The sequence below is a fragment of the Podarcis pityusensis genome (assembly GCF_964106645.2).
Source record: "Podarcis pityusensis genome assembly, chromosome: 6".
Taxonomy (NCBI): Eukaryota; Metazoa; Chordata; class Lepidosauria; order Squamata; family Lacertidae; genus Podarcis; species Podarcis pityusensis.
In genome coordinates this window covers 6204910-6348354 of record NC_138030.1, presented here as the reverse complement: position 1 = coordinate 6348354, position 143445 = coordinate 6204910, and the positions used below count along the sequence as shown (strand labels likewise).

General features: G+C 46.2%; 2 protein-coding genes and 1 long non-coding RNA gene across 6 annotated transcripts; 2 read left to right on the top strand and 1 right to left on the bottom strand.

The window, feature by feature from the left end:
- Window positions 1-857: 857 nt before the first annotated feature.
- On the top strand, window positions 858-3828 carry LOC308480296. Its single transcript, XR_013988006.1, has 2 exons — window positions 858-2810; window positions 2909-3828. It is a non-coding gene; the product is annotated as an uncharacterized lncRNA (long non-coding RNA).
- Window positions 3829-28867: 25039 nt separating this feature from the next.
- Window positions 28868-89794, top strand: RGS19 (regulator of G protein signaling 19). 3 transcript variants are annotated; one of them, XM_081011628.1, is made up of 6 exons: window positions 28868-29095; window positions 69965-70111; window positions 71576-71715; window positions 80226-80300; window positions 85399-85633; window positions 86951-89794. In XM_081011628.1, exons 2-6 carry the CDS (start codon window positions 70082-70084, stop codon window positions 87137-87139), a joined length of 669 nt encoding a protein of 222 aa, XP_080867754.1. In that variant the 5' UTR covers window positions 28868-29095; window positions 69965-70081; the 3' UTR covers window positions 87140-89794. The 3 variants fall into 3 exon arrangements, with proteins under 3 accessions (XP_080867754.1, XP_080867753.1, XP_080867755.1); XM_081011627.1 differs by lacking the exon at window positions 28868-29095 and adding an exon at window positions 52853-53197; XM_081011629.1 differs by lacking the exon at window positions 28868-29095 and adding an exon at window positions 57577-57972.
- Window positions 89795-98296: 8502 nt separating this feature from the next.
- Window positions 98297-120739, bottom strand: TCEA2 (transcription elongation factor A2). Of its 2 annotated transcripts, none has more exons than XM_081011549.1 (10): window positions 120567-120739; window positions 116133-116195; window positions 115017-115122; window positions 113079-113169; window positions 104909-105042; window positions 104498-104554; window positions 102687-102841; window positions 100416-100562; window positions 99834-99905; window positions 98297-98634 (listed from the first exon to the last, which is right to left on the bottom strand). In XM_081011549.1, exons 1-10 carry the CDS (start codon window positions 120633-120635, stop codon window positions 98626-98628), a joined length of 903 nt encoding a protein of 300 aa, XP_080867675.1. In that variant the 5' UTR covers window positions 120636-120739; the 3' UTR covers window positions 98297-98625. The 2 variants fall into 2 exon arrangements, with proteins under 2 accessions (XP_080867675.1, XP_080867676.1); XM_081011550.1 differs by lacking the exon at window positions 120567-120739 and adding an exon at window positions 118090-118171.
- Between the last annotated feature and the right edge of the window lie 22706 nt (window positions 120740-143445).

Below are 143445 nucleotides of genomic sequence, written 5' to 3'. Positions count from 1 at the left end.
GGGTGTGAACCCTTAGGGAGAGCTGAAAACATCAAATTTGTGTTGTTAAACTATAACCTAAAGCTAGAACATGAAACCGTAAACTTAATGGTGCTCAGAAGGCAGTAGATATAATAACAGCCCAGCCTGAGAGCCCACGCATTATAGAGATCTTAGTTATTAAAAATAATAATAATAAATGAATAAGAGATGTACTCAAAGATTTAGAAATATTTCAAGGGTTTGTATTTACATTGGCCTCGGCATCCACAGACTGTTCTTAAAATGCACATAGTTTTAAATTGCAAACTTGCTTCAAAATTTTTAAAAACTAAGGAAGCCATGTTGGGCCTTGCCAATCTTAAACAAAACAAAATGGAGAATGAAGTGTGCAAATGTTTATTATTTGAGAAAAGCTCTAAAAGAGAGTTTTCCTCCCATGTGGTAAAATCCTGTATACATGCTACCTGTGTTCTGAAAGGAGGATTACCCCACCTCCTTCCTCTAATTTAAGTGAGGAGGGTGATTTTAAGTCTAGTGGTAAATGATGTTTTGTTGTAACTTTTGAGTTTGTGAGTCTACATCCGTTTTCCAGTCTTTTGTTCCAGTATTTTGAAATGTACTGTGAAAAAAACAACAACTAATGTTTCTGCTGCAAAAGCCTAGTTGAGCCAACTGCTCTCTCAAGCTAAAATGCAGTGTATGTATTTCATTAAGCACATGCCTATGAAAGTGTGGTGTTCTTTCTAAGAAAATTGTTATTAAATGTAGAGGCTTCCATGGCCAGCAAAATTCTATGAGTCCAGTCCAAATATCAGTCTCTATAAGACTTCCTGGCTTCTTTCTTAGAAGATGCCCCCCCCCCCCCTGTTTCATTCTGTCTCTTTCAGGTTTTTCCCCTCTCTCTCTTTCTTCTCCTTCTTACTTCTGTGCCAAGTGCATTTACTCCTGAGTAAGCTTCCTTTAAAGGAAACTGCAAGGGGGGGCATAGATTAGGCTTACTATTCCCCTGCAAGTTCAGGAAAAATTGTTCACTTTTGTATTCCTTTTAAATCAAATCTATGGCTGTTTTAATTATTTGTGAGTGGTTATATCAATTGAATTAACTTTGCTTTATAAGAGATCCTCTCCCTATCTTAGGAAAAATGTTCACTTCAATCTTCCTTTAAAGATAATTTCTCTAAGAACTTGCATTCTTTAGTCTAAGGAAGCAAACTCACTCACACTATCTCAAGATCTGCAAAAAGGGTTCTGTGTAAAGTTGGGTACTTTTATTTTCCTCTTCCTTAGTACATGATAGGAGCATAGATGTTTCCTTTCCCAGTTGTAAATCTGTACTTAAATGTGTATGTCTCTTTGATAGTACAAATCCTGCTGTGAAATCTTGCTGTGAACTCTATATTTTGGAGGGTTGGACTAGATGACCCCAAGGTCTCTTTCAACTCTCCCAATTTGTGGCTGTGTGGAAGGAACATGTGTCTGCAAGCATTGGAGGGTAATTCCTAAATTCTGGTGTGCTGATGGAGTTGAAAATCAGCCTAGCTTTGCTCTTTAGTTTTAAAAGGTGAGAGGTGAAGCTGTGATGTTTTGAAGCACAACGGGTAATATCAAACATTTGAGTGATTACACTGTTTATCATTGGGGGGGGGGAATCAGACTTCAGAGTCAATTCAAAGTTTAAGCGCATACAAATACATATGGGGGCCTTGACCAATCCTGTAAATAAAGGGCAGAAAAAAAATTTTTGTCTGCAAATGGTGAGGCTGAAATGACTGAGAATATTTATAATAATAATAATAATAATAATAATAATAATAATAATAATATCCTATGATTTGTGACTCTCTGGCCATTTTCCCCATATATAAGGGCGTGGCATTGTTCTGCGAATAGCCAGAGGGATATTAGCCCTTTCCTGTACATAAAGGAAGCAGTCCTTTGCTTGGGCTGCAATTGCTAGCTTTGGTGAATACTTGAATTGCTGAGTTTCTCCTTTTGTTTTAAAACCTAACCCTATTTTTAAAATCTACTCCTTACCCTTTCCTTCCCTTATTCAAATTCTAATTTAGCCAAAAGATGCAACATTTTCAATAGTATAAAAGGTTTGCTGAGACATGAACTCTGCACATACACAGAGGCTAGATCAGTCAAAAAAAAGAGAGAGAGAGAGAGAGAGAGAGAGAGAGAGGAAAGGGGGGAACTGTAGGGTGTAGAGAGGAGGTTTCCACAAGACCTGGGCTGCAGGGAGGAACTTATTCAAATTTCCTTATGTAAAAAAACTTAGAACCATTGAGGGAAATCACCCTTAATGTGTCTTTGCTCCAGGGGCTACGTAAGACAAAAGGGTAAAAAAAAAAACTAGCCCATCAGAAGTCAAGAGCTTTCCAGGTTCCAAATCTTAACATGCCAAAATTCTTTTCACAGGTAAATATCAAAGCATTCCCCCCCTCAATGGAATTTAAATCACAGACTTTGTTTGTGTGCATCTTAGGAACAGCATTTTCTGACAGGCTTCTCACATGAAATAATTTTCCCTTTTAACAGGATATGTGAACCCCAATAACAAAGTGTTTGTCCTTTTTTTCCTCCCACAGCAACTTTCTTTCTGATCTGTGAAACAAGTCTGAATCCCTGCTATATTAGTGACCTCCATCTCTTTGTGGCTTTGACACTTTTAAAGTTACAAATAATCTGTTTTCATGTATTTAATCTGTTTTTCCATGATGTCTATGAAGTTAATCGAAGCACAACCAAACATTGTTTGTGAAATGGTACTTGTTTACCTTTGCCTGAGCATCTCTTATTAATTCTGTCATTTTGGCTAGTTCAAGGTACTTGCACAATTTTAAATTGCCATTCATTTTTCTTGGTATTAAGTCATTTCCCAGCATTTTGCTATTAACATTCTAGCCGATGTTGTCACATCAAGAAACACTCTTTTATTTTCATTGTTACTTCAGATTACTTAAAATTGTGTGTCTTAGCATTTATTTATTTTTCGTTCCTCATAAGTCATTGTGTGTGTGTGTGTTTCATTATTTTAACCTTGTATTTTTTTTTCAGTTCTCTTTCTCTCCAAAGTGAAGGAAAGCAAACGAACTTAGCAGATAATAACAGTAATTATATGGAAATGTGATAATAATATTAAAATGAGTAAAATGCTTAACATGCTAAGATTTTATTATTTGCAGCTGATAACTCAAGGAGATTATCTTGGGGAGGGGCCTTTTGCCCCTTCTTTTCCTAACTCTTGTCTTTTAAGTCTCCAAACCCCTGCCCCTTACAGGATGTCACTTCTACAGATGTGTTGCTACAGACCTATGATGAAAAAGCCACCGGCTGCACCAACAACAGACACCAACAGACACCAAAGGATATAAACTGACGGGGGAGTGGGGCTGACAAAGGGGGGTGGAGTTGAATTGCAAGGACATTTTCTCATTTTTGAACCTTAAAGACTGTGCTCCAGGATTGAGAAGATCACAATTATCTCAAGATATGCAACTGATATTTAATTAGTTTGTTTTGTATTATGTGTTATTACGTAGGAATGTTGAAATGTGTCTGACAGTGTGTTATTTCCACAAAGGGGGGGGGGCTATTTGTGTGTGTAATTGTTTTTATGTTTAACGTCTTATTCCTTACACCCCAGTGGAAGATTCTCATACATTTTATGCGTTCTAAAAGGGGGGGGGGCTATTTTGGGGGCTATTTTTTTGTATAATTGTTTTTATGTTTAATGTCTTATTCCTTACAACCCAGTGGAGGATTCTCATACATTTTATGCCTTTTAAGAGACCAGGCTATTATGTAGTCCAATGTTTAGAATTAGATAAATTTATAACCATATTTCGTTGTTCCACCTGGCACTATGCCAATCATCCCTACCCATTTTAAAAATGTGCTAAAACTCGCTTTACTAAGGAGAAGCTTCTAAGATACATGAAGGTGGATATGCTTTGGTTTAGCAGGAATAATCCCTTATAGAGTTAAATTGACTTATTTGGACAAATGCCCTCTAAGAATGGTTTTGTTTTAACAGATTGGTTTGAGAAGTTGGGAACCATGGGGCAAGATAAATTCAAATTGGACTCAGTTTGAATTGGGCAAGTGTATCCAGGCTGCAATTAGCTTTTGGTCCTTAAAGTGCAAGTGAGCAACTTCCCATGACTGCAAGACCAGAGCCTATAATAATAATCCCATAGAGCGGCCAAGGCAAAGACACTTCTCTCATGACGTGCCCAAACCTGTGCCAGCTATGGTGGGTGCCATACAACATGGTTAATATGAAAGCCCTAAGTGGATTCACCAGGGATTGCCACTGCTGTGACACCATGCCGGTGTGAGACCATAGAAGAGCTACCTTGACACCTGAGAACACAAAAATGGCGGGGGACAAAGCGAACTGCATTTTTCAGTCATTAGTGGACCTTCCTGCTAAATGTAAAGCATACGCCACTATTGAGAAAATATCTCTTCCAAGGTACTAGAATGCCACAAGTAACTGAGCAACAAAATATTAATTTTGCATGATATCCTATGTCTAACTATGTGCACTGTTACACCATTATATTTCTATGCAAATATCCTTAAGAAGCATGACATCCAAGTCCCTTTCACGTTCACATGGACACACGGAGAATAGCAGGTTAATATTTACCACCTTAAATTGTGCGGAGAAAAGGATTGCAAAGTAGCCACCTTTGCAATCTTATCTCCGAAGGGGGGAACTGTAGCAGGAACCCCCCCACCCCAATCATTCTGCTTGTACAAACTTCATACACACACACACTCACACACTACATACGCCACATTTCTGTTATAAATTCATAGAAAATCAACCATACATTGGATTTGCACTGTTCCATTTTTATTTTACTCCATATGACAAGAACTAAGAAAAGGGGAGGGGGGTTTGACCCTGGTCAGCCAAAATCCCTTCACTGTCTCAGCACATCTGCAGGAGCCCTGCCCAGATGATCCCAGACAGAAGACAATCAAAATCACAAAGAACTTGCATATGGGAGTGGATTCAGCATGGACTGAAACAAAGGACAATGATCAGATCTTCCCTCAGGGGGCAGGAAACTGCAAACTCCCTTTTGTCTCCTGGAAGTGACTCGAGGGGTAGGGGGGAAGGGAGGAACCAGCCAGGTGACAAGACACTCAGGTTACCACCAACTCCTCCCTCAACCCCTCCTTTCTGTAATGTATGCATGATGTTACCACCACAACTCCACCCTCAACCCCTCCTGTCTGTAATGTATGCATGATGTTTCTGGGGGTGGGCTTGATCTAGAGGAGGGGAATTTCAAAAGTTTTTATAAGACCTGGCACACCATTTTTCTGGGTCCTTCCTCTCACCTGCGAGTGAGGGGAGCACCCTGTCGCGACAGTCTTTCTTCAATAAAGACCAGGCCTACAGGCTGCTGATTTGCTTCAATTTGCTCTGGTTGGTGTTTTATTTTTGTCCAAGGGAGCCCTCAGATTTTTCCTGCAACATGGTCCTCCAGTATAATTGGAAAAATTAAAACTTCAGGGGGATTGCTGCAGTATACAAGCCACACGTGTGATATCAGTTCCTTTAATGTTGTGGTTTTCAAAGGGCGTTGCAAGAACCCCTGAGGTCCCTTAGAACAGGCTTCCTCAACCTCAGCCCTCCAGATGTTTTGGCCTACAACTCCCATGATCCCTAGCTAGCAGGACCAGTGGCCAGGAATGATGGGAATTGTAGTCTCAAAACATCTGGAGGGCCGAGGTTGAGGAAGCCTGCCTTAGAAGATTACCCAGAGTTCCCCAACAAGCAGGAAAGAGAAGCAAACTTTACCCAAAGACAGCTTTCCCCAACACCTTTGGTTTATTTCATGTAAGGAATATGTGTGCCGCTCTTTGTTCAATAACCCCAGGACGACAGATTTTCAATTCGAATCAATTTGAGTTTTAATTATTATTATTTTATATTTTAAAAAAAATTCTTTTCGTACAAGCAATCAAAAGGACAGAATGTGGTAAATAAACATGTACGCGCTTAACAGCTGCTAAATATAACAAGAACCATAGTTGGCATTAAAAGAGAAAGAAAGCAGAAGACAAGCTTAGTTTTTCTTACATTTGAACGGGGTATACATTTAATTAATTAATTAATTAATTATGAGCTTGATGGAACTAAAAAGGAAAAGGATTTAGGGGGGAGATCTAAATGATAACAAAGTAGGTACCAGGTTAACTTTTATTATATGGGAATGTTGATGTGGAAGAAGTTTTTTTAGGCTGGCCTAATTACTGCAATGTCAGGGGATGTTTTGCATTCAGGATTTAGTGATTTAACCCTGCGTCCTCCCTCCTTTTCCTTTGCCAAGAAAAAAAAACCTGCCGCAGGCTTTTGTTAGGAGTCCTGACAGGGAATTGTATATAACCCATGCTGAGAAACTTGTGGTGCCAAAACTTCACCTGCGCAGATCCTGAATGAGCTATTAAGGCAATATATTGGGGCGGCTGGGCAGATAAGAGCAATCTCAGTACCTCCTATAGAGATCTGTAGGACAAAGCAGACTGGATCGATGTATTTATTTGAAGGATTTTCACCCCGCTTTTCAGCCAAAAAGGGCTCCCAGGGGGCCTTACAAAGATCGGTAATAAGACAGTTCCTCCTTTCAGGTTTTCAATTTAACAGACATAGCACAAAAGGAATGGGGATGGGGGTGGAGGAGGGGGGAAGCAAACTCGTGCACTGGGTCTTATTTATTTATTTGAAAACATTTATAGAACACTAAACCCTTACCATAGTGATGCACAAGTTTAGCAGAATGTAATAAAGCACATAAAAAGCACATCATAAAATACTGTCAACAAATAATGCCAGTGAATAGGCTCATCTCTCTGGAAAAAGAAGCAGATTATTATTTTTTTAATACATGATGAAAGACCACAGATGTTGGTTCCTGTCTAGTTTCCATGGGGAGCATATTCCACAGGGCAGGTGCTGTGGGCCTGAAACCAAACAGCTACAGAATGAGGCTCTGGCGCATGAGGCAACAGATCCTGAGCCTCCAGAGGAGACCGCAGTCTACCTCTAATCCTGGGAGTAGCTCTAGCCATCATCCTGTTCGACAGAGTCTCACTTTCAACTCTACGATTCTATCATTCTCTCTTCTTCTTTGGTGATCCCTCGTAGCCGAGTAAGATTGTCTTCCATAAACACGGTTTTAACAATGAGTCCGTAAGTGACTGTGGAGGCCAATTCTGGATCCACATGTTCTTCCACAGTGGGGACATAGGTTTCCAGGTGGGAATTGATCACGGTGAGGATTTGCCAAGCGTGCCTTCCTCTTAGCACATTTCTCCCTTGTGTCCTGAGTTCAAGTGTCTTCAAAACCCATGACACCTTTGGTAAAGGCTGTTCTCCAATTGGAGCGCTCGCAGGCCAGTGTTACCCAATTGTTGGTGTTTATACAGTGGTACCTCTGGTTACGGATTTAATTCGTTTCGGGGTGCAGTGCGCACCCCAAAAAAATCTGTAACTAGAGGCGCTGCTTCTGTGCACCCGTGCAACGTGATAGAGCGCTTCTGTGCATGTGCAAGCAGCAAAACCTGGAAGTATACACTTCCAGTATACACAGCCGTAACCCGAAGATTCTGTAACCTGGAGGTTATGCAACACGAAGTACCACTGTACAGTGGTACCTCAGGTTACAGACGCTTCAGGTTACAGACTCCGCTAACATATAAGAACTTTGCTTCAGGTTGAGAACAGATATCACGCAGCGGCAGCAGGAGGCCCCATTAGCTAAAGTGGTACCTCAGGTTAAGAACAGTTTCAGGTTAAGAATGGATCTCCAGAACGAATTAAGTTCTTAACCCGAGGTAGCACTGTACTACTTTTTTTTTTTTAATTTGCCTTGAAACAGTCTTTAAACCTCTTTTGTTAACCACCAACATTACTCTTTCCATTTTTAAGTTCGGAATAGAGTAGTTGCTTTGGAAGACGACAATCAGGCATCTGCACAACATGACCAGTCCAACGAAGCTGATGTTGAAGAATCATTGCTTCGACACTGGTGATCTTGGCGTCTTCCAGTACACTGGCATTAGTTTGCCCGGCTTCCGAATGATGTGTAAAAATTTTTGGAGACACCGTTGATGGAATCTTTCGAGGAGTTGGAGATGGCGTTGATAAGTGGTCCATGTTTCACAAGCATACAGTCAGGTTGGTAGTACAATAGCTTTGGAAACAAGTATTTTGGTTTTCCTGCGAATGTCCCCTGTGCGTGAATTTGTTTTATGTGTGTCCTGTGATTCTATCCCTAGGAAACATGACTAGGGAGCTTTGGGTGTTTATCAGACTGGGGAGATCCAGGAGCAAGCATGCATCAAGGTCACAGAGGCAGAGGGGAAAGGTTTGACATATTCGTGTCATCTTTCAGACGTCGGTTTTGATCTCAATCTTTGGCTGCAGGAGTGAGCGTATGGCTAGCAGGAAATAAACGGCATTGTGGGAGGGTGAGATGGCCCCTTCTTGCTTGAGAGAGAGAGAGAGAAGGGTCTGTCCTCTGATGTGGGCCCAGGAAATTGAGTTCCCGATTGCTGGAGTTGGGTGGCACCTACTGGATGCACAGAAGAACGCAGCTCAGAAGGAAACGACAAGGAACGGGGAGAAATTAATAAATAATAATAATACGGTCAGCTCGCATTCCCTGCTTTAACTGCTGTGCTGCTTTACAGGGGTTATTTTATTGCGTGCTTTAACTATGGGTGCTTATATTTTGGGTGCTAATTATGGGTGCCTATAAGGGGATGCGGGTGGCGCTGTGGGTTAAACCACAGAGCCTAGGACTTGCCGATCAGAAGGTCGGCGGTTCGAATCCCTGTGATGGGGTGAGCTCCCGTTGCTCGGTCCCACCTATTGCCAACCTAGCAGTTCGAAAGCACGTCAAGTGCAAGTAGATAAATAGGCACCACTCCGGCGGGAAGGTAAATGGCATTTCCATGCGCTGCTCTGGCTTGCCGGAAGCGGCTTAGTCATGCTGGCCACATGACCCAGAAGCTGTACACTGGCTCCCTTGGCCAATAAAGCGAGATGAGCGCCGCAACCCCATAGTTGGTCATGACTGGACCTAATGGTCAGGGGTCCCTTTACCTTTACCTTATATTTTAATGGTTATGATGGCTTAGATTTCAATGACTACGGAGTTTGACAGCTATGCCCTACCTCCTCTGTCGGAGACAGTATGGTTCTGAGTACCGGTTGTTGCAAACCACAGAGGAAGAGCATGCTCTTGAACTCAGGGCTTGCTTGCCCCAGGACTGAAGGTTCCCACACCAGTCGCATGGCTTGCTGGCCGGCTCTCAGAGACACAACCCTACACACAAACACAAACACACCATCTCTTCCAGAGCAACAGAAGCTAAGAAGGCAGAGAGCCAGATGGGAATTTCAGAACAGCTACAGTAGTCCAAATGCTTTGCTTGCAGAAGTGCTTGGGGAGGGAGTAGATGATGGAAACTGCCTTCTACTAAGTCAGATTGGCTGGTCCATATAGCTCAGTGCTGCCTACACTGACTGGCAGAGGCTCTTCAGGGTTTCAGGCATGCAATCTCTCCCAGTGAAATATACATGGAGTCGAGAGTGGATTTCATGCTCCTTATTCAGCTCATAGTGGTGAGGAGGAATGGAAGTTCCCCCAGGATGTCTGCTTTATATACATTATTTACACAATGGGCCCCATGTGATTGGCTAATTCTGGGATTCTCCTGTAGGCCAATCAGGTTGCGGATTCACTTCCACCTGGAGCTGGATTGGGTGGCTCCTGCGGATCAGTCATAATGCTGCATTGTTCTAGGACCAATCAGACTGCTGCATTTTGGATCCTATTGTTCTAGGACCAATCAGACTGCTGCATTTTGGATCCTATTGTTCTAGAACCAATCAGACTGCTGCATTTTGGATCCTATTGTTCTAGGACCAATCAGACTGCTGCATTTTGGATCCTATTCAACTCAGTACATAACACCCAGCCTTGCCCAGAAACACTGAGGATTAAAGCTGGGAGCTTCTAAGCGCAAAACACCATCGATCTATGGCCCTCCCTAGCGAAGTGGAAACTCAGACACAGCTCAGGGCCTGACTGAGAGCCAGAGCATAAGCGAAGCTGCTGGATCTGTCTTTTAAAGTCATCCGAGTCTGTGGCCATCCCTGCCTCCAGTGGCAGTGAGTTCCATAGTTTCAACTATACGCTGCCTTTCTTTTCTCTGTCCTGAATCTTCCAATGCTCAGCTTTCTTGCATTGTCCCTCCTCAATTCGAGTGGGATGAGAAAGGGAGAAAAAACTTATCTGCATCCCTGCCCCCTCCAAGGATTCTGGGAGCTGTTGTTGTTGTTGTTTAGTCGTTTAGTCGTGTCCGACTCTCCGTGACCCCATGGACCAGAGCACACCAGGCACTCCTGTCTTCCACTGCCTCCTGCAGTTTGGTCAAACTCATGCTGGTAGCTTCGAGAACACTGTCCAACCATCTCGTCCTCTGTCGTCCCCTTCTCCTTGTGCCCTCCATCTTTCCCAACATCAGGGTCTTTTCCAGGGAGTCTTCTCTTCTCATGAGGTGGCCAAAGTATTGGAGCCTCAGTTTCAGGATCTGTCCTTCCAGTGAGCACTCAGGGCTGATTTCCTTCAGAATGGAGAGGTTTGATCTTCTTGCAGTCCATGGGACTCTCAAGAGTCTCCTCCAGCACCAGAATTCAAAAGCATCAATTCTTCGGCGATCAGCCTTCTTTATGGTCCAGCTCTCACTTCCATACATCACTACTGGGAAAACCATGGCTTTAACTATACGGACCTTTGTTGGCAAGGTGATGTCTCTGCTTTTTAAGATGCTGTCTAGGTTTGTTTAAGATGCTCCAAGGATTCTGGGAGCTGTAGTTTGTTAAAAAGCTTCTGAGAGCTTTTAGGAGGCTCCTGTTCCCCTCGCACAGCTACATTTCTCAGAGAGAGGGAGGCACCTGTCTTTCGAAGGAAAGATGCAGCCTTCCCAGCTATAGGAGAATTGGCTGATAAAACTATTGGGTGAGATGGCCAAGTTAACGTGTTTAATTAGAGAAAAATCATTCCTGACACTTATTAAGGATTGGAAATTTCTTGTGGAGTTTTTGCGCGAAATAGAAAATGGACTTGTCATAGCTGAAGATTGAAAAAAATACTGGTTTATAGAAGATGGAATGATTGGATCTTAATATCATATGTAGCTGCAGGACAGAGCCGGAAGTCCTGCTATCCTAATTTATCTCTCTCTAATCTTTTCTCTCTCTTTCTCTCCTCTCTGTTTCTCTCTCTTTAGGTTTCCCTTTTTGAAATTCTTTTCTTCTTTCTGCCTTTGTTCTTTTTCCTAGACTAAGTATATTACAACAACAACAACAACAACCACAATAAATAATTTTATTTATACCCCACCCTCCCCTGCCAGAGGGGAGGTGTTATTGGTGTTAGCTCAGGGCAGCTAACACCAATAAAATCACAGTAAAAACATAAGGGGGGGCCAATTTAAAATACAGGTTAAAATGCAATTTAAATGCAGCCTCATTTTAAAGTAGCTGATAAATCAAGACCGTAAGGGGAGGGAAACATAAGGGTCAGACTGAGTCCAAACCAAAGGCCAGGTGGAACAGCTGTCTTGCAGGCCCTGCGGAAAGATGTCAAGTCCCACAGGGCCCTGGTCTCTTGTGACAGAGTGTTCCACCAAGTCGGGGCCAGTACTGAGAAGGCCCTGTCCCTAGTTGAGACCAATCTAACCACCTTGCGACCTGGGATCTCCAAAATGTTGTCATTTGTGGACCTTCGGGTCCTCCGCGGGGCATACCAGGAGAGGCGGTCCCATAGGGATACATTGCAAAGATACCGTACTTTGCAATGGGCATGTATGTATAGTGCCTTGGAGGAAGGCATGGCTGGCAAGTTGGAACCCTAAAAAAGAGCACCCCTGCAGGCGAGGAGGACACACTGCAACGTCTTTCGCAAGCCCCAAAAGTCATGCCGCTCTGATAGGCTTACCCTCCTCTATGAATTAATCCGACCTCCTTGTTAGCCTATCTAACCCAGAGGTGATCACTGTATCTTATCCCATCGATCCTGAAAAGGCATCCCTGGTTAAGAACCCCACAGGGCTAATGCAGGACAATTTCAATGGATTCCAGCCCATGACATCTTTGTTTCTCTTGCAAGTCCCAAAGATCTCAGAAACTCCCTCTACAGTAACTCTTAAACTTTTGTTATAAGAAAAAACTGCTCCTTTTCCCTTATGAGGTACCCAAGAGCCCGTATAGAGTCCTTATGTAGGTTCTCTATCAGTAGGAGAAAATAACAGAGGCCAAGCAGAGAATATTGAGAAGCAAAGCAGCTAGCAAGCCTGATCTTTATTAATAGACTTTTGAAATTGCCTCCCCTGTAGCTCAAGACCACCCCCCAAAACATCATACATACATCACAGAAAGAGGTGGTCCCTAGCAGAAATTTGAGCGTGTTGCTTCTCTCCTGTCTGCCAGGATACCTGATAATGCCTTATCTGATTGCCTTTTCTGGGTAGCCTGGCCATTCCTTGGAGGTGGTAAATACTTAGTTCCTGAATCTCTTCACATATTGATAGTGTGCTCAGCTTAACAGATACTTGCCAGACTGTATTTGCAAAGGGAAGCGTAAGCCCCTACAGTCCAAAGACAATTGGAAAGCTTTTCCCATTTCATTCCTCCTTGCAGAGAAAGATTTGAGGTCAATTTGGGAAAGTCAAAATGGCTTCAAGATGGTTCTCCTGTACTATTTCAGACACATGGTTTATATACTGTACTTACGTACAGTATGTGTTTGCCTGGTACATTTATGAACATTTATTTTATATCTTAGACCTTATAATTCTCATAACACTTTCTTGCACTGAGAACTGCTATTCTGTTGTGTTTATTCTTTGCAGAAATTCCTTGTGTTGTATTATCTTTTGGCAACTACAGGAGAGCAAAAAGACTAAACATTCAAACTCAGACATTAATTTGCCCTTTGTGGCTGTGACCAGCAATGCTATATGTATGCAATGGGGGAGGGGACAATATACTGTCAGGTTTGTTCATTTATTTATTTATCGTATTTATTAAATTTGCGTACCACCCTTGATCAGTAGATCTTAGGGCAGGTTCACAGCATAAAAATACAAGATAAAAACAAACGATATATGACTGAAGAGGCAAGCAGTATTTCTATGAAGTGGGTTGCCTCTTCAGCACAAGGAGGATACATCACAGAAACCTTCATCACAGATCTTCAGCAGTTTTTTTGTCACTTTCCTGGTCGCCTTGGCAACCAGCTTGAAAGCTGTTTCTCCCCAAGCCTCTGTTTAGCAACCACTCCTACAAAAGCATTTAAATAATGAACTTATGGCAATAAAGTTCACTTTTGAACATTTTCCGCCCCACCCTATGTATAGAAAGGGACGCGGGTGGCGCTCTGGGTTAAACCACAGAGCCTAGGACTTGCCGATCAGAAGGTTGGCGGTTTGAATCCCCGTGACGGGGTGAGCTCCCGTTGTTCGGTCCCTGCTCCTGCCAACCTAGCAGTTCGAAAGCACGTCAAAGTGCAAGTAGATAAATAGGTACCGCTCCAGCGGGAGGGTAAACGGCGTTTCTGTGAGCTGCTCTGGTTCGCCAGAAGCGGCTTAGTCATGCTGGCCACATGACCCAGAAGCTGTACGCCAGCTCCCTCGGCCAAGAAAGCGAGATGAACGCCGCAACCCCAGTGTCGGCCACGACTGGACCTAATGGTCAGGGGTCCCTTTACCTTTACCTATGCATAGAAGTCCCACCAAGTTCAACAGGACTTACGCCCAGGTAAATGAATATAGGATTACAGGCTAAGAGCCTACCCAGAAGCGAATCCTATTGAATTCAATGGGGCTAACCCCCAGGTAAGTGGAGTCAGGGGTGCATCCTAAGAGGTTAAAAAAAGACTCCCTCTTTTCTATAGGAAATTTTTTTAAAATGCAAATAAAAGGGAGACTTTGTGTCCCTATCTTAAACATTTAGGATCACAGGAACTACCTTACACTGAGTCAGACCATTGGTCCATCTAACTTAGTACAGTCTGCACTGACTGGCAGCAACCCTCCAGGGTTTCAGATGGGAAATCTCTCCCAGTCCTACCTGGAGATGCCGGGAATTGAACCCGATACCTTCTGCATGCAAAGGAGATGCTCTGGCATTGAGCTCTGGCAAGGGTATCTGCATTTGCCACTGGAATAATATTCACCAGCAATGCCCACGCAATATTCTGCTTCGTGATGTGCTGGTGTTACCTGGCGGGATGTCTCGCCGTCTTCAAACTACCGTATTTTTCGCTCTATAGGATGCACTTTTCCCCCTCCAAAAATTAAGGGGAAATGTGTGTGCATCCTACGGAGCGAATGCAGGCTCCTTGGCTTCAGCGATAGCAACGCGAAGCCTCCGAAGCGCAGAGGGAGAACTCCCCCCGCGCTCCGGAGACTTCTCGTTGCTTTCGCCGAAGCCGCCTGAAGCCCCCGGAGCACAGGGAACTCCCTCTATGCTCCGGGAGCTTCAGGCAGCTATCCGCAAGCCTTCAGAGCGCAGCAGGAGTTCCCGCCACACTCCGAAGGCTTGCGGATAGCCGCCTGAAGCCTGGAGAGCGAGAGGGGTCAGTGAACACCGATCACTCTTGCTCTCCAGGCTTTGCTTCGCTGGAGAGGCAATACCGCTGGAGGGGCTCCGTTTCTCCTACCGCTTCGCTGAAGGGGCGCTGCGCAGAGAGGGGGAGAAATTTTTTTCCTCCTGTTCTCCCCCTCCTATGGTCCGGTGCGTCATATAGAGCGAAAAATATGGTAGTTTGCCGGAACAGACCAAAGATTCACTCTTGTGGAGCATCATCTCTAACAGGGAGGCAGCCAGATGCCTCTGGGAAGCTGCACGATGAAAGTTAACAACACCCAGTTCTTTGCCTCGGGCATCTGGCAATCAAAGATGCTGCCCCTTAATGTTACCAGTCATTGCAAACAGACAATAATCTGGCAACCTACCTTCACATTAATGTGTCTAATTCATTTTTAGCATGAACTGCCCAGTTTCAGATGAAGGGTGGTATACAAATTTAATAAATAAATAAATAAATAAATAAATAAAGATGTGCCCGTATTTTTCGCTCTATAAGATGCACCAGACCACAAGACGCACCTAGTTTCTGGAGGAGGAAAACAAGAAAAAAAATATTCTGAATCCCAGAAGCAAGAACAGCAAGAGGGATCACTGCGCAGTGAAAGCAGCGATCCCTCTTGCTGTTCTGGCTTCTGGGATAGCTGCGCAGCCTGCATTCGCTCCATAAGACGCACACACATTTCCCCTTACTTTTTAGGAGGGAAAAAGTGAGTCTTATAGAGCAAAAAATACGGTATCTTTTTGCCCAGGCTTGCCTGACCCATAAGAATGGACTCTCTTATTACTGAATTCCTGCATTTTATAAACTCTGGGTTTTTTAATCTTTAAATATAAAAAAACTGAGTTTATTAAGCAATAATAAACCTTTTAATCAATGGATTGACGACATGACAACAGCCGCAACATATGAACGGATTGCTTATAGCCACAGACTTTGTTTGGATAAATATGTTGACATTTGGAATGAGTTTATACAGAATATAGTAGGTTATTTATAATCATATATGTATTAGGACAATAATACTACTTAAATATCTATATAATAATGTTTGGAAGTGTACCTGACTGTAATTAGTGTACTATGTTATTCCTTTTTACTTATTATTTTTTTACTTTTTTATTTGCACTTTCTCTTTTTTCCTATAACTAAAATTCTTATAATAAAATATTAATTGAAAAGAAACACTGCTTTATTGTTTTTCTTTTGTAGTTTTACCACCTAGAGTTTTTAATAAGCAGTTTTGAAAGGATCTTAAAAATAATTACACACAGCTCCTCATACGAAATGAAATGAATGGACCTAAGTTACCCATGTTTATAATTTCAATGGGTCTACTATGAGTAAGGCTAGCATTGGTACAGCCCAATGAGTGGGGGAACGATTAGACGTCGAGTCCAAAACTCCTTCCTCCCCCCCAAAAAAACATGATTAGCTTGTCCTTAGACTGTACAATCTAAAACGACTGCCAGCTGTTATCTATGTGAAAGGGCTTCTTCTGGGTCAAAAGCTGTAGGATTTGTGACTGGAAGGATAGAACAGTTTAACTCATTCCTACAAAGAGAGAGAAAGCTTTCCAGGATCAGCTTAGCCCTGCAGCCCCTTGCCACCCAGAGATGCCAACTTGAACACTGACAAACTGGAACGTGTCCAGAGGAGGGCAACCAAAATGGTCAAAGGCCTGGAAACGATGCCTTATGAGGAACGGCTAAGAGAGCTGGGCATGTTTAGCCTGGAGAAGAGGAGGGTAAGGGGTGATATGATAGCCATGCTCAAATATATAAAAGGATGTCACATAGAGGAGGGAGAAAGGTTGTTTTCTGCTGCTCTAGAGAAGCGGACACGGAGCAATGGATCCAAAGTACAAGAAAGAAGATTCCACCTAAACATTAGGAAGAACTTCCTGACAGTAAGAGCTGTTCGACAGTGGAATTTGCTGCCAAGGAGTGTGGTGGAGTCTCCTTCTTTGGAGGTCTTTAAGCAGAGGCTTGACAACCATATGTCAGGAGTGCTCTGATGGTGTTTCCTGCTTTGCAGGGGGTTGGACTCGATGGCCCTTGTGGTCTCTTCCAACTCTATGATTCTATGATTCTATGATTCTATGAATAAAATATTCAATATTTTGAATAAATATCACATACAGTGCATCGCTGTCAACATTTCCCTTTTTTAAAGGGAAATTCCCTTATTCCGAATAGGATTCCTCACAAGAAAAGGGAAAGGTTTACAGCTATGATACAGTGGTACCTTGGTTCTCAAACGCCTTGGTACTCAAACAACTTGGAACCCAAACACTGCAAACCCGGAAGGAAGTGTCCCGGTTTGCGAACTTTTTTCAGAAGCCGAACGTGCTCCATTTTGAGTGTTACACTTCCGTTTTGAGTGTTACATTTTGAGTGTTTTTGCTATTTATTTTACATTTTTGTTTTGGGGGCTCTTTTTTCTTTTGTTTTCGTGACTGTGTGGAACCCAGTTCAGCTACCAACTGATTGTGTGACTGCAGTACATTGTTTATTGCTTTCATTTTATGGATCGATGGTCTCGTTAGATCGTAAAATTCACGTGAAATTGCTGTTTTAGGGGTTGTTTTGAAAAGTCTGGAACTTATTAAGCCATTTTGATTTACTTTCTGTGGGAAAGCGCACCTTGGTTTTGGAACGCTTTGGTTTTGGAACAGACTTCCGGAACGGATTAAGTTTGAGAACCAAGGTACATTGTATCGCAGGACATGTGCACCATTTGAATGGCAATGCCCATTATCTTTGGGGGGGGGGGGCAAGAGCACTCGAGCATGCAGGTTTAAGGTGTAGAGGAAAAGCAAGTGAGAATAAGCCATATTCTTTCGAAACTGTTGTTGTTGTTTAGTCATTTAGTCGTGTCCGACTCTTCGTGACCCCCTGGACCAGAGCACGCCAGGCACTCCTGTCTTCCACTGCCTCCCACAGTTTGGTCAGACTCATGCTGCTAGCTTCGAGAACATGGTCCAACCATCTCGTCCTCTGTTGTCCCCTTCTCATTGTGCCCTCCATCTTTCCCAACATCAGGATCTTTCCCAGGGAGCCTTCTCTTCTCATGAGGTGGCCAAAGTCTTGGAGCCTCAGCTTCAGGATCTGTCCTTCCAGTGAGCACTCAGGGCTGATTTCCTTCAGAATGGATAGGTTTGATCTTCTTGCAGTCCATGGGACTCTCAAGAGTCTCCTCCAGCATCAGAATTCAAAAGCATCAATTCTTCGGTGATCAGCCTTCTTTATGGTCCAGCTCTCACTTCCATACATCACTACTGGGAAACTTTCCAAACTAGGTATACTTTTATTGCCCCCCACTTCTCAAAGACTCCCTCCCTCTCTCACACACACATGCACATGAGATTCTTGATATAAAATGTAATTCAAGGTGGAGCGCTGTTCTTGCGAATAGCAAAATTCGCTCAGCAGTAGAGCAGCTGGTCTGCATGCAAAATGTCTTGGGTTCAGTACCCAAAAACTCCAGGCAAGGAAGGCTCGCAAGAGGCACCCAGAAATTCCTGGAGAACCACTGAGATAGATGGGCCATGGGTCCAACTCAGGCATCCCCAAACTTGGCCCTCCAAATGTTTGGGGACTACAATTCCCATAATCCTTGACCACTGGTCCTGTTAACTGGGGGTGATGGGAGTTGTAGTCCCAAATCATCTGGAGGGTCGAGTTTGGGGATGCCTGGTCTAACTCATGGGTAGGCAAACTAAGGCCCAGGGGCCGGATCCGGCCCAATTGCCTTCTAAATCCGGCCCCCTGACGGTCCGGGAATCAGCATGTTTTTACATGAGTAGAATGTGTGCTTTTATTTACCGGTAAAAGGCATCTCTAGGTTATTTGTGGGGCATAGGAATTCGTTCATTTTTTATTTATTTTTCAAAATATAGTCCAGCCCCCAACAAGGTCTGAGGGACAGTGGACTGGCCCCCTGCTGAAAATGTTTGCTGACCCTTGGTCTAACTCAATCTCTCTCACCAACAATGAAAACTAGGAAATTAACAGGAAGAGAACCTTCCCACATGACGTGGCACAAAAACCTCACACAAACACTATGGAAAAGAATGAAAGTTCAAGTTCACTACCACCAATCTCTCCCCCCCCCCCACACCCATCTGTCTCTCCCCCTCTCTTCTTCCCCAACCTTTCTTCTTTGGCGATCACGCCCTGTGCCTGGAGAACTTCTCGTCCCAGGTGGTGGAGCGGCACAACAAGCCGGAGGTGGAAGTCAGAAGCAGCAAGGAGTTACTGCTGCAGCCAGTGATCATCAGCCGGAATGAGAAAGAAAAAGTCCTAATTGAAGGGTCAATCAACTCTGTGCGAGTCAGCATTGCAGTGAAGCAGGCCGATGAGATTGAGAAGATCCTGTGTCACAAATTTATGCGCTTCATGATGATGAGAGCAGAGAACTCATAACCTAGTAAGAACACGGACTTAACAGTGAGTCCATAAGTGACTGTGGAGGCCAATTCTGGATCCGCACGTCCTTCCACAGTGGGGACATTGGTTTCCGGGCATGAGTTGATCACAGTGAGGGTTTGCCAAGCGTGCCTTCCTCTTAGCATGTTTCTCCCTTTTGTCCTGAGTTTGAGTGTCTTCAAAGCCCATGACACCTTTAGTAAAGGCTATTCTCCAATTGGAGCACTCGCAGGCAAGTGTTTCCCAACTGTTGGTGTTTATACTACATTTTTAAAGATTTGCCTTGAGAGTCTTTAAACGTCTTTTGTTGACCACCTGCATTACGCTTTCCATTTTTAAGTTCGGAATAGAGTAGTTGCTTTGGAAGACGATAATCAGGCATCCCCCAACGCTATGCTGTCTATAACAATAGAGTCTCACATAGAATATAACTGATGTGTAGAAAGGACTCCTATGAACTGAAAGCAGACTGTATACACTCTTGTAGCCCAAGTAAATCTTTAATAAAAACATTTTTTAAAAAAATAGAAGGCAGCTTCCTACGGTTTTCAGAGAGCACAGCTACATCTCCAAACTGTTTTGCATTCATTTGCATTCTACACTGTTATGATTAAACCCAATGCGTCCCTTAATATTTGTTCTGCACCACTTTCTCCTGGAATCAAAGGCTCGCCTTGTTTTGTATCATGCCATGTTGTCTTCTTAAGATTTTAGATTTTCAAATCCAGTCCAAATGGTAGTGTTCTACCAACTTGCCTCTGACCCACAGACATAATTTTAATTCTGCCTTCGGGAGAATTCGCCCTTGTGATAGGTATTGGGGTAGTTGTACACGATCATGCCTTCAATATTGTTAGAACCTGCAAAGGTTTCAGAATAAATACTACTCCGTTTCCAATTGGGGCATGTCCCGTGGCTGAAATCTTGTAACTTTTAATGCCATAGATGTTCCATGGGGGGGGGGGTGTGCTTTCATATCCTCCTACCAGGGCACACAAAAAACCGGGATTTGCATCTTCCAGGGCTGGGCTCCCGTGCGAATCATGTGACGTGTGGAAGATCATGGCCCCAAAAGACAGGCTTGGGGAGAGCACCGTGCGAGATCACGGCTCCCTAAAAAGTTTGTAGTGCGAGACTGTGGTGCCCAAATTGGCCACCGTGCTCTCGGGCGAAAAAACGGGGTGTCCTGATTTTACCAGGGCACTTGGGGGGGGGGGTTAAATCGTAGCACAACTTTTGCTGCCCCCGCCTAAAAAAAGTCAGGGCAAAAGTCGAGATGGGTCCTTAGAAAACTCTCCTCAAATACAGGAACAAAACCCAAACAATATTGCAGCTGATTCCTGTTTATCGCAGTCGCTCCTTCCAGATCTGACAGTGTGAAAAAAGATTAAAGGTCACTGCCATTGCCTACGACAATTGCTGGATAATAATAATAATAATAAATTCATACAGATAAACTGCATTAACCACATCTGCTGAAAATCTTCCAGAGAGTCCGCCCCCCCCCCCGGGGTTATTACATATGTGCAGTAGACAAAGTGGGGGGGAAACTAGAGATGGGTGATAAATTTGATTCAGTTCCTATTTAAAGATGAATTTATCCAATTCACACTTTCCTGAGTACCAAAACACAGCCATTCAATGAAATTCGCACTTACTTGACCTTTGCGGTACAACTCTCCAACCAAACGATTTGACCAAAGTGCCATTATTGGGGAAAAGCATGTGTAAAAAGGAATATACTAGGGAAAACAGCATGCAAAATAAATAAATAAAATAAATGATTCCATGTAACGAAATTGTTTGAAAATGGTGTGCATGAGTCAAATCTGCGTACAAAAAATGTGCTTATTGGGAGAAAATGACACAAAAATGCTGGAATGTATATGACAGTTGGGTTTAAAACAAAAATGTAAATTGCTGCAGATCTGTAGAAAATTGAATTTGACATTGTGGGGGGGAAATAGAAACTGAGCAGAACAAAATTGACAGTTCCTTCCGTTCCTAAAAGAAACCCCAAACAACTGACAAATATTTCCCCCCATGATAGAGCTCAAACACAGGAAAGGCCACAGACCAGTGATGGAGAATACGCTTTGTGTTCACAAAGTCTTGTGCTATGCCCTGGGCATCGTCGGCCAAATGGTGCTAAAGAAGGACAGAACTTTCTTAATGTACGCCACAACAGCAGCAAGAATACTTATTGCAAAGTATTGGAAGACACAAGATTTACCCACTCTGGAAGAATGGCAGATGAAGGTGGTGGACTACATGGAATTGGCGGAAATGACTGGCAGAATCCGAGACCAGGGAGAAGAGTCGGTGGAAGAAGATTGGAAGAAATTTAAAGACTATTTACAGAAATATTGCAAAATTAATGAATGCTAGAATGATGTCAGAATGAACTTAAGTGGTTTAAGCAGTAATGTTATAAAGGTGTATGTAAAAATGGACTGTTAACAGGTGAGAATCCAAAGTTATAAAATATTAAGTTAAAGGATTAAGATAAAAACAAAGAGGGAAAGAAATTGCTGAATTAACTAATTGAATTGGAATACAAAAAAGGGAGGTGTGAGGAGGTCCGGGAAGCAAGGAAATGAATGTAAGGCAAGGAAAGACTGATATATATATATATATATATATATATAACTGCTTGTTATCTTTTTCTGTATTTTGTATTTTCCTTTTATTTTTATTTTTGTATTTTCTTTTTCTTTCTTTTTATTTATGTAATTCTTTTCTTTGATAAGAATTTCTTAATAAATATCATTTTAAAAAAAATCCGTGACCAGGGAGAAGAGTCGGTGGAAGAAGATTGGAAGAAATTTAAAGACTATTTACAGAAATATTGCAAAATTAATGAATGTTAGAATGATGTTGGATTGAAGTTAAGTGGTTTCTAGCTGTATAGGTACAAAAGAATATGGAAAAATTGGTTTTTAATAGGTACGAAAGAATATGGAAAAAATGGTTTTTAATATGTAAAAATCTAACGTTACAATATATCAAGACTAAGGATTAGGATTAAAAAGGAGGGAAAGGAATTGTTGGATTAACAAACTGAATTGGAATACAAAAGAGGGAGTTATGAGGAGGTCTGGAAAACAAGTAAGCGTAAAAGAAGTGAGGAAAAGATTGAATTGTTTTTAACTGTTTTTTCTTTTTTTCTTTTCTACTTTGTATTTTTCCTTTTTATTGTTAATTTCTTTTTATTAATGTGATTTTTTTTCCCTTTGAAACTTTAATAAATATTATTTTTTTAAAAAAAACAAACACAGAAAGTCTTGTGCTTACTCCCCGGTAGAGATGGAAAAAATTCCATGACTGAAACCACTGACAGTCTCTGCCAATCAGTGTAGACCAGGCATGGCCAAACTCAGCCCTCCAGATGTTTTGGGACTGCAATTCCCATCATCCCTGACCACTGGTCCTGTTACCTAGGGATGATGGGAGTTGTAGTCCCAAAACATCTGGAGGGCCGAGTTTGGCCATGCCTGGTGTAGACCATGGTTAGCTACCAGACTACAACTCCCATCAGGCCTGACCATTGCCCATGCCGGCTGGGAGGTGATGGGAGCCCAATATGAGAAGGGAACAGGTAAGCCACAACACGTTAAGGCAGGGGTGGGGAATGAGTGCCATTCCAGATGTTGTTCCCATCTGGAATTTGAACCACAATACCTCAAGGACCGCCTCTCCCCATATGAACCACCCCACACCCTGAGATCATCTTCTGAGGCCCTTCTTCACGTGCCTCCTCCGCAAGAGGTCCGGAGGGTGGCAACATGAGAACAGGGCCTTTTCTGAGGTGGCTCCCCTCTTTGGAGTGCTCTCCCCAGGGAGGCTCGCCTGGCACAATTGTTACATATCTTTAGATGTCAGGCAAAAAATTCCTTTTCCTCCCCTCCCCCAGCCTCTGGCTAATTAAACGACCTATAGAGGGTTTATTGTTTGTTACTGCGTCACATATTTTTGTGTTCATAAACTGCCCTGTGCTCCTCAGATAAAGAGTGGCATAGAAAATAAATAAATAACAAAATCATCCCGGATTCAGGTAGGTAGCTGTGTTGGTCTGACGCAGTCGAAATAAATAAATTAAAAATTGTCCAGTAGCACCTTAGAGACCAGCTAAGTTTGTTCTGGGTCTTCAGTGTATCTGAAGAAGTGTGAATGCACATGAAAGCTTATACCCAGAACAAACTTAGTTGGTCTCTAAGGTGCTACTGGACAATTTTTTTTTAATTTATTAATTTATTTCTAAATAATCCCTGATCATTGGTCACTCTGGCCAGGCTGATGGAAGCTGGAAATTTAACCATGTCTGGATGGCTGTGTGTTCCCCACTCCCATCGCTAAGCACAAACAGACAGCATTTTGGAGAACATCACTCAAAAATCCCTGCCACATTCCTTTCCTTCCCTCTGCTGTGCCACAAGTTGCAAACCACAGGTGTTAGATTGCAGTGTCCTTCACAACTGGGCTGATGGTTTGTTCTCCCCCCCGCCCCGACAACCAAGGTTTGCTTGGGGTGGGGTGAGCAAACTACGAGTCCAAGACTGGAAGACACGACAAGTTAAGGTTTGGGCCCTGACTACCTGAAATATCCAGGTGTTAAAATCTCCAGGTGAGCACCTTCTCTGGGTCTCATCAGCATCAGATGCCCGGCTGGTGGGGACACAAGGGAGAGCCAAAACAGGTTGCCCCTATTTTGCGGGTTTCCTTCCTAAGTGAGGATGCGATGGGCTCCCTCTTTATATCCTTTCTCCCAGTTTACTGAGACAAGCTTTCTTTTTTTAAAAAAATAATATTTATTAAAATTTCAGAAGAAAAAGATTACATTAATAAGAAAAATAACAATAAAGAAAGAAAAATACAAAGTACAAAAAAGAAAAAACAGTTAAAAACAATTCCATCTTTTCATCGCTTCTCTTACGTTTACTTGTTTCCCGGACCTCCTCATACCTCCCTCTTTTGTATTCCAATTCACTTTGTTAGTCCAGCAATTCCTTTCCCTCCTTTTTAATCCTGATCTTTACTCTTGATATATTATAACATTAGATTTTTACGTATTAAAAACCAATTTTTCCATATTCTTTTATACCAGTACAGCTAGAAACCACTTAACTTCAATCCAACATCATTCTAACATTCATTAATTTTACAATATTTCTGTAAATAGTCTTTAAATTTCTTCCAATCTTCTTCCACCGACTCTTCTCCCTGGTCTCGGATTCTGCCAGTCATGTGGGTAAGTCTTGTGTCTTCCAATGCTTTGCAATAAGTATTCTTGCTGCTGTTGTAGCATACATAAAGAAAGTTCTGTCCTTCTTTAACACTGATTGGCCGACTATGCCCAGGAGAAAGGCCTCTGGTTTCTTCAAGAAGGTATATTTAAATACCTTTTTTAATTCATTTACTGAGACAAGCTTTCGGGATTTAAGGTGCAGGTGATGCATAGGGCTCCTTTGTGGTACCTAAAACCAAGAAAACTAGCGCTAATACGCCCAGGAACCTCACCAAAATGCTGGAGGGGGTGCACCTCCACAGGCACATACCTCCACATGTGGTGGGAGTGCCCCAAAATCCAACTAGTCTGGACAACAGCCATATGAGAAATATGTAAAATAACTCAGCAAGTACTAGACATCACCCCAGAATTGACCTTACTAAACATCTTCCAAGACAACAATGCCCATTTATACCACAAAGCACTCATAACCCACCTACTTTCAGGAGCCAGAAACACCATAACCAGACACTGGAGAGACCTGTCAGGAGTAAGCATGGACCAATGGTACCAAATAGTATGGGAAACAGCCTGACTAGAAAAATTAACCAATAAACTGAAACTGACACGGGGACAAATAGAAGACGCCGTCTCCCCTTTATCACATACACAGCCCAACAAGACAATGACAATAATCCACCAACAGCATACAAATCAATATGGCTAACCTGATCCAAAACACACACACACACCCCTCACACACAAAAACCAAGATCACCACAGCCAATCACAAATGAACAGCCACACCCTAGGCCAACCCCAACCTCTCTCACGACCAAAGGAACACAACTGAATAGCAGAGAACCTGACACAAAACCCCACATATATTAAGTAAAATAGAAACATCACCACTCGACCCCACCCCCACTCACCTTTCCCCCCTCCACCTCTTCCCCCCTTTTCTTCCTAATATCTCAACAAATGAAACTGATCTGTAAAAAATGTTACTTTGGGGAGGAAAAAAAGAGAGAGACATTGCACATACTTTTGTAAACCAAGAAAATCTTTAATAATAATAAAAAAGCATAGGGCTCCTTTCAGGGCAAACTGGATTTTCACGTTGGCACTGGAAAAAGCATGCGAGAGATTTTCACATTTTCAACCCCGAAGGCAAGGAAACGGGAAGGTTTTGGGGAAAACGAAAGCATTTGCCGAGATCGTGCAATTTCTACAGCAGTTTTTTCTCTCAATGGATTCCTGCTTTTACTTGAAAGGAGCGTTAAAGAAATTCATGGAGGAGAAAGTCAAGGGCTACTAGTTATGATGGGCTATATGTTGTCTCCAGGATCAGAGCTCTGTAGTATTCCTCTGGATATCAGTCGCTTGGGAACAAAGCTATTGCACTCAAATTCTGCTTGTGGGATGGGAAGCGGGTGGCGCTGTGGGTTTAACCACAGAGCCTAGGACTTGCCGATCAGAAGGTTGATGGTTCGAATCCCCATGACAGGGTGAGCTCCCGTTGCTCGGTCCCTGCTCATGCCAACCTAGCAGTTCAAAAGCACGTCAAAGTGCAAGTAGATAAATAGGTACCGCTCCGGCGGGGAAGGTAAACGGCATTTCCATGCGCTGCTCTGGTTCGCCAGAAGCGGCTTAGTCATGCTGGCCACATGACCTGGAAGCTGTACGCCGGCTCCTTCGGCCAATAAAACGAGATGAGCACCGCAACCCCAGAGTCATCCGTGACTGGACCTAATGGTCGGGGGTCCCTTTACCTTTACCTGCTTGTGGGATTCCCTTTGAGAAAGCTGACTGGCCACAGTGAGACTAGATAGGCCTTTGTTCCAATCCAGCAGAAAGGACACTTCCAATGTTATTATGTGAATAAATTTCCCCTCTTATTCATAACAAACTCCCACTAATGCTATCCAAGTGGAGGGCAGGCATATGAACGAACTCTAGTGCTTTAAAGTTCCTAGCAATCTTTTTGCAAGCAGCCCTCGTTTTCCAGACCTTTTACTCAGGGGTCGGCAAAGTTTTGTGGCTCGGGCCGGTTCACGGTCCCGCAGACGCAGCAGTGGGCCTGAGTGCGTACGCATGCATGTGCAAACGCTATTTCCGGCGCGGGGGAGGCATTCGCAGCTTCCCATTGATTGCAGGAGCTTCCTGCAGCCAATGGAAAGCCGGGCAGCATTGGGGAAGGCGGTCCCCACTCTGGTCTGCGCCAGTTTAGTGCGGCGCATGAGAGCCAACCGAGTGGGCAGTGGGGGTCCATGGGCCGGTTAAACGACCCCCATGGGCCGCTTTAGGCCCAAGGGCCCTAGGTTGCTGACCCCTGCTTTTACTGCAGGATCATGTGACTTCTCTAGAGCAAGCGGCTCCAGTGATGTAAACGGTTTTAAGTCTTCAAACCCTGTTACAGTCCAGGTCTGTTTTAACAAGAGCTGACGTTTTGGAAACTGCAGCTGGCTCAGAAACGGGCAGCTTTTTTGTACCTATATTTGAGATCCTATTTTGATTTATGTGGAAAATCTTCAAATTGGCTGTGTATTTTTTTTTTAATGTGTTATTCGTTGTTTATGACTACTTTTGTTATGTTGCAGCTATGTATTTTTTTTCATGTCCTAAGCCAGGGGCTGGCAACGTGGGGCCCACAGGCAGGATGCGGCCCATGAAGACTGTTTCACCAGCCCACGAGCCGCCCCCAAACTGAGCGGCTTGCTCGGCAAGTCCCCCGTACGCAGTGCAGTGACATGCCAAACGGTGCCAAAAACCGCGTTTGCACACGTGCAGATACCGGAAATCGCTTACTATTATTATGACACAAAAGCAATGATTATGAATTCAGAGCAGCAGCAATTATAATCCTTGGGAGGTGTGGGTGTGTGTGTTAGCAATCACCTGTGCTATAAGGGGGCCTTGGGAAATGGTGCCACAATTTTTTTTAAAAAATGTCTTTATTTATTACCTTTATATCGCACCTTTCCATTTTTATTGCCGCAATAACCCTGAGAGATGGGTCTCAGGCTAAAGGTCATCCACTGAGCGTCACAACTGGGGGTGCATTCTAGGACTACAGTCCTAGTCCGGCGCTGTAACCACTAAACCACACTGCCATAGACACTGCAGGGTCTATGGAGCCGGACCTCTGGTGCAGCTGACAATGAAGCTGGTTAATAAATAAGTCTTAGCACATATAGCCAATTGCAAATGTTCAAAGCCCAAAACATACCTGGTCACCTTAATCCTGACACACCAGCCCTGTAAGGCAGGCCAGTATAATTAACCCCTTCCTGCAAGTGGTTGAGGCTGTGTGTGTTTGTGTTGAACAGTGCCCTGCCTTAAGGCTCCTTAGCAGCTTGCGGCTGCAATGAGATTTGAACTATGGTTGTAATGGACCTGGGAGATCAGTTCACATCCTCGCTTTGCCATTGTAGTGGTGGCCCAAAGCGCCACAATAAATGTGCTAATGTGAACCCCTGAAAATCCTTGAGTGTGCTTTTAATAGAGAAGTTATGGTAGCCTGTTATTTTATGATTTTGCATGTTGCCGCCCCCTCATTGGGGCAGAAATAGCCCTTCGGCCAGTCACTTGTTTCTCAGCCTTGCCTACCTCACAGGGCTGTTGTGAGATTAATGTGTTAAAAATCCTGCAAGTCACATTTGCTCCTTGGAGGAAAGGGTGAGCTATCAATGCAATAACGGCGCTCTCCAGCATTTCCTCGAAGAAGCAGTAGCAGATACGCAGTGACTCCCGCATCCGCTCACCTGGGCGGCAGGTGAGAGGCCTGGGAAGCCACCTCTTCGAGTTCCCCCTTCGGACCTGACCCACCGGGAGCGTCAGGATGGCTACCACCCGCTTTCGCGCTAGCTATCCAAACGGCGAAGGAAGGGCGCTTTGCACGTGCCCAGAGGCACTCCTGGCACTCCACACCTGCCCATTCCTTTCCGCTGCGCTCTGCCCTGAATCCGAATCCTAGCCCAGATTAAACTCCAGCAAAAATAACGCTAACAATAATCAAAGCGGTTCAAAGAAAAGCGCGTGGCGAAGCCTTCGATCCGGCGAAGAAGCGCGCAAAACGGAGCGCAGCCTGAACTTTCTCACGCGCGGAGCCCCTAAAAACACCCCCACCCACCCCCCAAAATACTACTCCGCTCTGCAACTTGCGCCGTCGGCGGATGCAATGCAGATGGCGAGCAGGTTCGATTTTCTTTCTCCCATTTGCAAGCCTCTTTCTCTCCCTGCTGCTTGAGCGGTTCCTTTGCACGGTGCAGCAGCAGGCGCTGGGGTTTTGCAACGCATGCATGCACCCGGGAAAAGGTGTGCATGCGCGCATGCATGCGTGTACAATGAACGGGGGGTGGGCTGGCAATCCCTACTGCCCGGTCCCGGGAAGAAGGAGGTGGAGAGAGAGAGAGCGAGAGAGAGCGAGAGAGAGAGGAGCGGGAAGGGGGCTGGTTGGTTCGCTCTTGACGCGAGGAAGTGCAAAACAGCAGTTGCTTTAGGAAGTCAATCGCTGGGGCTGGGGGACGCGTGCGCAGTGGAGACCCTGCCAGCCAGTATTTTTTTTTCTTCTTCAAAGCTTGCTTTCCAATTCTCTCTTAGCCTCCTTCCCTCCCCCCCTCCCTTTCCTCAAAGGGTGTCGATTCTGGAGCTTTAAAATAAGAGGCGAGGAAGAAGCGGCCCGGGGGGGTTGGAAGGCAAAAGGCAGGAAGGCACGGATGTGTTCCAGCCGGCGGGGGGAGGCTGCAGGGGCCTCGGATGCACAGAACGTGAGTAACCTCCACTCTCCTTTTTTTTTTTTTGCAAAAAATATATATTCTCTTATCTACGGAAAGACAGACCAGCATCCACTCTCCCTGGTCCTCGGCGCGGGTGCAAAAGGGAAGCGATCGGGCCGGGGGTGGGGGGCAGAGGAGGGGGGTGTTTCCTTGGAGGAGGGGAGGGAAAGAGCGAGATCGGAGCAGACCTTGCAAAAGAGAGAGAGAGGAAAAGCCCCTCCGCCCCTCCCCGGTCCTCTTCCTGTCTTTGCATCGCGTTGCAAAAAAAAGAGAGACGAAAAACGGCTTTCCTGAAACTGCCGCGCGGGGAAGCGAGAGAGCCTCTTTCTCCCTCCCGTCTTCATAAATGCATCAAGTGTGCCACGGGGGGGGGGGGCAGAGAGATCCAGTTGCAATGGACTGGGAGGAGATGGGCAGCCAGGGTGGGGGTGGAGGGAAAGAAATAAGCCAACACACACACAGACACCCCAGCTGCTTCGTGCCTGCAAATTTCTGGACTTGGGAGGGAGGCAGGCAAAGCTTGCGGATTTGGAGTGGGGGGGGGGGTGGCCGCGTCCCGTTTTGCCAATTGAGCGAGGGTCTCTCTCCTCACACCCCGTCCGCTGGGGTGGGGGGGGCACATTACATTTAAAAAAAAAAAAACACCCGCCCTATGGCCCTTTGCTTTTAAAATGAAAGCCATGTGCGGTGGTTTGCATACGATTTGAGAGAGAGAGAGCGAGCGAGGGAGCCTTCTCTATGCGTGGCTTTTGCTCGGAAGGGGATCCGGAATGGGAGTTTGCATCGCTTGCAACGCATTCGGTTGCCAGCTCCGGGGTGGGGTGGGGGCTTCCCTTTTGGAAGGAGCAGCCAGGGCAGGAGGCTGGCGCGCGCCCTCCGGCTTCCTCCTCCGTGACCCGGGGATTTGCCGGGCGTGTCGCGTGGCGAGTGATGCCCGTCAGCCCTTGCACGAGTTGCTCGGAGCAAATATAAATTAATGCATGCATATATGTGTGTGTGTGTGCGCGCATATATATATATATATATATATATATATGCATTTATATATATTATGTGTGTATATATATATATATATATATATGCATTAAAAAAAATCAGGGTTGCGTTGGAAAGCTCCTTCAAGAGGGCGCTCCCAGCAGCCCGGCTGGGCTGCAGTCCCTTCCTAGCTTGCATGCATGCCTGTCTGCATTGCAAGAGTGTTCCCCCACCCCGCCCGCTCTGCTGCATCCTCGCCCCCCCCCGGACGGTGGAGGGAAGGGAGGCGCAGGGGCTTTCCCATTCCAGAGTCTGCGGTGGGGGTTTCCCCTCCTCCTCCTCTTTCTCCCTGCAAATATCCTCTCTTTCCCTCTCTCCAATTCCTCTCCCCCCCTTTTCAGCCCCACCCTATAGAGCTGGTATCCTCTGCCGGAGCAAGGGAACCCCTTTCTTTTGCACCGGGAGAGACAGCCCGCAGCAGAGATCTCCCCCTTTTCTACAGCAAGGAAATAGAACATGGGGGAGGGTATTCGGGTGTGGGATTTCCCTGTGTTTTAATTCCGGGGCTTCCCAGCGGAGAGGAGACCCGGCCTCGCCTAAGGAAAAGCAGCGTTTTGCCTGGCACCCCCACCGCATTACCTCCGAAAGCCCAGTTTAGTGGTGGCTCTTCTCCGGCATCCATGCTCTCTCTGCATGCAGAAATCCCCGCTGAATCCGTGGCGGAGGCATCCCGAGAAATGGGGGCAGGAGATATTCCTTGGTGATGGACAGCTGCCAGTCAGAATAGACGGGCCACTGGACAGAAGGAGCCAGAGAGATCTGCTTCAGTTACAAGGGACGTGTTTTGTTTGTTTTTTAACGGCTGCCTGCTGAAAGTACCGTGGCGATATACGTAATTTTGGCCGTGCTGGGATTCGATCTCATGACAGCCCTGTGATGGAGGTCATCCCTAGCTCCCGCGTTGCAGATTTTGGAAAGGGAAAAAAAAAAGGAGAAGCAAAGGGTGCGAAAGAACTCAAGGCTAGGGAGGGATCTGAAGCCTGGCTTGGATATTTCTATTCATTTTATTGCTTTTTTATCTGACATAGACCTCCCTTTCCTCATTCAATCCTGTGAGGTAGTTAAGGATGAGAAGCAGTGGCTGACCCAAGGTTACCCATAGAGCTTTGTGACTGCGTCAGGATTTGAACCCGGGTCCTGGTTCAGTTATGCTGTCCTCCTGGCAGAACCCTGAGTTTCCTGCAGAATGTTCAATCTTTGTCAATACCGCCTCCTCTCTGAGAGGCAGTGTGGGGTAGTGGTTAGAGTGTCGGACTAGGTCCTGGGAGGCCAGGGTTCGAATCCCCACTTGGTCACGAAACTCACTGGGTGACCTTGGGAGCCGGTCACTCCTCGTTAGAAACTCAGATATATAAGCTTAAGCGCCAAATGGCTCCTTAAACCAGGGTTCTAGTCGCCCAAACAGAACGCCTTGTTGCCATTTTGGGGCTGGGCTGCTCAAAAAGTTGTAGGTTTCAATGTGAGTTTTGGGTTCCTGGAATTCGTTCTGATTGTGCAGATAAAATATAACGGGTGGAATTCTACAGGGTGTGTTGTTAGTGTGTGAAAACAGTCACGGTTCGAAGACGCCCGGGCACGTACCTCCAGATGGTGGAGATGTCAGGCACCATTCTTAGCACCCGGGCATCTTCACTTAGTCACAGGTGGCCGATAAGGTAAAGGGGACCCCTGACCATTAGGTCCAGTCGTGGCCGACTCTGGGGTTGCGGCGCTCATCTCGCTTTACTGGCCGAGGGAGCCGGCGTACAGCTTCCGGGTCATGTGGCCAGCATGACTAAGCCACTTCTGGCGAACCAGAGCAGCACACGGAAATGCCATTTACCTTCCCGCCAGAGCGGTACCTATTTATCTACTTGCACTTTGATGTGCTTTCAAACTGCTAGGTTGGCAGGAGCAGGGACCGAGCAACGGGAGCTCACCCCGTTGCAGGGATTCGAACCGCCGACCTTCTGATTGGCAAGTCCTAGGCTCTGTGGTTTAACGCACAGCGCCACCCGCGTCCCGAGTGCAAAATGCGCCTGACAAATTTTGAAATGCTGAAGTCGCTGCCTCTCAGCCTGACCTACCTCGCAGGCCTGTTGTAGGGATTAAATGAGTAGGGATAGAAGCATGTTTGCCACCATGAACTCCTTGGCAGGAAAACGTGAGATGCAAATGCAATTAACAACAAATATCTCCGGTTAAAGACGAGGAAGCATCTTTTTCTGCCAGTCAGAGAGGTCAGGCAGACCAGTGGTCTCTGCCTAAGGCGTCCTTCTGTTTTTCTGTAACTTTTTTTTGTTGAATTCAGGAGGAATTGGTGGAAATGGGTGCAGCGTGAACCTCCAAGCGCCTGTGTGAATTGCGATTTGTCTCGTCCAGCGCACTTTGGGGATATCTTAAGCCCAGTGGCTGTACCTTTAGATCTGGATTGGGGGACCATTAAGATTGCAAAAACAACGGCGGTGGCTCCCTCCGTTTGTTTTGCTTTCCTGGCACGGGCGACACGCAGCTGTGGTTTTGCAAAACGAAGAAACGTCAAAATGGGAAAGATGCGAGAGTCAATTAAAAGATCATTTATAAAACCACAAATTTAGAAAAAGGACTCCCACACTCGCTGCTTGGAGCCTAAGCTGCTCTCAGCTAGTGCCAATGAAGTAGAAGGCGGCAGCACAATTTGCCAGCCAGGTGGGGGCGGGCAGGTGGTGTCTGCCCCCCAGCAGGGGACCTGAGCGACATGCAGATGTCTCTGTGCATGCCCAGCACCCAAATGTGGAAGGGAACCCCAGAGGGCATGGCAAGACCCCTTGAGAAACAAATACCCATCTAGCCCACCCTCTCAGATTGGCTCCTGCGGGTCTCTCATTCTCCAGACTATCTTCCTCAACGTGGCAGCACCCAAATATTTTGTACTACAGCTCCCAGTAGCATTAGCCATTTGCACTCCAAAACACCTGGGAGGGGTGTGTGCTATTTTGCATTCGCATGAATTCAGTCTTTTTTGCGTGGCAGAACTTTGGAACTCCCTGCCTGTTGATACCAAGGTGGGCGCCTTCACTGTACTTTTCTCGGCTGCTGCTACAAACATTTTTGTGTGCGCAAGCCTCTCGGGGAATTTAGAAAGTTGTTGCGAGTTTTAATCTGTTTTTAGTTTACTGTTATTTCAACGTGTCAAAAGTCTTAAATGTATTGTTGCCGGTTCTTCTTATTAGTGATTTTATTTGTTTTAACTTCTTTCGCAAACTGCTTTGAGGTTTTGTTTTGTTTTTTGCAATCAAGTAGTCAATCAGTGTTACGAAATAAATAAAAATAAATCGATTATGGGGAGATGCTTGATGCTGACCTGTTTAGCTAAGTATGGTCCACACTCCACTGGCTGGCAAGGCTTTACAGGATTGCAGCAGGAGTCTTTCCCCAGCTAACAAAATGAATTTCAACGGGGACAAATGTCAGGTTCTGCACTTAGGCAGGAAGAACCAGCTGCACAAATATAAGATGGGGGACACCTGGCTTGCTGGTAGTACATGTGAAAAGGATCTAGGGGTCTTGGTGGACCACAAGCTGAACATGAGTCAACAGTATGATGCTTTATTTTGGTAAAGGTAAAGGACCCCTGACAGTTAAGGCCAGTCGCAAACAACTCTGGAGTTGCGGTGCTCCTCTCAATTTACAGGCCGAGGGGCCCGGCGTTTGTCCGCAGACAGCTTCTGGGTCATGTGGCCAGCATGACAGCCGCTTCTGGCGAAACCAGAGCAGCGCACAGAAATGCCATTTACCTTCCCGCCAGAGCGGTACCTAATTATCTACTTGCACTTTGACGTGCTTTCGAACTGCTAGGTTGGCAGGAGCAGGGACCGAGCAATGGGAGCTCACCCCGTCACAGGGATTCGAACCGCCAACCTTCTGATCGGCAAGCCCAAGAGGCTCAGTGGTTTAGACCACAGCGCCACCCGCGTCCTGCATTGTTTTGAGCGATGAGCTAATTTTGTTTTTGAGAGAGAGAGGATTCCCTTCTTTTCTTTTGATAGAAAAGTTGTTTCGGTGCAGGATTGTTTAAAAGGCAGGTCCCTGCCCTAGAGAGCCTACAATTGAAGACCCCGCTTTGGGGAGCCTAAAGGGAAGGGGGGCAAAGGAGAGAAAGGTGAATGGGAAAGATAGGTATCCTGTTCATTTACACGTACCAAGGGTTCGTTTCTGTAATGCAGAGGTGGAACATTTTTCATTCTGCCCTGTACTCGTCACACGCAGCACTGTTTCCATTCTGCTGCGGTTCGCCTTCTTCCATAAACAACACTTTTTGTCTCATTTTGTTTGCTGTGGCAAAAGTGCGTAATTCGGATAAGTTACGTTATTCCACCCCATTCATTTGCAAAAGCAGGTGGGAGGCGAACGTGACTGTTTGCTGACTGAAAGCAACTGGCACAACAGCAAATCCTGATCGTATTGGCCAGGTGGATTTCTGCTCTGGACATGGGACGGGTATGCCGGCTATGGCAGATTGCACCCCGTTTCCATTTCTGTTTGAATTCTCCAACATGACGTCCCTAGTGAGGACTAAGGGGCTGTGCCAAAAGCTTTATAGGAAGAGTGGCTCTTGGGATGTAAGGATGGAGAGAGAAACTGAGGACGAGGCCTAGGACCCACGTACCTATGGGACCACCTCTCCTGGTATGCCCCGCGGAGGGCCTTAAGGTCCACAAATGACAACACCTTGGAGGTCCCAGGTCGCAAGGTGGTTAGATTGGTCTCAACTAGGGCCAGGGCCTTTTCAGTACTGGCCCCGACTTGGTGGAACGCTCTGTCACAAGAGACTAGGGCCCTGCAGGACTTGACATCTTTCCGCAGGGCCTGCAAGACAGAGCTGTTCCGCCTGGCCTTTGGTTTGGACTCAGTCTGACCCTTGTGTTTCCCTCCCCTTATGGTTTTGATCTATGGGCTACTTTTAAAATGAGGTTGCATTTTAAATTGCATTTTAACCTGTATTTTAATTTTTTTTCCCCTATTAAGTTTTTATTGTAATTTTACCGGTGTTAGCCGCCCTGAGCCCGGCTCTGGCCGGGGAGGACGGGGTATAAATAAAATTTTTAGAATTAGAATTAAGGATAAGGGGACATGAAGCCAGTGTAGGGGTTCAGTAAGATGTAGGGGTGCAGCCTTTATGTGAGCTACACAAAGGAATGCAGCACAGTGGTTAATGCAACTGGTATTCAGAAACATTGCTGCTTTCATCAATATCATAATCATCATTAATTTAATTTGTTTACCCCCTCCGTCCAAAGATCACTGGGCAGTTCACAACATAAAAGTACAAAAGGAAAAGTACAAAAGGATGAACTGAAAAAGGTATTTAAATATACCTTCTTGAAGAAACCAGAGGCCTTTCTTCTGGGCATTGTCGGCCAATTAGTGCCAAAGAAGGACAGAACTTTTTTTATGTATGCTACAACAGCAGCAAGAATACTCATTGCAAAGTATTGGAAGACACAAGATCTACCCACTTTGGAAGAATGGCAGATGAAGATGATGGACAATATGGAATTGGCAGAAATGACTGGCAGAACCCGAGACCAGGGAGAAGAGTTGGTGGAAGAAGATTGGAAGAAATTTAAAGACTATTTACAGAAATATTGTAAAATTAATGAATGATAGAATGATGTTGGATAGTAATTAAGCGGTTTCCAGCTGTAATGTTCTAAGAGAATATGAAAAAAAGGTTATAAATGGGTTAAAATCTAATGGTAAGGATTTGCTGAACCAATAAATTGAAGTGGAATACAAAAAAGGGAGGTACGAGGAGGTCCGGGAAACAAGCTAAAAGAAAATAAGTAATAGAAAATATGTGTGTTTTTAACTGTTTTTATTTTGTTTTGTTTTGTTTTTCATTTTCACTGTAATATTTCAAAAAATCTTAATAAATATCTTATAAAAAATAAAAAAGGAAAAGTACAAAAGGAAAACCCAGGATAGCTCAGTCTGTAGAGCAAGAGACTCTTAAACTCAAGGACATGGGTTCGATCCCCGCCCTGGGCAAAAGATTCCCTTCCAAATCTGCAAATGTGTCTATAAAGCACAAAACACATTGGCGGTTGAATCTTCATACTACACTTAAGTAAAGCATTGCCTTAATAATAATAATAATAATTTATTATTTATACCCCGCCTATCTGGCTGGGTTTCCTCAGCCACTCTGGGCAGCTTCCAACACAATATTAAAATAAAGTAATGCATCAAAAAGAATTTCATTCATTCAAAGAACGTAAACGTAACCATTCTGCCCCTGCCAGTGCTCACCCAAATTTTCCTATTCCCCCCCCCCCCTTAGTTGGGAAAATTGAGGGAGAAAGGCCTGGGGGATGGGGTGGAATCTGCTTTCCCCCTCCCTCCAGTTTCCTGGGCTCACAGACTTCTAGGTGGAAGAGGTGAATTGGCTCCTGCTAGATAAGGACGACTAGCTGAAACCTTGCAGAAATACTGGAAAGCATTTTTCGGTGCATACGGCGATGGGAAGAAGCACATTCCCCAAAACGTGCCACAGTGGCTCCTGTCAGGGTCGCTGCAGCCTGTAGATGTTGTACGATTGGGGGTGAAGGTGGGTCTCCTCTAGGGAACCGTCAACCTGTCTGGGAAGGAAACAGTTTTCCTTAAGCAGCTCTGCAGAGCCTTCCAAGAGACCTTGGCAGACGTCAGGTTGTTTAAAGAGGCCGCTGGCAGATTCTGATGTTTGGCTACTCTTCATTTCCCCTCCAGACTCAGTACCGTATCCGCACACACCAAAACAGACCAGATCTCCTTGTTTTCAGACACCTAGGGTTCCTTGAACTCTGCTGGCCAGAAGGCATAGGTCTGGAGTTCCCCTTGTGCTTGAAAAATTTACTTTACAGTGGTACCTTGGTTCTCATACTTAATCCGTTCCAAAACCAAAGCGTTCCAAAACCAAGCCATGCTTTGAAAAAGTAATGCAGAACGGATTAATCGGTTCCACACTTTAAAAAACAACCCCTAAAACGGCAATTTAACATGGATTATACTATCTAATGAGACCATTGATCCATAAAATGAAAGCAATAATCAATGCACTGTACTATAAAATAAATAAAACAGTATTGTGGAGGATAAAATTTTTAAAAATTCTTACCTGCACTGATGATAGTCATTGTTTGGATGGGGGGGGGGCTTTTATCCATTTCTGCAGTCAATCAATCAATCAATCAATCAGCCAGTAGCTGAACTGGGATCCACACAGTAACAAAAACAAATTAACTGAAAAAGCCTCAAAACAAAAAACGCAAAATAAATAGCAAAAACGAAAGCACCAAATATAAGCTCCAAATATCAGCTTAGAACACTGCAATCGGAACAGGAAGGCTTGAATTACAATGGGGGGAACGATGCAAATTAGCAGTGCAACAGGAAACACAGGGGGACTCAAAAGAGAGCACGTTCAGTGTCCCAAAAAAAGTTTGAAAACCGGAATACCTACTTCCCGTTTTGCAGCGTTCGGGTTCCAAGTTGTTCGTGAACTAAGCTGTTCAAAAACCGAGGTACCACTGTATTTGTCTGTTTGGCATCTGTCTGTCTTGGGAGAGACAGTGGAAGAGCGTGCCGTCAGGGGTGAAGTCCAGCCGTTGGGGAGTTGCAGCGCCTGCTGTGGCTGTAGAGACTGATAGGGGAGAGACATGTTTCGTTGCAGCTGGAGCAGAGGAAGGTGTCTTGCTGGGCTGCTGCAGATGCACCACGGTGTTTCTTTTATATTTATTGCTTTTATATTCCACTTTTTCCCCCTCCAAGGAGCACACGCGGTTCTCCCTCTCCTCATTTAATTTCCACAAAGATCCTGTGAGGTAGGTTAGGCTGAGAGGCAGCAACTAAACCGAAGTCACATGTTGAGCTTCGTGGCCAAGTGGGAATTTGAACCCAGGTCCCAGTTTGACACTCTAACCACTTTGCCACACTGTCTCACTGCCGTGATGTTTGTAACAAGCTCCATCCTGTTCCATATACACCTGTCTGATCACCTGAAGAAGCCTTCCTGGTTGTTCCACAGTTAATTCACTTTCATATAATTTCTTTGTGACGTGAGGCTTTTAGCATAGTAACTTGAGGTCCAGCGCCGAGGGCCTTCTGGCAGTTCCCTCATTGCGAGAAGTAAGGTTACAGGGAACCAGGCCGAGGTCCTTCTCGGTAGTGGTGCCCTTCAGATGTCAAGGAAATAAACAACTATCTGACTTTTAGAAGACATCTGAAGGCAACCCTGTCTAGGGGAGTTTTTAATGTTTGATGTTTTATCATGTTTTTAATATTCTGTTGGGAGCCGCCCAGAGTGGCTGGGGAAACCCAACCAGATGGGTGGGGTATAAATATATTATTATTATTATTATTATTATTATGTAGTGTTCCTATTAAAATCAGACAGGCACCTACAATTCTGGTTGTTTGTCGTCTGCTGAAAAATTATTTGTTTTGTCAAGCGTTTTTGGAGAATTAATTTGATAGTTTGTCATTTGTTCTGTATTTTATGATCTTATAATTTTTCTCAGATATATATATATATATATATATATATATATATATATATACACACACACAAACACACACACACACACATACAGTGGTACCTCAGGTTAAGTACTTAATTCGTTCTGGAGGTCCATTCTTAACCTGAAACTGTTCTTAACCTGAAGCACCACTTTAGCTAATGGGGCCTCCTGCTGCCGCCGCGCCGCCAGAGCACGATTTCTGTTCTCATCCTGAAGCAAAGTTCTTAACCTGAAGCACTATTTCTGGGTTAGCAGAGTCTGTAACCTGAAGCGTATGTAACCTGAAGCGCCTGTAGCCCGAGGTACCACTGCGCATACACACACACACACACACACACACACACACATCTATCTTAGAGTGCTTGCAAAGGATATAAGGAAATATTTGTCTCTCTTGGATGGTTTTGTCTGCCTGTGAAAGTGATCCGCCAAATATTAGGAGAGAGCCTCCTCTTGTCTGGTCAACTTTTCGGCCTCTGGGCAGTCTCAAAAAATATAATAATAATAATAAAAAAGAGGTTGTAACCAGAGACTTGAAAGGGATTTGCTGTCCCACTCTCAACTCTTTCTGCTGCTTTTCCTTACTTGTGTTCCCAAGGCATTTTCAGGCGCATAACTAGGAGAAGTCCGAAGGCATGCGTTCACAAAATGGGAACAGGCAAGACTGCAATCTTGAAATCTTGTCTCTTCCTTGATAGCCAAAGTGGAAATTCCATGCACAGGGGTTGTGTCTCGCTGAATGGCACAAAATTTGGGGGCAAGGCTGGTTGTGTGGTTTCTCAGTCTCCCTTTTTTTCCTCTGGGGCGTTTCGCTGGCAGCTGTTGGAAGCAAAGAGCCCTGGTCAAAACAGAAGCGGTCAGCGAGGCAATTTTCACGATTGTGCATGTGGAAAACGTGGGGAGCCAAAGTGCGGCACTGTGTACACAAAGCACCACAGTTGTGAGAGCGAAAGAGGAAATGTGTGCTGTGCTATTGAATCAGTACCTTAGGAAGGTGTGGAGTGATGGAGAAAGCTGAGAAATTAGGACGTGTTGAATGTTCCAATTTCCAAGAACGAGGTGTGCTAAAAAGTTGTGACATGACCTTGGAATTCAAAATATACTTTGGTTAAGTTAACATAATTTAGTTTTGCTTGGTAAGTAACGCATTCACTCAAATGTAACGTGCACCTTTTTTGGGCCAAATTACGTCACAAAAATCCGGGTGCGCCATTAGATTTGATTGTGCATTTACATTCACCAGCAAAAAAAAAAATTGGTTTTGAAAATTGAGGTGCGCCTTAGATTTGCTGGTGCATCAGATTCGCGTAAATACGGTAAAATGTGTGCAAAGTGGCATAGAAATCATTAGAAATGTTTGCCAAGTACTTGCAGTTAAATTATATATTGCTTTTGTTTTTATTTTCTTCGGTTATTAAGCATTGCCTGACATTTTCGGAAGGTAAAATTAAATTCTTTGTTTTTCCGAAAGCAGTTTCTGTGCTTACAGAATCCTAGAATTGGAAAGAGACCATGAGAGTCATCTAGTCCAACCCATTGCAATGCAGGAATCTTTTGCCCAGCATGGGACTCGAACCCACAACCAACCCTGAGGTTAAGAGTCTCATGCTCTACCAACTGATGATTATATTAAAATTATTAGATGCCAAACTTTGGGAGCTGGCATCAAATTCTCCCAGCCTCTCCAAGTCCATTGCTGGTGTAGAATTGGGAACAACTTTAAAGAAAATAATAATCTCCAAGCATGTCGATGGAGCATTATTTTTAGCGCTTTGCATAATTTATATTGCATGCTGAATTTAGACTTCTTTCTGGCACATTAGGGCACCTTGGCAGAAAACGCATGAGCAACCTTCTCCTTGCAACAGATAAATGCCCTTTGGCTCTCACATCCTTTCCTGTCTCTCAGCAAAGCCTTTCCACTGCACTGCTCAGGAATGCTTTTCAAAAGGGGGGTTAGGAAACACATTCCATTTTGTCTAAGGGAAATGCTGATTAAATAGCTATTGACTCTTCTTAAGCTGTCTTTGATGGAGCTTTAAGTAGTGATTAATAGGTGCTTATCTGCCCCTGCGTTGTCCGAACCTCTATAAATATGCTTTTTGTGCAACAGTACTCTGCCGATGTAAATCTTAAGGCCAGGAAGGATTATAGAGATATAACACTCGAGGGAGCCCTTGTATTCTTTCGTGGAAAAAACTGATTTTTGGGTGTTGTGGGAAGGGGACGTATTTATGTGCGTACCATCCACGCAGTGTAGGAGGTTAGGAACCTCTGTAAGTACAAGAAGAAACCGAAACTGAAAAAAGCAGTTGTGAATAATACAAACAGAAATAAGACCAAAACCCGGCACAGAGGTTAAAACAAGCTGAAAACCATTTTTAGCAGAAGAAGGAAGACGTTTTCTCCCTGTCTTATAATAGTCAAGGGCGTCCAATGAAGCTGAATGCTGGGAGATTCAGGACAGATAAAAGAAAGGGCTTTGGCCATGCCTTGTTAGACTGTGGAACTCCCTGCCACAGTGATGGCGTTAAAGGCAGATTGGACAAATTCATGGAGGGGAAGGCTACTTTCAGGTCCACTGTTGGAGGCGGTATGCCTTTGAATACCAACGGCTGAGAATCACCACTAGGAATAGTTCTGTGACACTCATTTAAATCATGATTTAAATCACTAGTCAGTAAGACTTGTTTTAAATCTTTTTTTTTTTTTATACAGAAAGAATCATTCTTTCTGGTATAATCTTTATATTCACTACCAGAGGAAGTTTTCATTTTTGGAATAATAAATTTTCAGAGTAGTCTCTACAGTTATATCAAAAATTGTCGATTTAGTTACACTATTAGAAATACATAGACCGATAATTATGAAATTATTGTGAAGTTTGATAAGCTAACTGTTTATATTTGGACAACTTTTCTGCTGTACTTCATTGGAAGGAGAAAAACAATCATTTCCTTAATCACAATTTAAACAATTTATTTAACTAAAGCGATAACATTGTAGCATATGTATCCATGTTTGTTAACTGATGTGGTTAAACATTTTTTTTAAAAAAACACCAAAACTTAAGACTGTTTTAGCACACATGAAAAACTTAAAACAAACCCTTATTTCCTGATGGATAGCATTTGGACTATAATGTAACCTAAACAGAAATTATCATTATTCTTCCAACACAGGTATACACACAGACATTTCCCACCCTTGGATTTATGATAAATGTCTCCAGACACCCTCTAATTTTTTGTGTATGTGTGTTCCCCACCCCAGCAGTGTTTTTGCAAGTCTGGGTGCTCTCGCTTTGCTTAAATAGAAAACTATCTTTAGAAAGTTTTTTCCTCCAAAAGCATTTTATTTTAAAAATCCGATTTAAATCAAAAAATATCCGATTTATTTATTTATTTAAAAATCATTGATTTTTATCCACCCTGCTCAGATCCCCCCTGTATCTGTTTGGTGTCTTCTGGGATGCAGAGAAGGGAAACTCTGATCCTAAACACCCACTGCCTTGCAGGATATCTTCAGGAGAAGAAAAACCCTAAGGAGTAAAGCCTGCACACATCCAGAATGGAGTCCCTAAGACAGTTGGATGGTGTCTTGTCCACCTCCTTCCAGCGACTCCTGCAGCCAAGCTGGTGCCAAACGTCTTGCTCTGCTTTCCTTTGGACCCCGTCAGTGAGGCTGAGGGGGGGGGGTCCTGGGGTCTGGGCAGCCCAGGACCTCCCTGCACCCTGCCCAGGCTTGCACCCAGGGTGGTCACTTGGGTGCTATTAATGCAGCAGTGGAATTCACCCCTGGAAGCGCACTCCGTTGTCTCTCAAGACAGGCAGATGCCGTGAGAACAGGGGTCAGCAACCATTTTCAGCCGTGGGCCGGTCCACTGTCCCTCAGAACTTCTGGGGGGCCGGACTATATAGTGGTACCTCTGGTTGCGAACGGGATCCGTTCCGGAGGCCCGTTCGCAACATGAGAAGAGCGCAACCCGCAGCGGCTCGTCTGCGCACGCGCGGGTTGCGATTCGCCGCTTCTACGCACGCGCATGAGGTCATTTTGCACTTCTGCACATGTGTGAGCGGCGAAACCCAGAAGTAACCCTTTCCGGTACTTCCAGGTCGTCGCGGGACGTAACTTAAAAGAACGTAACATAAAGCGGACATAACGTGAGGTATGACTGTACAGTGGTAGCTCTGGTTGCGAACGGGATCCGTTCCAGAGGCCCGTTCGCAACATGAAAAGCCCACAACCTGAAGCGCCGTAACATGAGGTATGACTGTATTTTGAAAAAAATAATGAGCAAATTCCTATGCGCCACAGATAACCCAGAGGTGCATTTTAAATAAAAGGACACATTCTACTCATGTCAAAACACACTGATTCCCGGACCGTCTGTGGGCCAGATTTAGAAGGAGATTGGGCTGGATCCGGCCCCCGGGCCTTAGGTTGCCTACTCCTGTGTGAGAACAACGCAGGCGACTTGATGGCTCAATCCAGCAGTACTTTTCTGATGTTCTGAATTTGGACCTGGACATCCTCCCTGGAGACCCTTCTCCCAAGTTTCCCTGTCAGTGATGTGAGGAGCCGTTGATTGCTAGAGAGAAGATCTCTTCAGCAATGGTGGCCTGTTTGTGGAATGCCCACTCCAAGCTGGCGTTTTAGGTGCCAGGCGAGGGTGTGGTTTTTTTAAAAAAGAGAATTATCCCAGACGTTTTAATGGGTACAGTGGTACCTCGGGTTAAGAACTTGATTCGTTCTGGAGGTCCGTTCTTAACCTGAAACTGTTCTTTAGCTAATGGGGCCTCCTGCTGCTGCCACGCCGCCGGAGCACGATTCCTGTTCTCGTCCTGAAGCAAAGTTCTTAGCCTGAGGTACTATTTCTGGGTTAGCGGAGTCTGTAACTTGAAGCGTATGTAACCTGAAGCGTCTGTAACCCGAGGTACCACTGTATAGTTATCTGGTGCTTTTTTAGATTCTTTCACCAGATTAACAGTACAGTGGTACCTCGGGATCTGTTCCGGAGCCCCGTTCGCATCCTGAACGCAACGTAAGCCATGACGGCGCGTGTCCGCGGGTTGCGTTTTGCCGCTTCCGCGCATGTGCGTGATGTCATTTTAAGCGTCAGCGCGAGCGGTGAAACCTGGAAGTAACGCACCCTGTTACTTCCGGGTTGCCGCGGAGCGCAACTCGAACGCGCTCAACTCAAAGCACATTCAACCCGAGGTGTGACTGTACAGTCATATCTCTTGTTACGTCCGCTTCATGTTACGTTTTTTCAGGTTGCATCCCGCGGTGACCCGGAAGGAGTTACTTCTGGGTTTCACCACTCGTGCATGCACAGACGCTCAAAATAACGTCATGCGCAGAAGCGGCGAATCGCAACCAGCACGTGTGCAGGTGCGCCACTGCGGGTTGGGTTCCTTTCATGTTGTGAACGGGCCTCTGGAATGGATCCCATTGGCAACCAGAGGTACCACTGTATACAAAGCAGCCAGCCAGATATTCATAGGAAGCCTTCAAGCAGGACCTGGGGGCAACAGCCCAATTTCCCCGTCTGTGACCTCCAGCAATGGCATTTATAATAGGCATGGTGCCTCCAACAGCACATAGCTATTGGTAGCCACGGGGAAGGATACAAATGCCACAGATAAATGGAGAAGCAGCCCTGGCAAAGCGCATGTAAAGACTCTGTGAGGAATGGCGTGGCGTTTTCCAATTCCAAAGAGAATTCGGCCGTCTTGCGGGGCACTTCCTGAGACGCAGAGCAAGACTCGTCCGAGACAGATGGACCTGCACTTCAGAGTGGCTGAAGTGGGAGGGAAAGCAATGCGAATTCAATCCCAAGGCTTAACCTTATCTCCCCAGAAATTTAGAAACCCCTTTCCATAATCCTGCAAGCAGAAAGAGAAGGCCGTCTTTATGTACGTTATTCCATTTCTATCCGCTGTTCCTCCAAGATGGCTTACGTGTTTCTCCTCGCCGTCTTATTTCCACAGCAACCCTGCCAGGTAGGCTCGGCTGAGAGTTGATTGTTATAAGAAAAAGCTGCTGCTTTATCACTTATGGGGTATCCAAGAGCCCATATATCAGAGTCCTTATGTAGGTTCTCTATGGGCAGGAGAAAATAACAAGAGGCCAACCAGAGAATATTGAGAAGCAAAGCAGCTAGCAAGCCTGATCTTTATTAAACTGTTGCAACAGGGTGCTCACACACAAACACACACAGACACCCCGCAGGGAGGGAGGAGAGGAACCCAGAACGTTGGTGTGCAAGCTCTTATATAGACTTTTGAAATTGCCTCCCCTGTAGCGCAAGACCACTCTCCAAAACATCATACATACATCACAGAAAGAGGTGGTCCCCAGCAGAAATTTGAGTGTGTTTCTTCCTTCCTGTCTGCCAGGATACCTGATAATGCCTTATCTGATTGCCTTTTCTGGGTAGCCTGGCCATTCCTTGGAGATGGTCAATACTTAGTTCCTGAATCTCTTGCGCATATTGATAGTGTGCTCAGCTTAACAGATACTTGCCAGACTCTATTTACAGGGAGGTGTAAGCCCCTGCAGTCCAAAGACAATTGGAAAGCTTTTCCCATTTCCTTCCTCCTTGCAGAGAAAGATTTGAGGTCAATTTGGGAGAGTCAAAATGGCTTCAGGATGGTTCTCCTGTATTATTTCAGACACGTGGTTTATATACTTATGTATGTGTTTGCCTTGTACATTATGAACATTTATTAATAGATAGATAGATAGATAGATAGATAGATAGATAGATAGACAGACAGAGAGACAGATAGATAGATAGATAGATAGATAGATAGATAGATAGATAGATATGAATGAGAGAGCTTCATGGACAAGTTTGGATTTGACCCCCCGGGTTCCCAGAGCCTATCCCAACTTTCTAGCTACTACATCACTCTGTTACGGTGGCTTCAGTTTCTCACGTGTCTGCTGGACGGGACATTGTGGTTTGGAAGGAGATAGGAGCCATATAAGTAGTCTTTAAAAAGATATGTATTTCTGCTTAAATGCAGTGCATTTTCTCTGTAAATTTTACATGGCCCACCTTTCTTGTCAATCACAGGTTTGCCCAGGCTTGTAAACAGCTGCTGGCCCAGTGGCAATGTCCTCTAAGCATTCATTGATGGAAAAAAACCCCATAAAAAGTTACAAAAGCGTCTTTCTCTCCCTGATGCTTTGAAAGTCACAAATGACTATTTGTGGGCAGGCAGCCAGTAAGACTTTTTTTTTTTTTTTTGTAGGCTCATCCATACCTTGCAGACTTACAGTATTTGCAAAGCTGAGTTTGCTAAACAGGAAGGGAAGAACTACCGCTTACAAGGAAACACACAGATGGCGTCTTTGTAAATGCAAACGAATCTCACTGCTAAAAAAAATATGAGCCACTCCCATTACGATTCAGTAGAAAAATAATCAGCTTCTGTTAGTGAAAAGGTGTCATCTTGATTGGTGACAAAACCGGTGGTATCACCTAGACCCAGTGTGGTTTAGTGGTTGGAGCAGGCAGCCCCAACCTTCGGCCCTCCAGATGGCTTGGACTACAGTTCCCATCATCCCTGACCTGGTCCTGTTAGCTAGGGATCATGGGAGTTGTAGGCCAAAACATCTGGAGGGCCGTAGGTTGGGGATGCCTGGGTTACAGTGTCAGGCTAGGATCTGGGAGACCAGGGTTCAAATCCCAACTCAGTTATGACACTCATTGGGTGACCTTAGTCCAGTCCCTGCCTCTCAGCCTAATCTACAACACAGGGTGGTTGTGTGGATTCCTTGAGGAGGAAGAGAAGAACCATGAATACCATCTTGTACGCCTTGGAGAAATGCAATAAACAATGCAGATTTTAATAATAATAATAATAATAAATTATTTATATCTCACCCATCTGGCTGGGCTTCCCCAGCCACTCTGGGCAGCTTCCAACAAAATATTAAAATACAGTAATGCATAAGACATTAAAAACTTCCCTAAACAGGGCTGCCTTCAGATGTCTTCTTAAAGTGTGGTAGTTGTTTTTCTCTTTGACATCTGATGGGAGGGCGTTCCACAGGGTGAGTGCCACTACCGGGAAGGCCCTCTGTCTGGTTCCCTGTAACTTGGCTTCTCGCGGTGAGGGAACCGCCAGAAGGCCCTCGGCGCTGGACCTCAGTGTCCGGGCTGGATGATGGGGGTGGAGAGGCTCCTTCAGGTATACTGGACTGAGGCCATTTAGGGCTTTAAAGGTCAGCACCAAGACTTTGAATTGTGCTCGGAAACGTACTGGGAGCCAGTGTAGGTCTTTCAGGACCGGTGTTACGTGGTCTCAGCGACCGCTCCCGGTCACCAGTCTAGCTGCCGCATTCTGGATTAGTTGTAGTTTCCAGGTCACCTTCAAAGGTAGCCCCACATAGAGCGCATTGCAGTAGTCCAAGCAGGAGATAACCAGAGCATGCACCACTCTGGCAAGACAGTCTGCGGGCAGATAGGGTCTCAGCCTGCGTACCTAATGGAGCTGGTAGACAGCTACCCTGGACACAGTGGGGTTTAACCTAACTAAGCCCTAATCAGAGAAGTCCCATTGAAATTATTGGAACTGTTATTTTTACTAGTTGCTTTCATTACAGAAATGATGCCAAGCGACTTGCAAGTCCTGTCCATTAATTTCAGTTGGTCTACTCTGAGTATCCCTTGAGGAATGGCCAGTGAATCACTTGTAGCCCCTATATATTTTCCTGCGTTACCTCTCTCTTTCCTTCTCTCTGAGGAACATTCGGGGGGGGCAGAAAGGGTCAGGGTTGGGGTGAATGGGGGGAATCCCCATTTACATGTGTCCTGTAACGGAATCCTGGTCTGAGTGGCTCCCACAGGGAAGCCGCAGAAAGATTGTGTTTAAGTCAAGGGTGCTGTGGACTCGAAAAGGTTGAAAACCACTGGCAGAGGCGCCGCACCCCATCCCAGATGCAGGGAATGTGGAGTTATGATCTGGCTCAGGGATGTGGGAAGGATTTTGCCTTATGCCATCTCTGTAACCTGCACCGCTTGACCTGCATTCTGTACCCGCTGAACCCAGCACACTCTGGAAAGGCAACCCTGCTTTGAACTGCCTCCCCCCCCCCCCCCCATAATTGCATCCTTAAAGACAGTTCCAAACTGGGGAAAGAGCACGGCTTAAAAAGCTTGTTGAAAAAGGAATTTCCTCCGCGTGTGCTAAGAAGGCAACCGAGGCGGCCCTTGTCTTAATATTCCAGGGGAGGGTAATGTGCGCATTATGAATTATGGTGCTGGAGGAGACTCTTGAGAGTCCCATGGACTGCAAGAAGATCAAACGCATCCATTCTTAAGGAAATTAGCCCTGAGTGCTCACTGGAAGGACAGATCCTGAAGCTGAGGCTCCAATACTTTGGCCACCTCATAAGAAGAGAAGACTCCCTGGAAAAGACCCTGATGTTGGGAAAGATGGGGGGCACAAGGAGAAGGGGACGACAGAGGACGAGATGGTGGGACAGTGTTCTCGAAGCTACAAACATGAGTTTGACCAAACTGCAGGAGGCAGTGGAAGACAGGAGTGCCTGGCGTGCTCTGGTCCATGGGGTCACGAAGAGTCGGACACGACTAAACAACAACAATCTGCGCATTACCTGCGCAAATGTCACTGCTGCTTCCTGTAGTAAACATTCGTCGTAACAGATTTCTGCATGCATTTCGTCTTTGCTTGGCTGGCCTACCCTCTGCTTCGAAAGGAAACTGGACCACGATTCTACTGCCGTGTTTCTTTTCCTGAACCTTTCTAACCTAGAGCAGTGGTTCCCAAATCGTTTTTTGCTCCTTTGGTTCCTTAAACTCCTTCCCAGCGCCCCATACCCTATAAATAGGTAAAGGCTAAAGGAACCCCTGACCATTAGGTCCAGTCATGACCGACTCTGGGGTTGTGGTGCTCATCTCGCTTTATTGGCCGAGGGAGCTGGCGTCCAGCTTCCGGGTCATGTGGCCAGCATGATTAAGCTGCTTCTGGCGAACCAGAGCAGCGCACGGAAACGCCGTTTACCTTCCCGCCGGAGCGGTACCGATTTATGTACTTGCACTTTGACATGCTTTTGAACTGCTAGGTTGGCAGGAGCAGGGACCGAGCAACGGGAGCTCACCTTGTCATGGGGATTTGAACCGCCGACCTTCTGATTGACAAGTTCTAGGCTCTGGTTTAACCCACAGCGCCACCCGCGTCCCTTACCCTATAAATAGCTTTATTCAAAATAGTGGTTTGCACTGCCCACTCAGGAAGATAACGGCACAGTGAAATTCAAAGCAGGAACAATTAATTGCACATTTATTTCAAATCCAATTAAAGCTATTTAGTTTAATGAGTTTGGCAAAACGGATGCTCTTGATGCTGTGATACCAGCTTTTCGAAGGGGCAAAGTGATCTGGAGCTTCTCAGAATTTGTTCAGAAGTAAGCTGAATGCTCTTGGGCACTCTTAGCAGACAACAATAAGATCCACCTTGGCCACAGGGGTGCTTTCAAAGAGATCCTCAAAATTATTTTCTCCACAATTTCTGACACCCGCCTTTCCCCCCTGTGGGGCTGGGCTTCTCTCATGTGGCGGTGACTCTCAGATCAGGATGTGAATAAGTGAGCTCTGCTTCAAGGTCTCAACTGTGCGAAGGTCAGTGAGGAACTGGGCAGTCAGTCAATCGGTCAGTTGGCCACTGGCTCTTCTGCCTCTGTAGAGCAGCTTGATGCATCGACATAACTGGATCGCCTTTCTGTGAACACCTGGGAGAAGAGATGAGCTTAATAGTTTCTTGTTGGAGACACATTCCATAGGGCAGGTGCTACCATACCAAAGGCCCAGAGCAGGCATAGACAAACTCCGGCCCTCCAGATGTTTGGGACGACAATTCCCATCATCCACTGGTCCTGTCAGCTAGGGATGATGGAAATTGTAGTCCCAAACATCTGGAGGGCCAGAGTTTGCCTATGCCTGCTCCAGTGCAAACAACTCTACTAAGAGCATCTCTCCGGAGGGAATGAAGTGACCAGGCAGGGGTATACATGGTTAGGGGTCCCTGGAGATAACCTAGGACACAGGTAAAGATAAAGGACCCCTGACCATTAAGTCCAGTCGTGAACGACTCTGGGGTTGCAGCGCTCATCTCGCTTTATTGGCTGAGGGAGCCGACGTACAGCTTCCGGGTCATGTGGCCAGCATGACTAAGCCGCTTCTGGCGAAACCAGAGCAGCGCACGGAAACGCCGTTTACCTTCCCGCTGGAGCGGTACCTATTTATCTACTTGCACTTTGATGTGCTTTCAGGCTGCTAGATTGGCAGGAGCAGGGACCGAACAACGGGAGCTCACCCCGTTGTGGGGATTCAAACTGCCGACCTTCCAATCGGCAAGCCCAAGGCTCAGTGTTTTACACCACAGCACCACCCGCGTCCCTAAGGACGCAGCTACACAGCTGCAAAAAAAAAACCATTTTAAATGTGTTGTAAAGTGCAATATACAAATGTGACACTAGATGGCAACAGTGAGCTATGCAAAATACAATGTATTTTTCAAAACTTTTTTTTTTAAATGCATTTTTAAAGCGTTTTTAATATGCGTGTAGTTTCCATCCTAGTCCCATATTGTCCAGAGTTGTTGTAGCTCCTGCCCAGAGAAATATCATGCATGGAGCTGTCTGCAGAACCCAAGTTGGGATATATACCCCTGCTGATGGCAGTATGCAGTGCATAGAAATGGTATGGATTTAAACTGGATTTCAAAGGGGCTTTGGAGACAGCAAAGAAGCCACATAGAAGTTGTGATTTGGAAAGCAGAGAGAAGCCGGTTCTGAAGCAACTTGCATTTTGAAACCCGACCAAAAAAGGGTGTTTTTTATTTATCATGGCAGTTATTTGACTCCATTCATTAGTCAAGAGTATATTGGAGGGACATAGCTTATTTGGCAATGAGAGCTGTAGTGGAAATGTATAATTAGTTAGTGGGTTTCACCTGATTTTCATATTTAATCACAGCCAAGACTCTTTATAAAGCAATTCTCTCAACCTCTTTGCTCCTTCTCCAGCTCAAGGGATTACACCCATTCATAATGGCCCCAAACTGTAAGAGCTCGTATCTTTAGCTAGTGGAAAACATATTCTGCACAGCATCAGCCCATATTTTCTGTGTTTTGTTGGAATGTTGTGGGGGCTGTGTAGCCTTGATCCTATGCAGAAGTGAGTGGGGCCAGTGGGGCTTACTTGAAAGAACCTGTTCACAGAATTGCCCTGAAACTGTGTGGGATTGAGGTTAAAATCAGCAACACATTTATAGAAAACTATTTGGTGTTACTTGCTTTTGTTTAAGTACCCTTGCTGTGTCATTTGGCTACGTTGAAATTATTCTTAATTTCATTTATGCATCCCTTCCTTTGAAGCATCTCAATTGATACAATACAATACTATACAATCCAAACCACATACATTGCATATATTTAAAAAAAATAGTTTGAGCAATTAACATATATGAAAAGAGTTCATAAAGCAGTTTCAGATACATTCAGATAACAGCTGGGGCATACATAGTGCTTAGTTCATAGCTTTGGAGTTTGTGATTCCCAGTCTGAAAAATGAAATCTTGTGCAAGATGGTGAGTGGTATGATGCAGGCTTGCATTTAGCTACTAGCCTGGTACCCACAGGTAGGCATGCCATGCAGGTGAATGAAAGCCTTCTGGGGGAAAGGGAACTAGACACCTGGAAGCAGACTACTCAAACCTTCATTGGAAGAGAGTTCCAGAGTTTGGGAGATGCCCAGGAGAAGGCCCCTTTCCCCACAGAGGCTAAGCCAAGCTTTTTGTTGGATGGAGTCTGTAGGTCAGGCATGTCCAAAGTCCGTTTCGGGGGCCTAATCCGGTCTGCTGGTTGGTTTAATCCGGCCCCTGTGGTGGCAGTTTATTTCCTGGGGTAAAATCCCAAAAAAACCTCAGCAACTTCAATCCTAAAAAGAAACTCAACAATTTTGGGGTAAAATCCTAAAAAAAAGCTCAACTTCAATCCTAAGAAAAGGTCAGAGGTCAACAACTGTGGTTGGCCCTTTGGTTGGCCCCCACGGCCCTTCACTTCCATCAAATCTGGCCCTCTTTGAAGAAAGTTTGGACACCGCCGCTGTAGGTGAACCTCCCCAAGAGCTGGAAGGGAGGGCAGGTTCATAATGGGACTACAGATAATTAGGACCCAAGTTGTTTTAGGATTTAGAGATCAGACACAGTGCAGGGATGTCCAACCTGTAGATCGCGATCTACTTGTAGATCACCGGGGTGCTTCAGGTAGATCGCGGGACGATAGGAAGTGATCACTGAGAAACAGCTTTGCCCCCCCCCCCCCAAAAAAGCTAAACAACCCTTGGCAAATCTCGCCTCGTTTAGTTGCCACCTTTGGTAGATCATTGTCAGTTTTTTCATATTGGGAGTAGATCACAGTCTCTTGGGAGTTGGACGGGTCTGGACATAGGCAAGGGATGTTTTGCATGCAGAAGGTGTCTGGATCATTCCCAGGTAGGACTGGAAATGTCCCCTCCTTGAAAAACTGGAGAGATGCTACTAGCCTGGGTCAGCAATGCTGAGCCATCTGGGCCAGTGGTCTGACTCTATAAGCAGCTCCCTGTTTTCCTGTGTTCACATCACTTGGCAAGCCATTTGTCTCATTCTGCACCAGCTACAAGTTCCAGACATTTCGCCCCAAAGGCAGGCTCCGCATAGAATGCCTCTCTGTCGGCTGATCTGGAAGTTGCATGGTCTGAATGAGAACAGCCTGGTCTCTGTCTTCCTGTGGCACTCAAAGCAGGCATGGCAGCCAACGCTGATAAAATGCCATAAGCTGCCACCTGGGATTCCAAGAGCTCAGCCACATTGCTTAGGCCAGCAGATCCAGATCTTTTGCAACGTAATTTTTTAACCAGCTTTGGCGATTAGGTTAAAGCACCTCCATAATTGCAAAAAAAAAAAAGCTTATTTTTTGCAGTATTTTAAAACCAGATGGTGATTAGATGGATGCACCTCCATATTTGCAAAAAAATAAATAAAATGCTTATTTTTTGCCATATTTTTGCTGAAGAGTTTTGCGGCGCAGCAAGAGAACGTAACACGGAACGCTCTCTCTCTCTCTCTCTTGTTCCATACCCCGCCGTTCTGTGCCCCCTCCACACCCTTTCTCGTTTTCTCAACCACTTCCTCTCTTCATTCTCTGCGCGGCCACCAGCTTTTCCTGTCTCTAGGAAGCCTTCACAAGAGATGGCCGGGGCTTTCCCAAAAAAGGGGCTTTAGCGTTGCATTTAGATTATGCCATTTCCTTTGCCACTCCCTTTCCTGTGAAGTAACAAGACATTCACTTCCCCTCTCCTCCTTTTTTTTCCTTTTTGTTCTATCACCCCTCGAGTCTGTCTATCTGCCTTTCCCCCCCCCTTCCTTTTTTGCAAAATGTGTTGTGCCGTTCCCTGCAAGTAGACATCAGTCTGCTTGGAGAGACCTCAGGATGGCTAGATGGAATCCTGCCAGCCACGGAACAGGTAAGGGAACCTGTACTAACCTGGAACCTTTTCCCCATGCTCTCACGGTTGTCTTCTTCTGGCTTTGGGCAAGATAGCCTTTCGCAATGGGGTGGTGTCTCTGCAACTGCCCAGCCCCAGCAGCTTTGGCAAACAGAATCCACTTGTCCACAGTGTCTGGGCTTTTTTGGTTTTTAACCACCTGCCCACAACTTCATGTGTCAGTTGTCGGAGGGGGGAAAGAACCAGCCCCCCCCCCCCATTTGCAAAAGCTTCCTTGCAGGGAGGCAGTTCTTACAAACTGTGGGCAGATAAATGTCTACCTGTCTGCCTCATTTAAGGGCCTTCCTGTCAAAACCATATTCGAAATACTTCAGTGCTATGCTGTAGTTCATTCCCGAATGATTTCCCTTAATGCACATTTGTATTCCGGTGTCTTCATAACTAGGGGAATTTCTGCTTACTCAGAAGCTTGGCGTTTCGGGAATATTTGTGCTCAGAGCTGGAAAAAATATTTCATATCCTATTTTACGCTGGTGTGACCCGTCCTAGTCTCAATGCTTTCTGCTTGTTCTCTTCCATTTTCCTCTTCATATTCCCCCCACCTCTTTTTCCTCCCATGCCTTTGTTCTGCTCACTTTACCAGACTTCTTTTTAGCTGCTTCTGCCACCTCCGTTTCTCTCCTCCCTGCCGGCTGCCAACCTCCTCTTTCGGGGATCATAAATGCATAGATGTTTAAGTGGATTATCATATTGATGCTTTGGTTCAAGCTTATGCGCCGCATCTCGGTCGGCGCATAGAAATAAGCCCTCTTTGAAGCGCCGCGCTCGTGCCACCGTCGCTCCTCGGAAAACAAAATTGTGTGGGTGCCTCTTCTGCGTGGGAAGCTGTTTGCACGAAGCGGTTCCTGTGCGTGGTGTTACTGCAAACCTTGCTCTTTTTGCAGGGGGGCTGTGGCCAAAGATGGCGCTCGAGGCATTTGGGTGTCATTTCACCACAATGCGTTCCTTGGGTGCAATGGCAACCACCCAGTTTGCCATCTCCTTCCTCCGTGTCGGCACTGAGGTCACCCTGAGAGGTTTCGCACCTCTGCCAGCAGCCGTTGTGGGTGAACTGGGAGAAACCCAGTTATGCCACGTTCTCCTCCCCAGGAACTTTTGTCCGAACCCCACATTGCCCTCTTTCCAGTAACTGGCAACTCTCCCCCCTGCCCATTTCTGCTTTCTAAGCCCATAAACTTCTCCCGGAACATATTAATCCGCTGCTGCTTTTATCTGTTTTATTTAAATATTCATATGACGTTTCACATTTTAGGATTTCTGCTCCAGATTATTTTCATTTCTCTGTTCACGTTAACTCTCTTTCAAGATGGGGTAGTGGCAGAACACATCATACTGTCAGCTTACAATTGTATTTTATTTTATTTTCTGACCAGGATTCGGCTACATAACTTCAGCGTCCGAGTAGTCTGTTTGTTTTATTATTATTACTCTGTATTTTGTGTTTCTGTATTATGATTTTATGTTGTAACTGCCCTGAGACTCGCAGGTATAGGGCGGTATACAAATTAAAAAATAATAATAGTTTGTGAGTTTCCTGAAGCTATTTTATTCTAATTGTCCCTCTAGCTTAATAGTATATTAAAGGCAGTAAGCGAATTTCCTTTCCGCTTGGATTAGTCATCGTTTTGTGTTGTGATGTAGGGGCTTCCTTTTCGTTGCCTGCTTTTATTTTATTTTTATTTTAAGAAGACCTGAGGTGGTTACAGGATCTGACAGGAGTCGCCTAGCAGAATGATTCCTACTCACATATCAAAATTTTCCCTAAAATCCCACCATGTGCCGCCGCCCCCCGCTCCCAAATCTACTCCAAGTGGGAAGTTTTAAATGGTTGATGTCTTATTGTGTGTTTTAATATTTTTTGGGGAGCCACCCAGAGCGGCTGGGGCAACCCTGTCAGATGGGGGTGGCATATTAAATAATAAAATTATTATTGCTCCCCAAAAACTTGTTTGGGGGGGATCCCCACAGCAGATGGGTGTGTGAGGAGAGCGAGGGGAGTTTCCACAGCACGGCCAGAAGTCATTCGCAACTTTGTGCCATATACTATAAGCCAGTGATGGCCAAACTTGGCCCTCCAGCTGTTTTGGGACTACAACTCCCATCATTCCTAGCTAGCAGGACCAGTGGTCAGGGATAATGGGAGTTGTAGTCCCAAAACAGCTGGAGGGCCAAGTTTGGGGATCACTGCTTTAAACACTCCCCCCCTCCAAAATCCTGGGAAATATAGTTTGTTCAGGGAAACCCCCTATTCCCCTTCACAGGACTACAGTTCCCAGAGTCGTTTTTTAGTCCACTTCAGAAGGGAATGCAGAAAATGGCGGCCTTCCTGGCGCCACTCAGCACCCTGAACAGACGACATTTCCCAGGATTCTCTGGGGGAAGCCATGACAGTTTAATTTGGCATCATCGTGCTTTGAATATATGGTGTGAATGTGGCCTTTGGGCTGGATTCAAACCCCGTGGTTATCTGTGTGACAATTAAGCCTCTGGTTTCCAGGCGGTGAAAATATCCCAAGTACATAGTGGGCAAAGATGCCCAGGAAATTAGATGAGAACTAGGCCTGGTCCTAACGTTAGGCCGGAAGAGGCAGCCTACCTCAGCTGGCAGTTTCTTGTGGGGCCAGGAAAGAATGGCAAAAATTGACAATTAGTTAACCAACATGTATTTTTACCACAGGTTTGTGGTAGGAGAGGTGAATGCCGTTTGGATATGTCGTCGCCAAATTCCTTGGGTCGTCTCTGGATGTGAGGCAACTTTCCTGGGAATCTTTTTGCCCATTGTGGGGCTCAAACCCACGACCCTGTGATTAAGAATCTCATGCTCTACCGACTGAGCAATGTGGGCGTTTTTGTATATATATATTTTTTTCTTTGCAAATTCATATACTGCTTAATAGTAAAATGCCGAAGCAGCGAACAATGTCAAATTCTCTTTTAAAAAATAATAATAATTAAAAGACACAATAACCTATCACTAGGTCACACGCCAGGGAAAGCTTGTGGAAATAAATTGTAAACTTTTTTTTGCATGGCTTTTGGCCGTTCCAGTGGAATGTACTATAGTCTCTGTTCCCATTGGAATTCCAGTTTTTTAAACTTAATTTCTGTGGCGTAGGGCTGGCTCCTGGTGACCCCTTTGAACGTCACACTGCCGAAACCAGGCGGCAATGACTCTTGAACTGTGCTGTTAAATCTGTTGCATATGAGTCCAGGTTCCCCAGAACAAAAAGGAGGAGCCGCCCCCTTTTCAAAGCAAAGAGACGGGTCCTTATTTTGTTGTCTTGGGAAATTTCCGCATTTTCAGATTGTTCCTCTTCGAAATTAACACACTCTCTCTCCTTCCTCTTTTTAAAAGGGCGTTTTGAGATAAACTGCCCCAGTATTTTAGCTACCCAAAATGAACTTCCTCCTTTGCTCTACTGCTGGGCAGATCCTCTGCAGATTTTCGTGTGCCCTCCCTAGGCCAGGTCTGCAGAGCTTGCAATCTGCAAAGCCACATTCAGCCCATTGAAAGTGGATGGTGGCCTTCAGAAGCCTCCTCGGGAACAGAATTCGGGACCAACTATTTTTTGTAATCGTAATCATAGAATTGTAGAATTGGAAGGGACCTCAAGGATCACTTTGTCCAAACCCCTGCAATGCAGGAATCTCAGCAAGGGCCCTTCTCCTCCCAACTATTGCTGTCTCACACTTTCTCCACTCTAAAATCTGGAGATTCTCTGTGCTCCGAAAACCCAAAAAGAATAGCCAAGGCGTGTGACCTTTTTAAGAATGCGGCCAATGGGTTTGAACTAAAGGGACCCGTCTGATAACGGAAATAACTTGCTAGCTGGGTATTTCCCCCCATTTGTTTGCTTAAGTTGATCCCGAAGAGACAAGCCCTTACTGCTGAGCTTCAAAAGCAGCTTGTCTTTTCGGCATTAGAAGTTGCTTAAAACCACAGTGCCTTGAATTGCAGCCCCAAATACTGGTTGAGCAATGCTGTAAGTTTCAGAGATGGTGTGATTAATCACATCAAAGGGTCTCTCTCGTACTTTTGTTTGTTTGTGGCCACTAATAAATCACTTCTGGGATTATCACTTGGTCAGCAGGACTGGGCGAAACCTTCCCCCGAGATATTCGTAGGCTGCTGCCAGTCAGAATAAACCATCCTTCCTCAACCTCTAGTGTTTTGCACTACAGATCCAAACTAACCAAGTGTTTTAGACTACAAACACCAGGTGTGCTGGCTGGGAGCTGTAATCCAAAATATCTGGAGGGCACAAGGTTGGGGAAGGCTGGAATAAACCGTATTGGGGAGGCAAGATGGGCTAATTGACCTGGGATAAAGCACCAGCTTCGTCTATTTCCATGTTCATGCGGAGCCTCCTTCCTTTGGGATTTCCACTGAAAGCATCTGTCAGTGCATGTTTATTAGGCGTAAGATATCCCAGCAGCTGGGAAGGAAGATTAGCCACCAAAAGAGATCAGCGGGGAGAAGCCCTCGCCAACAGACAGCTCCCTCCTCCAGCAAAGAGCTGCTGTGCTTGCTGAGTGCAAGTCCGGCGCAGCTTCCTCCTCCTGTGAGCACTGGGGAAGTCAAGGGGCAAGGCAGCCCTGAAGCCTTTCCAGCCTTCCTTCTATGCTGGTAGGGGCAGCATGTGGCCAGGACTCCTCTGTGTTCAACACAAGCGGATCCAAATTCCTTGCACGCTCAAGCACTGTGTCTTGCAGCCTGGCTCTCGGAGTTTAGCGTGAGTTACAATATTCTTGGTGTATGTGCATGAATGTAGATATTGGGGTTGTATCGAACAAAGCCCTCCCATTTGCTCCAGGACTTAACATTTGTGCAAGTCAACGTCCCCTCTCCTTCCCATGTTGCCCCCAGATTCGGGGGGGGGGCAGAGCAGGAGGGGAAGTTTTGCTGCACAAGCAGAAGTCCTTTTTGCAAGCAGGATGACTTTGTTCAATCCATTATTTGTTTCTTATTTGTACAGTGGTACTTCGGGTTAAGAACTTAATTCGTTTGGGATGTCCGTTCTTAACCTGAAACTGTTCTTAACCTGAAGCACCACTTTAGCTAATGGGACCTCCTGCTGCCGCCACGCCGCCGCCGCGCGATTTCTGTTCTCCTGAAGCAAAGTTCTTAACCTGAGGTTTTTCTGGGTTAGTGGCGTCTGTAACCTGAAGCGACTGTAACCCGAGGTACCACTGTATTGAATATTTAGAGTTGAGATTTAATAAATTCCCATGTGTATTTTTAAAAAAACCTCAATTGAAAGCACTGCAGTGAACCTGGCTAGCTTCTTTCACCTCTGTTTGCATTCTGGGAAAGGAGATTGTGCAAATGCTCCTGCGAGCCTCATCTCTGACCAAGGAAGCCCAAAGTTGCATAGAGAGGCTGCTGAATGACAGGAAGGAGTTGCCCAAATGGTGAAACCAGATGCTCATCAACAAATACAGAGTTCCCAATCCTGTGTTTGCTTCTAAAGGTGAAGGAAGTGGAATCGTTTTGTGTTGTGTGTGCTTAACCCTTCCCTGGCAGCAACTTTCCCCATTTCCCTGGGAAACATGGTCTTGGAGCTCAGCTAGATTGAGGACCAGTTTCAGAAGACCAGTAATGACCGAGGGAACAGTTAATTCCCTGGCCTTCCTGCACACACATATTGGTTCTTCCCTGCAAGTGACCAGCCCCTTTTTTCCCTCTCTTCTAAGGCAAACACAGGATTACTAACCCTGCTCCCATGTTTTATGATGAATCACTAGTTCTGGCCTCAAGTTAGGGATGGGTGTTTTTTATGCACACTTCAGTATATGCATTTTTTTGTACATATTGCTTGTGTGGAGAACTGCATTGCCATATTCAGAAAAGTGCACATTTCAAAGGGATGCCTGTGTTTTGGTTCACACATTGGTCAGTGCAGAATAGGTAGATTCTCCTTTCAATGCAAACTGAGTCAGATTCTGCCCCCCATCTCTACTTCAAATGCACTTCAAAAATTTTGGTTGGAGTAGGCAGGGCCAGTCTTGTTTTGCAGCAGGACACATGCTGCTTTTCCAACCAAAGCAGCAGCAGCAAGCATCACTTCTCCTACCGAGGAGGCTCCCTCCTTCCTAGTTTCTACCTTTCCATATCGCTCTGTACACTCCATCTTCCCCAATGCCTTCTGCTTCCAGAATGGGTTGGGTAAAGACTTGTGGGGAAGATGGGTGGATGAAGGCTCATGATGGATAGCTCACTCAGTAGAGCACGAGACTCTTAATCTCAGGGCTGTGGGTTCAAGCCCCACGTTGGGCAAAATATCCCTGCATTGCAGGGAGGTGGACTATAGATGACCCTCGTGGTCCCTTCCAACTCTACAATTCTATGAATTACGGAAGGTTGCATATGTCTGCACTCCTTAACTCTGTAAAGCTTTCTAGGGCCTCCTAGAAAGACGTCCGTCTTTCCAGACATTTATTTTGGGGAAGAGGCTGTCACTCAAGCCATGGTGCACATGCTTTGCATCCAGAAGGCCCTCTGTTCTTAGAATAGAATCATAGAGTTGGAAGAGACCACAAGGGCCATCGAGTCCAACCCCCTGCCAAGCAGGAAACACCATCAGAGCACTCCTGACATATGGTTGTCAAGCCTCTGCATAAAGACCTCCAAAGAAGGAGACTCCACCACACTCCTTGGCAGCAAATTCCACTGTCGAACAGCTCTTCCTAATGTTTAGGTGTTTAGGTGGAATCTTCTTTCTTGTAGTTTGGAATCTTCTTTCTTGTAGTTTGGATCCATTGCTCCGTGTCCGCTTCTCTGGAGCAGCAGAAAACAACCTTTCTCCCTCCTCTATGTGACATCCTTTTATATATTTGAACATGGCTATCATGGCTATCTCTGTTCTGTTTCTCCCCTCCCCACCCTGCAATCTTCACTGAACAGAGTCAGAAGTGGCAGATCAGAGAAGAGCACTGAGTGAGCCCCTAGATCATTTGCAGAGGAAGAGATCAGCAAGTATATTTTATTTCTGCTTCAACTGCTAGCCCAGGCAGCAAGGCAGTGATGGAGAGGCAGGCAGGCAGGCAGTATTAGGTCTCCCTCCCTGTCATGGTCCCAGGACGTCCATCTCCTCTCCAAGCCTGCAATAAATTCTCCCCGCCTGTGCCACTGGTTGCCCATTGATTGGAAAAAGCCAGGACTGGAGAATGAATGACTCTTGAGGGCCATTCTTGCATTTTACGCTTCAGTTCAGGGGTCAGCAAACTTTTTCAGCAGGGGGGCGGTCCACTGTCCCTCAGACTTTGTGGAGGGCCAAACTATATATATTTGGGGGGAGGATGAACGAATTCCTATGCCCCACAAATAACCCAGAGATGCATTTTAAATAAAAGGACACATTCTACTCATGTAAAAACATGCTGATTCCCAGACCATTCATGGGCCGGATTTAGAAGGCGATTGGGCTGGATCTGGCTCCCAGGCCTTAGTTTGCCTACCCATGCTTTAGTTCAACCGGGTTGCACCACTACACTAAAGCATTTTTGCTGCCTTTTTTTTTGTTCAGTGTGTACTTTTTATTTCCGTTCTCTCTTCACCCCCTTTATTTTTCTGTGTTCTCCTCTCTTTCTGCAGCCCATCTTAGTTTCACCCCCCCACACACTTTTGGGGGGTTGGTGTTTAAATGCTTGGCAGAAAATGGAACTTAAATCCCTGCTGGAGGGGCACACTTTGCAATCACATAGAGAGTGTTGAGTTTTAGGACAGTGGTGTTCAAACTTTTTTCAATGAGGGCCGGATTTGATGAAGTGAAGGGCCGTGTCGGCCGACCAAAGTTGTTGAGCTTTTTTCAGGATTTTTACCCCAGGAAATAGACTGCCACAGGGGCCAGATTAAGCCCCCGAAACAGACTTTGGACATGCCTGGTTTAGGAGAATGAGAAAGCCATGTTTATTACAGGAAATGCATTTTGGTTGGGAAAGTTCCCTAAGGTGGAGTCGCGTTGAGCTATGCATCTCTTCAGGAGAGACACACAAAGATGTCTCCTCTCCCAAGGTGAGGATGAAAAAGGAGGAGGTAGGAAATGAGGTTAGCAACCCAGGAGTATATCGGTCAGTCTTGCACCTGCGGGAAGGTCAACACAGGTTAGGCCAGGAAGTACAAGGAGGTTCCTCTCTCCCATGCAGACGCATCAGCCTCCAATGCAGTTTCAGCACTTCCTCCATGCAACAGGTTTCTGCGATGCCATTGCGCAGTCCTCCCCATCTCCCCTTTTTTTCTCCCTCCAGACTCCTCTCCCTGTCTTTCTTTCTCAACTCCGTTTCCTCCACCTTGTGTCTTATCCTTGCCTCTTCCTGCCCCGGACAGCCAACGGCACAAAGGGCTTTCAAACTCTCACACAGGAGAGAATCTCAGGTAGCCTCTTGTCGGTTGCAACAGGCTGGGAAAGCTGTTGGCAAGTCGGAAGGTGCAGAGACATCGTTCAGGGCTTTCTCTTCCCCTCTTTGATTTCTCGCAGGGCAACACAAGCGCAGGAAATAAGGTTTCACGTAGAAGCCGCAAGCTGTGTCGGCAGAGCCCGTACGCAGCATGACACTAGCTACAAGCTAGGAATGGCTGTTCCAGAGCGTTGTTCCATTTTCCAGGGCTGGAAAAATCCCAGAAAACCCTGTTGCGTCCTGGCAAGGGTTTCCTTGCAGTTGTAACTGGAATGGGCATCGTCGGAATAGAAATGGCAAGATATTCTCCGTAAAGGCTCCTATCGCTGTCTTGGGTGCATTGAGGTTCTTTATTCCACAGCTGTTCCAGGGAGATGATCCCAGACTTTTACAGCTCTGCTAGTTTTTATTTTATTTTTTTCAAATCCTAATTGGATTTCTAATTGCCATCATCTGTTTCTTCGGGTGTGGTCTGGCTAATCCCCCCCCCCCCATTTTCTCCCAGCTCACATCCTTGTGCTTGCTGAATTGGCCTGGTTTCCGGCTTCTCGCTGTGTGGTGTTAATACATTCTGTGCGGCAAGCACCTGGGATTCATGGGAGCATGTGTCTGGTTTTGATATTAACGTAGCCGCAGAGGGAATCCACAGAGTTTGTCGTCAGCTTGGCAGATGTTAACAGAATTGCATAACAGGATTCCAAGCTAAGCCTTTTTATCCTAACATTCGGTGGCACGGGTGTTTTTCCCCCTTCATTTATTCTGCGCATTGAAGTTTTCTCATCCAGCTGAGAGGCGTCCCCTGAAACAGCCCTGTTCTCAGAAGCCGATGCCATGAATAGATAAGGTTTACCATAAGATGCTTGAGTTAGGTGATCTCGACATCCTGTTTGTTTAGGGTCCAAGCGGAAGCGTGTCTTGTTTTTGCCAACAGCCGTTTTGCATTCGTCATTGTAGTTTTATCGAGCACCTTTCAGTGCTTTGGCAATGTTATTATCTCATGCGACAGCCCTGCGAGGCGGGGCCAGTATCATTGACCCATAGTGCAAATTTGGTGAAAGAGACGTTTGTCTGATGCCCTGAGCTGCAGGGCCGGGGTGCCTAGAGGAGATGTTTGGTGAGGATACAACAATTTTTTGATGGGGTGGTGGTGGAATTCATAGGTATAAACTGAACACCTTAGCCACCAATCATGGGAGCAGTGGAAAAGTTCTTGATACCGCTTTGGGTAACAGTTTATGGAATAAGGAGGGCATTAACACAAAAGCATGTGCTGTCTTTTTTTAAAAGAAAACTTCAGTCATTTATATCACTTTTAAGCAATGCTTTATATACAATGGAAAAAGACATGCATATTCCAAATACAATGTTGAAAACAGCATTTTTCATAACAATCCAAACACTAAGTTAATACCATGTACATGAATTCAAGAAGGACCACCCTTTTGTCTGTTGAAGTTTATTTATCAATTTGCTATAGAAATAAGAAATGAGTTTTGTTTCCCCCCTCCCATTCTATACAGTGATTGAATTTTCTTGCATTTTTCATATTTATAGTAATTCTAGAACTTGCATGATTTACACTATAATTGCTTTTCCTCATTTCAAGTTTCACATCGATGAATTAAAGAAAAGAATATGCTTCTTCTGTATTAAAATTAGCATGGCCTAAGAAGTGATCATCCCTATTTTATTTATTTCTTTGTAAATCTAAAACCAGTTTTATCAGCATGTGCTGTCTTTGATGCAGTTTCAGCCCTTGATGCCGCCCTGGGCAGGAAGTTATAACTTTAATAAATCAATAACTTTCAAAAGACAAGGGGAACATCCTGCAGGTGGTGCAAAATGACAAGAGTGGCTCGATTTTAATAAATGTCAACAGGGGGATTTGGAATTTCTTGGCAAAGATTTGGTGGGGAGGGAGATGGAATCATAGAATTGTAGAGTTGGAAGGGACCCTGGGGGTGACCCAATCCAACCCTCTGCAGTGCAGGAACTGCAGCTCAGGAACCCCTGGCAGATGGCCACCAAACCTATGCTTGAAAACCTCCAAGGAAGGAGAGTCCACCACCTTCCCAGGTGCTGGCAAGGCCTGGACAGAACTTTCAAATATGGAGGTGGCGATTGACTTCTGTGCTCTCCCCTCCATGCTGAGGTTGCTGGCAGGATGTTGAGGAAGGAGCAGAACACCAGGCAGGTCCCGTGTTTGACGCCCCCAGTCTGTGCTGCATTGTGTAAGTAAGAGAGTCTAGACTCAGCTTTGGAGTTTCTGTGTCGCGGTGGCTCTGGCTGCTTTACAGATGGTTTGCATGAAAGGGAGAGGCAGTGGCAAGAAGGCTAGCATTGAAACTGGAGGAAAGCAGTTTGTTTCTCTCTCCCGGTCCCATGTGCAAATGCAGTAGAGCTGGGAAATGCTCCACAGTCAGCTGTTCATACCAGGGCCATGGCTCAGTGGCAGGACAGGTCCCTGTCTCTTAAAATCTCAAATAGAGTGCCTAGTCACATACCTCCACATGGGCCCTGACTACCTGAAAGATCCAGGTGTTAAAATCTCCAGGTGAGCACCTTCTCTGGGTCTCATCAACATCAGATGCCCGGCTGGTGGGGACACGAGGGAGAGCCAAAACAGGTTGCCCCTATTTTGCAGGTTTCCTTCCTAAGTGCGGATGCGATGGGCTCCCTCTTTTTATCCTTCCTCCCAGTTTACTGAGACAAGCCTTCGGAATTTAAGGTGCAGATGATGCATAGGGCTCCTTTGTGGTGCCTAACACCAAGAAAACTAGCGCTAATACGCCCAGGAACCTCACCAAAATGCTGGAGAAGGTGCACCTCCACAGGCACATGCCTCCACATGTGGTGGGAATGTCCCAAAATCCAACTATTCTGGACAACAGTCATACGAGAAATATGTAAAATAACCAAGCAAGTATTAGAAATCAGCCCAGAAATGGCCCTACTAAACATCTTCCAAGACAACAATGCCCACATACACCACAAAGAACTCATAACCCACCTACTCTCAGCAGCCAGAAACACCATAACCAGACACTGGTGAGACCTGTCAGGAGTAAGCATGGACCAATGGTACCAAATAGTATGGGAAACAGCCTTACTAGAAAAAGTAACCAATAAACTGAAACTGACACGGGGACAAATATAAGAAGACGCCTTCACCCTGGTATGGCTCCCCTTTATCACATACACAGCCCAGCAAAACAATTGACAAAAATCCACCAACAGCATACAAATCAATCTGGCTAACCTGATCCAAAACACCCACCCACCCCACTCACACATGAAATCAAAGGCCACCACAGCCAACCACAAATTAACAGCCACACCCTTGGCCAACCCCAACCTCTCTCACCACCTAAGGAACACAAGCGAACAGCAGAGAACCTGCACAAGCAACACTGACACAAAACCCCACATATATTAAGTAAAATAGAAACATCACCCCCCAACCCAACTCATCTTTCCCCCCCTCCACCTCTTTCCCCCTATTCTTCCTAATGTCTCAACAAATGAAACCAATTTGTAAAAAATTAAATTAAAAAAAATATGTTATGTGGGGGGAAAATATGAGAGAGAGACATTGCACAATCCTTTGTAAATCAAGAAAATCTTTAATAAAAATACATTGGGGGAAAATAGAGTGCCTAGTGTATCCAGCTCGTAAGGTATTGGCTAGCAGGTGCCCCAAGTGAAATGCCTGGGGTATATTTTGGTCAGGGTATCAAAGAATCGTAGAGTTAGAAGGGACCCCAAGGGTCATCTAGTCCAACCCCTTGCAATGCATGAACCACAGCTGAGGAATCCCTGGCAGAGGTCCATCCAACCTCTGCTTAAAAACTCCCAGTGAAGGCGAGTCCACCGCCTTCAGAGGTAGGTAAGACTGAGCTAGAGGGACCAAGACTATGAAAGGTCTGAAAACCAAGCCTTATGAGGAACGGTTGAGGGAGCTGTGTACATTTAGACTGAGAGGAGATAGGATTGCCATCTTCAGATATCTCAAGGCCTGTCCCATGGAGGCTGGAGCAAGCTGGTTTTCTCCTGCTCCAGATGCTAGGACTCAAACCAACGGCTTCAAGTTACAAGAAAGGAGATTCTGATTAAACGACAGGAAGAGATTTCTGACAGTGGAAGAATCTTCCTCAGGACGTGGTGGACCTTGGAGGTTTTTTAAACAGAGGTTGGTGGCCATGTGCCATGGATGCTTTAGCTGAGCTTCATGTATTGCAGGGGGTTGGACTAGATGACCCTCAGGATCCCTTCCAACTCTTCGATTCTATGATTTTATGACCATTTAGGACTAGGGCGAGGAATCTGTCACCTTCCAGAGGTTGCTGGATTCCATCTCCTGTCCCATTCTGGCCATTCTGGCTGCAGCTGATTGGAGATGGAGTCTAGCCACATCTTGAGTGCTAAACAGTCCCCATTCCCAGCGCTACATCCAGGTTGGAGAACCCCTGGCCCTCCAGGTTCTGCTGGACTCTAGCTCCCACCATCCCCAGCCAGCATGGCCAATGGTTAGAGATTATGGGAGTTGTAGCCCAGGTACATCTGGAGGACCCCAGATTCCCCACACCTGATTCAGGGCTTTTCTGTACGTTGCTTGACTTGCCAGGGCCTACACACTTCACAGGAAGCTTCATTGCAGGGGCTTGGACTAGATGATCTTTGGAGGTCCTTTCCAACTCCACAATTACAGTGGTACCTCGGGTTAAGTACTTAATTTGTTCCGGAGGTCTGTTCTTAACCTGAAACTGTTCTTAACCTGAAACACCACTTTAGTTAATGGAGCCTCCTGCTGCCACTGTGCCGCCGGAGCACGATATCTGTTCTTATCCTGAAGCAAAGTTCTTAACCTGAAGCACTATTTCTGGGTTAGCGGAGTCTTTAACCTGAAGCGTATGTAACCCAAGGTACCACTGTATATGATTCCGCTAAATTGGACAACTGGCGCACAAGCCCATGTTTCCAGACAAACCTGTTTCTTTCCCACATTGCATTTTTAGACCCGTGCTCAAAAACTTTAGGCATATTTATAAAATATATCATGCTTGAAATGCTCAGCAACCGTGGAGCCTCCATCTGTCAGTATCGCAAGAAACAGGGAGGGAGCTAAAGGGACCACCATTGACCCCAGCCTCTTTGGTGGCCAACTGATTCGTCTTGTCTTGTGTGGTGTGCAGCTGCAGCAAGCCACTTGGAATTTTTCGTTCTTTTATCTTTTTTTTAATTGGCCGTCGCAGGGGCTGGCTTGCCCCGCTGCTGACATGGTTCCTAGTCCCACGCAGATTCTGCTCCGGCCTGCACAATCCAGCGATTGCGCCACTCTCTGTGGCGCAAGGTCATGCGGCGAAGTTGCAGCAGAGGGCGTCGGATGTGCAAATGGCCCATGGAGCTGCTCGGGTTGCGCGATCGGTGCTTAGGCCCACAGATTTGTGCTCCTGGGAAGGAGGCAGCTGAAATGGCTAGCGAAACATCCTGCCCCAAGTAGTTTTCTGCAGTGAAAAGTGAGAGCTAAATACCCTTGCTTTCTCTCTTTCTCTCTTCCCTTACCCTTTAATGAGAGGATCTGTATGGAAGACCATCATTGCAACTGCCCCATTTATGTGTGCATTGCCCCATTAAGACAGGAGTGGGAAACTCCCAGGTTTCCAGATGCCTAAATTTGTAGGAACCTGATTCTGTTAGGTAGGCTTTGTCACTTCTCCAAATATCTTCTTGATTATTATTCCAGTTCTATGTTGCTCTGAATCAGCAAAGAACGTGACAGCACTGCTGCTCTTGTTGGGTGCTTTACACCTCTGGAACTTCATACACCCATTTCTTCATTTTTTAACAAACATATTTACACCACCCTAACCTACCTTCCATTGTTGGTGTGGTATACCGTAAACTCCATTGGAGTGGCTTCTGTTAAAATGCTTCATATCTGAGGCTTTAAGAAACATCTTTCTGTGATGACTTCCACACCTGTAGGTCATTGATGATGAAGAATGTTTGCAGGAGAAAGAGTCCCCTTCCATTGCTGTAAGGCTGTCACACTTTTCAGGTTGTACCAGTGTTGCGCATGAAGGGCCTGTGAGCATTTACCTATCTCTATTAGTGTATGGAAGTGAGAGCTGGACCATAAAGAAGGCTGATCACCGAAGAATTGATGCTTTTGAATTATGGTGTTGGGGGAGACCCTTGAGAGTCCCATGGCCTGCAAGAAGATCAAACCTCTCCATTCTGAAGGAAATCAGCCCTGAGTGCTCACTGGAAGGACAGATCCTGAAGCTGAGGCTCCACTACTTTGGCCACCTCATGAGAAGAGAAGACTCCCTGGAAAAGACCCTGATGTTGGGAAAGATGGAGGGCACAAGGAGAAGGGGACGACAGAGGACGAGATGGTGGGACAGTGTTCTCGAAGCTACCAGCATGAGTTTGACCAAACTGCGGGAGGCAGTGGAAGACAGCAGTGCCTGGTGTGCTCTGGTCCATGGGGTCATGAAGAGTCGGACACGACTAAACGACTAAACAACAACATTAGTGCAATGTGCTTTATCATGGGTCTGCCATCAGGTTTTGAGGTTCCCCACTTATGGAGCAGAGGACAGGGGTGTGGCTTGATTTCTTTTTGCGCATAGGCCGGCGTGGGAAACTTGTGCACCGAGTTGGCCAACAGCCTTGGCCAACCGCAGTTGCCTTGCCAGGTTCCTTCCCCCTCCCTTCCACTGCCACTTGGCCAAGGCTGGGCAGAGGCAAGTTGCAGGTTCGATCTCTCCAGACAAAGCTAGCAAGGACCCTTGTCTGATACCCTGGAGAGCCTCTGCCACTCGGTTTACATCATGCAGAGCTAGGTGGGCCAATGGTCTGTCTCCGTGTAAGGTAACTTGCTACGTTCCTAAGTTCCTCTGCAGAGCATCAGAGCCACTGAAATGTCCCGCCTCACTTTCTTCCAGGAAAGACATGGAGACATGGAGTGTGCCAAGCCAGTCATGGCGCCCTCCTTCCAACCTACAATGTGGGGAAGGGGACCACCACACTCACATGCCCACACATCTGTAGGACTAAGACTTGGAGGAAAGCTCATGTTCGCCAGAGGGTAGAAGAACACTGTCCATGGTGAACATGGTCAGCCAGGGATCATGGAGGCACCTGTGGCCTTCCAGGTGTGGTTGGATTGGAACTCCTGTCCGCCCCAACCAGCTTGGCTAAAAGTCAGTTTGGCATTGGAGTCCAGCAACATCTGGAGGTGCCACAGGTTCCCTGCCTCTGTGACGAAATGCAGGTGCCTTCTTTGGTGTAAAGGTAAAGGGACCCCTGACCATTAGGTCCAGTCGTGACCGACTTTGGGGTTGCGGCGCTCATATCGCTTTATTGGCCGAGGGAGCTGGCGTACAGCTTACGGATCATGTGGCCAGCATGACTAAGCCGCTTCTGGCGAACCAGAGCAGCGCACAGAAACGCCCTTTACCTTCCCGCCGGAGCGGTACCTATTTATCTACTTGCATTTTGACGTGCTTTTAAACTGCTAGGTTGGCAGGAGCAGGGACCGAGCAACGGGAGCTCACCCCGTCGCGGGAATTTGAACCGCTGGCCTTCTGATCGGCAAGTCCTAGGCTCTGTGGTTTAACCCACAGTGCCACCCACATCCCTATGCCTTCTTTGGTACATCGTACCAATCGTAGGTTTAAATTTAAAAGTGAGCTTCTGTGGAAAAGTCTGTAGACACCTGAAAGATTAAGCCGTGTGTACCCAGGAACAGAGGCTGTTTGTTGGGGGGTGGGTGATGTTGAGTGTGGATATAGTCCGACTGATGCACCCTTAGGGAACCCATATTTGTGATACGACACATAAGCAGAATGTAATAATAATAATACTGTGTTATGTACATTCTTTCCCACCAATTCAGCTAAGGAGACCTATATTCATGAGCAGACATAGTAGGCGTGTGTCATTTACGGATTAGGAAGTAGATTGGGAATTGGAAGCATATCCAAGTGAGGATGTAGTTTAGCAGTGTGACTTTGAATAGCATGTTCATTCCAGTGAGCATCTGAATCCATGTTATTGCACACCAGACAACATACTAGCACCTTTTCTTCTCTTCTCTTCTTTACATGTGATGAGCAGGATCATCAGTCTCTTTGCTTCAGAGGTTCATTTTTTATGTTGGTGTTGTGGTTTTAAAATTTAAAAAACCCCAGGCATTAGAGATAAGTTGAGATACTAAAAAACGATAATGTGCTACTTCCTTTTCTGGTATGCGAGGTTCAACTCAGCGAAGAAACTGCATTGTGATGACGCTGATGGGGTCTTGCCTTTCTCTTCTGACAGGTGCCATCCCATAAACCGCAGGGGCCCTAGGAAGGGCAAGTGTCAACGGGACGTGTGGCCAGCCCTTGGCCAGAAACAACAGCCACGGTGGGCCAGAACGGCAGACCAGAACTGCCCATGCCGGCGGTTTATGAAGTGGGGAAGCAGGTGAGCGGCTGGTTTTGTCTTACAGGAAGGTCAGGCTTGGGGTTAATCTGACCAGCTTGGGAAGGGCTGCCCTTCTAGAGGTTTCGTTCACCCCTTCGTTGCATCGAAAGGGGGTGAAAACTATTCAAGAGTGAGACAACGCTTCCTGAATTGGTCACACGGTCTCGGGTGACATCAGAACACAGTCAAATCTGATTGGCTATGTAGCACCTTGACGTCATAACTTGATTTGAGTGGGAGCGTTCATGCCACTGACTCGGTTTTGGGGGAAATGTTTAGCATGTTGCCACATGACGTCATTATTCAGCTAGTACTCCAGAACAGTATAACCAGGGGGAGCGTTTTCTTCTTCCATTTAAAAAAATCTGACTTTTGTGAAAGAACAGGAATGGATGCTCAGTATTTTTTATGGCATGTGTACAAGTATTGTCCCACTTCCTGTGTAGAGTGGGGGTTGGGGTTGGTGGATGTGGTTTGGAAGGCATGTGTTTCCTACCACTTTCCCTCTGAGCTGCAAGTTTGTGGCTCAATTCAGAGGAGAGATGCTGTAGATCAAGCTTCGGGTCCTGAGTCAGAGTGCTGCCCGTGACAGCAAACATTAGCAGCAGACAACATTTCATCACAATAGCCAGGTTCGTCGTAGCTCAGGCAAACACATAGTTCCTCTTCTAATCTCCTGTGCTCCCACAAGATTAGAATTCCGGAATACTCGGCACTGAATAAAATTTTGAAAAGCCGCAGAAGGGCTGTCGCCACGTGCATGTTAAAAACTCTTGGCTTCTGCTGACTGAAGGAACACAAAGGTACCTAAGGGATGTGATGTGACTACAGCCACAGATTGATTTATTTTCTCCAATTTGGGCACAACCCGTCATTACCGTAGAAAGGAAAACCCTTTGCCCTCTAATAGCAGTAACATGTGCTCAAATGTGCAGGCAGTGAGCTACAAATTCACACTCAAAAACATTGGATCAAACAGCGGTTGTGCCACTATGAATGCTAAGTTTAGAAAGCCCCAGAGGTGGAATATAAGTGCTATCATACGTACCATTCTATTGTGACAAACAGGCCCTAAGAATACATTTCAAGCAATGTTTAAACTTTAAGCCACTTTAAACAGTTGTGGCTTCCTGCAAAGCGCTTTAAACATATGGTGTGAATATGACCTAAGTGTCTGTGGAAGCAGGACAATTTCTGCTTACGCAGTGGCACTTCCCCTCCTTATCCTTTACCCCACAAATCCCCCCTCCCCAAATCAGCTCTGGGGGCTCCCACAACTCTTCCCAGTAGATTAGGGAGTCCGTTCCACCTTTCAACAGCTCTTACTGCCAGAAGGTTCTTCTTGATGTTGAGTCGGAATCTTGTAACTTGAATCTGTTGGTTCGAGCCCTACCCTCCGGAGCAGGAGAAAACAGGCTTGCTCCATGTGACGTCTCACGCTCCTCCTTCTGCTTCCTTCCCTAGTACCCAGAGCCAGAGTACGCGGGGAGACCCCTTCCAATGTCCCAGCATGAGACCTCTCCGACAGTACTGCGACGCGCCAGCAACCACCGACGCAACAACCCCTGCTGCTTCTGCTGGTGCTGCTGCTGCAGCTGCTCGTGGTATGTGGAACGGACTGGGGCGGCTTGGGGGGTTGGACGCTGCCTACCTGTGCCTGTGTCATAGGGCCTGGGCCGGTGGAGGCTGGTGCCCACTGGGGTTAAAGGTAAAGGGACCCCTGACCATTAGGTCCAGACGTGGGCGACTCTGGGGTTGCGGCGCTCATCTCGCTTTATTGGCTGAGGGAGCCGGCGTACAGCTTCTGGGTCATGTGGCCAGCATGACTAAGCCGCTTCTGGCGAACCAGAGCAACGCACAGAAATGCCGTTTACCTTCCCGCTGGAGCGGTACCTATTTATCTACTTGCACTTTGATGTGCTTTCGAACTGCTAGGTGGGCAGGAGCTGGGACTGAGCAGCGGGAGCTCACCCCGTTGCGGGGATTCGAACCGCCGACCTTCTGATCGGCAAGTCCTAGGCTCTGTGGTTTAACCCACAGCACCACCCGCATCCCGCATAACCATTGCGATTAGCAGGAGTCTAATCATAGGTGGTGACCGAACCAATGATGGGCAGGGTCAGCTAATTTTGGTTTGAAACTATGGAACAGGAAGCCGATAGGTTATTATGCCATTACGCCTTTTTTCGTTAAGGGAAAAGGCGAGGAAGATCGATAACAGTTTATGAAATAATTCATGGCACAGAGAAGGTGGATAGAGAAGTCCTTTTCTCCCTCATTCATTTATTTGACTTATTAGTCACTCGCCACCCAACAGATCTTACACTGAAGAACTTATACATAAATACATTCTAAAACACAACAGGGGGGGAAATAAACATTTAACATCCCATACAGCATATTTTTAAAAGCTTCTTCAAAGACTGCTTTTAACTGAACCCATCCTATTTTGTCAAGTCATGCAGTGACTTTCTGTTCCAGCAGTGACGCCCCACTGCTTTTAACAACCCAAACACGCAGCAAAAAAGCAAATAATATTTTTTTGCAGCCTTCAGAATGCATTCTTATATTATTGGAAATTATATTTTTCAAACATCCTGCCTAGCAAACCTGCTTGGATTCTTAGAACAGTGTCAATGCAGTCTAATGCAGAGTACTCTCGAAAAGCAAAATACGAAAGGTTAACTCCTCTAGAATGCTAGAACTCGGGGAGATCCATTGAAGCTGAACAAAGGTTCAGGAGAGAGGAAAGAAAGTTCTTCTTCATGAAGCGCACAGTTAAACTGTGGAACTCCCTGCCACTGCAGAAGGTGGTGATGGCCACCAAGCTGGATGGCTTTAAAAGAGGATTAGACAAATTCGTAGAGGGGAGGGATATTGATCACTGTGGTGGTGGCTCTGTTCTGCCTCCATGGTCTGACGCAGGAATGCTTTTGATAAGCAGCTGCTGGAAACCACAGGAGGGGAGAGGGCTCTTGCGTTCTAATCCTACTTCTGGGTTCCTCACAGGCATCTGACTGGCCACTGTGAGAACAGGTTGCTGGACTAGATGGGCCACTGGTCTCTTCTTATAGGCAAGTTTTGGAGGTTCCCTCTCCTCCTGCTGCCTGATGTTCAGCTGCCGCGTTTCGGAGGAGCCATGTGCTTAAGCTTTGTTTATAGCTGGTGGCTAATTGGAGGAGTATTTAACAAAGCAAGTGTAAACACCATCTTGAGCAGATGGTCTGGTATTTGTGCCTCACAGAGTGCGGAGGCCCTCGGAAGCTTCGGATGTTCAGTTTTGTTTGGGTTCGGATGCGTGTTTGTGTTTCGGATTTAGGATATTCTGCACGGCTGAATTTTCCCACAATCTGTTCTCAGAAATGCTGCTATTTCCCTAGTCTGCCACTGAGCCCTGTCTCCCATTTGTGTTGCGCTTGTTGTTCTCAGATTCACATGCAGTGCAAGGGCCACATTCCCCTCCGTGCAGTCTTCTGGGGGCCACACGCCAATAATGGGCAGGGCCAGAAGCAAAAGGGGGGGGTGAGCAAAGCGATGAATGTGAAATTTACCTTTCTGTAGCTGGCTACTTCCTACAGACATTTGCACACTTCTGTCCTCTGTTCCCAGGTGAGCAAGAGGTGTTGTCAGAGTTCAGGGGCACATTTCAGCCAGGTGGAAACGCTCGAGGAAGGGTGCAAAGCAGGGCTGGTGAAGTGTGTGGCCTGGGGAGAGGAGTGTGGCTTGCAGATAAGCCCAAAGGCCCAGTAGAAAAGCCTGGAGCATAGGCGTAGCTGGGGGCCGCTCCCCTCCGTAGATCAAGTAAATTAATAAAAATACCAATCAAGTCGCAGGTGGCTCAGTTCTGTCCCCCCCCCCACACACACAAAGGTCCTGCACCCCCTCAGCAAAAATCCTGGCTATACCCATGGCCTGGAGGACTGTATTTGGCCCCCATGTAGTGTGACGCAGCAGCAAAAAGAAGCTAATGCTATTCTAGGTTGCATCAACAGAAGTCTAGTGTCCAGATCAAGGGAAGTAATAGTCCCACTCTATTCTGCCTTGGTGTGACCTCACTTGGAATACTGTGTCCAGTTCTGGGCGCCACAATTTAAGAAGCCTATTGACAAGCTGGAATGCGTGCAGAGGTCAACTTAGATGATCAAGGGTCTAGAATAGGGTTACCAGACGTCCCCGGATTTGCAAATCTGTCCCCGGGAAATGTGTCAGCGGCAGTCTCAGCAGCCCGGAGCCAGCCTGGTAGCTCAGTTGGCTCTGGCTGGCTTCAGGAGCGGCTCGCTACCCGCTGCCACCGCCACTGCCAAAGGTGAACTGGGGACATCCAGCAAGACAGATCTGCTGCCCCCTTCTCCCTTTGTTTTGACAGATCGGGGGAGTCTCAGGAGTTGCGGGCGGGTGGCCGTTGCCCAGGAGGGCCGCAAAGCGCGCAGTTTCTCTGCCAGGCAAGGTGCAAAGCCCTTCTTTCGCACCCTGCGAAACATAAATGCGCAGAGGTCTTTAAAAACTGGGCAACAGCCGCCTGCCCACGACTCCCGAGCCTCCCCCGATCTGTCAAAACAAAGGGGGAAGGAGATCAAGGAAGGCTTGGGAGTCACAGGCGGGTGGCACGCCGTTGCCCAGTTTTTTAAAAACTGCGCATTTATGTTTCGCAGGGTGTAAAAGAAGGGCTTTGCACCTTTATCCAATATGCATGTGTGCTTGGGCCCAGGGTCTTTTGCCTCACCATCCCCACTACTGACTCCCTGTTGCTACTCAGCTTCCAAAAAAAAAAGTGTCCCCAAATTATTGAAAAAAATCTGGTAACCGTAGTCTAGAAACCAGAAAGAGTTGGGTATGTTTAGCCTGGAAAAGAGGAGACAGAGGAGATATGATATCCATCTTCAAATATCTCAACAGCTGTCACCGGGAACAAGCTTGCTTTCTCCTGCTCTCGAGAGTAGGATTTGAACCAGTGGCTTCAAGTTACAAGAAAGGAAATGCCGACGAAACGGCAGGAAAAACTCTCTGGCAGTAAGAGCTGTTTGACAGTGGAACGGTCTCCCACAAGAGGTTGTGGACTCTCCTTACTTGGAGGTTTTTAAGCAAAGGTTAGGTGTCCACAAGTCAGGGATGCTTTAGTTGAGATTCCTGCATTGCAGGGGGTTGGACTAGATGACCCTTGGGGTCCCTTCCAACTCCACAATTCTGTGATGTCTCCCATCTCAAAAATAAAGAGGCCCAAATGCTGCAACCTTTCCTCAGAGGGGAGTTGCTCTTTATGTGAGCTTTTAAAATTCAAATTGTTCCCTATTTTTAAACCCTTTTGATTAAATCAGATTCTGTCTGTGCTCACCAGTTCACAAATGTGAGGCCTACCAAGAATTTCCCCCTCTTCTCCCAGTGTGGACCCTTCCTTGGGAATTTGTCCCCGGGAATTTATTTATTTGATAAGACACTTCTTGTTGTTTTTTACCCTGCCCTTCTGACGCATATGGATTACTCAAGGCAGCTTGCATCACTTAAAATTGCAATCTTGCAATAAAACCGCAGCAGCAGCAGAATACAGCAGAGACAGGTACGGCAGATTAAAAACACATCTTCAAATCACAACGTTATTTACCTGTCAAGGCAAATGTCTGCCGGAATAGGGAAGTCTGTACTGTACTGTTGTTGGCATACTTCTGTCTCGGGAGACGATGGAGGAGTGCGCCTTTGCAGTTGAACTCAAACCGTTGGAGAGTTTCAGTGCCTACTGTGGCTGTAGAGACAGATACGGGAGAGACATGTTTTGTTGCAGCTGGGGCAGAAGAAGACACCTGGTTTTGCACCATGGCCTTTCTTCCCTCTGCGCTCCTCCCAGCGGTTTTTCCTCTTTGGTAACTGTGATGGATGCACAACCTGACTGTCTCCAGGCACTGCAGTAATCTGCAAGGGATTCCCACATGGTGGGGTTGGTGTTGCCAGCCATTTGCAGACAACTTTGTAACGCAGAGTTGGCCTGCCAACACACCTGGTGCTGGAAGCCAGCTCCCTGTAGAGCACATCCTTGGGGATCCTGCCGTCTTCCATTCTGTGGACTTGACCAAGTAACAGCATAGACGTCGCTAAGACAGAAGCGTGAACATGCTGGGATTGTGGAAGCAGCAAGAGAGGGAGCCGCCCAAACCCCATGGGGCAAAGTGTCTAATAACTTGAGTACCACCACAGAGAAAGCTGGACCATAAAGAAGGCTGATCGCCAAAGAATTGATGCTTTTGAATTGTGGTGCTGGAGGAGACTCTTGAGAGTCCCATGGACTGCAAGAAGATCAAACCTCTCCATTCTGAAGGAAATCAGCCCTGAGCGCTCACTGGAAGGACTCACTGGAAGCTGAGGCTCCAAGACTTTGGCCACCTCATGAGAAGAGAAGACTCCCTGGAAAAGACCCTGGTGTTGGGAAAGATGGAGGGCACAAGGAGAAGGGGACGACGAGGACGAGATGGCTGGACAGTGTTCTCAGCGCTACCAGCATGAGTTTGACCAAACTGCCGGAGGCCGTGGAAGACAGGAGGGCCTGGCGTGCTCCGGTCCATGGGGTCACGAAGAGTCGGACACGACTAAACAACAACAACACCACAGAGAAGACCCTGTCTCCAGCCACCACTGACCACACTCCCATTTTGAGTGGGATACAGAGAAAGACCTGTTCTTCACATCTTCGGCTAGGAACAGAGAACACTTCCTTACACAGAGTTAGACTGTTGGTCCACATAACTCAGTGCTTCCTGCACAGATTGGCAGCCACTCTCCACGGTTTCAGACTGGGAACACTCCAAGCCCTAACTGGAAATACTGGAAATGGAACTTGGGACCTTCTCAGCCATTGCTTCACCTCCAGGCTAAATTATTATTATTTTGATTGATAGATTGAGTTTATATACTGCCCTATACCCGGAGGTCTCAGGGCAGTTCACATAAAAAATAACAACATACAGTATATAATCAGAATAAAAACAACTCAATAGCATGCACACACCCCAGAAAAGAGCCACATTTTAAAAGGGTATAGGATGTAAAACAAATCAACCAAAGGTCTGGTTAAAAAGGAACTTTTTTTGCCTGGTGCCTAAAGGTGTATAATGAAGGTGCCAGGCAAACTTCCCTGGGGAGAGCATTCCACAGACAGGGAGCCACTGCAGAGAAGGCCCTGTTCACGTGTTGCCACTTTCCTGACCTATTGAGGAGGGGGCACACGAAGAAGAGCCTCAGAAGATGATCTCAGGGTCCGGGTAGGTACATTTGGAAAGAGGCAGTCCTTGAGGTATTGCGGTCCTGAGCCGTTTAAGGTTTATAGGTCAAAACCATCACTTTGAATTGGGCCCGGAAGCTGATTGGTAGCCACTGCAGTCAGACGAGGATCTGCCACTCTGTCTGCCTTTCCCCCAAGTCCCAGCAAGATAAGCCTGCGGTCACATTTGGACTCAGGGTGGCTTCCTTTGACAGTGGCATATCTTTGTGTTAATTCTTTTCCTGTATAGTTGATGCTCTCAGACCGCCAGGCAGAAGGGGGGTGAGAAAAAGATGAAATTTGCACACCGGAACTTCTCTTCCTGTGGGGCTTCGAGCGAAAGTTCTTTTTCTTTAAAAAAAAAAAGGAAGTTGAAGCAACTCGGGCCTACAGTCGCTTGCCTTGGGCACAGAGGAGGCTGCCAACATTGATCTTTTATGTTTGAATCAAGGATGCAAACTTTAATAGGCGAAATGTCTAGAGTGTGATAGATATAGATAGACAGATAGATAGATGATAGATAGATAGATAGATTATATATATATATATATATATATATATATATATATATATATATATATATAAAATGACTGACTAGAAAGATGCTCAGATTAATCAGGCAGCTGATGTTTTTGTGTGTTGTAAGTGGAATGTAAGTTGAGCTGCTAATGTGCATTAAAGGTAAAGGGACCCCTGACCATTAGGTCCAGTCATGGCCGACTCTGGGGTTGCGGCACTCATCTCGCTTTACTGGCCGTGGGAGCCGGCGTACAGCTTCCAGGTCATGTGGCCAGCATGACGCTTCTGGTGAACCAGAGCAGTGCAAGGAAACGCCGTTTACCTTCCCACTGGAGCGGTACCTATTTATCTACTTGCACTTTGACATGCTTTCGAACTGCCAGGTTGATAGGAGCAGGGACCGAGCAACAGGAGCTCACCCCATCACAGGGATTCGAACCGCCGACCTTCTGATCAGCAAGTCCTAGGCTCTGTGGTTTAACCCACAGCGCCACCCGCGTCCCAACTCAATGTGCATTAACACCCGGCCATTATGCACATTCACTGAGCCTCATAGAGAAGGTGCACAGAATCTGTCTGTGAAGAGGACATTATGTGCATTTCCTGGTCATTATGCACAATCCCCAATCCCAAATGCACAAGGCCTTGGGGAATGTGCATAATATCGGCTGCGTCTTGTTCATTGTCTGGGCAATATGCACATTCTCCAGTCACTATGCATAAACTCAAAAGAACACACTTTCCCCGCTCTATTTCTTGTTCAACCTGTGCTCCCTAGGCTGCTTCTAGCCCACTGCCTAATCTCACATGCCCCACAGCATATCCTCCCCGTGATCAGCCAAGCAGCAGGGGTTGGTTCAGATAATTTTTCATTAACTTCATATCCCATGCTTCTTCCAAGAGTCCCTTTTTCTGCAGTGCAACCCCACTCTCAGCTATCCCCTGGTCAACACAGAGAGAATCGTACTGAGACTTTTAACACTGGAGTTGAGCTTGAGGTGAGGCAGAAGAGAGCAGGGCTCATTTTGTAGGTAGAAGAGGGAATTTTGGTTTTCCTGCCCCTGCTTTTGAAAATCCTGCCTTGTACATAGCTGCCAAGGCTCGCAAACATCGCAGGGGAACAGCTGAGAGTAGGACTCGACAGCAGGAAAAGGGGCTCTTTCGGAAGAAGCTTGGGATATAAATATAATGAAAAATAGGAATCTGGACTGTTGGTCCACCCAGCTCAGTAGTGTCCACACGGACTGGCAGCTGCCCTCCAAGATTTCAGACACTTGTCTCATCCAACTAACAGAGTTACGGTTCATGCTTGTCTTCCTTTGGCTCTGGGCATCACCTCCAAGCCAACCTAGCGGTAAAAAGTTTCACTTCCTGGAGCAGCGTTTAAACTTATTATATTTGCTAGTGAAACCGTTGCCTGCTTTAACTTTGAGAGAACACTGACCTCTACTTGTCAGCTTTGGTAAAGACGGCTGCACATTTCCTTCCCTAAGTTTCCTATATATAAGCTCTTGAGTCTCAGTCTGCCTCTGATGTGGAGTTTATCCATTCTTTTGTCTCTCTGCTTCATTTTCAAAACACAGCAGCCCTGGCGTGAGCTGCATCTGTGCAGAAGGGTGCAAGGTGCTTAACCCTTCCCTCCCTCGTCATTTTTCAGCTCAAAACGGACCTCTCCTGGGTGCTTTTACACTTGTTGGGTGGGAAAGATAGGCGTGCTCTTGAGCAGGAAAGCTGTAGGAGTGGAAAGGGGTTAAGCAGCTTTTCCCAGTTGGGTTTGGGTTTTGGGGAGGAGGCAATCCATAGAATCGACTCTGATTAACATGTAGTTTGAACTTTACTCATAAGGTAGGGTGTGCCTTGTTACGGTGCCGTTTCTTTGGGGATATACGCTCGGTATTTATTACCCCTGCTATGCAAAAATCTCCAAATGAATCCAGACTTCAGTGTCTAAAATCCCTGGTAGAGGACGAGGATCCTGAGATCACGTTAAGCGTAGCCAAATTCTGTGTGATTGCCATAAAACTTAGGGAACAAGCTGTTCTATCATAATGATTACAGTTTTAAATGATAATGTTAGTGACTAAGTTTTAATTTATATATTTTTAACTGTTGCTGTATCTGTATTGTCCCTCTTATACCTAATTACAAATTCAAATGTATCCCTATCGTGTTTTATGACTTCCTTGGTATTGTATGTGGGCTGGAACTGGTCCGTGACCGAAATAATAAAATTCATTTATAAGGTAGGGTGGTGGGGAGCATGAGCATATGCTTGAAGCTTCTCCATAACTTCATTCTTGATGCTGTACACACCCTGCCCTATTTGCAATCTTTTCATTTTGATACTAGGAATGAAGATCGTGAGCGGGCGTGGAGGGCATCGCGAGACACCAAACTGGAGCCCATTCCAAACTGTGAAGCCTGGTGAGTTCACTCTTTGCCATGGTGGCAGCTCTTGTGCACTCAGAATTTTCACCATCAACCTGTCCATAGCAAGCCATGCTGAGGAAATGCCAGGACAACGGGCAGGGCCTTTTTGGTGGTGGCATCCTCACTGAAACAATTTACTCCCCAGATAGGCAAGTTCAACAGGTCTGTATTTTGGCTTGCTTGTTTTTCTGGAGATACGAAAGAACCATCGTTCCCTGGCAAACGTTTGGGGAGTTAACTTTAGTTTTCTGAGATTCCACCGAGGTCCTGTTGTTCTTTTCTGGTTTTTGTAGGGTTTTTAATGGCTGTGGCACTGTTTGCTGGTTTTTATGGATGCATTTTAGTGGCTGTTTTTAGTGACTGGTTTTTATCCGTTGTTAGGTTTCCTCCGGGCTCCTTTGGAGCCATGGGGAGCAGAGGTAAATCTCTACACGAAAGGTGCATGACCCAGCTAAAGTGATGAAGTGCCTTCCAAGTTTGATCACTTTCAGTGGGAGAGTTAAGTACACTGACATCATAGAACCGTAGAGTTGGAAGAGACCATGAGGGTCATCTAGTCCAACCCCCTTTGATGCAGGAATCTCCCTGCCCAACATGGGGCTTGGAACTCACGACCCTGAGTTTAAGAGTCTCATGCTCTTAACGACTGAGCTATCATGCATGGGCTGAAAGTGGGTTTTTGTTTCGTTTTTATTATTTTTAAAAATAGATTACAAACATAAAGTCCAAAACAAAGCAGAACAAGACAGAGCAAAACAAAAAAGAAAGATAAAAAAAGAAAAGAAAAAGAGTAATCACACCTACAAAGAAAACCATAGGTAAAGGGACCCCTGACCATTAGGTCCAGTCGTGGACGAGTCTGGGGTTGCAGCTCTCATCTCGCTTTATTGGCCGAGGGAGCCGGCGTACAGCTTCCAGGTCATGTGGCCAGCAGGACTAAGCCGCTTCTGGCGAACCAGAGCAGCGCACAGACATGCCGTTTACCTTCCTGCCGGAGCAGTACCTATCTATCTACATGCACTTTGATGTGCTTTCGAACTGCTAGGTTGGCAGGAGCAGGGACCGAGCAACGGGAGCTCACCCCGTCACGGGGATTCGAACCGCCAACCTTTTGATTGGCAAGTCCCAGGCTCTGTGGTTTAACCCACAGCGCCACCCGTGTCCCTCTAAGAAAACCATATCATCATAGTAATTGTTACATACATATACACATATTGACTTCCTTCCTTTGTTCTGTGACCTCATCGTTTTTAATCTTTCTGTATTGTTGTGTCTAGTGTAGATTACCTCTATCTTTGTACCTCTTGCACCATTTTTCAATTTCTTTAACCCTGCAAAGCTTCATTCATTACATACCAATATATTTACTCCAGAACAATGTTTTTTCATATGTTATTTAACACAATCCCATTCTTTTACTAATTTTTGGTCCGATTGTCCCCTTAAGAATGCTGTGAATCTTGCCATATATAGATTCACAAAATTTGATTTGCCATTCTTTTTACTGATGGGATTTCCCCCCAAAAGTGGGTTTTTTAAGTGCTTGACTTGGCCCTCTGGAAGCAAAGGAACATAGGAAGGTGCCTCACTCAGGCCCCCAATTTATCCATCTAGCTCAATATTGTCTACACATATTGGAAGCAACTATCCCATCCCTGCCTGGAGACCCCTGCATTCAAAGCTGATCCTGTACTGCTGAGCTACAGCCTTTCTCCAAATAAATTGGTATTAGCTTAGAACACAGCCTTCCCCAGTGTGGTGCTGGTTCCCCAGTGGTAACAGCTGGGACTGGTGTGAGCTGTACTTGCAAACATCAGGAGGGCTCTTATGTTAGGGAAGACAAACTTCTTTTTTATTACAGACTTTATTGAATCTTTTTAGGACAATTGCCAAGCTTCAAGCTAAAGCACAAATGCATGTACAGTGGTGCCTCGCAAGACGAATGCCTCGCAAGATGAAAAACTCGCAAGACGAAAGAGTTTTTTGTTTTTTGAGTTGCTTCGCAAGACAAATTTCCCTATGGGCTTGCTTCGCAAGACGAAAACGTCTTGCAAGTTTGTTTCCTTTTGGATTTTCAATGCATTCCTATGGGAAACCGTGCTTTGCAAGACGAAAAATTCGCAAGACAAAAAAACTCGCAGAACGAATTAATTTCGTCTTGCGAGGCACCACTGTATAGATGTTAAGTCTTGTGTGCAGACATATTTTTTTAATAATAATAATCAAGAGTGCTACATTCTATGTTTGTTTTTGTTTTTTTAAAAAAGCATGGTTCTAGTCCTTAATAAGATCAAAGGTGGGTGCGTGATGAAATCTCAGAAACCAAAAAGCAACGTTCGGAGTTGGGAGGGTGGGATAGGGCCAGAGTTCAGCTGGCCAGAGAGGGTGAGGTTTCTAGATCCTTTGTTCTTTCCATTTTAATTTTCAAGACTTTGTCTTGCAGTTAAAATAGCAATCCAGTAAGAAGTATGAAATACATAAAGAGAGAGAGGAAAGAAGCACAGGAGACATGGGTGGTGTGTGTGTGGAATATCTCTGCACCTTTTGCACATTAAAAAGCCATAAATGGATCTTCAGAAAGTCAGTGACCATGTGTGAGCTTGCCGAAACTCAGGGCCTAGTGCAGTCCTGCAAGCTTGTTTTTCAGAACTGTAGTTAAAGCGTAGGAAGCTACCTTAACACTGAGTTAGACCCCTGGTCCATTTTGCCAAGGGTTTCCCAAACTTGGGTCTCCAGCTGTTGTTGGACTACAACTCCCATCATCCCTAGCTAGCAGGGCCAGTTGTCAGGGATGATAGGAGTTGTAGTCCAAAAACAGCTGGAGACCCATGTTTGGGAAACCCTGATGATATAATAATAATAATAATAATAATAATAATAATATATAACCCGCCCATCTGGCTGAGTTTCCCCAGCCACTCTGGGCGGCTCCCAATTGAGTATTAAAAACGATACAGCATTAAATATTAAAAACTTCCCTAAACAGGGCTGCCTTCAGATGTCTTATAAAGATAGGATAGCTGCTTATTTCCTTCACATCTGAAGGGAGGGTGTTCCACAGGGTGGGCGCCACTACCGAGAAGGCCCTCTGTCTGATTCCCCATAACCTCACTTCTCGCAATGAGAGGACCGCCAGAAGGCCCTTGGAGCTGGACCTCATTGTCCAGGCTGAACAATGGGGGTGGAGACGCTCCTTCAGGTATACTGGGCCGAGGCCGTTTAGGGCTTTAAAGGTCAGCACCAACACTTTGAATTGTGCTCGGAAACGTACTGGGAGGCAATGCAGATCTTTCAGGACCGGTGTTATGTGGTCCCGGCGGCCACTCCCAGTCACCAGTCTAGCTGCCACATTCTGGATTAGTTGTAGTTTCCGGGTCACCTTCAAAGGTAGCCCCATGTAGAGCGCATTGCAGTAGTCCAAGCAAGAGATAACCAGAGCATGCACCACTCTGGCGAGACAGTCTGCGGGCAGGGAGGGTCTCAGCCTTCGTGCCAGATGGTGCTGGTAAACAGCTGCCCTGGACACAGATTTGACCTGCGCCTCCATGGACAGCTGTGAGTCCAAAATGACTCCCAGGCTGCGCACCTGGTCCTTCAGGGGCACAGTTACCCCATTTAGGACCAGGGAATCCCCCAGACCCGCCCGCCCCCTGTCCCCCAAAAACAGTACTTCTGTCTTGTCAGGATTCAACCTCAATCTGTTAGCCGCCATCCATATGGCTCAGTGCTGTCTGTACTGACTGGCAGTGGCTCTCTGGGATTTGGGGCAGGGCTCCTGCCAGCAGTACCTGGGGATGCTGAGGATTGAATATGAGGCCTTCTGCGTGCAAAGCAGAAACTTCACCACTATAGCCCAACTTTTTTTCCAAGGAGCTCAAGGTGACGTACATAGTTCTTGTTGGCATGCTGCTAAGGAAATGGGGGCAATTGGCAGGCAATTGGCAGGCCCTCAGCTGGCTCCAGCCCACCGGCCGGTGTGCCAGTCAAACTCCAGTCCTTGATACAGCATGAATCTGCGACCTGAGCTTCAGAAGCTAGGGCACGCTACTCAGCAGATTAAACACTGCGCAAAAAGAAGAGGCAGGAGAGGCTGTGTGAGCCTATTTACAAGCAGTTTATTCAGCGTACATCAGGACGAAAGGAAACATGTCTGATCTCCTTCGTGTCCAAAGCAAGACAGCTAAAGCAAAAGCTATACACAAACGGAAGTTCCCAGCAAGCTGTGCTGGAGTGTAAACAGGCATGTGACACACAACAATCATGCCTGGTCCTTAAGGTGGAACAGAATAACCCAACAGTTCTCTCCCCAACCCATTATATCCCCTCAACAACCCTGTGAGGTAGGCTAGGCTGGGAGTGAGTGAGTGAGTGACTGGCCCAAGAACACCCAGCAAGCTTCATGGCCGAGTGGGGAACTGAACCCTGGCCTCCCAGGCCCTAGTCGAGCGCTTTAACCACTGCTCCACACTGCCTGTCAGCAGTCTCAGAAAGGGTAAAGGGGACTCCTGACCATTAGGTCCAGTCGTGGCCAACTCTGGGGGTGCAGCGCTCATCTCGCTTTATTGGCCAAGGGAGCCGGCGTACAGCTTCCGGGTCATGTGGCCAGCATGACTAAGCCGCTTCTGGCGAACCAGAGCAGTGCACGGAAACGCCATTTACCTTCCCGCCGGAGAGGTACCTATTTATCTACTTGCACTTTGACGTGCTTATGAACTGCTAGGTTGGCAGGAGCTGGGACTGAGCAATGGGAGCTCACCCCATCGCGGGGATTCGAACCGCCAACCTTCTGATCGGCAAGCCCTAGGCTCTGTGGTTTAACCCACAGCGCCACCCGCTGTCTCAGTACCTGGCTCCATATTGTAGGCCAGGGTTCCAGGCAGGGGCCTTTCCTACCTACCTGGAGATGATAGAGTTTCAGCCTGGGACCTGCTGCATGCAAAACTGAATCTCTCCCCCTGAGCAAGCACACTGGGGGAGACTCTTGAGAGCAGGCCGAGGGGACTGAAATAACTCCTTTTCTCCCCCATCTTGTTCCCTGCGGCTCCTCCTGCGCTGCCTTTGCCTCTGCCTGGCGGGAGGGCTGCCCCTTCAGCGCCAAGCCGACGACTGAGGAAGTCAAGGGCTGGTCCCAGTCTTTTGACAAGTTGATGAAGAACCCAGCCGGCAGGAACGTGTTCCGGGAATTCTTACGGACTGAGTACAGCGAGGAGAACATGCTCTTCTGGCTGGCTTGCGAGGAACTCAAAAGCGAGTGCAACAAGCACGCCATCGACGAGAAGGCTCGGATGATCTACGAAGATTACATCTCCATCCTTTCGCCCAAGGAGGTACCTGTCCGTTTGCAGCTAGAATTGTAGACTTGGAAGGGGTCCCGTCCCAAGGGTGAGCTAGTCCCACCCCCTACAGTGCAGGAATCTCTGCTAGATCATACATGACAGATAGCTACCCAACCTATGCTTAAAAACTGTTATTTGATAATGTACTTTATTATCCCAGCTCCTTCCCTCCCTCCCTCCCCCTGGCTGATGTGTCCATTTCCCCTGTAATCCCCAGTAGGGCTGGACGATGTATCGATACTTCATCCAAAATCGGTTTGAAGTCCACATCGTGATAACAGTTTCATAATATTTGACATGGCAATATTTCGCGAATCATGTGTGTGTGCTGTGTAAAAAACCGTGATATGGGGAGAAACGGCCATCCCTTTTCTCATGATTCCTGCCGCCCCTGTTGCTGTGCAATACAAAATAACAGTCGTAACAATTTGTTAAAGATAAGTAAAAATGTGTCGCTTACAGACCCCTAAGTAGAAGCGGTTTCCGGGACATTACCCTGTTTGCTTCCTTATTGCAGACATTGTGAAAAATCAGTACAGTCATACCTCGGGTTAAAGTCGCTTCAGGTTGAGCGTTTTCAGGTTGCTCTCTGCGACAACCCGGAAGTAACGGAATGGGTTACTTCCAGGTTTCACCACTCAGGTATGCGCAGATGCTCAAAATGACGTCACGCGCATGTGCAGAAGCGCCGAATCGTGACCCGCAGATGTGGGTTGTGTTCTACTCAGGATGCAAACAGGGCTCCGGAACGGATCCCGTTCACATCCAGAATCATAGAATAGAATCATAGAGTTGGAAGAGACCCCAAGGGCCATCGAGTCCAACCCCCTGCCAAGCAGGAAACACCATCAGAGCACTCCTGACATATGGTTGTCAAGTCTCTGCTTAAAGACCTCCAAAGAAGGAGACTCCACCACACTCCTTGGCAGCAAATTCCACTGTCGAACAGCTCTTACTGTCAGAAAGTTCTTCCTAATGTTTAGGTGGAATCTTCTTTCTTGTAGTTTGGATCCATTGCTCCGTGTCCGCTTCTCTGGAGCAGCAGAAAACAACCTTTCTCCCTCCTCTATGTGACATCCTTTTATATATTTGAACATGGCTATCATATCACCCCTTAACCTCCTCTTCTCCAGGCTAAACATGCCCAGCTCTCTTAGCCGTTCCTCATAAGGCATCGTTAGGTAGCACTGTATATCGCAATGTTTAGCTGGTGAAAACCAGACATCGCTCAGCCCTTCTCCCCAGCAGATTCGCTTTCCATCTTTCCCCTAAAAGGTGTGTTGCTTCTCTCACCCACCTGTCCCTCAGGTCAGCCTGGACTCCCGCGTCCGCGAAGGCATCAACCGCAAGATGCAGGAGCCGTCCTCGCACACCTTCGACGATGCACAGCTACAGATCTACACACTCATGCATAGAGACTCCTATCCCCGTTTTCTGAACTCGGCCGTATACAAAGCACTGCTCCAGAGCGTCTCTCGGTCATCTTCGGAGTCCTAAGCCCCTTCCACCACCTTCATCACTGGGGAGGATGGGGAGAGAAGCAAAATACGAAGTGACGGTTCTCCTTTCATACGGCAGGTGTTAACTTTGGGGTTTTTTAAAATATATATATATATGGACCTCCCACTTGGTCTTACAGAACCAAGGGACCTGAAATGGCATTCTGGGCCAAATCCTGTAAAACCGCCTCAGTTCTGAACAGCTGCTGGTCCAACTTACTAGGAAGTTCACTCTGTGCAGACCTGCCCCGTCTTCTTCTGCCAGAAAGGTGACACCTGCCATCACGTGAACCTCAAAACTCAGGCCTCTGCTTTTACTACTGAATCCGTGTTGGCAAGCTAGCTGACCACGCAGAAGAACTAAAAGTACGGAAGGAATTGGCCAACTGGTGCAGGGAGGGGTGGGCGTTGGGAGGGGGCAAGAGAATCGTGGGCAACATGGCGAAAGAAAAGAAAAAGGCCGAAATCCACATCTTCTGAATATTGTTCTTCCTGTCTTTTTTCTGTTTTGTTCGGTTTTCCCTGTTTTTTTTAAAAAAAAGAGCTGTTTCCGTGGCAGATCTCAAATGGTTCTGGTGGAAGCTTCAGTCAGACCGATATGGGTGTAGCATAAGAATATTCTGAATTGCACAGGTGTAGGTGGTGGTTTTTGGCCAGAGAAGAGTCCCGTGCAACTCAAAGGCTTTCTCTATTCCCCCAAGTTGCATTTATTCCAGCTGGGGCAGACCTCGGGAAGGCTTCTGTCATCTCAGTGATGTGGGAAAACCGAGCAGAGCTTGACCTCAGAGCTCTTGGAGGGGGGATAGGTAGGGTTGTTGAGGAGTTCCACTGAAAGCCGACCTCCCTGGTGCAAATCATGGTTTTGCTATTTCCAGAAGCAACCCGGAAGTAAACTCCCAAATTTCCTGAGATCCCAGAAGTGTACAGGAGGCTTCCATGTATTAGCAGCACAGGGGAATTCATAGTGTGATTACATGTTCGTCCTACAAAGATTCAGGACGCTTTTGGTAGTGGAGTTGCTGGTTGGAGCCCATCAGTTTCTGGGAGGTGTGAGGCTCTGGAACTGAGACCTGGTTTTCAAAAGATAAAGGAAATGTTTGACAGGTGGAAAACTGGGGTTCCATCTTATTCTTTTGGGAGCAGACTTGGATGAAGAAGGAAACTTTTCCACTGGGCCACAGCACTCCGTGGCATAGCAGTCGTGCCAAGATGAGGCCTTGAGCCTCTGAAGGCTGTTGCTTTCATGTGAGCTTCCTAGAAGCATCTGGTTAAGCATGGAGGAAGCAGAAAGCTAGAACAGATGGACCATTGGTTTCATCCAGCTGGTCTGTCCTCACTGTACATGCTAGAGCAGAATGGAGTAGCTCAGTCGTGCCTGTTGGAGGAAGACAGAGCATCTCCTCTCTCCAGCAATTCAACAGCAGAAGTAGGCAGAGTGAGTGAGATAGGACTATGGGATATGGGATGGGGTGGCCCGTCTCAGAGGCTGGGTTGCTTAGCAACAACCTATAAGGAAGCCTAAGGGTCAAGGGTGTCACACACACCTCTCAGATAGGGCTGTGGTTCCTTTTAATCAGAATTGCAGAGTTTGAAGGGACCCTGAGGACCATCTAGTCCAACCCGCTGCAATGCAAGAACCTCAACTAAAGCAACTAGGGCAGGTGGCCATCCAACCACTGCTTAAAGACTCCCAGAAGGAGTCCATTCCACTGTTGAACAGCTGTTGCCATCAGAAAGTTCTTCCTCCTCTTTAGTCAGAATCTCCTTGTAACTTGAAGCCGTTGGTTCGGGTCCTGTCCTCTTAGGAGCAGGAGAAAACCAGCTTTCTCCATCTTCCATGCGGCAGCTCATTAGATATATGAAGATGGCCATCATATCTCCTCTCGGTCTCCTCTTGAGGAGAGAGGCGTCCCACCAGATTTGGTTTCTCCCATCCTACCGTTGCAGTAACAGGAGAAGCTGTATACACAAAAAGGGAGAGACGCTTCCTTGGTAGAAACTCCTTGCATGGCCCTTCTTGTTCTGTTCATGCAGTGTTTCCAAAAGTGAAACCCTCACCTGAACTATGCCAGGTCCTAGTGGGCATCTGCCTGGGGCAATGCCAATTTGTGGACTCTTCCTCACATTAGATGTGCAGCTGGTTTTGTGTCTTCTTCCATCAAAGATGGGACACCCTCCTTTTGTTCTTCTTTTTCCCCCCCTTCCATGATCTCAAAAGCTTATATTGTTTGATGCTAGGTGCCACAATTGGAGCTTATGTCACGAACTGCAGCCTGTTTGCCACGGCCTCTTCCAAAAGATGGGCGTGGGTGCCTGTCGAAATCATGCTTTCATCAAGCCACAATATGCAATGATGTTGAGGCCTCTGTGTCGCAGCCACCCCACACCGATGTTGGAGAGCCAGTAAGATTTGAGTTCCTTCTCAACTGCCTTTTGTTTGCAGTTCTCTCGTTTCTGCCTGGTAACACCTGCACTTCGTGAAACTGGCCTTGGGGAGTCTTAAAAGGAGCAATTGGGTTTCCCTTTTCCCTCTTTCCACACAACACTCAGAGGGCACACGTTCACATCATGGCAGGCTTCACACACACAACAAACCCTTTTTTGACCTGTGGAACTCTCTTCCACCAGAAGTAATAAAGGCCAATTGTGTCAATTGAGGATTATTATTTTTTTACAGGTGCGAGAAATATGAGAATTGCAGCAAGTGACCTCAAGTAATTACAACAGTGTGAATAGGCTGAGTGTCTTTAATTCTGGAAAGGAAATGGCACTTTGCGAGAGAGTACTGGACAGATCAGTTCTGACTCTTTCATTGATATAGATGTAGTGACAACAAAATGTTTCTCTTGAGTGCCAGTTTCTACATACTGGTGTGTTCATGGAATGCAGAGGTTTGCAGAAATGCAAAAAAGAATTCTTTTTTTTTTAGGAAAAGAAATGAGGGACAACTCCAAAACAGCTCAAGGAGGGCTGAATATGCTCGATTGGACTGGAATGCTGTCTGTTGTAGCATGGGGAACTGAAAACAGAGTGAATGCAATTGAATATCCAGGAAGGAAGCATGGCTGGGTAGCTGGAACACTTAAGACGGAAGGATTCCATACTGCAACATTTAATGCATATATTTTTGGCAGATTCCTCTTGCACAGCATAATTACGAGGTGCTTTGTCTTCTACTCACAACAACCCTGTGATGTAGATCATTCTTATTCCCATTTCATAAATTGAAAACTCAAAACAAGGCGGCAAGTGCCTCATCAGCGCCCAACTCTCTTAATGGGCGGCGACAGTCAAGGTGCTTCTGTGAGTCTTGTCCCTTTGGGTTAAGGAATATGGCTAGTGTTTGTGCTGTGCATTGAGTGGGAAAGCCAAGAGGCAAACTTGTGTCACAGTAACTATACAGGAAAATAAAATTCCCCTGTGGGTGATGTTGGTTCAATATCTAGAGAATTTACTTTGGCAGGCATCTGCCAGATCCATGCAAAAAGATTTTATGGCCTACCTGCCACACTGATTTTGGAGAACAGGCAACAAATTTGGGGTTATGTTGCATGTTCTGGGGTGGCTGTACGTTATGCTGCTTTGAACATGGAGGTGGTGATTATCTGAGTGCTCCACCAAGGAACGAAGACACAACCACACACACACTTTGCTTCTTAATGCTGTGTTGTGGTTCCCTAAAAGCAGCAGAAATGTATCTGAGTTCCAGCACTTTTCTGACCAAAGCTTTTCCTGCAAACGTGGATCAGGTACGAGGTCTGTGGATATAAAGGATCTGGTTCGTGTATGAGAGAGAGAAATGTTTGGGGGAATGGTCAAGAGATCACCCTGCTAATTGTTCTTACTGGACAGATTTTGGGATGGACAGATCAAAAGCTGGAGGAGAAAGGGTTACGTGGCCTCTCCCCACCCAACCTTCCTATTGGGCCATTTTCAATTTAAAAAGAAGCATAGCACTCTAATGTAGTATCCAATGTATCCAGTGCTCAGGATGGAGAGCAGGTTTGCCACAGGAAGTCTCCCTATGTGGTTTCTCCAATATTAATGATGGGTGTTATTCACTGGGGTGAATGGGCACTTTTCATAAAACAATCAGTCAGTGGTATTCAGGCAGGACATAGTCTACAATCTGCAATGTTTTACAACAAGTTCCAACTCCCCTTTCTTCTTGGACTCCCAAAATGTAAAGTTACTACAGTGGTACCTTGGGTTGAGTGCTTAATTCGTTCCGGAGGTCCGTACTTAACCTGAAACTGTTCTTAACCTGAAGCACCACTTTAGCTGATGAGGTCTGCTGCTGCTGCCACACCGCCAGAGCACAATTTCTGCTCTCAACCTGAAGCAAAGTTCTTAACCTGAAGCACTATTTCTGGGTTAGCGGAGTCTGTAACCTGAAGCGTATGTAACCTGAGGTACCACTGTATATGAAACGCAATGAAATCTTCAGTTCTTAGTGAGGGTGGACACTTTCACATTTAGTATGTTGTTTAACAACTTTTCATAAGCCTACCCTGACTTTTAAAGGTAAAGGGACCCCTGACCATTAGGTCCAGTCGTGACCTACTTGGGTTGCGGCGTTCATCTCGCTTTATTGGCCGAGGGAGCCGGCGTACAGCTTCCGGGTCATGTGGCCAGTATGACGAAGCCGTTTCTGGCAAACCAGAGCAGCGCACGGAAACACCGTTTACCTTCCCGCCAGAGTGGTACCTATTTATCTACTTGCACTTGGACGTGCTTTCGAACTGCTAGGTTGGCAGGAGCAGGGACCGAGCAACGGGAGCTCACCCCATCGCGGGGATTCGAACTGCTGACCTTCTGATCAGCAAGTCCTAGGCTCTGTGGTTTTAACCCACAGCGCCACCCGCATCCCACCCTGACTTTTAGAGGAAAACAAAACTGTAGAATTCTTAATTTGAAGATTCGCAGTATAAGAAATGTTGCTCACCTGAGAGCCGTCCTTCCCCCACCCCATAGTATTTGACACCAGAAGTCTGGATTGCCTGACACTGATAAGACGAATCTGATTTATGAGAGCAAGTATCAAAAGACCCTAGGCCACACTCAAAGGAGTGGTAAATGCAATGCAAATGACTGTGAAAGAACAGACAGAGGAAGTCTAAGTACCGTTTTAAATGTACCTTCTCAGACACAAGCATTTTGGGAACTTCAGTGTTCACTCAAGTATCGGGTGAATGGGAAGAGAGTCCTGCCTGGGGCATGGACAAAATATTGTCCCCAACCTTTTGGAATCAAATGTGCTTCCTACACAGCTCCGTAGGACCGTGGCGCAAAAGGCAGATAAAAACTTGGAGATGCATCACAACAATTGGGGCAAATGGCTTCAAAAAGGAACAAGCCTGCGTTGCATGATAGATATTTTCAAGTTAGCTGAGTGGGATAAGTGCATTTTCTCAAGGTGAGAGAGAGAGGCTAAATTTGAAGAGCTTTGGAAGCCTCTGCCTGAGCTGAAACTGCAAGAAGTTTAAGGGAAGCTGCAAGGATTTTAATTTTTTTAACCTTAAGCAAAGCTTCCACATGCACTTTTGCACATCTCTGCCACTCTGGGGAAGGACCCATACAAATTATTCCAGCTGTGATCTGGGCAAAGTTAGGTAATCTATGCATATAACTGAGCCCTGTCAGTTCTGACTGGGCGCTTAACGTCTTCCTCCTGGGATATTCATTTGGGTTTAAGAGACATTTATAGATGGCCTTCATGCCAAAGGATCCCCAGGTGAACATACAAGATGAAACAGTCTGCAGTGGTACCTTGGTTCTCAAACTTAATCCGTTCCAGAAGCCCATTCCAAAACCAAGGTGCGCTTTCCCATAGAAAGTAATGCAAAACGGATTAATCCATTCCAGACTTTTAAAAACAACCCCTAAAACAGCAATTTAACATGAATTTTACTATCTAACCAGACCATTGATCCATAAAATGAAAGCAATAATGTACAGTACTGTAAAACAAATAAGACAGTATTATAGATGATAAAAACTATCATCCGCACAGTCATGAGAACAACAGAAAAAAGCCTTAAAAATGCAAAATAGCAAAAACAAAAGCGCCAAACTTAATCCATTCCGGAAGTCAGTTTTTCCAAAATGTTCAAAAACCAAGGCGCAGCTTCTGATTGGTGCAAGCACCCCGGAAACTAGCCGACAGCCACATTGGACGTTCAGCTTCCGAAAAACGTTTAAAAACCGGAACACACACTTCCAAGTTTTTGGCATTTGGGAACCAAGGCGTTTGAAAACCAAGGTACAACTGTACTTAAAACATCACATTGAGCAGGTAAAGTGGTTCAAGCACCCAAATATTCATGCCCATTCACAGACCTTCAAATGCACATGTGAAAATCTCTCCAAGTTGCCAGTGAGCCTCTTTTGTGGAGTTTCACCAACGGGAGGGTCTGCTACAGAAAATTGTATGCTATTGTATGACACAGACCTGGCTGCAACATCAGGTGCAGCCACCAATGGAAGCAAAGCAACAAGGCGCAGCCTGGCAAGTAATGGAGAGTAGCTCCCAGTGAGTTCTTTGGTCCCGACTCCCAAGTTGTTAAAAGGCAGTACCTTGTAGCAAATGTCAGATCTGGCAGATAACTACAACTGAGAGAGCCTTTTTCTCTTACAGGAAACTGGGCTTCCAATTTAATTATTGTTTAGTCGTGTCCACAGGACGCAGGTGGTGCTGTGGGTTAAACCACAGAGCCTAGGACTTGCCGATCAGAAGGTCGGCGGTTCGAATCCCCGTGACGGGGTGAGCTCCCGTTGCTCAGTCCCTGCTCCTGCCAACCTAGCAGTTCGAAAGCACGTCAAAGTGCAAGTAGATAAATAGGTACCGCTCTGGCGGGAAGGTAAACGGCGTTTCCATGTGCTGCTCTGGTTTGCCAGAAGCGGCTTTGTCATGCTGGCCACATGACCTGGAAGCTGCACGCCAGCTCCCTTGGCCAATAAAGCGAGATGAGCGCCGCAACCCCATAGTTGGTCATGACTGGACCTAATGGTCAGGGGTCCCTTTACCTAGTCGTGTCCAACTCTTTGTGACCCCATGGACCAGAGCACGCCAGGCACTCCTGTCTTCCACTGCCTCCTGCAGTTTGGTCAAACTCATGTTGGTAGCTTTGAGAACACTCTCCAACTTAATACCCTCCAACATTTCTCCAATGTGGCACAAAGGGTGGGAGAATATGATTAAAAGGTACATGTAATCTTTGGGACGTGGGGGAAGTTTATCAAATGCATGGTAGACAAAGCAGATTGACGATTCTGTCCAGAGCACTAGAACTCTGGTTATCCCAATGGATTTTACTGGGAGTGGATTCAAGACAGACCAAAGTACTGCTCACAAAGCAATATGGAATTTATGTAGATTTATCACCAGGGTTCTAGTCCAACCCCTGAAATACTGGGATCTTTAATCCAATGTGGGGCTCAAACCCACAACCCTGAGATTAAGTCTCGTGCTCTACCAACTAAGCTGTCCTAGCAGATCACTGCCCCTGTCTTAGATAAATCTGTTTGGTTTTTATAAAGAAAATGCATGGAGGACAGCTAAGCTACTTAGCCATGCTGATGAAGTGGAATCTCCACATTTCAGGCAGCATCAACCCCAACACCAGTTTGTGGGTCATGTTGGTTTGTGAATTTCCTAGAAGCACCTTGGCTGGCAACTCCTGAAAACTGGTTGCTTGGCTATGCATGGAGCCTTGGTTTCTAGTCTCATTGAAATATACTCGGAGTCGAGAGTGGATTTCATGCTCTTTATTCAGCTCATAGTGGTGAGGAGGAATGAAAGTTCCCCCAAAATATCTGCTTTATATACATTATTTACACAATGGGCTGCACGTGATTGGCTAATTCCGGGATTCTCCTGTAGGCCAATCAGGCTGTGGATTCACTTCCACCTGGAGCTGGATTGGGTGGCTCCTGTGGACCAATCAGACGGCTGCATTGTTCTAGGACCCATCAGACTGCTGCATTTCGGATCCTATTCAACTCAGTACATAACAACCATGTTCTCTTGTGCAACTTCCAATTGCTGTCATGTATCTGCAAGGGGATTTTCTGCACAGTGTGCCCATGATTCAATGCATAGAGAATCCTGTTTGGGGGGCAGGGAGTAGGACTATGACCTTCAGATTCACCTGTCTCTTTTTATGCTTCAGCTTGCCATGAAGATGAGAGCAGGAGAGCTGCGGCCCATTTAAATGATTCCTTTATATCTGCATTTTAAAACTGCAGCACCGTTTCCCTAAAATTAATGATCAGGAAATGCTATTTTGCAGTGGATCTTATATTGCACTCATCCTTACTCTATGGATGCCATGGAAACAGCAGCGAGTACCAAGCTGAATGCTCAACCGTTGTTTCTCCATATCAAGCAACTCCAGCAGGAATAGAAGTACGCTGGGGGAAGGAGAGGAAAATATGTTTATTTTTGCAAAACATAAAAGGCGGAGCTTGGAAGCGGATTGGCAGGCTTGCTGCAATATTTGCCATATTTAGTCTGTTCTCCAACTGGCAAAGGTACAAAACAGCTATGGAATCCCCACACACACCAGAGGCTTGACGTGGCAGGCTGCCTTTTCAGATCATGTCAAATCCTTTCTGTATATCTGACCCATCCCTCTACCAAAAAACCTTCATTTTTTTTTATTTTTTAAAGAAGTCTCTCCCACCCGAACCAATTACGGCAGTGAGTTCCTGGTGTCTTTAAATGAAGGTGTTTTAGAAGGAAAGGACAACAATGAACATTTATTTTATTTTATTTAAATGGCCCTTGTGGTTCCACTGCTTGGAAAGGAAGAATGAATGTTCACATCCATGGATATTCCAAGATCCTCCTGTGCCGGCAGGCTAGAGAGATGCTACGAAACCAATTCAAAGAAGCAAAGGCACCTGGCTGTTGTACGTGGCTTTCCCTTTTGCCTGCTGGATGGCTATTTTATTTTTTAAAAACACAAAACAAAAACAAAGGCAACCAATGGGGTTTCGCTCTCACCTCTGCCCTCTTTAGAAGGAAATCCTGCTGGACCTAAATCTACAAATTATGCATAGTCATTTGGCCCTGTGGCACTGATTTCGAAAGAGGGACTTTGATGTTATAATAATAATAATTTATTATTTATACCCTTCCAAACTGGCTGGGTTTTCCCAGCCACTCTGGGCGGCTTTCAACAGAATATTAAAATACAATAGTCTTATTAAACATTAAAAGCTTCCCTAAACAGGGCTGCCTTCAGATGTCTTCTAAAAGTCAGATACTTGTTTATTTCCTTGATATCTGGTGGGAGGGCATCCCACAGGGCGGGCGCCACCACCGTGAAGGCCCTCTGCCTGGTTTCCTGTAACCTCACTTCTCGCAGGGAGGGAACTGCTAGAAGACCCTTGACACTGGACCTCAGTGTCCGGGCAGAACGATGGGGGTGTAGATGCTCCTTCAGATATACTGGACTCAGGCCGTTTAGGGCTTTAAAGGTCAGCACCAACACTTTGAATTGTGCTCAGAAACGTCCTGGGAGCCAGTGTAGGTCTTTCAAGACCAGTGTTATGTAGTCTCGGCGGCTGCTCCCAGTCCCCAGTCTAGCTGCCGCATTCTGGATTAGCTGTAGTTTCCGGGTTTTAGAATTGTTACCTGGGCGCAGTGCATGAAGAGCCTCATCTTTCTGTTAGGAATTTTTATTACAGTGGTACCTCTGGATGCGAACAGGATCCATTCCGGAGCCCCGTTCGCATCCTGAAGCGAACGCAACCCGCGTCATTTTGAGTGTCTGTGCATGCGCGAGCAGCAAAACCCGGAAGTAATGTGTTCCGTTACTTCCGGGTCGCCGCAGAGCGTGACCTGAAAACGCTCAACCTGAAGCATATTTAACCCGAGGTATGACTGTACTTTGTTCCTTCGCAACTGTACATGGAACATACAAAAAAAGCAGGTGGGGGAGAGCAGGCACAGATGCAGCGAAGGGCAGGAGATGCAAGCCAATATGCCTTTGCCAAAAGCTGTGTGGTCTCCCTGCACTTCACTGCATTCTCTTGCTCACAGGCGCTGCCCTACCCTTAGCTACACTGGCTGCCTGGGAGTGATGGTGCAAAGTCCCGATTCAAAAGCCTTTCCTAGGATTGAAGTGGGTGCTAAAAGCCCAAGCCAGCCATGGCCTTCCCCCCTCCTTCCACCCGCTTGAAATGCCTTGAGCGCAAAACCTTCTCCTTGCCAGGGACCCACTGGGCCTTTCCCCCAGTGGCCATTGCGTGCCCAACCTCACGTACGCCAGCAGATTCTTCTTTTCTTAACCCACCTGCGTTTGCATCTGCTGGCCAGGTCGTCCGCTCCATTCTGTAGCGAGCTTGCTCTCCTTTCTGACATGCACCCAGTGGGCCGGCACACACCCCCTCAGACACCCCCATAAGAGCCCAACTGGGAGATGGGCCCCACCTCTCCCCAGATCTTCCTGTGTGGGTGGCCGGCAGAGGGCAGGAGGGTCTCTGATGCTCAGAAGCCAGCAACGTTGCTACCCGCTAAGGAAGGCGAGGGAATCTCGAGGCAGAGTTCTCAGCACCCCTGGCAAATGTCAATTCCCAGATTTCTTTGCAAAGAGGAGCCATGACTATTATAAAATGTGTAGTGGAGATAAACCCTAAGGTCCGATGCACGGCATCAAACGGACAACCAGGAAGTTGGAGAGCGAAGCATGAGAACAAAGCCTGACCTTTACCCCCTTTCCAGTGCCAAGCGCTTCCTAATGGAGGTAGTCCTCATGAGGTTCTTATTCAGTGTGCTTTGTTGCTCTGAATCCATCCCCCTCACACACCTTTCCTTTGCAACACCTCTTCTGAGGCGTCTTGCCGTACAGCCTGGTTCTGGGAGAAGATCTGCTTTGAAACTGGTTTCATTTTCACCCCCCCACCCAAAAGGAACTCCTTATGGGTTGTGGTCTGGCAAGCGTGCGGAGGTGTCTCGACCAAGAATTGCCCATAGAATTTTATTCCATAGACATAAGTTTCGGTTGCAGTGGCTGCTAATTTGGCTTCCCTTCTCCTGCCTCTGTGCTAACAGAGTGAGGCGGATGTTCGTTTCAGCTTTCGAGAAAGGGGACAAGAAAGGAAAGTCGGAAGAAGCTATCGTACGCTCAAGACGAGACACCTGGCCAAATTTCTTTTTAAAAAAACCAAAACCAAAAAAAAAATGTTTAATACTGTTCCAGACCCTCACAAAATACTGATTCAGGATGAGAAACTCCAAAGGTGGTCAAGTCCACACGAATTCTCCATCCGGCCCCCTCCCAGCCTCCAACCCCGGCTGCTGCTCTTTCCAGAGGTGTGCAGACAGCCGGGACCTCCTCTCCCCAGATGATGTACAGAGCACAAAGCAAACTCGGCGACAAAAACAGTACAAAAGTTGCTGGCGGTGTTGGGGGGAATGTATGGCAGAGATCCGGCCCAGCGTTGGCGGCTGCAACTGATGCCCTGGTCCGGGATGTCTCAGCAGAACTGCAAGAAGTTGGTAGGATTGAAAAGAGTCAACCAAGATGCCTGTGATTTTACCCCAAAACACAGACGCACCAGAGAGGGCTCTCTTTGCAGAATAACCGGATTTGATTTTCTTGCTGCTGCACAGTATTGGCAAGGAAGGGAAGGAACTTGGGAAGACAGAGAGGGCTGACGGGGCAGGGAGAATGGCCTGAGAGTTGTGGTTTTTTAAATTGAAAAAAGTCACACTCTGCCTACTGGAATCCCATTGCAGCCATTATATGTCATGGACTATAAACCTTTTAGGCTGCATGCTGAGGTCAGACTGAACACAGTACTTCTGTCTGCCAATGTGATGCCTTCCATATGTTGGACTACAACTCCCATCATCCCTGAGCACTGGCCATGCTGACTGGGGCTGATGGGAGTTAACAGTCCATCAATGTCTTCAGGGCAATGCATTGGCTAGCCTGTAGACAGAGAGAGAGGCAGAGAGTCCTCAATTAAAGATAACAAAAAGACCGAGCCACAGGAGCTCCATTAAAAGTTGTCTCAATATGAACATTACTGAAAATACAAGTTGGGGTCACTGTGTAGCAGCAAACACGGGCCAATGTGTAAACAATAATCCAATTCAGATGATAAGAGTGTGTGTGAACTATAAAGCAATTATCCAAACAGCACGGAACGAGATCTATATGATCTATGCATATTCGCCAAGTGTCTGAAGCAGTACAAAGCAATACTGGAGAGCTCATCCTACGTTGTTCAGGGAATTGTTTTATTCTTCACACGTGCCATTTCATCCAGAAAAGAGGTTGGTGGAAGATGTCATGATGCAGGCCCTTAAAGGTAAAGGTAAAGGGACCCCTGACCATTAGGTCCAGTCGTGGCCGACTCTGGGGTTGTGGCGCTCATCTCGCTTTACTGGCTGAGGGAGCCGGCGTACAGCTTCCGGGTCATGTGGCCAGCATGACTAAGCAGCTTCTGGCGAACCAGAGCAGCGCACGGAAACACCATTTACCTTCCCGCTGGAGTGGAAACCACTTGGATGTGCTTTCAAACTGCTAGGTTGGCAGGAGCAGGGACTGAGCAACGGGAGCTCACCCTGTCGCGGGGATTCGAACCGCCAACCTTCTGATCGGCAAGTCCTAGGCTTTGTGGTTTAACCCACAGCGCCACCTTAGGTCAATTAAATAAAGGGAGTCAGGCATGCTTACCTTCCAGCGGTTCCCACACTCATTGCACACAACAAAAGTGGTCATTGGCTCGTCTGAACTGCGGGTTTGCACCTGTGTCGAAGGAAGGAAACACCTGAGGGTGAGTGAGGTCTGTACTGCTGGTCTCCAAGGCTTGCCCTGTAGCAATCTTTCCACATCACCTCCCATCATCTGCACTTGCTTGTTTGCCCGCCACTCGTTCTGGAATTGAAAACTGGTGCTCTAGCCAGCAGCAGCTCCACAAAAACTTGTTCTGAGGATTTTGGGGAGGGGTGAGAAGGCTTCCCCGCTATTGGCCTTAGCAAAGCTACCAATTACAACCCGTCCTGATGTTGCCACAGATGGAAGAAAACCCAAAAAATCCCCTTTCACTTCCATCAGTAGAAGCGGACAGCTGTATTATCCTTTCCCTCAACTGGCCTGGTACAAATCTGGACCCAATCCTGACGGAACTGATCCTTCCACAGAGAAGCTGAAGACCCTCACCTCTCAGTGGATTTCATGAAATGAGGGGGTGTTCAGGACCTCAAGAAGCAAACCAGCAGGTCGTTCAGGGTGCCCTGTGCACACCTGGAGTCTCACCTGAGTGTAGGTGCAGTTCTTTTTCTTGCACTTCCCGCAGGTGAAGAGGTCGGTCTGGGTCCCTCCCGTCTTGGCCATCTGATGCTCCCGGATGGCCTCCTTCGTCATGGCTTTCCGGATTTCTTTCAGCTCGTTGCTGGCCATTTCCTTTCAGGGAAATAAGATAAGAGCACCTGCTCAGTTTGGCTTTCTCTCTCTCTTTTTTTTTAAAAAAAGAGTACTGCTTTCTTTAGAATTCAACAATAACAAAGGGAAAAACCACAGTAATTGCTACAATTAACCAATTTTAACAATATATAAATAGTAATAGAAAAATTATACAACACCACTTTTAACTTACTGAAGTTTTCATATTAGACTTTTATCTCTTTATCTCTCTCTTTACAAATCAAAAAGAGAAAGACCAAGAAAGGAGGCACACAAAAAAGAAGAGGAAGAAGAAGGGGGGGAAGGGGGGAGGAAAAAACAAAACAAAATAAACACATTTGACTTCCGATTAGACTCATCGTGTTATTATTTCTACTATTTTTTCACACATGGTTCCAAATTATTGTATTGCTTTCTTTGTTTTCGTCAGATATCAAAAAACATTATATTTGTTGTTTTACAAGGATCATTCTATTTCTGCCAGGAGATATTTGTTATTGTAATGTTTTTCCAGATACCCTTTAAAGATTTTCCATTCTTTCTGAACTTTCTGTTTTGGATAATCTCTAATTCTCCCTGTGCTCAGTTTGGCTTTCTCAATTTGCACACTAGCGAGCTGCGTTTCCGCTAAACGTGTTCAAAGACACTGTATAATGAACTTTTGTCCCACACGGTCATCAGAAACCATGGAGCAAATGAGCTCCCCCCCCCCCCCCCGAAAGAGCTATGATCTTAACCTTTTTGGTTCCACGGTACAGCAGAAAGAGGGGGAGACTGAGAGGGGGAAAGCGGCAGATTTAAACAACAACAGAAGCTTGAATAAAACAGTTTGGAAGACACTGGCGGTGATGGGAAGAGGCAGATTAAAACAAGGTTTGAGTATGGCGCAAGGGGGATTGGGAAAGGCTCTGCTGCGTTCGATTCTGCGTTGTTACCATCACTGCAATTTCTCCTTGTTAAAATTGTTTAAGATGCAGACGCACAACCAATCAGTGTCTCTCCTTCCCTGCTTTACTCAAGCTTCTACTGCTGTTTAAAACCACTTTTCCTCTCAGTGGGGCAATGGTCACACACAGAGAGAGACCGCTCTTCCTTGCCACCAAGGCCTTCCCTTAAACCCCCTCCCCACACTTACGGCAGACATGAGTTTCCTCCTTCCTGTCCCTTCCTCTGTCCGCTGCCTACCTTTAGAAATGGACAATGAAAACAGAATGACGCTGGACCCGGGCAAATATAGTATAGAGGCAACCCAAGGAGAATAAAATACAGAGCGAGAAATTCAGTGTGCTGCTACAAACGTCCCATCAGTACAGCATCTCTGCTTGCCTCATGGAGACATCTCCTCTCACCCCTCTGCGTGTGGCTTTGGGGTTCTCCCACCCACCCCAGAGCCAATGGGGGGGGAAGGCGGAAAGTCCGGCTGAGCTAGCAGAAGTTCTTGCAAGGGCTTCCACTAATAATAATAATAAATTTTATTTATACCCCGCCCTCCCCAGCCAAGACTGGGCTCATGGCGGCTAACACCTGGTATAAAAACAAATTGATTGAAATGCAACTTAAAAACAAGATTAAAATACATTATTAAAACATTAAAATATCACAATACAGCCTCATTTCAATAGAAACTCAAATAAAAAACTTTTGGGGGGATAAAAACGTCAAGTCTTCACCAAGGCTAACTTAAAAACGTCAAGTCTTCACCAAGGCTAACTTTCCCAACTGGTCCTACATGGGCCAGAAAAAAGCCAGGGAAGTCCCCAAATAGGAGTTCCATCATAGGAGGGGAAAGGAGAAAAGAAGAGGGGGGGAGGGAATCAAATTGATTCCAAGCCGAAGGCCAGGCCCGAGCCTCTAATTTTGAGTCCACACCTTAAAATACATACTTTATCCTTTTAAGGTTTTCTCCTGAAGATGCATGTCAGAGCTGGCCCAAAGCATTTGACCCCTCTGCAAACGTTTCCCCCCTCTGTTTTTTAATTTTAACCCTACACTGGATGTTCTTCCTTATCAACAGCAGCCGTTTAGAATTTTGGTAACAGAACTACATCTTTGTAAGATCAGGCCATTTAGTAGACTGGAGCAAGTCTCTCTGGGTTTTTCAGGCTATGCAACCGTCCATCTCACCTCTGAGGTCATCACTGCAATTTGCTCTGCAGTGATCACTCCACACAAGACATTCTTTCGGAGGTCAGGATTCTTGGAGTCCTTGAGGTTGGAGATGCGGCTCCTGACCCGGTTCTTGTACTTCAAGTCTGTGTTCTTGACATCTTGGTATATAAGTTCAAAAGCCATTAAGGAGCACCACCGTCAGGTTGCCTTTGCCCCAGCGCCAAACATGCTAGCCTGACAGTCTAAACCATGGGTAGAGAATCTAAGGCCCGGGGACCGGATCTGGCCCAATCGCCTTCTCAATCCAGCCCGTGGATGGTCCAGCAATCAGTGAGTTTTTACATGAGTAGAATGTGTGCTTTTATTTAAAATGCATCTCTGGGTTATTTGTGGGGCATAGGAATTCGTTCATTTCCCCCCCTTTAAAATACAGTCCGGCCCCCCACAAGGTCTGAGGGACAGTGAACCGGCCCCTGCTGAAAAAGTTTGCTGACCCCTGGTCTAAACCAAGGTTTGGGTATCATGGAGAGCTCTGCATCAGCAGAGGAGTCCTAGGACCCTGAGGATGGAAGAGATCACCTTGGAAGCCCCTCTGCCAGACACCTTCAAAGATTAAGAGGAGGAAGACTGCCAAGTGACCAGGAAGCCTTCATTCCCTGCTCCTGAGGTTTCCTAGCCCACATTCTCCTCTCTGGGAGCTCTCTCAGCACCTTTACTACAACACCCTTCACAGGACAATAGAGAACCCATAGCCCAGGGGCTGGGAACAGGATCCAGCTTGCAGCTCAGACCCTTATTTCCCCTAACCCCTACGAGCCAAATTTGACTACCCATCTGTCAATCAGCTGATATTACAATGATGGCAGGCAACGCAGCACTTTGGAAGCCCGACAATCAGCTGATTGTGACTTGAAAGAGTCGTGCACACCTCTTTGCAAGCCCCTTACTAAGAGCCCTGCACTGCCTTGTGAAGTCCCAACAATCAGCTGACAGTCTGTGCTTTGGAAGGAAGGTGTGTGATGCTTCTGCAGCGCCACCAACCGGCTGATCATCAAGACTTCGGAAGCACTGAACTTGGGATCGGCTGGTCTAGGATCTGAACTTGGGGTCTGCAGCACTTCCAGAGCCCCAGCCCAGGCAGCTTTTGATCTGCCCACATGACACCAGGTGATTGGCAGGTGGGGGTGGCTTGATCAAAATGGCTTGGTGAGCCAAATTATTACAGTCATACCTCGGGTTACAGATGCTCCAGGTTACGTTTTTTGGAGTTGTGGACCGCCGAAACCCGGAAGTACCGGAACGGGTTACTTCCGGGTTTGGACGGTCGTGCATGTGCAGAAGCACTAAATCCTGCTTTGCGCATGTGCAGAAGCACTAAATCGCACTTTGCGCATGTGCCAAAGTGCCAAATCACAACCCACGCATGCGCAGATGCGGGTTGCGAACACTGCGGGTTGCGAACGTGCATCCCACATGGATCACATTCACACCCCAAGTGTCCACTGTATTATTATTACATTGTAGATGACTGGCCTCTCAAGTTAAGCTCTCCTGCTGAATTTATTCTTATCTCTGGCTCCCAGAGTGTCCGGCTTGTGGTGCTCCACTGCCGTTCTGCCATTTACCTAAATGCGAGGGATTCTTGGTAACCTCAAAAACTACATTTCCCAGGATTCTTTGGGAGGAGGCCCTACTAAACTGCTTTTAAGTGTATCATGGCATAGAGAGAGTTTAAAGTGTGAGGATTGGGAGTTTGCCTTTGAAATAGCGGCTGCCCAGAAATCCCCTATGCCTCTTTTCCGATGCTACAAACAAAGCAAGGATATATTCTTCAATCTGGCCTGCAAGCTGCTCGCAGTCGGCACCGATGGTCACATAGTCATCTGTGAAGAAACAAGAAAACTGAAAGGTACCCTAGACTACATTCCCTAAGCAAGCCGTTGCCTTCACACTTCGGCACCAGGTTCCCGCTGCACTGAACCAGAGACTCACATTTCATGCAGTGTGCCCATCGGCGCCATTTGTCTACATACAAAGTTATGGGGATGGACTAGAAGACCTCTGCGGGCCCCTTCCAATTCTATGATTCTGTGAAAGCTCAGAATTTACTAGTGCTCGCTATGAATACTAGCAAACACGGGCTGTTTTGAAAAGGGCACAGATTCAGGAATGCAAGGAAGACAGCGCTGATGGAAAGGAGAAGAGGTGAGGGAAGGACTCGCTTCTTTGCTCCTTACTGTCCGTCTGCAGAGCGGAGGTCAGCATTTCTCTGCATTTGTTGCGCACCGTATCGCACGTGACAGGCACTGGTGGGAAGGTGGTGATCTTGGGTGTGGTGGGGGTCTTCGGCAGGTCCTGCCTTTTGGCGGAGCTGGAAGAGAAATGAAGCCGGTCAAAATTTCTCTGCTCATTTTGCAGAAGTCAAATTGTGAAAGTCTAGGAGGAAGGTAGGCTTGCAGCTATAATTATTATTATTATTATTATTATTATTATTTATTATTTATACTCCACCCATTTATACTCCACCCATATTCTGGGTGGCTTCCAACAGAATATTAAAATACAATAGTCTATTAAACATTAAAAGCTTCCCTAAACAGGGCTGCCTTCAGATGTCTTCTAAAAGTCTGGTAGTTGTTTTTCTCTTTGACATCTGGTGGGAGGGCTTTCCACAGGGCAGGCGCCACCACCGAGAAGGCCCTCTGCCTGGTTCCCTGTAACTTGGCTTCTCGCTGTGAGGGAACTGCCAGAAGGCCCTCGGTGCTGGACCTGTGTCCAGGCTGAACCATGGGGGTGGAGACGCTCCTTCAGGTATACTGGGCTGAGGCCAACTCCCATCATCCCTGACCACTGGTCCTGTTAGCTAGGGACAATGGGAGTTGTAGTCCCAAAACTGCTGGAGGGCCGAGTTTGCCTATTCCTGCTCTTGTCAGTTGCCTTTCCTTTCAAAGGAGGGCAGGGTAAAGGTAAAAGGTAAAGGACCCCTGGATGGTTAAGCCCAGTCAAGGGCGACTACAGGGTTGCGCCGCTCATCTCGCTTACAGGTCGAGGGATGCGGCGTTTGTCCAGAGACAGCTTTTTCCGGTTCATGTGGCCAGCAAGACTAAACCGCTTCTGGCACAACAGAACACCGTGACGGAAACCAGAGCACATGGAAACGCCGTTTACCTTCCTGCCGCGGCAGTACCTATTTATCTACTTGCACTGGAGTGCTAGGTTGGCAGGAGCTGGGACAGAGCAACAGGGATTCGAACCGCCAACCTTCTGATCAGCAAGCCCAAGAGGCTCAGTGGTTTAGACCACAGCGCCACCCGCGTCCCAGTTGGGGGGGGGGGGCTTTGAGTGAGAATTCAAACCAGCCTTTGACATCCTTGAACCATCTAACTGATTTGGATTGCATCTCCCTGACTGGGGCTGATGGGAGTTATAGCACTGGCTTGGCAAAGGCTGATTTTGAGTTCCATAAATCAGTTCACACAAGCTTCGAACAATCCAAAACCTTGAAAAACCAGTGCAAATAGATGTAGAGCTTCTTAGCTGTTAAGCTTTTGTCCGCATCCACTGGTCAAACAACTGCCGAGTTCCTTTATAGTTGTGATGTCCATTCTAGCCTCTTAATTTGTGCTGCACTAACTGTACTTCCAGACATAGCACAAGGGTAGCCTTACTATAGCACAATATTACAAGGTAGCCAACATCCCACATTTCTGGAACTGGAACCAGTTCAGAACGTGCACAGCCTCTCCTGATTCAGACATTGCAGAAAAATACTGCTGATGGAGTCTCACCCCAAATCTCCTAATAATTGCTTTCAATGATTTCATCTAGATCAGGGGTGAGGAATCTTTCCCTCTAGAGCTTACACGCAACTGAGCATTTTCAGTAATGAACAGGTGTTCTGGAAACAGTGTGAAGCATATTTCTAAAAATAATTTTATTATTTATATAATGTCCATCTTGACTGGGTTTCCCCAGCCACTCTGGGCAGCTCCCAACAATCAATATTTTACACACACACACACACACACACACACACACAGTTTTTTTAAGAAGAGCATGGGTGGCCATGTGGGGAAGGGGGTACCCCAGGGCTAGGGATGGGATTGCTGAGTTTCTGCACCCTCTTCAAACTATTCTCAGGAGTTCTTGGGGGATGGCAAGGTTCATGGCATGCTGCTAAAATGACCAGGGACTCAGAGGTCCCTTCCAGCCAACTGTATGACTTGCACTGAAGCTTTCCGTGCACAAACAGAACAGCTTTCTGGTTGCGCAACAGCACATCACCTTCCCCATGCAGTTCCTCCTGTGCCCTTAAATTTGATCTGGAGAATCCAGAGACCCCCATGGAGCAATTTTGGGGGTGCACGGGGCGGGGACTGTAGGAGGGAAAGAGGAAAGCGAGTTCCTGTTGCACAAGCAGAAGTCTGCTTGTGCAATGCTGGATTCTGCCCTATTGGTATATGAACACTACAGCTTTTTAAGTGACTTAATTACTTTTTTCTCAGGAAGTCTTGGGAAGTGGAGCACTGAGCAGGTCTACGGAGGGGATTGCAGAGTCCTCTGCACGCTCATCAAACCAATTCCCAGTATGAAATCAAAGCAGTCTCCTTGGCGGGTATGCTCTGCAATTCCCTCGCCCACTTCTGTTATAGCCATTTTTGCTTTGTTTCATTCCCACAGAAAGCAGGAACGTGAACAAATGTCCGTATGCGTTTATCCCTCTTGCAAACCATGTCAAGAGCTTCCAATCTGGGGACCCCCTCCCACACTTTCACAGCACCTGGGATGAGTTTTAGAACACCCCTGATATGCTTATTTCCTTGTGGCATCAACATTAGCTCCCATCCCATGAGACTTGGAAGGGACCCTAAGGGTCATTCAGTCCAACCCACTGCAATGCAGGAAAATGCAAGTTATCCCTTACAGGGACCGAAACTGCAACCTTGACATTACCAGCACCATGTTCTAACCAACTGAGCTACCCAGTTGCATTAATCTTCCCATTCATTGGGTGTCGTATAGTTCCACCTTTGGCAGTGAAATGAGAGCAACAGGTTCTGTCTCTGAAATCTCCACATAGGTTTCGGTCTCCCGTCTGAAACTGCAGAGAGCTGTTGTCAGTTAGTGTAGTGTATATCTGGCTTGCAGGCCAGATATAGCCTTCAGAGGGTTCCCACTGGCACGCAGTTTATCCTCATTCCCCCCACCTTGAACGCCCCCCCCCCGCACCGTTTCCTGCTGGTTGCAGAGGGATTTCTCTCCTTCCCCCTCCCCCCAGCCAACACAGAAATGCAGCAAATTGCAGGTGCAAAGGCCTAATCCTGATTAACTGTGTGGCGGTTTTGACTCCTTAGCCCCCTGGAATTTGCACTGCGATGAGAGACAAACTCCAGAGCTCAACTTTGCAGGGCTTGCTACCACCAGCGATCAGTGGTGGCAGAAGCCTTGCTTGTTGCTTAGAAAGCCGCATCTTTACCTGTACCATACCTGCCGTCACATGTCAGGTGTGGGCCAGGTGGATGTGGTTTGGGCAATAACTGCTTTACAAATTTAACCCTGCCAGGCCTAATTTGGCCTGTAGGCAAGGCTTCCCACTGCTGCTGTAGTGGGTAATGTCTCTACACAGAGGCCTCTAGTAACTTCAGTCATGAGGGCAACCAGCTGCCATAGGCTACACCACTGAAATATGATGCATCAGAACCGGGCAAACTAAGCTCTTTGACAGCACTTTCTTCCCAGTGAATGGGTAATTTAGAGGAACAACCAACATACTGTGACTAGTGGACTGCCATCTCTAGAAACCAGGACTTTTCAGTCACAGCATCAACCCTCTGCAATAATCTCTCAATAGATACCTTAGAAAATCCATCTGTTGGATATCTCGCACAAACCTAAAAAAACACAATTTGTTACAGAGACCGGTTTGGATACTTGAGAGTTATCCTTCTCTGTTGACTAGCAGTTTTAAAAGATGGCACTTTTACAATATATCTATGGTATTCTGACCTATATTTGCAGTGTTTCCAATTTTATTCACAGTATCTTCCAATTTCCGTAAACTGCTTAGGAGTGTTTGCCGGAAATGTTAAGAAATATGTAACTTTCTAAGTAAAATGTGCAGGGGACATCACTACGACCTCCCCGTATACAAAAAAAGCCTCCACTTTCTCTTATATCCCACTGTAATTTCTCTGTAATCCATGGCCCCATGCTAAGATAACAAAGTTATACAGAGATTGTTTCGATGGCTGAACCACAATCCATGTGCTTTGAAAGCAATTGCCGGGCAGCTGTAAGAAAAGGCTGCAACAGATCTCCCAATGGGAATGTCAGGTCCCAGAATACGGCCACCCAAAAGCAGCAATTTTCACATCGCTTTCCCTGGAGTGGTTCCAATAGCTTGCCTGGAACCTATAAATGCTTATTACAACATCTTGCCACCTTCTGCTAACTCAAGTCAGCACTGCTGTTTGAATGTCCATAAAATGATATGCTCAAGGATGCTACACATGAATGGCTGTCACTGGATTTGGGCATGTGTAGGACTGGTACTCCAGCTCCAAGCGTGAAACCTTTTGTTGCTTCCCAAGGACAGCCAGCCTACTCATAAAGCCAGCGTTCCAACCTGGTCAGAAGAACGCTGCTGCATTGAAAGCCTGTGTAGTTTGGTTGGACCATCCATAATGATCTGGGCAGGATGCAGAATTGATCTGCCAACGTCGCAAACAGTTAAAAATGTCTCACTACACTTTTCTTTATGCCAAGACACAGTGGATGGGTGTGGCTCTTCAACCAGTTTATTTGCTAGTCGGTCAGGGCTTGATCAGACCAGCGAATGACCCTGGGTTTTTCCACCCACCTTTTATTTTGGCCTTCCTCTACCGTTGCTCAATTGAGCTGCTCTATAGGTCTCCGCAAAATTAAAAGACACCTGCTTCTTGGGAGAAAAGCAATGACAAACCTAGGCAGCATCTTAAAAAGCAAAGACATCACCTTGCCAACAAAGGTCCGTATAGTTAAAGCTATGGCTTTCCCAGTAGTGATGTATGGAAGTGAGAGCTGGACCATAAAGAAGTCTGGTCCCCAAAGAATTGATGCTTTTGAATTATGGTGCTGGAGGAGACTCTTGAGAGTCCCATGGACTGCAAGAAGATCAAACCTCTCCATTCTGAAGGAAATCAGCCCTGAGTGCTCACTGAAAGGACAGATCCTGAAGCTGAGCCTCCAATAGTCTGGCCCCCTCATGAGAAGAGAAGACTCCCTGGAAAAGACCCTGATGTTGGGAAAGATGGAGGGCACAAGGAGAAGGGGACGACAGAGGACGAGATAGTTGGACAGTGTTCTCGAAGCTACCAGCATGAGTTTGACCAAACTGTGGGAGGCAGTGGAAGACAGGAGTGCCTGGCGTGCTCTGGTCCATGGGGTCACGAAGAGTTGGACACGACTAAATGACTAAACAACAACAAATAGGTCTCTATTTTGCACTTCCTCTCCACCGAGGCTGGGCATTTCGGCTTTTCAACATTGTGCTTATCATCAGCCAAACATCACGATATAGTGACACATCGCGATGTTGAAAAGCAAAGGGAGGAACAAGCTGCGTCAGCCCCAGAGCCTGTGAGGCGCCAGGGTGTAACCACCTCAACTCCATCAGCAGGAGTGGCGGCAGTTTCACCTCCAGGCGCTGGCAGCAGAGGGGCTTGGGAGTGACGGTGGTTTCACCAGCGCCATTGCACTCTGGCCCTCAAACCAGTGCAATACATCACCCAGGCCTACTCTCCATTTATGGCACCCTGATCCTCATTTGATTGGAAGGTGGCAGCTATACAGAGTAGCAGATGGAGCTTTCAGTCCCATAGCTCGATCACAGCCAACAGAAACAATGTCTTTTTTCCCTTGATTTTACAGCGTGCAAGTTTTAAACAAACATTTCCTAACACTTCAAGGCACATGGGAATCGGCGTTCACTGGCGTCCAGAGGAGCTGTTGTTTTTAATTAAAGTAAATGGGACAGAAGAAAACTCAAAACACACAGCTGTGTGTCAAGAAAGCCCGGTGACACTATTCCCCTGAAGAAGGCAAGTAAGTAAAGGCTAAAGCCTGAATGATAGGTGCCAAGTACTGAGAGTGCTGCTACCCTATGGACCAACATAGGAACATAGTTCAATGAGGCTAATTCAGTGAAGTGGCTGCCCCTATGGTTCTGACCATTTCAACCTCACCAACACAAATCGGAAAAGGAAGGGTTACTTACACTGAGATAGTTGGGCATGCTCAAATCTCATGAGAGTCATGTCCTTCTACAACTGATGTCTACCAGTATGAACCTAGCCTAGACATCCTCTGCATATTTCCCAACCCGACAAACTAGGAAATGGAGCAAAATAATGGAAAATTTCAACTTCTTTCCTTCCCGGTTAAACAAAATTAAGGTTCTGCCCCCTGTCACTGTGGAGAACAGTCTTAAGCTATAAAATCAGTGTCAGGTAAAGGGTCAAAATCCAGAGAGGTTTACAGAAGGCACCCAATGAGGAAGCAACCGCCAGTAGCTCTGAAGGCCGCACGTCTCGTGTCCAGGAAGAAACACATCACCCCTTACTGCAAAAGAGTCACTTGAGAATGGGCCTCATATAGAGGGCTGGTCATATCCGAACCCTGGCTATTTAGGGCTGTGTGCTGGATTCGAATGAGGCCAGAGTCAAATCAGGCATAGGTGTCAGTCCTTAGGCGCTGGAAAAGTCATGTAAAGACAGCCACAATTTCCACAGGTCAGGTTGGATTGGCCCAGAGTGATCTGTGGTTGGCAGGGGAGAAGACCTCAGGCAGGAGGAACAGGCAGGTTAGGAACAAGGCCACATGAAAGAGGCCAGAACCTACACTGGTTAAGGTGGGCCCACCACCACAGCTCTCCTTCCTACCTGACATGACCCCATCCCCACCTATGCAAGGTCAATGCCTCAGTTCAACAGTTGTTGGATGGAGGATTGATCCTGTGGGGTTCAGGTGCTGCTTAGCAAGAGGCTTTCCTGTGGGAAAGCAGCTTATGAACCAGCAGCACCACACAGAATTGGATCCTCCCGCTTAACAGCTGTTAAGGGTAGGATCTGATCCTCCCAGATCCAGTCCTGTACGGTGCCATGCGCCACCAATCTTTTAAAAGGTTTCTTATGGGATTAAAAACCCATAGTCCTGCCCCCATCCCTGAATTGCTTGGGGATGATTCTAGGGTGGGGGGCTCCTAGGGCGGGGCAAATCACCCTGATCCAGGGGCCACAGGGCAGATTGCTATTAACAGTCTGGAGAAGAATGGTATCAACATAACCTGGAGCTGAGAAGTTGCAGAATTGTTGCATGACATACACTTTCTATTTAAATAGAATTTTGTCCCATTGTTCTGCTGCAGCTGAGAAAAAAGGACAACATCTCTTTTGGTGTCAAAACTACCGTATTTTTCGCTCTATAAGACGCACCAGACCACTGGACGCACCTAGTTTTTGGAGGAGGAAAACAAGAAAAAAAATATTCTGAATCTCAGAAGCCAGAACAGCAAGAGGGATCGCTGCGCAGTGAAAGCAGCAATCCCTCTTGCTGTTCTGGCTTCTGTGATAGCTGCGCAGCCTGCATTCACTCCATAAGACGCACACACATTTCCCCTTACTTTTTAGGAGGGAAAAAGTGAGTCTTATAGAGCAAAAAATACGGTAAGTGGAAAGTGAAAATGGGAAAGAGTCTTGTGGCACCTTAAAGACTTAACAAATATTCATGCATATTTTTATTTTATAATATATATATTATACGCACACATCTGCAGAAGTGAATTGTAGTCCATGAAAGCTCATGCCATAATAAAATTTATTAGACTTTACAGTGCCAAAAAGCATTCTGTGGCTTAAGCTGCAACAGCCTAACACAGCCACACCTCTGGGTAAGTGTACTTGGGGGAGGGAGGAGAGTACAGGTTAATACGTGGGGGAGGGGGGCAGAACCCAAACACAAAATAAATCAACAAAAACGGAAGTGATGTTTTTATTAATAAAGGATGAGCATGAGAGAGAATAAAGGAGGAATGAAGGTGAATCAAATAATAAACAATGGTAATCAAAATAAACTCACAAAAGCCACTGTGTTTTGTAGACATTTATTTTTTTTCCATTTACAACTATAGCATTAAAAAAAACCCACAACATGATACCACACTGATAGTTCTATCTGCAACCACTATTTTCTATTCCTCACCATCATGAATTAAGGGCAGCCTTAATTTGACTATACCAAGATCAAAAAGTTTCCCATTCCAACAGGCAAAGTAAAGAAATCAAAATTAATACCCAAAATGGAACGTTAGGGGCGGGAAGAGGAATACGAGGTGCAAAAGTGCCACCTCTGGCTAACGGGAAACAATATTACCTTTGGTCTCTCGAGTCGCCACTCTCCTTTGAGGAGGAAGTTGGCAAGGAGGAATTCTTTTTCTTCTCGTCACTCTTATCCTCTGAGGCATCTGAATGCGGGGAAAAGGAGCAATGGCAAAGGAAGCAAGAAGTAGAAAAAGTTAAATCAAGAGGAACTGCAATCTTCTCTGCATGGCGTTTGATCACCCTTAAGTGAGCTTCTTTAGTGGCCCAGCCCTATAAAGTTCTAAAGCAACTGTTCCTAGGACAGTGTGACTACTTGATGTGGCCACGAATCGGATCGCCTTTCCCCTTCTGTTCTGGGACCAGTCATCTGTCACATGACCCTGCTACACAAAGCAGCCGCTAAGACCTCAGACCTCAGCTCCCATGTTTCCTCCCGAGATGCCACACTCAGAAAACAGCTTTAAATTTTAGGAGCAGGGCAAATGCTGTGACTCAGCTTACACACCCAATTACTGCAATTACCGTATTTTTCGCACCATAGGACGCACTTTTTCCCTCCTAAAAAGCAAGGGAAAATGTCTGTGCGTCCTATGGAGTGAATGCAGGGGGGAGGCAGGCGGGAAAAGCCCCCAAGAGCCGCACACAAGCTCCCTGCGCTCTTGCGGGCTTTTCCACAGGAGGGAGAAGGAACTGACTGGCCGCATCAGTCCCTTCTCCCACCTCCCAGAAAAGCCAGGAGAAGCCGCGATCTCTTTAAAGGGGTTGCGCGGCTTCTGCGGGCTTTTGGGAGAGGTGAGGGAATCCCCCCCACCTCCCAGGAAAGCCAGGAGAAGCCGTGCAGCCCTTTTAAAGTGTGCGCGGCTTCTGCCGGTTTTGCGAGAGATGGGGGAATTCCCCCACTTCCCAGAAAAGCCAGGAGAAGCCGCAATCTCTTTAAAGGGGTGGCGCGGCTTCTGCGGGCTTTTGCAAGAGGTGAAGGAATCCCCCCACCTCCCAGGAAAGCCAGGAGAAGCCGTGATCTCTTTAAAGGGGTTGCGCGGCTTCTGCGGGCTTTTGGGAGAGGTGAGGGAATCCCCCCCCCCCACCTCCCAGGAAAGCCAGGAGAAGCGGTGCAGCCCTTTTAAAGTGCGTGCGGCTTCTGCCGGTTTTGCAGGAGGTGGGGAAATTCCCCCACCTCCCAGAAAAGCCAGGAGAAGCCGTGATCTCTTTAAAGGGGTTGCGCGGCTTCTGCGGGCTTTTGGGAGAGGTGAGGGAATCCAACCACCTCCCAGGAAAGCCAGGAGAAGCCCTGCGCAGCGTCTCCCGGCAAGGAGAGGCTGCACGGGGCTAAAGGGGAAGCCAAAACAGCGAGCGGGATCCATCCTGCTCGCTGCCTTGGCTTGCTCCATAGCTGCGCACAACCCCTCCGGCAAGGAGAGGCTGCACGGGGCTATGGATTCTTTAGCCCCACGCAGCCTCTCCCGGCAAGGAGAGGCTGCACGGGGCTAAAGGGGAAGCCAAAACAGCGAGCGGGATCCATCCTGCTCGCTGCCTTGGCTTGTGCCATAGCCGCGCGCAACCCCTCCGGCAGGGAGAGGTTGTGCGCAGCCTGTACACTGCTCTTTGGGGCTGGGGGGAAAAAGATTTTTTTTCTTGATTCCCCCCCCCCCCAAAAACTGGGTGCGCCCTATGGTGCGAAAAATACGGTATGTTCTATCACCTTTCGGACTGCTTTGTGCAGGAACAAAGGTAGTTTTGTCACTAAAGCAGGCAGAGGGAGCCCCAATCCCCACCTACATGCTCATTTCAGCAACCTATGAGCCTTTGAGACTCAACCATGGGTACAAGCAAAAAAAAGGAGAGAGAGGAGTGGACTGTTGCTCCCCCCCCCCTTGACAACTGATTGACCACTAATGGCCACAGATAACTGGGGTAGACAAATCCTTGCTCCAGTCTAGGAGGGCTTATCTTACGTTCTTGAGAATCTATCCAAACATGCTTAGTCCCTCACCAAGGAGTTTCTTCCAGGCCTTGATAAGCGATTTGGCAAGTGCGATCACATCTTCGTCTGTGCTTTGCTTCCGGAGTGCATTCACAGACATCCCAATGCGAGTGGACTGCAGATCGTGAAGGAAGAAATCATATGACCAGCTAGACAGAAATCTCCACAACAAGGAAACCAGTGCCCAAACAAGTCGAAGCAGCAATAATTAAAGGCTAAGACCAAATCTCAGACACACCGCACTAGCTTTACTCCATTAAACAGTAATTGTAATGCTGTGTGCTTTATAACCCTTTTATCATTCATCATAGCAAGAATTCTCGCCTCCCCTCCTCACCGCATAGGACCTTGATTTTGTTCTCCACGGCTCTGGGGCATCAAGGACTTCTTACAACTAGAGACAGGACACTGTACGGCATAGTCCAAACACTATAGAGCCCAGAGAGTCATGCAAAGGAACTGATAAGCAGCAGGGTCAGGACAAAAGAAAATAAGCACTCCTTCGTGCAATTTCTAGTTCAGTTAAGGAATTCATGGCCACAGGATGAAAACTAGGAGATGGAACTTTTTTCCTGTTTGGCTCAGGAAAAAAAGAGAAGTCTAGTATTGGCTTCTAGGCATAGCAGACACAAGGACAGTCTCCATGATCAGAGGTAGGATTCTGAGAGACTGCTGCTGTTGGGGGTGCCAGCCACTCTCATGCCCCCTGGGTGGATTAGATGGGCCTGGTCTGATCCACAAAGGCAGGTTGTATTTTCAGTTCGTCTACCAAACACAGAGATTGCCACCCTTTTTTTGGCCCAAGGGATGCAGTCGCCAGTAGCCAACTACCCAGGGGTATCATGTCAGAGCCTCTCGCTCCTCCTCAGGAGGAGTTTTTTCTTTTTGTTGAATTTACCAAAATTGGGAGAGGATCTGGGGGGGGGGGGACCATATTAGGCCCCTGGGTCACACACCTGGAGATGGGAGTGCTTGAACTTGGGATCTTCTGCCTGCTCTACCATTGAGCTATGGTATTCCAATATGTGACCGTGCGGCCTACATGAAACAGACTAGCAGGTGTAGAGGGAGAATTCATGCTGGCAGCAAGGTAAAAGACAAATGGCATCCATCAGCATGAATTACCTGCAGCAAATCCAGAGTTATTGGCATACTTTTCAGCTCCTTCAGCAAATCCATTGCCCCTTCCTGGAAGGAAAAGGAATTCAACAAATTAACAGAAACTGACAAGCGAATTAAGTCCAAATTGCTTCTATGTGATCATCAGATAACAGGCACAGCAAATTAAGAACGGAATTCCTCAAACAGGTCAGTTGCGTCTAAAATCCTTTCTCGAAAAGAAAGATCCCCAGCCGAACCAGCAATTTTTGTTGCAGATGACTGCAGCTGTAAACTGTGTAACATTTCACAAATCAAGATAGATTCCAACTTTTTCCACTGTGAGGGGATTTTCACTCTGGCATGGAACATTATGTGGCTGAAAATGCAGCCATTGCAGCGTAGGAGAAAAGCATGTTTGAGATATTCATTACATGTATATAATTTAGAAAATATTTCTGCACCAGCAAAACAAGCTGGAGTTTCCAAACCCAAAGACATTTGCATCTGTCTGGATGAGGAGAGAATCACCAATGCCAGCCAAATGGAAGGCTGGATCCACAAAAAGGGCAGGGTGGGGGTTCACAAATACCAAACAAAACAGACTTCATGAGCTGGCGGGGCTGCAGGGAATTTTTTTTTAAAAAGCCCTCAAATGATTTATAGAAATTTAGAAAATGAAGTTAAATAAAACCAGAGATTTCAAATGATCTTTAATAAAGCACCTGGTACCCTTGAATCTGTTCCTCCGCCTCTCAATCGATGAAGGAATCTGCACAGGCTGATTTTTTTCAATGCTAACCATACACACATCAGCCTGGAATCTATCAAGACTGGTCAGCAGCTCCTCTGCCCGTTCCATCAGACAGGGACTGACTTGCTCAGTTCAAAGAGTAAATATTCTGGACTCCTAGAAAAAGCAAGCTCTCTAGTGACCAACTGCAAAGGCAGGGAAAGAGGCCTAACCCGACAGACTCACTGGCTTTTGATCTCTTACTCTCCATAAAGAGGGTCTGTTTCATCTCTGAAAGGGATGTAATCACCAGAACAATCTGACAAGGAAAGAGGGATCTGAGCGAAGCTGCAAGGCCCAGGAACTACAGCAATATCCAGAATAAACAATCTGCTCTTTAACAAAGCTCAGTCCCTTTTCAGCTTTCTGAAAATCCATTCGAGCCAGGCCTCCCAGAAAAAACACAGGGAGGGCCAATTTCTGCTTTCACTGAAGGGTTTTTAATCGCTTCTTTGAATAGCAGTATGGCCAAGATAACAGTAATATCCAAGAATTGGCTTTATCCCTTCACCACGGGCCATTCTGACCCCACATAAGGCAATCCAAAAGGCAAAGGCTTTTTTTGGCCACAGAAATTAGGCCAGTGAAAGATAGATTGGAGCTCATATGCTATTTTGAGCATCTTTGCGAAATACAACATGTATTGCAAGAAAATGAAAACTTATTGTGACTGTTTGTATTTAATAGTTTAAAACGTTTATTTTGTACACTGCTCTTGAATCAAGCCTGATGAAGAGTGGTATATGAAAATCATTTAAATAAACCAAGCCAAACAAAAACAACTCAGTCTGATTGCTACCAAGCCAGCAGGAGGACTCTCTGCTGCTCTCAAGGAGGCGGGAAAGACTGGGAACAATTAGTGCTGGAACAGTACGCATTCCCTGTATAAAGCAGTTGTCTGGGAAGGGGGAAAAATCTGCATTCTGCTCTCTGCATGGAAAGGAAGGAAATTCTAAAAAGTGGGGCCCGGCCCCCAGAGGAATAGGACAAGAGAAAATGGGGTGCCCTGTCCACTTTTAGTTCTGGGTCCTGGCTTCAGTCCTTTCCTGCCCAGCCCGCCACTTGTTACCTTGAGGGTCTTGGGCCCTCAACAGAAAAAAGGCTCCACAACCCTAGTCTGGCTGTTTTAAGAAAAAGCTAGCGCACATTTGAAACACCTACACTCACCGCCAAATCTATACTGATACTCACGTTTCTTCTCTCATTCACAAATGACTGCCAATTGTACAAATCAACCAACTTTGGAATGAGCAGTGTTGTCCAATCAATCCCACAGCCTGGAGTCTAGACACCCAAGATGTAGCCCCTGACATCTAGAAACAGCTCTTTGCCAAACCTGCTAAAAAGTATGCCTTATTACTTGAAGAATGGGTTCAAGTGGAAAACAACTGCTGAGAACAGAGAAATGTCGGTGTCCAGAGATGGGCATGTATGGATTAAGGTAACTTACCTCGGGCAGCTCCATCTGCCATTACTCATCTATGAAGAAGTACAGGTCTTATTTCAGAAAGCGCATCATATGCACGAACCTTTTTCAGTCTGTACCTGAAAGTCAGTCTCTGTTTCAAGGCATTAAAGGGCTGAAAGAGATCTGTGTATTCTTTCTCTCTTTACAAGCAGGATTGTGCACTACAAGGTAAAGAAGTGGGATTGCAGAGGTGGTGAGAGCAGACGCAGCAGCCCTCATCCTGTATGAACTGCTTTAAATCAACAGGAGGGGTCATAGCTGTCAATGTTTCCCTTTTTTAAAGGGAAATTCCCATATTCCGAATAGGATTCTTCGCAAGAAAAGGGAAAAGTTGACAGCTATGGAAGGAGCCTGTGGCCCCTTGACATATGTCGTGAGACTACAGTTCGCATCTGCCCAACCAGCACGGTCAATGGCCAGGGATGATGGGAGTTGTAGTCCAAGTAGTGCATAGGGGCCTCAGGCACTCTCCCAACATCAGGAACCTTGAAAAGAGAAAGGGGGTGGGATTTTCTAGGCGGAGCTTACAGCTGAGCAGAGCTGTACCACTTCAGTTGTGGGAGTGGGGGGGGGGAGCTCACCTCAGTGAAAGCTCACCTATAAAAACGCCCTCCGCTTAAAACTTACACATAAGCAAATCCTAGCACTGGCTATACAAATTAATTTATATTTGTACCGGTAGAGTGTTCCATCTCAGGAGGCACCCCCCCCAACATACCTGAAGTGGTACAGCCCACACTGCCTGACCTCTCTCACTTAGCCTGATGTACCTCGCAGGGTTCTAGTTACAGTTAGGAAGCCGTGTTGGAACAAAATAAAATTTGAAAAAACTATTTTTTTTAAAAAAAATTCTTCCAGTAGCGCCATAGAGACCAACTAAGTTAGTTATTGGTATGAGCTTTCGTGTGCATGTATCTGAAAAAATGTGCATGCACATGAAAGATCATACCAATTACTAACTTAGCTGGACACGGGTGGCGCTGTGGGTTAAACCACAGAGCCTAGAGCTTGCTGATCAGGAGGTCGGCGGTTCGAATCCCCATGACAGGGTGAGCTCCCATTGCTCGGTCCCTGCTCCTGCCAACCCAGCAGTTCGAAAGCACGTCAAAGTGCAAGTAGATAAATAGGTACCACTCCGGTGGGAAGGTAAACGGCGTTTCCGTGCGCTGCTCTGGTTCACCAGAAGTGGCTTAGTCATGCTGGCCACATGACCCAGAAGCTGTACGCCGGCTCCCTCGGCCAATAAAGCGAGATGAGCGCCGCAACCCCAGAGTCGGTCATGACTGGACCTAATGGTCAGGGGTCCCTTTACCTTTTTTAAGTTATTGAATGTATGAGCTTTTGTGTGCATGTATCTGAAAAAGTGTACTTGCACATGAAAGATCATAGCAATAACTAACTTAGTTGGTCTCTATGGTGCTACTGGAAGGATTTTGTTTTGTTTTTGTTTTGACTGCCTTGCAGGGTTATCGCAAGGAGGAAAAGTTGCACAACAGCCAAGGATGGGCAGGATACAAATGTAATAGGCCTGCATAAAATGAAATGAGCATATGCAAATGAGCACTGCACAGGCCCTTATCGAGGAAGAGAAGGGCAACCCTTTCCAACCAAGGGAGGGGCGTGGCGAAAAGAAGCATGCAGAGCAGTAGGCGGGCGCGAGGACCGCGTGGGCGGAGCCAACTGCCGAGGAGCGCGAGGAGCGGTGGGCGGAGCCTTCAGTACCTGAAGAGGGGCAAATGGAGATGCGGGCTTCGGCCGGCGGGGCGGAGCTAAAGGCTGGGAAGAAGAAAGCGACGGAGCGTCGGGGAGGCGAGATGGGCGGGGCCACGTCTCCGAGGGGTGGGCGGGGCTAACTCCCTCAGGGCGGAGAGGGGAACGTCGTGGGCGGGGTTAAAAAGCTGAGGGATGGGAATGCAGAGCGCGGAGGGACTGGTGGGCGGGGCCAATGCTTCACGAGACGCGGGCGGACGGTCGCCATGGAGACCAAGGCGGGGGGGCAGGGCGCCCGCTCCCTGGTCAAAACGAAAAAACGGAAGGGGGGAGACAGCCGTTACCTGAGGAAGCTGAGGCGAAAGGCGGGGCTTTTTTGAAAAAGGCAACGGGAGCGCGCGCGCGCGACCCACCGAGGGGCGGGGCCACGGTGTGGTGTGTGTGTCTTTGGGGGGAATCTTTCAGTCAGCGCCAAAAGAGGCTCACTCACCGCGCTTTTCTTGGCGACCATCTTGTCCAGCCGCTTGGCGATGCGCACGACCTCCTCCTCCCCGCCCATGGCCGCCGGCTGCTCGGCTCGCCTAGGGCGCGTCGCGATGCGGCTGAGGGAGCCGTGCCGCAGTCCGGCGGGCCGCGGTGAGGAGCCGACGAGCTCGCACGCCGCCGCCTGATTCCGCCGTGCGCGCCGGCCCGAGGCACGACGGGAGACGTAGTCCCGTCGCGCCCCACGGGCCGCTTCAAGAGCATGGCTCGGCGCGAGCCGGCTACACTACCGCTCCCAGAAGTCAGCGCGCGCGGCACTGTTTTGGTCCGTGAAGCATTGTGGGAGTTGTAGTTGGGCGCTGGGAGGTCCCCCATGGTCGGCGTCTGAGAGGAGGACTACAAGCCCCATCAAGCGCCTCGGCATAGCGGCCGCTCCGAGCGGGTTGTGCGAGGCTGAGGGGAATACTAGATAGAAATATTTCGGGTGAAGGCGACGACGACGCTGCTGTGTTTAATTTATGTTGTGTGGCTTTCTACGATATGTTATAGCGCAACCAATAAAATTATTATTTATTTAACAAAAAGGGGGAAAGAAGAAGCACGGGGGGGGGGAGGGGTATGGGAACGAAGCGTCCGTGAGGAGAGAAAAACGTGAAACTCAGCCCACAAAAGAAAACACGAGAAGGCATGAAAGAAAAGCACGGATATAAAAGAATAGCGCTCAGGAAAAGGTGGTCGAGGGCTGCTCAACCTGACGGGTTTTTTTATTTCGCTTGGTAAAATGTAGATACCGCTTGTATATTGTCATAAAATAAAATGATTAGTAAAAACCCATTAAGACATTCAGAAAATTAAAATCGGCAGTACGCCAAGAAGGCATAAATCCTGTATTCGCAGGCAAGCCAGTTATGGGGGGAACACGAATAGGCCTTGCTGTGTGGCCTGATCCAGGAAACCTTGATGAAAAGTGATACGGAAGGGGGGGCATGTCTTCTTCTTCACCTTCTTCTTCGCTACAATATATCCATTTATTTCCAATTGCCAATGTCAAAAGGGACTAAAATCTATAAAACTCATAGAAAATCAACGTGCCGATTTGCTCAATTTCTCTAGGACTCCATGACACCTCCCCTGCCCTCCATAATCCCTCAAGCAAGGTGTCAAGACCCTAATCCTGTCAAATCGCTCTGCCAAGCCCTTCCTCCGGGCGATGCCAGGTGACAGACTATGCATACATGGACCATTGTCTTCTCAGGATGTGCTTTTGTTGTTGTTGTTGTTGTTGTTTAGTCGTTTAGTCGTGTCCGACTCTTCGTGACCCCATGGACCAGAGCACGCCAGGCACTCCTGTCTTCCACTGCCTCCCGCAGTTTGGTCAAACTCATGCTGGTAGCTTCAACAACACCATCCAACCATCTCGTCCTCCGTCGTCCCCTTCTCCTTGTGCCCTCCATCTTTCCCAACATCAGGGTCTTTCCCAGGGAGTCTTCTCTTCTCATGAGAAGTATTGGAGCCTCAGCTTCGGGATCTGTCCTTCCAGTGAGCACTCAGGGCTGATTTCCTTCAGAATGGAGAGGTTTGATCTTCTTGCAGTCCATGGGACTCTCAAGAGTCTCCTCCAGCACCATAATTCAAAAGCATCAATTCTTCGGCGATCAGCCTTCTTTATGGTCCAGCTCTCACTTCCATACATCACTACTGGGAAAACCATAGCTTTAACTATACGGACCTTTGTTGGCAAGGTGATGTCTCTGCTTTTTAAGATGTTGTCTAGGTTTGCCATCGCCTTTCTCCCAAGGAGCAGACGTCTTTTAATTTCGTGACTGCTGTCACCATCTGCAGTGATCATGGAGCCCAAGAAAGTAAAATCTCTCACTGCCTCCATTTCTTCCTGTTGAACTCCATGGACAAAGACAACAGGATGTGCTTACCTGCGCATATCTCCAGCTCTGCATATTCCCCCCTCCCTCCTCCATATGTTAATCCTGTGTGACCCAACCTCTTCCTAATGTATTCGTGATGTAATCTGTGTAACCCAACCTCTTCTTAATGTATTCATGATGTAACTGGGATGTATTTTGCACTGTATTCTGGGACATGGAGGGAAATTTCAAAAGTTCATGTCACCCCTTTCTCGCTGTTCAATCTCGCCTTGAACCTGTTGCTCAATAAACTTGGATCTTCTACAGCTTGCTCCTGTCTCCGGCTGAGCTCATTTTCTTCCGCAGGGACCCGCGGACTTAGTCCGACGAGCTGGGTGGCAGAGTAACCCCGCACCCAGATTTAGCCGTAACAAAAAGCATTTTGAGCACTTGGGAAATTCAGCGCATTGTGAAGACACAACAACAGTGAGGAGTTTCAGGGGTGCATGTTGCCAGCCAGAGCCGGGTCCTATTCCCAGCGAAGATGTGTTGGAAGAGAAGCCCTATTGAGAGGCACCGGAGGAGCCTGGCTACAGGATCAGGCCACCATCCTGTCCTCTCGGTGGCCAACCAGATGCCTGTGAGAGCCCACAGCACTATTCCACACAAGTGGTGTTCAGGTGGAATACCAGGGCCGGCCCACCCATGAGGCGAAGTGAGGCAAGTGCCTCAGGCGGCAGCATCACCAGGACAGCGGATCATCGTGTCAATCTTTCTTCCCCTCTCATTCCTGATGTAGGTCTTCCCTCACCCCTTCTTCCCAGGCGGGGGGAGGGATGCCATTTTGGGGTCCGCCTCAAGTGCCCAAATGCATTGGGCCGGCCCTGAGGTAGAATGTACCCATTGTGGCTGGTAGCCATAATAATAATAATAATAATAATAATAATAAAAAAATTATTTATGCCCCGTCCTCCCCGGCCAGAGCCAGGCTCAGGGTGGCTAACACCAATAAAATCACAGTAAAAACAATGGGGGGGGCAATTTAAAATACAGGTTAAAATGCAATTTAAAATGCAGCCTCATTTTAAAAGTAGCCGATAGATCAAGACCATAAGGGGAGGGAAATTTGAGGGTCAGACTGAGTCCACACCAAAGGCCAGGCGGAAAATCACCCCATCCATGAATTTGTCTAATCCTCTTTAAAGCCATCCAATCTAGTGGCTATCACCCATCCTGAATCTTTCAACGTTCGGCTCATTGTATTAAGGCAAGAAGGGGAAAATACCTTTGTCAAGTTCCCTACATCATGTTTTTCTTGAATAACCTAATGGGGCATTTATTCCCCTACCAAATATTTCAGAAACTGACATGGGCAGTTTTGGGGGACATTTTGCTACCACAAGCCAAATCCCAATATGTCTTGGAATAACAAAATGTCCTAAAACCATGTGCGTTGTATCAAAAGATGGGCACTTCTCTGCTTCCTTGGGGCATTTATTTTTTTATTTTTTTATTTTTTTTTTTGCAAAACCAGATGACTCGTGGGAGAAGAAGGAGGATAATAATCATTTATGGGATATTTTTGCCTCCCACACATTTTGTTTACAGTAAGAAAACCACATGGTAAGAAGCTAAAATCTGGGGACATTGTCCACCATTGTGATGGTTTCAGTTTGTTAGAGGGAAGCAGACAATATTACCCTTTTGATATCCTGTTGACGTGACCTGTGGGGGGCGCTGAGTGGCAGGCTAAAGAGTCAACAAACTAAAGAGAGCGTCATGGCTGATTTCTGTTTAAATCCAGAGCTGCTTCTATGGGAAAAAGCAAAACCCTCTTTGAGTGTTAATGCTGTGAGCCTCTCCATCGTAAGCTCAGGTTGTATATGTGTGTGAATAAACCATATATCCTTTTTATTATTATTATTATTTTATAATATTTTTTATTAGTTTTTAGCATACAGAATTTTAAAAACATACCACACAAATTATTATACATATATCCTTAATTGGACTTCCTTCAGCATCTCTGATAGTCTTCCGTCTTAGTTCTTTCTCCTGCAATTCTTAACTTAATATTGCCTTTACATTTTCTAACAAATCGTTTCTCCCTTTCCATTTTTACAATATTTCTTAAGTTACTCCTCACAGAACTTCTTGTAGACCTACAAACGTAATCTGATCATCACAAATACTTTTCAAATACTCAGGAAATTTGGTCCAGTCTTCGGTAAATATATGAATAAACCATATATCATGAAGACACCCCAATCTCCTGGTTAAGCATACCTGGAACCCCTCGAATATCGCACCACTCAGAGATTGGGGTGGCGTGCACAGTATGTTTCCTGACAGCCTTACCTTTTGGACAGCCCTGTACCCTTAAACAAGTCTCTCGTCCTTTTTCACAGTGCACACTTTGTATTTGGAAATGGTGGCAGGAAAGATCAGCCCTATTTATGTATCTCCCCAGTGATTCCCAGTGTATATCACCCTGCCATCTACAATAGGGATACGGAAGAAAAGTTTAGGCCATGGAAGAAGATCATGCTATATTGAATTTCTTTCGTGGAACTAGACCCGTCACTAACGACCAACTTAAACTAACTTGAACAGAAATTAGAACAAATTGGTTACAGCACAATCAGATGCTTAACTTAATAAACCAGGAATTTGTTGAAAGTACTTCATACCATAACCAATTTTGAAATCCTGGTTTGCAACACAGGAAAAGGTGCCAAGGGATTGTTGTTGTTTAGTCATTTAGTCGTGTCCGACTCTTCGTGACCCTGTGGACCAGAGCACGCCAGGCACTCCTGTCTTCCACTGCCTCCTGCAGTTTGGTCAAACTCATGCTGGTAGCTTCGAGAACACTGTCCAACCATCTCGTCCTCTGTCGTCCCCTTCTCCTTGTGCCCTCCATCTTTCCCAACATCAGGGTCTTTTCCAGGGAGTCTTCTCTTCTCATGAGGTGGCCAATGTATTGGAGCCTCAGCTTCAGGATCTGTCCTTCCAGTGAGCACTCAGGGCTGATTTCCTTAAAAATGGAGAGGTTTGATCTTCTTGCAGTCCATGGGACTCTCAAGAGTCTCCTCCAAGGGATTAGTGTCTACAATTTATGCAGCATTCCCAGATGTCCCCCGCCTACTCTTAAAATAACCTGGGAGGCAGATATCAGGATAGAGCGGTTGGTTAAGAGCTGGAATATTGTTTAGGACACAGTCTCAGTATATGTTAAAGAAAATTTCTTGAAAGCCACTCACAGTTATCCCACATGTTCCAGAGTGTTAGTCCTGTTAGCTGCAGGGGTTGTAGGTCTACGGCAGGAAGCAGGAGCCTGTGGTCCTCCAGATGTTGCTGTACTAATTGAATTAATTAATTTTATAATGAATGATTTTAGAGTGTTGTTTGTACTGTACTTTTGTACTGTTTTATTGTTGTTAGCCGCCCTGAGCCCGGCTTCGGCTGGGGAGGGCGGGATATAAATAAAATTTATTATTATTATTATTATTATTATTATTATTATTATTACTACAAATCCCATCATCCCTGACTATAGACCATGCTGGCTGGGACTGATGGAAGTTAAAGTCTCTGAAGGGCCACAGGTTCCCCATAGACTTATGGGAGACATAGATCCACCTTTTATAGGAACGTGATTTGTTGCTTGGTTTTGGGAAATCATTAATTGTGAAATTTTAAACATATTATATGAAAATGTGTCACTGGTGCCACAGTTGATGTTTTTAAACATGTTTGATGAGGGCAATGCAAGTATTCAAATGAAATAACTGACCTTTATCTATGGTTTTAGTTGCCTGTCTCACCAAAGCTCATCACTGGAAAACAGGATTCACTCTCCATGGAAGATAGCAGTGCCTGAGAAAATAACTGAAGATCAGGATAAACCAGACTCATTGTATACACTTTGGTATCCTTTGAAACTATACATCTCAAGAAGCTTTTCCAAAAGAGCCTTTTACATGCTGCAGTCAAATCTGACATAGCTTTTGTTATTTGTCCCACCTGATGGAAATCTTTTGGTGGACTCCCTAGGATTTTGTCCATATTCACTAATGATTTTGTAGATATACAGAAGTGTGGCACTTGTTCACTTGCTGGCATAATGAGCTTTGGACCCTGTGGAAGTGGGGAAAGCAGAAAAATGATGAGCAGTGCCTATCCTTGCCTGGGCCTCACATATATTGTGTTTACTTGAGTTCTATATGTTTCCTATTTTGTTTATTACATCAAATCAATGTTATTGAAACAAACAGGGATGCTTGTTTGTGTTAGCAGCCATAAATTAGTGCATATACATTATTAGGCATTTGCAGACATCTCAAGTTCTTGCACTTCTCAATCCCATAAGCAATCTCCTGCCAATAAGGGTAGGGATGGAAAAATGTGCCGATTTTGGTTCCAGTTTCTCATTTTTCCAATCTTAAATTCAGTTCACCCCATTTCAGCATCAGTTTCTAATTTTAAAAAACCACATGAAAATCAGCATGCATTTTCATAGCTATTTTCCTTAATACAATGCATTTTTGTACATTCCTCTTCCCATTATACTTTTTTCTTCTTCATAGCTTTCCCTAATGTATGCACTGTTGTGCAAATTTATTGGTTGGTGAACTCCATAACAAAATTCAGAGAGGTGTGAATTTTGAAGGTTTGCTGCATTTTGGATTTATATACAGTGGTACCTCGGGTTAAGTACTTAATTGGTTCTGGAGGTCCGTTCTTAACCTGGAACTGTTCTTAACCTAAAGCACCACTTTAGCTAATGGGGCCTCCTGCTGCGACTGCACCGCCGGAGCACGATTTCTGTTCTCATCCTGAAGCAAAGTTCTTAACCCGAGGTACTATTTCTGGGTTAGCGGAGTCTGTAAACTGAAGCGTATGTAACCCGAGGTACCACTGTATTGAGCTGGACAGAGTGAATTGGGTGGGTTAATATTGAAATACAAACTGAAATGAATTTCTCACCCATTCCTAAATTTATACCACACACTCATCAGTTTACACCCCCACCAGTCAAGCAAAGCTAAAGGAGTTCTAGTATATCTACAATGTGCTAACTGAACAGTAGCATCTCTAAGATAGTTGAACACCAAGGTTGCAATCCTAAATAAACCTGTTTTCTAAGTAGCACCTTAAAGACCAACTAAGTTAGTTCTTGGTATGAGCTTTCGTGTGCAAGCACACTTCTTCAGATACACTGAAACAGAAGTTTCAGTGTATCTGAAGAAGTGTGCTTGCACACGAAAGCTCATACCAAGAACTAACTTAGTTGGTCTTTAAGGTGCTACTGGAAGGAATTTTTTTGTTTTGACTATGGCAGACCAACACGGCTACCTATCTGTAACTGGAACTGTTTTCTAAGGAATAAGTCCCACAGAACTTAGCAGAACTGGCTTCTCAATAAGCATACTTAGGCTTGCCATGTTAAATCCTTAGATGAAAGAAATAAAGCTGTCCGTTTTCCTGATTCGCTCCAAGAGCAACAGTACTTACGAAGTCTCTGCAGGTGGCAATGTTGAGCTTTGTGACGGGCATTTGGGTACAGTCAACTGGTGTGGTCACTTTTGATCTTTCAGGAGAAGCTTTTCTCCTACTCCACTTTTCAGTTTCAGTCTTGCAATATATTGGCCTTGCAGAACAAACAGTTGTGACGGTTGGGGATTAGCTATGCTCCTGTTTGCCCCTGTCCTTAATCAGGAAAAGAAAAAAATATCTGGTTATATGCCTCTTCTAAGCGGTGCCTTTTTGCTATAGATAAATAAATAAAAATCACAAGATGCTGGTACTCATGTAAAAGTGGCATCCAGGTGTTGTGGGTGCCAGCACAAAATGCCTGCCATGGGCAGCCCCAAAAGCAAAGTGCTGTTGCTCCATACTGGTGAACACTGTCTTTCTCTCACACACAAAGTCCTGCTTCTAGTAAAGAAAAGGCGGTGTTTAGTTTTCATAGGAAATTGATTACTTGCCATGCCCCTGCTTGCTTCCCCTATGGGCCTCCCCAGGCAGAAACTGAAGGCAGAAACTGAAGCATAAGGGTATTGGGAATTGGAATCCTCTAGCATGTTTCCCCTTCTCAGTGCATCTGCGATGAAAGTGAGTGTGGCCCTCGTGGATGGAATAATGGGATGCAGAAGCAGAGCAAATGAGGCCCGTATGCAAGGCAGCAATCCTTGAAAAGAGCAGAACAGGAATCAGGCAAGAACAGCACAGTCCCTGGGATCAGGTACTGAGTCGCTGAATAAGGCACCTCCCCAGCAACCGGCAAAACAGGTCACCAGCAGAACATTCAGCCGGTGTGGGCTGTTCAGAGGCAGGAAGTTTATGTAGGGCTCCTGGCCAATCTGGAAGCTGGGCTTGGAAGCCAATCAGGGTTTCGAAAAATGCACAAAAGGCAAAAAGACAAGAGAGATGAGACTCTGCTCCTTGTCCAACTGGCTAAGGATTCTGGGCTCTGTCTGCAGGACTGGTGGCCAGATCAGGACAGCTCCTATGAGCAAATCGGTCCCCCCACCCTCCGACACTTCTTCTAGACAGAGAACAGAAAATGATGGCTGTGTAGCCACATCAACATATGTTCACCCGGCATCAGCCAGAATCGTGGTATGGGGTGATGAGAGTTTCCTCCCCAGTTTTGACCACGTAATATGTGGATTTCAAGATACATCAGTTTTTTAAAGAATAGAATTAAAGGTCAGCCTTGAAACCTTAGCTACATACATTCTCATTAGAGGATGTGTGTGTGTGTGCGCATGGGCATGAGATTCTTCCAGGGATCCCAGAACAATGAGCTTCAGTGTAGTACGGATTAGGCAATGGTCCAGACCAGAATCTGGAAACAGTACAGTACTTGGCAACGTTCCACCCCATGGCAAAATCCAGGCTCTATAGAAAGCCACACTTTAGAGAACGGGGAGCCAAAGGCCTCTAAGCAAGAGAGCAGATTGAGAATAGGTGTGAGCTGATTGGGTTCACGACACTTCACGGCCACCCCACAGAAGCCCTTGTCTACACAACGGATGTTCTGCTGCCGCAGGGGCTGTAAAATGTGCTTTGTATCATCTGAGCTCCAACATGGCTTGTAACCACAGACCCTGCCTGGGATGTTTCCCACATTCCAGGGTGCTCATTCACTCCACACTCCATCTTTTAGAAATGTGGACTTTAATCTGAGTAGATAATAGCAACCCCCTAACTCAAGCTCACTGCTTTTAGGGTTTGGGGTCCCCCCATGTGTCATGTCTAGTGTGGGGTTAAGAGTATGTGGTAAGGGGTCCCTCATTTAAAACTTGTTCACTAAGACTAGACTACACTCCTGTATATATGTACCAGGGATAACTAGTGGTGTGCCAGAAGCTGTCCTCTAGTTTCCCAAAAGTCTTCTTCCCCTGTGAAATAAGCTTCTGTTTTTCTGATGGGCAGTGTCTCTCTTAAATCACAAGGCTACTCCTGCCCAGAGTTAGAAAATGTAGGGAAATAACAAAAAATGCCCAAGCAAAGCCAAACTCATTGAGGTCCCATTCACTGCATTGGGAGCGACTGCTCAATTGAAACCAAATACTTTTATTTATTGTAAAACTGGTATACTGTAATTCATTTCCCTTTTGTAAATAACTATCAAAGCAGTTCACACAAAAAGCCGACAGGCTCCACATTTCCATGCTGGCCTGTAAATTCATTGTGAATTTCTCCGAATATATCCATCTTTGTATGCAATTTTGCGTAAGTTTCTGTTATATAATGCTTTTTAATGCACACTTTACCCTAGTATATGCATTTCAGGACATGCTATTTGGCTGGAGAACTGCACTGCAAAATTCTGAGAAATGCAGATTTCGAAGGATGGTTGTGTTTTGATACACGTATTGTTTCAAAAAAATGACCAGTTGGGTAGGTCTGCCTATAAATGCCAACTCAATCAAACATCTCCCCCATCCGTAGCCTGATCCAGTCAAGATTCTAGTTGAAGGCAGGATATAAATCCACTAAATAAATAAAGGAAAGCTGCTCAATAGCTAACTGGCAACCACTATAGCTCTTTTAGCACTGCTGTTATATGTGTGTTATAGGAAGCCCTGCAAAGTCAGCCAGACCACCACATTCTGCACTCCCTGCAGCTTCCAAGCTAGTAGTAAGGGCAGCTCCTGATAAAGAATGTTGCAGTAATCCAGTCTGGAGGAGAAAGCCACCAATATATCTGCCTCCATGGTTGGAGGTAGTAATGCTTCTTAATACCAGTTGCTGGAAACCACTGGAGGGGAGAGTGCTCTTGTGCTTGGATCCTGCTTGTGTGTTTCCCACAGGTATCTAGTTGACCACTGTGAGAACAGGATTCTGGACTAGATGGGCAACTGGCCTGATCCAGCAGGCTCTTCCTATGTTCTTACATTCCAAAGAAGCTTGCATCAAACTGCAGCCATAAATATTGCTTCACTTTTGCTAAGTTGTGCCCATAAGATTTAAAGCAGTTGTTTAAGACTTAGACCGCTGTAACCAATCCTGGTCTTCTCTTGGATATTTTGAGATTTATGTATGCTGCTGTGGCTTGCCGATGGTTACTTGCTATGTACTATTTTAATGGCTTAATTTTTTTGTGTTGAGCATTCTTAGGAAATGTTTTGTGCTTTTAATTTTGAGTGTTGCCTGGGGCATCTTGCATAAAAATGTAAAAAACAAAAAAACCCATATAAGCAAAACATTAAAATGTTAATGCACAGCAAATAATTTATCCGCTCTTGGGGATGATAAAAAGACATTGGAATGTTGAGTGCAACACTTACGCATGTGTCTTGATGCCATCAACTTTGAGGATCAAGAGTCTAGGCAACTAGAAACCAGGAGCTGCCTGTAGTTACTCAATGAGGGATAGGAACTTGGTGCATCTTCCAAGGTGTAGCTTCCCCTACACCCAACAAATCTTTAAGGAGCACCTAGTTAAGCTATGAAATTGGCTCCTACGAGCCATAGCTATGACCTCCAACTTAAAGGTAAAGAAAGGGACCCCTGACCATTAGGTCCAGTCGCGGATGACTCTGGGGTTGCGGCGCTCATCTCACTTTATTGGCCGAGGGAGCCGGCGTACAGCTTCCGGGTCATGTGGCCAGCATGACTAAGCCGCTTCTGGCGAACCAGAGCAGCACACGGAAACACCATTTACCTTCCCACTGGAGCGGTACCTATTTATCTACTTGTACTTCGTGCTTTCGAACTGCTAGGTTGGAAGGAGCAGGGACCGAGCAACGGGAGCTCACCCCGTCATGGGGATTCGAACCGCCGACCTCCTGATCAGCAAGCTCTAGGCTCTGTGGTTTAACCCACAGTGCCACCCGTGTCCCTTACCCACAGATGGCTTTAAATGGGGGTTAGAAAGATTCATGGAAGATAAGGCTATTAGTGACTGCTAACCATGATGGCTGTGCTCTCCCTCCTCTGTCAAAGAAACCGTGGTTCTGAATACCAACTGCTGGGAATCACAAATGGGAAGAGTGCTGTTGCACACATAACCTGGTTGTGGGCTTCCCAGAGACATCTAGTAGATTCCTGTGAGAACAGGATGTTGGACTAAATGGGATTTGGGGCTTTTCTTAGGTTCTTATGACATAGTTCTGATACTTTGAACAAACTCTTGGTCTAAGCCCTAGCTAAACTGTGGCTCAAAATTAATATTACATCGTATATATAAGGTATTGCAAGTGTTCAAAGGTTTTTTCATAATGATCTCAGCCATCTTTACAACAGCCCTGTGCAGTATGACCATATTCTTTCCCACATATTGCAGATGGAAGGCTGAGAGACAATGGCTGGACTTCATAGCTGGGGGAGAGGGGGTATGGGCTAGAGATCTCCCAGCTTCCAGCTCATAGTCTTGCCCCACTCCATGCTGCCAGGTTCCCCCCAAACGGTCCTTCCTCCCGACCTTCAGCACAGAATGACTTCCCAGGCTAGGGAGAGTCAGCTTCACCCAGGACTGTCTGGAAGGTTCAGCAACATTTGGATGCCCTCAACCATGAATCAGCTGCCGTGGCGTCGTCCGGTTCTGCCCCCTGAATACAGAAGATCCCTGCCAGCAAATCTGGGTGGAGGCAGAGGGAGAGGAAACCCCACCTCCACAAAAGCTGACCTGTTGCAGGAGGAGCAGCTATTTCCAGGAAGATGAGAGAGAGGTTCCCGCTCATTTGGCAGGAAGGACCTTTTGGCTTCTATCAAACCTGGCAGCCTATGTGTGCATGGGAAAGAACTAGAGCTAGAACGTGTTACTTTATTCATTTGTTTATAGCCCACCTCTTCCTCCAAGGAGCTTAAAGTGGTGTGCATGGTTTCCCGCTCCCCATTTTATCCTCACACCAACTCTGCGAGGTAGGTTAGGCTGAGAGGCAGTAACTGGCCCAGGCTCACCCAATGAGCTTCATGGTCTAGTGGCAATTTGAATCCTGGTCTCCCAGGTCTTGTCAAACACCACTACACCACATTAGCTCTTTAGGACTAATATATAGCCCAGACCAAGAGACGCGGGTGGCGCTGTGGGTTAAACCGATCAGAAGGTCAGCGGTTCGAATCCCCACGACGGGGTGAGCTCCTGTTGCTCGGTCCCTGCTCCTGCCAACTTAGCAGTTCGAAAGCATGTCAAAGTGCAAGTAGATAAATAGGTACCGCTCCGGCGGAAAGGTAAACGCGTTTCTGTGCGCTGCTCTGGTTCGCCAGAAGCGGCTTAGTCATGCTGGCCACATGACCCGGAAGCTGTATGCCGGTTCCCTCGGCCAATAAAGCGAGATGAGCGCCACAACCCCCGAGTCGGCCACGACTGGATCTAATGGTCAGGGGTCCCTTTACCTTTATAACCCAGACCACGTTAGGGTCCCTCCCCAGTGTCAGTATTTTCTGGGAGATAGTCAAGGACAATGGTTACTAGCCATGATAGTAACTCTGCCTCCAGGGTCAGAGGCAGTAATGCTTCAGAATACCAGTTGCTGGAAACCACAGGAGGAAAGATTGGTCTTGTGGTGTGGCCCAGCTTGCATTTCCCAAAAGCAACTGGTTGGCCACTGTGATGACAGGATGCTGGATTGCATGGACCATCGACCTGATCTAGCAGGAATTTCTTATGTTCTTGTATTGCTGGAAGTTAAGGTTTTGCACAATTGGGTTAAAGTCTAATGCAACAGATTAACTTTTGTTAAAAAGACCTTTTGCTGTTTGAAAAGTAACAGGGAAATGCACAAGGAATTATTAGCAGGAAGATGTGTAAACACCCCACCAATAAATCAGAATCTTTCGTTGTCATATAACTGCCCCATAATCAAATCAGAACAAATGCTCAGTGAAGACTGGGCATCGTCTAACTTCTGTGTAAGCTTTGTGCAAGTAAATCAGGATGAATGATGAATAAACATCATCTGGAAGAGCCCTTAGATCATGGGAAGATGTCTAGTTCAGTTTTGTCTAAACAGGCCTTCCTCAGCTTGGTATCCCTCAGATGTTTTGAATTAAAGCTGTGTTTACAGTCCTGTTTACTGTGCACACACTGAATTTTCAGTGCTCAGTTTTTAATCTGTGTTCACATAGCATTGTCCAAAATGGGTATGTATACTTTGCTATAAAATACTACTCTTCAATGCATTGTTTCTCAAACCAACTTCACACAAATTGGAGTCCTTAAGCCTTTCTTAATTCAGCTTTAGCTAAGGTGTGAACACTTTTGTATAGGGTAAAGACGTCCAGTGGCAAAGCATGGGGGGTGCACAGGGGTTGTTGCCCTGGGAGCAAAATTGTTAGCGGAGCAAAATTTCAACACCCGGTGCTGCCTCAATACAGCCGCATGCTTCAGTTGCTGGGCTCCTTTGAAAATGACTTCTCCATGCGAACCAGGAAGTGACCTCTCCAGACAACGGAACAACTCTTCTCTTCTTACCTCTGCAGCTGCGGTCTCCTGGGTGACGTGAATGCAATCAGGATGTTGAATGTGCAGGCATACTCCATTTGTTTCCCTCCCATCCCTGGGTGCTGGCAACCCATGTTATGCCACCGAAGACATTCTAGCACTAGGGGGGAAAGCTCACTGTCCTCTAAGGGGGTGATGTAAAAAAAACCCTCTACATCTCCCATTAGCCCCAGTCAGCACAGCTCTGGGGTGCTTCCACACTTGGCCAGAACTACCAAACTTAGGAGGGCCCATAGCTTAGTGGTAGAGCACATGCATTGCATGCAGATGGACCCAGGTTCAATTTCCAGATAAGGCTGCGAAAACCAGCTGTCTGAGACCCTAGAGAGCTGCTGGTGGTTAATGTAGACCAGAGTGCTGGTGGCAAGTGGCGGGGAGGGATGGTATATAAAAGGAGAATTCCCTGGCTGCCAAGATCCAGATTTGGGGCAAGTACTCTTTGGTTAGAGAGACCCAGGGGCTGTCTGCAGTTGCTTAATTAGGGAAATCAGTTTGCAACACCATTAACCAAGAAATTCACAGGAGTTTGGTGTCGCAATTTTCCTGTGGTTTTCCCACACCACCTCCAGTCACGTGACGAAATTTGGAGTGGTATCTTGGTATACTTTTCTTTCCTACAATCTAAAACAACATGGTGATATATTGATCAAAAAGCCCCAGTTTCATAATGCAATGGCTACTGCAGTGTAAAAGGAATATCAGAAATAGGAACAGAAGCATAATAATAATAATAATAATAATAATAATAATTTATACCCCACCCATCTGGCTGGGTTTCCCCACTAGCATTATAAGCAGTAAAGCTAACACATTAAGCCTGAATGCACCCTCCGTTTCTCATTTTTCCAGACTGAAGTCCTGTTCTCCACATTTCTAGATCGGTTTGCAATTTTTGAAAAATATCATGAAAATTCATGAGCATTTTACAGTAGTGCTAATTTCTCCTAACGTGCATATTTTTCTGTGGAATTTTACCTGATATTCACAGTTTTGTAAAGCAATTGTGGTTTTTTTTTGTATGTTAATATCACTAATATATGCACTCATATGCACACTTAATACCCCAGTAATATGCATATTTGTAGACGTTACTTGGTAGGAGTACTGCACTGCAAAATTCAGAGCAGTGCGAATTTTCAAGGGCTGCTGTGTTTTGGAAGGTATGAATCAGGTAAATTTGCCTTGAAGTGCAAATGGAATCAAATGTATCCGCCAGCCCCTACTCTTTTGGTGAAGTGGGTGGGTTGCAAACTTGTGGCCCATAGCAGAGGGCTGTACATGCGCAAAACATCTCCCCAGCTATTATTTTGTGCAGAGCTGACGTCTTCCTTTTGCCTAGCTGCACCCATAGAAAGTGCGGGTCGTGCCATTGCTATTTGTGTTCCTCATCGCTTGTGCCCCTCCCTTCCCCTCCCCGCAGCCTTTCTCTTCTCTCTCCGTTTGGCGTCCTTGACCCAGAGAAGCCCGGCGTTCATATACTTCCCTTTGGGCCTCTGCCGAAACCCTCCTTGCATCGGCGCCACTGCAAAGCTGGCTGTGGGAAGGTGGGGGCTCCTGAACTCTCACAAAGGGCTTTCCCATTTAATGCTTCCTATACCACACACACACACACACACACACACACACACACACACTTCCCAGAGACATCAGCAAAGCAGGAACAGAGAAGTGGGAAGCGGGTAGTCAGTGTGGTCTCAGATTCGCCTAAGCCCTTGGCTTTCAGGTTTTCGAGACTGTGAACATGGGAGACTTTCTTATTTACCTGTGTACATATATCGGGACGTGGGTGGTGCTGTGGGTTAAACCACAAAGCCTAGGGCTAGCCGATCAGAAGGTCAGCGGTTCGAATCCCCCGCGATGGGGTGAGCTCCTGTTGCTCGGTCCCTGCTCCTGCCAACCTAGCAGTTCGAAAGCACATCAAAGTGCAAGTAGATAAATAGGTACCACTCCAGTGGGAAGGTAAACGGCATTTCCGTGTGCTGCTCTGGTTTCGCCAGAAGCGGCTTAGTCATGCTGGCCACATGACCCAGAAGCTGTCTGCAGACAAATACCAGCTCCCTTGGCCTGTAAAGCGAGATGAGCGCCACAACCCCAGAGTTGTTCACGACTGGACCTAATGGTTAGGGGTCCCTTTACCTTTACTTTACATATATCTACTTTACATTTTGGAAGATGGCTTAGCTGTCTCTCCATCCTTTTGTCTGTATTTGGACACTTATTAAGATATCTTCGCCAAGCCCAACACAAGGGTTCCTGTGGTGGAGCAAGCGGTCTTCATCAGTTTCTAGATGCCAGGCATCACCTGAATAGCAAAAGCCTTCTTCTGCAATGGCAATGGGGCTTTCCTCCCCTCTTCTGCCCCTGACCACCCCCCCACCAAATTGGCTCTGAGACATCTTTGGGAACTAATGCTATTCTAGGCTGCATCCACAGAAATGTATCATCCAGATCAAGGGAAGTAATAGTATCATTCTATTCTGCCTTGGTCAGACCATACCTGGAATATTGTGTCCAGTTCTGGACACCACAATTTAGGAAGGATGTTGACAAGCTGGAATGTGTACAGAGGTGGGTAGCTAAGATGATCAATGATCTAGAAGCCAAGCCTTATGAGGAATGGTTGAAGGAGCTAGGTATGTTTAGCCTGGAAAAAAGGAGACAGAAAGGAGATATGATAGCCATCTTCAAATATCTCAAGGGCTGCCATATGGAAGAGGGAACAAGTTTTTTTCCCTTATGCTCTGGAGGGTAGGACTCAAGTCAATGGTTTCAAGTTGCAAGAAAGGAGATTCTGACTACAAATCAGGAAAAACTTTCTGACAGTAAGCGCTGTTTGACAGTGGAACGGTCTCCTTTGGGAGGTTGTGGACTCTCCTTCCTTGGAAGTTTTTAAGCAGAGTTTGGAAGGCCATCTGTCATGGATGCTTTAGCTGAGATTCCTCCACTGCAGGGGGTTGGACTAGAGGACCCTTGTGGTTCCCTTCCAGCTCTTCAATTCTATGCTTCTATGATTACACCCCTTACATTTATCAATGTTAGACAGTGACGTTCCATAAAGGCATTTTGGAGTTCAGTATACTTGAAACCTTTTTTCCCCTTGACCAATCTAAATTTTAAGTCTAAGAAAATGTTCCTTATAGATTCTATAGTGATTTTGCATTGTTTAGGTTGTATAACACATTCCGATTCTCTATTCCACTCCTCTCTAAGCTCCTGAACTTCTACTTTAAACCTCTTGATGCCCATAGGAATGAGTTGCATGAATTCCCAGAATCCACTGTCAGAGTCATGTTAGGGAAGTTGTGATGGGCATACAGGAGTTTGATGTGAAATTTTTTGACAAAGCATCGCTTAGACTAAAAAGAAATCAGCTCAGAAAGAAACCTTCACTAGAATCCACAGTTTTAGATGAGGGAGAATTCAGCTCTAAGTGGATGCAGATACTGAAATTCCCTTTGTGTGTGTGTCCTCTGTGTTTAGGAATGAAATTCCTTGAAGTGAATGCAATCTGCATTCATTCACAGTAAGTTGTTTTAAGTCTGCAAAATATATGTATTTAATTATATATTTTTTGATGCATCCCTTTGTTTGACATTTCCTAATGTTGTTATCATGAAGTGCAAAGAGGTTTAGAACCCTCTGGGGAAATGGCTAATTGATGGGCCATTAGCTGCTTCATATACTATGAAAGCTAACACACAGGGAAGTTTAAAAATAAGGTATTTGCTTTTGGCTAACAGATGCCTCTTTTACTTTTCTTATTTCTGTAGTGCTGCTTGTTGCCAGAGGCAGCATATATGCACTAAAGCTGTAATCCCAGCTTTGTCTACTCAGAAGTAAATGACATTGAATTAAGTGAAGCTTATTCACAGACAAGTGGGTTTAGAATTTCAGCCTTAATCTACTTCCTATTCTGAATGATATATAAAAAAGGAAATAATTACTAATTATTGTTCTTTTCACATGGAAATAAACAATATCTCTTGTTACCTATGGCTTTTATCTGTGCTCTTCCGTTAAAGTCCCAACCTCTGTGTGAAAGTGGGAAGAACCGCCTGGATTTGACTGCCCATTTTGACCTCTCTACATATGTGTGTTTTACAGGTAACATTGAATTTAAAATTCTGCCTCCCCCAATCCCCAGCTTTATTGGCATAACTAAATTGCCCTCTCTGGTGCTCAAGTGAGGGAAATGAGATAAGATGACAATTTCATACTGAATTGGGAAATCGAGCTAGTGAGAGTGGCTGTAATCCTAATGTCGTTTACCTGGGAGTAAGTCTCAATGAAGTCATAAATGAGTAGGCTTGGTTAGATTTGCAACATGGACCTTTATTTAGGACTGACTCACCCATGAGGCAAGGTGAGGCGATTGCCTCGGACGGCAAGAGATTCCAATGTAGATCTATCTTTCCCCCTTGTTCCTGATGTAGATCTTCCCTGGCGGGGAGGGGGGCACAATTTTGGGGTCTGCCTCAGGTGCCAAAACATTGGATCGGCCGAGTACCTGAACACCTGAGGGAGAGACTATGAGTGGGAGGAAGATTAGGCTAGTGAAGAGCCCTTCTGCTCCCTGAGGCCGTTGAGCACTGGCGGGGGGCTAACCTTTTTCATCCCAAGGGGGAGAACAGCATTCACACATGGTGTTTAACACATTAGAAGCAAAAAATCTGAAACTGAACCAGCACTGAAGACCCAGTTGTGACCACTGTTATTATAACGGTCAGAAGTTTCCCCTCTGACTGCCCAGACATCTCCATCTCTGCTCCTAGCCAAGGTGGGGTCTCAAGAAGCCTGAGGCACGCTTGTAGCTTGAACAATGACGGCCTCCTTCCCCGACCCGCACAATTCCCAGAAATGCACAGCCTCCTGCTAACATCTCCCTTGGGAGGCGCATGCCAGCCAGCTGGCCTTGCCGGCACCATTGCAAAAGAAAACTCCCTTCCACCTAATGGCAAAGGAAACCTGCAGTGGTCCTGAACAAGGGAGGCCTTTGGGGTTTCTCACAGCAGCCGCAAAACGGGGAGTCTGGAGGGATGGCGGGCGGGGAGGGCGTTTGGTAAGAATGATGGGAAGAGCGACTGTTGGCATTCTAGCTGGGAAGTTGATAAGTATATGATCTGGTGTGTGATTCCGCCCACACCCACTGTGCTCTCCCAACTTGCGACTCCTCTAACCATTGGTATTCAGAAGCACTACCACCTCCAACATAACATAGCCATCATGATTATTAGCCATTGATAGACCCAACCTTCATGACCCAACTGCCGCATTAAGCAGTTGGTCCCTTACCTTTCCTGCCCCGATCTAGCCACAGTGATCCATGCGACGGTCACCTCCAGGCTTGACTACTGTAATTCACTCTACGCGGGGCTGCCCTTGAAACTGTCCCACAAATTCCAGCGGGTGCAGAATGCTTCAGCGAGGCTCCTCACTGGGTCCCTGCCATGGGAGCGTATTCACCCAGTGCTTTACCAGTTGCACTGGCTCCCGGTGGAGTATAGGATCAGGTTCAAGCTGCTGGTCTTGACCTTTAAAGCCCTTTGTGGCTTAGGGCCCTCACATTTGCAGGACTGCCTCTCCTGGTATGCCCCGCAGAGGACCTTAAGGTCCATGAATAACCATAGTTTAGAGGTCCCGGGTGCTAAGGAAGTCAGGCTATCTTCCACCAGGGCCAGGGCCTTTTCAGTGATGGCTCCGACCTGGTGGAATGCTCTGTCCCATGAGACTAGGGCTTGTCAGGATTTAACCTCCTTCCATTGGGCCTGTAAGACAGAGCTATTCCACCTGGCCTTTAATTTGAATTCAGCCTGATCTTTTATTTCCCTTCTCTTCCCTCCCCCTCCCCTTTTATGAAGATCACTCGCTCTGAGACCCCACAGCTAATTCTCCCCTGGCCTCCTTGCTGGCCCAAGTATGACCAATTCAGCCAGCTAGCCCAGGGGATTATCTAATTGATTTTTGATTTTTGAATTTATTGTTATTCATGCTTTTATACTGCTTTTATAATTAAGTGTTTTAAAGTGTTTTAAATTTGTTATTAGCTGCCCTGAGCCCAGTTTTTGAACCAGGAAGGGTGGGGTATAAATAAAAATTTATTGTGATGATGATGATGATGAATCTCTCTTATTTTTCATCCATGTTGGCGGTCATTACTGCCTCCAGTGGGAGCGAAGAATTGATCAACGGGAAAACTTATAAACACCATGCAAACAAATCAGGACAAATGCTCTCTTTTCCTAGCCATTCAGAAAGCATCCATGAGCCATTTTGCCTGGAGTCGGGCCTGGCCATCAAACCTGAACCACTTTAAGCTTAAGAAGCCCTTTTGGGCTCTGTTAAACCTCTCCTGTCCAACAATATACTGTATTTTTTGCTCTATAACTCACTTTTTCCCTCCCAAAAAGTAAGGGGAAATGTGTGTGCATCTTATGAAGTGAATGCAGGCTGCGCAGCTATCCCAGAAGCCAGAACAGCAAGAGGGATTGCTGCTTTCACGGCACAGCAATCCCTCTTGCTGTTCTGGCTTCTGAGATTCAGAATATTTTTTTTCTTGTTTTCCTCCTCCAAAAATTAGGTGCGTCTTGTGGTCTGGTGCGTCTTATAGAGCGAAAAATACGGTAATCCGCCAACTATCTGAAGCGCAGTTCTACCACAGCCATACAATATGATTATTCTGAATCAGCCCCTCTCTACTGTAGGGAATGTATCTATATATTTGTTCATCTTGACATTTATTAGAATTTGGAGTCGATTTTTATTGTCTGTGGTAGATTTCATCCTTTGAAGTCTACGTGTGTTTGGGAAAGCTTGAGCGTCTGTCCCCAAATGCTGGTTTGGAATCAAATTACATTTTCAAAGTACCAGAAATTTTGGAGATTGAATGGATTCCTAACATAGGAATTCCAATTCAGTTGCAATTATTTACCCTTTCAAGAAACCCTTCTTTTCCCTCTTTAACACCCACGTGCACAAAGCCAATTTGAATGAGAACTAGCACCTTGGCAAGTCCAGCTACTTGCCAAAGCTGGCTGGCAACAGAGGTTTATTTTTAGCGCACAAATGACAGCAACTATAAACTCTTTTTAATGTAGACATACTCCTGATGCTTTTGTACTATTGGCTCTGAACCATTCCCAAAGTACGACTTTTTCCTTTGGGAACAAAACAAAAAAAGAGGAAAAAAGCCACGCTCCAGAAATCTGCTATCCCCTGTTTTTGATTTTGACAGCATCTTCCTGGCTTGGAATCGCCTGCAGTGTGCCTCGCAGACCGCCCACAGCTCACGGGCTCGTTCTCCCATCATTGTTGACTCCACAATGAAGACTGTTTGTATTGTTCCTTCCCAGAAGCCTTGCCAATTGCACATGTGTCTCCAGCTGATAGCAAGAAGCTTTGGCAAGGCTCACGCTCCATCAGATAAGCTCTCAGGACTTTATTCCTTCACCTCTAAGCATATCCCAGGTCCAGAGGGCAGGGAGTCGGACTTTACATTTATTTATTTTTCTCCTTTAAAAAAAACAAAACACAAAAACCAGCACTGAAGATCTTCAACCACAGATGATGGGCACATTTCTCCACCTCCATTGTGAATCCCATAGACTTTGCATCAGGTCATGAAAATCCAGGAACACAGCCTCACACCCAAGTCCACCTAGTGAAGTACTGTCTACACCAAACATCTCAGTTGGTTAGAGTGCGGTGCTGATAATGCCAAGGTTGCAGGTTCGAGCCCTGCATGGGACAGCTGCATATTTCTGCATTGCAGGGGGTTGGACTAGATGATCCTCAGGGTCCCTTCCAACTCTATGATCCCCAACCTGGTGCCCTCTAGGTGTTGTTGGACTACAGCTCCCATCACCTGCATTCTCCCCCTAAAAGGTTTCGATTTTGCAGCTGGGGAGAGCTCATTGATCCAGCTCTCTTTCTGTTTACCTGTGCATCTTTCACCTGCTAAGGTTGGTGTATTTCCTCAATGGAGATAACCTGGCCCAGGTTATCAGTGTTCTAGTCATTTTGAGATTAGGCGCCTGCAATGCATTGTTTGTGCTGCTGCTGCCTTTGCAGACTGCTCATAAATGGCTGCTTGTCCCATATGTAGCTGCAAGATGACCAGCTGGGATTAACAGATAGGGGGATTGCCAGAGCTGCATACCTAGCCTAGCATCCCATCCTCATCACCTGTGACATGTAGGTGGGTTCCCACGAGGCAAGACGCAGTGATAACAGCAAGAACCTTTCTTGAACCACATAACTGGGAAACAGGGGCAAAACAACTGCTTATATACATTCCTGAAAGCCTGGGCCACTCCCACTCCCAACGTGATTGGCTATCTAAACTTCCAAGCTGCGAATCACAGCTCAGAGTTCAAGGGCCAATGGCAGAGGCCCAAATCCTGAAATGTCCTGTGATTGGACATCATGTATTGAATCAGAACACAGGAGCTGAGAATCCTTAGTCCAGACTTAAGCTCAGGCAAACACAGACCACTGAATACATAACAGGGATATCTTGCCAGGATTCAGGACCGCACTGGCTGCTGGTATGTTTCCAAGCAGAATACAATGTACCTTAAAGACTTAAAACAGTTTAGAGGCTGGGTACCCAAAGGGCAATGTCTCCTCTATGTCTCCTGCTACCTGAGGTCAGGTGAGTGGTGACCAATAAAATGGCCTTCTCAGTGGTGGCCCCACAACTCTAGTATTCCTGCCCTGGGGGGCTGGCCTGGCACTGACCTTGGCATCTTTCTGGTGCCAGGCAAATGTCCCAGGATGACACAGCTATTAAGTAACCAAAGCTGGTTTTAATCCAACAATTTTGTGAGTTTCACTGTTTCAACTATCTTTTTTTGTTTGTTTGTTTTAATTGTTCCTCTAATTTAGCTTATCATTTGGTGCTTCCAGATAACTTGTTTACTGAGCATTCATCTTCATTTGTTTATTATTATCTATTAAATTTGTTTGCACGGAGACCAGAAGCCATTGGCTATTAAGTGAGCATTGACTTTGATTCGTTTTGCAGGGAGGTTAGATGACATTGCCTCAAAGTCTTATTCCACACTTTCCAT

What these genes read in the sequence shown, in the direction of transcription:
- TCEA2 (XM_081011549.1), bottom strand. Translation starts at nt 120,635, where the DNA reads ATGGGCGGGGAGGAGGAGGTCGTGCGCATCGCCAAGCGGCTGGACAAG. An exon ending in CTCCGCTCTGCAGACGGACA is followed by an intron (nt 104,555 to 104,908) that starts GTAAGGAGCAAA and finishes GTTTCTTCACAG; the next exon opens with ATGACTATGTGACCATCGGT. An exon ending in AGAACTGCACCTACACTCAG is followed by an intron (nt 99,906 to 100,415) that starts GTGAGACTCCAG and finishes CCTTCGACACAG; the next exon opens with GTGCAAACCCGCAGTTCAGA.
- RGS19 (XM_081011628.1), top strand. Translation starts at nt 70,082, where the DNA reads ATGCCGGCGGTTTATGAAGTGGGGAAGCAG. An exon ending in ATTCCAAACTGTGAAGCCTG is followed by an intron (nt 80,301 to 85,398) that starts GTGAGTTCACTC and finishes CTGCCCCTTCAG; the next exon opens with CGCCAAGCCGACGACTGAGG. An exon ending in CCATCCTTTCGCCCAAGGAG is followed by an intron (nt 85,634 to 86,950) that starts GTACCTGTCCGT and finishes CCTGTCCCTCAG; the next exon opens with GTCAGCCTGGACTCCCGCGT.